The sequence below is a fragment of the Aythya fuligula genome, chromosome 1 (genome assembly GCF_009819795.1).
Source record: "Aythya fuligula isolate bAytFul2 chromosome 1, bAytFul2.pri, whole genome shotgun sequence".
Taxonomy (NCBI): Eukaryota; Metazoa; Chordata; class Aves; order Anseriformes; family Anatidae; genus Aythya; species Aythya fuligula.
In genome coordinates, this window is record NC_045559.1 from 206,695,249 (window position 1) to 206,813,551 (window position 118,303).

The window sequence follows — 118,303 nt, forward strand, 5'->3', positions numbered from 1 at the left end:
CACTCAGCAGTGATCCCAGGGGGCACTGTGCCTCCCCACTGCTGCTCCACCATGTTTCACCTGTGTCTAAGTAACGAGCTTCCAAGTTGTACAGTGACAGGTGCCACTGTTCCAACTGCAGCCAAATGCGGACAGCCAAGTCCATTGCACTTTCCCTGCCAGCTCTTAGTAATCAAACAATATACCATGGTCTTGCTTGCAATTAATTTCTCCAACAGTCTTTGAGTCAAGAGCTGGGTAACCTAAGGACTTAATGGCTCTATACCTGGCATCAGGTTCTGAAAACTGCAATATTTTTTCCAATCAATTGCATGCACAGAATTCCTATTCCATATGGCACATCAGGAGACAGTCTGACCTTCTCAGTGTCCTTTAGCACATGGTAAACTGGTCGGCCTCAAGGTTATATTTGATATTGCGCAGCTGAGATTGTGAGCAGAGAGGTAAAGAAGTGGACCCAGAAGCATGCACATGAATCAAATTATTCTCTTACTTGCATACAAAGCAGCAGGCAACTCATTGAAAAGCAGACATTTCCACCCATGGCAAGCTAAGTGACATTGAGGCAGGCTAAGATTGCTGATAGAAATTGTATTGAGCATTTAGTCCCCCTAAAATGAGGAAAGCTTAATTTGCAATAGGTTAATTCATTCATGTACCAGGCAACATCTCCCATCTGCAGGTAGGTTTGGGCACATGGACAAAAGGGACTTCCCTCTCCAGACCTGTCAGTATGTCTCTTGCAAGCAAGCTTTTTTTTTTTTTTAGCCACTTCAGTTTAAGCCTTGCAGCCTTTTGCATGGCACCACAGGGTCCTGAGCCTTTGTATTTTGTGCTTGCCCTTGCTCCCTCCATTCATGTTACCTTGTATACTGACCTTTTTGTCCTTCTGTTGCCAAACCCATCATTTACACCAATAAAATCATGGAAATTCATAAGGAAATCATCAGGATAATACCCCAAAACAACATCTGGGCTTGTCCCTGACCAGCCTCAATCAGCTGCAGCCCCTCTGGAGGGGCTGTGAACCCCAGGAGCTAGACTCAGATATCTGATCAGTGGTGAAAGATGCTCTCTTCTGGGTGTTCTGGAGGCATCAGCAGTGGTTTGCAGACCCGCACGGTCTCTACCTGGTTCCTGTGAGGTTTTCTCACTTTCTGATTTCAGTGAGCCTATCTACCCATGTTCCCTGTGCCAGAGATCCCAGTTCTCCCCTCCCCACCCAGAGGCTTTGTGCTTTCTTGTGACCCAAGCCCCAGTGGCTTCACAGTGAAGCACTCTGCTCCCTCCCCTCCTCTGAGTACTGGCACTACTGCAGTCTTCAATGTTTCCAATGCTCCCATCTCCTTCTCCAGGTTTCAGCATGCACTGTCTGCTGGCTTACACCACCCTGTGTAGCCTTTTGATGCAAACACTTGAATCTTTGTGGTTCAGGTCTTGTTATCCCCAGTCCCATCACCATCAGCTGAGAGGGATTCCCACCTGGCACAACGATGACTAAGGCTGATTTCTGCAAGACAACCTACAAGGGGGCAACTCTCTCAGGGGAAGGCTTGCCCAAGGCTCATGCACAAGTGCTGCCTGGTGCAATGCGTATCCCCAAGGCATGGCACAAGTGCCACACGCAGGCACGTCCACTGCCTTTGGACAGCACCCCTAGCCTGAGCCATGGGCTTTCTGTCCTCTTCCTGTGTCTCTCAGCTTTTCCTCATAAAATTCTAAGTTCGTCCCACAGTGGCAGGTCCATTTCTGTCTGCAGAGTGCCCGTGATATGTGTGCAAGGTCACGATTCTCTCCGTCCTAGACCAAATGTCCATGGTAAGTCTTGTGGTGACCTGGGGTGGGCAAGGAGAACGCAATGGGAGCAGGCTGTGGTGCGTTGTGGTCCTTCCCAGGCTGTGCCCAGAGAAGAGAGACATTGGCTTTCCAGTGCAGTAGGAAGGTCCAGCAGAATGTGGTGTGATTTGGTGGGACTGTGACACTGACAGCACTGCACCTGAGCTGCTCACCACCTCTGGCAATGCATCTTTAGGATTGGTGTAGCCTGAGTCTTTCAGCTCTAAGATGAAACTAACGGAGATAAAACAAAATCATACTCTTCACCTTATAAGCACTTCCATTTGCAGCATTGTTTTCAGAGCAGCCTTGTGTTAACGTTGCCTGCCTCATGTCTGCCCTGGACCATGAGCTAGACCAGAGGCAGGCACTGCCAGCTCAGCCTGTGCAATTCCCACAGCCCAGGCAGGCAGATTCAGATCTGGCTGTATCTGGACGCAGTGTGACAGATGTAAATTGAAACACGTCTACAGTTTGGTAACTACTATAGAAAGTGATTACAAACTGAGGAGAAATAAGGCTTAATGTATGTTAGTGCTGGCTCAGGACCTGTTCCAATTTAGCAGGTGTCTGAGCAGGCAAGATTGCTCACCCATGCAACTCACTGGCATTTCTGGAGGTGTTGATAGAGTTGCAAATTAAGGCCCAGTGCTTGATTTCACCTGAGTTTTGACCTCTATTAATTCAAACTGATAGAACAGTATTGATGGAAAAGGGTTTGCGTTGTTGTGCTGAAGCAACGCAAAGTCCCTGGTGACATGGGCTCAGTGGGGTCCCACTGCTAGGATCCTGCCAGGCCATGAATGTCCTTTTGCTCATGCTGAAAGTGCAGGGGACAATTCCTCCTGAACAAAGAAATGTTCAGGAGGAATCGTCCCCTACAATTTCTTTGCTGCTTGGCCAGTGGCACAGCAGTGTCAGTGCCGCAGGTCTACCACCTGAATGTAAAGGGCTTTATTGATCAGCAAGGTGCTGCTTATTCACTTCTGCAGCTGGCCAGTAGAATCGCTCCTTTATCATTTCTACAGAAGCCATGTTCAGGGCGCCATGCACATTCTTAAAATAAACCTACTGAGAAATATTAGCCCAGATTTGACCCACGCAAGGAGATTTTTGTGCTTTGCATAAAGACGAGAGACATGCCGAATTTTCAGTGCCCAAATTAGTGGTTTGACCTAATGCAAATTAAACACTGGAAACCAAAGCCAAACTTAGACTAGTTTTCTTACATCAACACTATATGGAATCACTCATTTCTGGCAAAAAGAAAGGCAGCATCTCTGTTTTATGAGGGAATCAGTGACAACACTGTAAAAATGTAGTTTGCTGAGTGCTGTAGCACCAGTTCCCTTTTCCTTGGCAGCTTCTGTACCTGTGCTAGATCATCCTCATGGCAGGTCTGGAAGGAGACAAGTGAGACTTGATCAGATTTGAAACTGAGACAGTTTTTTTTTTGTTTTGTTTTTGTTTGTTTGTTTTTTATTATTATTGTTTGTTGAAATCTAGGAAACACAGTACACCAAAGAATGTCAGTATCTGCACGAATCAGAAAGAGAGGTATCAAGTGCTAAAACAAAAGTTTGGGGGCAGTTTTCATTATAAGAGATCAGGCTTAAGGCACAGCAGCTGCTGGACTTAGATGGTTTCTCAAGGGCTTGTTTACACTGGCTGTTCCTGATTCTGTAAAAGCTTTCAGATTTTTATTAAAAAAAAAAAAAAAGAATTTCTGTGTAGTGAAGCAGGAACTGGGCAACAGAACAGGTGCAGTTTAAAGGCTTCTTTTGAGGACCTAAGTCAATCTGTATCAGCTGTGTTTCTTGTGTTTTATATTTTGTATGTGGCCTTTGAATCTCACTTCCCTGATGCATTCTGCGGGTGTCACAGACAAATACATCACAAGATCACAGCATGGCTGAGGCTGGGGGCACCCCTGGGTGCTGCCGCTTGCCCCCTGCCCCAGCAGGGCCCCGCAGAGCTGCTCGCCCAGCCCCACGTCCCGGTGGCTGCTGGAGCCCCCGCGGAGGAGCCCCCAGCCCCTCTCTGGGCACCCGCCCGGCACAGCAGTGCTGCCTGGGGCCCAGAGGGCACCTCCCGGGCTCCAGGCTGGGCCCGGGGCCTCTGCTCCTGGCCCTGGGCACCCCTGGCGAGAGCCTCCCCCAGAGCCAGCCCCAGCTCTCGCAGCCTCTCCTCACGGCAGAGGTGCTCCAGGCCCTCCCGCACCTCGGGGCCCTGCTGGGCTCTCGCCACCAGCTCCAGGCCTCTCTGGCCCCGGGAGCACCCCAGGGGCGGCCTCCCCAGCGCGGAGCAGAGCAGAGGGGTCGGATCCTCTGTCACTGGTTTTCCTGATCCCAACCAAGACCAGATCCCTGAAGTGGTAAGGGTTGTGCACACACTAACTGGAGTCCAAGCTGTAAGGAGACAAGTAGCAAACAAGCACAAGAAACCAGACTATGTTATGGCATTTCCCAACTCATCCTGGTGGTCAGTTTGTCTGTGCTACATGGATCTGGTAGACACCATTCTCCTCACGTTCACCCTACCCAAACGTCCAGGCAGTGTCAAACCCCACTGCCTGCAGTGCTAGGGCTAAGCAGGTTTACTAAGAGCTCTGCAAACAGCTTGATCTGGACACACCACACTGCTGGGACTCATGCTATGAAGTCTCCGACAGGCACCCTGAGGGTGAAGCCAAACTGAATTGTCCAGAGCAGTCCTTGTATTGGTGTAATAGAAAACAATAGCTTATGTGCCACAGGTGCTGGGAAAAAAAAAAAAAAAAAAAAAAAAAAAAAAAAAAGTGTTCTCAAATAAAAGAAAAGGCTTATTACATAAAAGCAATAAATGCCATACCTTTATTAATAGGAACCCAATATTAGCAGAAACTGATCATAAAAGAAGGCATTTGCAAGACCAATGGAGGAAAACGCTCAATGTGTGATCTACAAACCTAGTAAATACTCGGGCTGAAGCTGGGGTTTGCAGACACTGTGTCTAGACCATCTGCAACAACTCTAAATCGGGGACAAGGTCTGATGCGTGCCAAGCAGCTAATGGGGGCTTCAGTTCAGCTCTGGGGAGATGTAGTTCAGCGCTGTCTCTCTCCAGAACCTGCACTCCTCCTGTACCCTACCTATAGCAGCTTGGATACTACTGCTCACCAATTTCAATCAGCACATAGATTCATAGCATCATTAAGGTTGGAAAAGACCACACTCGCTGACAAAGAGTCCCTCCCCAGCTTTCCTGCAGCCACTTTTAGGTATTGGAAGGCCACTGTAAGGTCTCCCTGGAGCCGTCCCTTCTCCAGGCTGAACAACTCCAACTCCCCCACCCTGTCTTTGTAGGAAAGGTGCTCCAGCACCATGATCATCTTTGTGGCCCTCCTCTGGACTTGCTGTAATATGTCCATGTCTTTTTTGTGCTGGGAGCCCCTGAGCTGAACACAGTAGTGCAGGTGGGGTCTGACGAGAGCAGAGCAGAGGGGGCAAATCACCTCCCTCACTCTGCTGCCATGCTTCTTTTGATATGGCCAGGATACTGTTGGCTCTCTGGGCTGCAAGTGCAGCTCCATGCTAACCTGCAGTACTTGCATTTATTTCAGTGTTTTCCCTTTGGGAGACTTCCATTTCTGTGAATTCTAATAAGAAAGCAATTCCTGTAATGAAGTCCATTAGGCAGTTGTGATTAGAACAAGTTTATTACACACCTTGTCCCTTGACTCCAGAGCAGACAGCTGAAATAAGGATCTCACCATCACTACAGCAAAAGCTGCCTGCCTTCAGCTTGTTGAGGATTCCCCACAAGTGACATTTCTGGGGTGGGTTCTCCCTTCTTTGTTCCTTCTCTCTCTGCAGCCAGTTAGAGAGCCTGTCTTTTGTCTTTTTTCTTGTGTTTTCTATAAACTGATGGGGAAAGCGGTGCGGGGATGCATTGTGCTCGACATTGTGGTTGCCAAGGGGGAGGATTTGGGTGGGCTTCAAGTCCCACTGAGGTATTCATTACTTTCTCATAGTGACATCTTGCTCTTATTCTTTCAGAAAATGAACTGAGGAGCAGAGAAACACTTTCATGAACTTCTCTTTTACCTGTCGCATCCGCACCCCATACACGATGGGGTTCAGCAGGGGAGGGAAGAGCACGTACAGGTTGGCCAGCAGAATGTGGACATGGTGCGGGATTTTCTGACCAAAGCGGTGTGTTAAAATAGTGAAAAAAGCAGGAATATAGAAAAGAAATATGACACAGACATGAGAGACACAGGTATTGAAAGCCTTGCAGCGGGCAGTTCTGGAAGGAAGTCTGAATAATGCCTGAAGAATTAAGACGTAGGAGACAGCAATAAGCACAACGTCTAGTACTCCTGCTGCGAAAGGCACTGCAAGGCCATACACAATATTGACAGAGATGTCAGCGCAGGCCAGCCGGGCGATGCCCATGTGCTCGCAGTAGGTGTGCAGGATGATGTTGTGCCCGCAGAAGGGCAGCCGCTTCAGCAGGAATACACATGGGAAAATGATGCAAAAACTTCTCAACAGAACCACCAGCCCTGTTTTGACAATAGCTGACTGTGTCAGCATAGCCGCGTAGCGCAGGGGGTAGCAGATGGCCACAAACCGGTCAAAGGCCATGGCCATCAGGATCATAGACTCCGCCGAGGTAGTGAAGTGCAGGAAGAACACCTGTGTCAGGCAGGCGCCGAAGGAGATCTCCCCCGCACTGAACCAGAACAGAGCCAGCATCTTGGGCACAGTCGTGGTTGACAGCATGAGGTCAGTGACAGCCAGCATGGACAAGAGGAGGTACATGGGCTGGTGGAGGCTTCGTTCTGTGCTCACAACAAAGAGCAGGGCACCGTTTCCCAGCAGGGCAGCCAGATACATAGAGCAGAAGGGGATCGAGATCCAGATGTGTGACTTCTCCATGCCCGGGATGCCAGCCAAGATGAAAGTTGCAGGAGTCGAGCTGGTAAGGTTGAATGGTGGCATAAGCTGCACCTGAGTGCAAAGACAGAAAGCACTGCAGAATGTTATTTCACATGCTCAAGCTCTTTCACCCCTATCAAATGCCAGCATCACCTCTGCTGATCAGCTAACAGCCACAGCTGCAGGTACCAACCCCAATTATGAAGACCTGTGGTCTGCAACGTATTGCAGCACATACTTACGTACTCCTACTATGTGCAAGTGGCAGTGTCTATATTTTCTCTTCTCTTGATTTTAAGATGATACAAGTGTATTTTTCTTCCAAGTAGACCAGGCTAAATGGAGACAGAATCAACCCATGCTGCACAAATACCTTAAACCGATGGACTATCAGTCTGGAGTAGAGGGAGTAAGTCATGCAACACAAGAGGAAGGTCAAGTGCTTGCAGGGGGCATCGGGACCTGCAGAGGGGATAATTGGGAGCTTCAGGTACATGGACTCACATGAGTTTAGGACAAAATTAGCTCTAGGATTGAAGTTGGCTGCTCGTTCTCCATCCTCATCTCCAGATTTCTGTCTCCCTTTGGCTTTAGGACTGAAAAGCTTCTGGTTTGGCTCACTCTGCACCTCACTGTCAGTGCAAGTCGAGTGGAAATAAAATCTAACCGGGCACTGGGAAAGACTCTTTTGTCAGGGGAAGACCCTGAGCTGGAGTTCCCCCAGCAGCCAAGGACTGGGCTGCACCACTGCCCTGCAGAGGGTCCGAAGGAGGCTGGGTCATCCCCAGACTCGCACAAGTTAGACTGAGATGCCTCTGTTTTTCAGCAGCTTCTGCAATAGTCAGTCAGCTCTTAAATACCAAGACTCAAAATGGGAATCACCCGTAGCGCAACTGAGATGAACAAGTATTGCAAGTACTTCAAACCATACCTGTGAGGTTACTGCGTACCAAAATACTGACTCCATGTATGAGAAAGCAATTGCATTTTTAAAGATGGAGTTGGTTCTCAGAGAGGCACACAGTTTCATGTCCAAGGAACCTGTACCATAGAAACAACATAACAGTGGACAGTCTTTAAAAAATAGTGAAGATAAAAAACTATATAATGCTGTAAACAAAGTAAAGCAATTCATTGTAAATATTGTATGAAATAAAAATAGATGTGGCATGTTAACAGATGGAAAACACTACTCATGCAAATAGCAGGTATACTCTGTGCTGTTATACTAAAAGCTACTCAGCTCTTGCCAAGCTCCGGATCTTGAACTGCACACAAACAAGGGCCCGTTGCATCTGCAGGTTGGGATCACAGCGCAGCCAGCAGCTCTGTGCCAGAGGGACCTCTCAGCAGCAGACCCTTCCTAGTCACCGCTGTGAAGCTGCACTAACACAAGTACAGCACAAAGGATGTGTCTTCTACAACTACCTCCAGGCAGTTCCTTGGAACCTTTTATTCCTAAAAATCTTTTTAGCTTCACTAAATGCAGTAACTTGAAATATTCCCACAGAGCAGCCTGAGGATTACAAAGAGGTCTGATCTCTTGTCATTGTGGCAGAAGCAAGGGCTCTGATCAAGGACACAGCTGTCCTAGTTTCATCTGGGCTAGAGTTAATCTTCTTCAGAGTCACTGTTCGTACTGTGTTTTGGATTTAGGATGAGAACAGTGCTGATAACACACCAATGCTTCAGTTGTTGCTGAGCAGTGCTTAAGCAGAGCCAAGCACTTCTGTGCTTCTCACACTGCCCTGCCAGTGAGGGGGCTGGCGGTGCACAGGGAGCTGGAAGAGGACAGAACTAGGAAAGATGACCCCAGCTGGCCAAAGGGATATCCCATGCCACGTGGCATCACAGGGCAATATAAAACTGTGGGGTTGGCCGAGGTGGGGGGCAGCCACTGGTCGTGGTTCAGTGGGTGCTGAGCAATTGCATTGTGCATCGCGTGCTTTGCTTATTCTTGGCTTTGTATTATTGCCTTCTCCTTCTTATTAAACTGTTCATAACTCAACCCACGAGTTCTCGCACTTTTACCATTTTTTGAGTCCCTCCCCCAGGCACTGCAGAGGAGAGCAGACAGCTACAAGGTGATGAGCTGCCTGCCCAGTTACACCACAGCAGCAGCTTCACAGAGCTGCAGAGGGGCAGTGGATGGAGCCCCCACCCCAGGGGCAGCCTTCACAATACGACAGCCTTTGGAAGGGAGCTGGGGACACAGAACTGGGCAGGGGAAAACAGTCTGCTAGCGACTTGCTGTCCCCAGGTGAGAGAATGAAGATAACACCAGTGTTTTCCCTCATGGCCTGAGCACATCCACAGCTCTCCTGTGGCAGGGAGACGCTCAGTGCTGCCCCAGGTCAGAGCGCACTGTGGTGCCCCACGGACATCACCCTGCATGGGGCTTGCTCCTGCCCTGCCACCTCAGCTCCACTTTCAAAATCGTGTTATCTCAGCTGAAGAGCAGCCGATCTGGCTGTGCAATGCTGGAAGGTGCTTCACCAGCTTATTGCACACTGCGGATGTGGCTCCTCTGTCCTAGCGCTCCCCCGGCCCCAAGCATGCAGCGCAAGCAGCTCACCAGATCCTCGACCCCACAGCAGCGCGGGTCCGTGGCAGCGGCCAGGCAGGGCTGCAGCGTGGAGCCCTTGTACCGGCTGCACGGGGCCCGGGTGGAGGCACTGCACCCACTGCGTCACGCCAAAGGTGCACTGCAGCCACCAGCAGCACAGGGATCTTCCCCAGGTCCCTCATGCACCACGCGCATTACGAGCACATCGCTCAGTGCAGACAGGTCCCCAGCGCCCAGACCGGCACCTGCACAATTATACCTGTGCCATTTGCACAGCCTGTCCCCAGGGCCCTGGCTGGACTCACAATGTCACTGCAGGCAGCAGCAAGGCGCAGTCTGTGGAAAAGCAGGCACGATGAGTTCCAAAAGAGTGCTGTAACTTCTCCAAAGCAGCCAGACATACAAAGTGGGGGCAGTTGCTTCTGCAAATAGTTTAACATCTATTTATAAATAGCATCCTGCTTTTTGAATAGATTATTGGGCACGATACGTAATGCCCTCGGTGGTTATTGCAATAAAGGAATTTGGAGAAGTTCCATAAAGAGACAGTCGTGGCCTGCACTCCTGTCTGGGATGCGGGAGGACAAGCTGGGGAGCGTTGCTAGCACAAGTGACTGGACTCTGCCCCACCTCCTAGGTCAGTGCAGACCCTCAAGAACTTCACCACACACAGGGTGAGCACTGCATTAGTCTGTAGGAACTGTTTTCTGCAGGATGAATCATTTCAGTACATAGAAGCCAACAGGCAGGGGCAGCTGTGAATGTCACAGATACAGCAGCACACCCACACCTGGAGTTAGATTTTGGCTCCAGAGGGGCCGGCAATCAGAGTACGGTCACTGCAGGGGGGAACGGAGCAGATCTGGGAGTGGGCTGCAGGAGCCCCTTCAGTGCTGGTGCCACCTCGTGTCACAAACCCTACCGCCCATATCTTCTGGTGCCCAGGCACCTTTAAAGAAGCCCGGGTCTCGGGATGAGGACCAGCTTGCTAACAAGGCAGAGAGCTGATGTTTATCAGCCTGGCTGCCTCTGAGAACAAGGAGAGATGCAGAAGCAACGGTGGAGTCCTTGCTGTCCTGCAAGCACAGATGGTTCCTATGCTCCCTGCCACGCAGACTACAAGGGATCACACTCCTCCAGCAACTCCCAGCTCACACCAGACATCCCACTCAGAAGCTGAGCAAAGTCAGGGGGACGTTTTTGTTGGGGGGAAAAAAAAACAACACAAAACAACATTGCATTTGGTGACATCTTCATGTGTCATGAGTTCCTTCCAGGTTTACCAAAATAGTTATAAGAAAACAAAGAAAAAATGTGTTTGAAATTGTAAATCAGCACTTTATTGTAACTGAAACCCTAAAAATGCTTGCATTTAAAACATGAGCATTTTAATGGAATGCTTGTTCCAACAACCTTTTGTGTATAAGTGTTTATCCATCCTTAATTCACCTTCTGAGATGCTCTGTTCTGTCCTGCCTCATCTCCCGTCACTCATCCAGAGGGACACAGGTGTCTTGTAATTCCCATGTCACAGCTACCAGCCCCACGTGCATGTCTCAGATGCCCAAGGGCATCTCAGGTGGTGCTGGGCTCCTGCAGTTGAACACGGAGCTGTGCCAACATCTCTACAGGCTGCAGGAGGAGGCTGGATGCACACTTCACATCAAACTTTCACATTTCAGTTTCCCCCACCTGCACCTACCTCAGTCCATCATCGGCCATGGATGAACAGCCCAGGACAGGCCACACAAGCTCTGTGTGTGTGTGTTCAGCTTCACGAGACCTTAGCAGATGTTCCACCTGACTCCATGAGCATGGCCCAAATCAGAGACATTTCCCAGCAGCACAGTCCCAAAGCAGCAGCAGCAGCATTTACCACCAAGGAAATCTGCAGAGTCTTGACCTCATTAAGCAGCACGCCTCAGGCCACAGCTGCTGCATGGGGACCCCAGCAAGCCAGTGGCCACCAGCCCCTGGCATCAATCACATGCCTGTGGTCGAAGCTGAGACTGGCTTCTTGAGGGAGGGAAGAGCTGAAGCCCAGCAGACACACAGCCTGCCAGCCACCACCAGAGGCAGCTGCTGCTGCAGGGGATTGGCTTTATCAGGGCAGGTCAGACGAGGCACAGCTGCTGGCACCGGCACCATCAGCATGGGGTCTGCCACAGGGAGGACATTTTCCAGCCACAGCCGATCAAGCACCCAGCCCGTCTCCCCAGACCGATCCTCCAACCACATCTGGAAAGGTGAAGAGAGGAGAAAGGAGAAACAAGATGCAAAATAGCAAGCAGGGATAAAACACAAAGTCTAAGTTTGTTACTGGCTGCAGAGCCATGGAGGGGGAGGAGGAGGAAAAAGAAATGGGTAGAAAACCCCTCATGGGACATTTTGTAAAGGAAGGGTGCTGGGAGAGAAACATTTGCAAAAGAAATGAGTGGGAAATCTGGAGCCAGAGGAAGACGACTCAGTGCTTGGATGCAAGGGCAGAGAAGGGGGGGGCAGGAGCAGGAGGGTAGGGAAGGGATGGGACTGGAGCAGAACTGTGCAGAGGTGCTGAAGGGCAGGGTCTGGGCTGTTCCTGATCCTGACCCTGCTCACCCAGGGCAGGGCTGGGAGAAGGGAAGAAGCTCCAGAAGAGCACAGCCCCAGCAGCTCCATCTCCTAACACCACAGTTCTGAGTCATTATAGGCAGGTCTGCAGCATCAAACCCCTAAAGCTCCCAATCAGTTATCATGGTTTGTGTTATAAAGACAAGGTTTTAACAAGCATTATGGCTGCATATGGCACTGCCCTGTGCGCTGCCTCAGGCTCACACACAGCAAAGCAAAAGGGACAAGACTTACAAAGAGACAGCCCTGATCCCAAGGAATGGTTTGCAGAAGATATCTTAATCCCTGGTGCCGTGGGTGACGCTGGGGAAAGCACAAAGCGTTTGGGATTTGTTAATCAGAGAAACTCTTATCTAGTGCATGAAACTAAAAACTACAATGATAGGTGGGTAGAAACCAGCTGTGAACATATTCAGGATGAAAAGCCAGGTTATAACCAGCATGGATAGTTGCCATAACCCTCACCATAACCCTTGGACTTCACTCCCAGAGGAGAAGCAGTGGCAGAAATGACAGATTGACTTTCAAAACAGTTTGCTCAGTAGAGGAAAAGCTGATGCCTACAGTGGCAGGTATGAGGCTGGGTGGCTCAGATACTCCCTGCCTCTCTCCTTTAGGGCCTTTACAAAAGAACAAACAAACAAACAGCTTTCAAAGTGCCACCATTTCTTTTGGAGTCCATATGAGAGCCATGCTGATTTATCATTTGGTCTTCAGCATTAGTGCAACAAAGCTGGTGGAAGGTCTAGAGAACAAGTCTTATGAGGAATGGCTGAGGGAAGTGGGGTTATTTCATCTAGGGAAAAGGAGGCTCAGGGGAGACCTTATCAATCTCTACAACTACCTCAAAGGAGGTTGTAGTGGAGTGGGGATCAGTCTCTTCTCCCAAGCAGCAAGCAATAGTATAAGAGGAAATGGCCTCTAGTTGCACCAGGGGACCTTTAGGAAAAAATATTCACTGCATGGGTTGTGGAAGAGGCTGCCCAGGGAAGTGTTTGAGTCACCATCCCTGGAGGTCTTCAAAAGACACGTAGATGTGGTGCTTAGGGACATGGTTTAGTGGTTGACCTGGCAGTGCTAGGTTAACGGTTGGACTTGATGGTCTTAGAGGTCTTTTCCAACCTGAATGATTCTACGATACTATGATCCCCAGAGCTCAGTTCCTAGCCTGTAAAAAATGTATATTTTCCCTCCCTGGTGTCTTTTTCTGGCATGTTTTTCACCTGCGTATATGTCTGGATTCTATCTGCAAATGGGTAGCACCATATTCAGGCAGGGCATTCACCGTGTCACAGCACAGAACCCCTCATTTCTGAATGCAGGATGTCCTTGCAGCTAAGAGGGAATTAATTCTCATAGACTGAAGAATGCTACAGCACACAACTTCTTATTATGCACCTTGCTACCTTTAGTGTACAATGAGACTGAAACACAATCATCAACAAACAAGGTTCATCATTTGGACGAAGCAGTTATGGTATCTTGTTTGATGACGGTGCTTTTGCCAGTATCTCAGCTGCTGCATTGATCTCACCTTCTGCATCCATCAGAGCCTGCAAGTTTGCACGTTGGTCCTGGAAGCCCATGGCATGGAGCTGCTGCATTTGTCTCTCATATCTGATCTGTGGTGCTTGCTCGTCCATCTCTATCTGGTCTTCTTCTTCACCCTGTTCTGACACCAAACTTACATCATTCTCAGACTCATTGCTTTGTGTCGACTCGTCCATGCTTTCCAGATCCAGCTCCACATGTGAGTCCCCCAAACTCAACATGAAATCTGGTGCCTCTGTGGTGAGGATCTGTAATCCCAGCTGGATCTGCAGCAATGCCTGCAGCGCCCTGGGGTTTCTCAGCAAGGACGAAATCTCAGCGTTCTCCATCTCTGGCGGTAGCTGCTGTGCACTTTGATCTTGAGGTGGAGAGTTTTCATCTCTTGATGTATGATCGCTATTCAGCAGCATTTGTGCTGGACCACTGGGGTTTGTTAACGCATCCTCCAGGTTTTGCATGAGTTCTGCGTTTCCTGTTATCTGCTGCACCATGCTCTCAGCCTCCCCTGAGTTGGAGACCACCGCGCCTGCTGCAGGATCCAAACTCAGCACAATGAGACTCTCGTCTGTGCCGTTTGCCAGTTGTTCATCGCAGTCACATACACTGGCTCTGTTGGACTGCGGAGCCCATGGGTTGGGTAATGGCCTCCGGTTTTCAGTCCGGGCTGGTAGCTGGGCTCCGTTCAGGGACAGGTTACTGTCTGGTGGAGCAAACAAGTTGTTGCCTATCTGTGCCTGCACAGCATCCAGGATGGGCTCCTCAACTTCCCTGTAGAGCTGCTCCAGAGCATTGTACCCACCAGGGATGCTTTCGAGGTTGTTCATGGCCAAATCGTGGTTCCTTACCATCTCTTGCATTACAGCAGGGTTGCTGTGGGCCTCTAATATTTCCCTTATCGTGTGTGGGTTGGTGAGAATGTGACCAATCTCGGGATTTTGCTCAGCCAGCTGCTGCACCTGAGGGTTGGACATGATGATGTCCCTGACAAGGCTGGCATTGAGAAGGGTGTTCTGCACAAAGGTGCTCTGCGCCACCTCGCTTATCAAGCCATTCACAAACACATCTTGTCCTTCAATGCTGCTCACCAAGTCCGACACATCTGTTGAGTCCAGGCCTAGGATATTTACACCTGTCACCCCAAGGAGGAACCCCTGCAAAAACGTGTTGTTGTTGATGGTGTTCATATCCAGCTCTGAACTGAGGATCCTAGCCATGAGTTCTTTCATGGTCTGCACCACTATTTCCTGGCCAGACATCAACAGCTCAGACAAATCCTGATAGCTCAGGCCTGGGTTTTGCAGATCAACTATGTTTTCCAAGAAGAACAAATTGGAATTACTGCAGCTGGGAGGCTGCATCAGGGTGGTTGCAGCTCCTTGATCTGGCAGGCCCTCCTGTGGTCTCTTTTGGGACCTGATGACAAGGTGGATGCTGACCCCATTGTGGACTCCGTACTGGCTCAGAGTATCTTGATCTTTGAGGACTTTTCCAGCGAATATCAGCACCAGGAGATCAGGGGGAGTTTTAAAACGCTGGCCAATGTCTTCCTTAAACTCCTGGATGGTGCTGCTCTGAGCAACCTCAAACTGCTCCTTCTGTTTGAGGGTTTTTACAGTCACTTTGATGATATCTGAGGAATCCGTGGTGACAAGAGGCTGACTATCCCCTTTGCTTTCAGACATGGTGACTTTGAGATCGGGGCTGTGCTTCAGTCTGTCAGAAAGCAGAGGCACTGGCAGAAGGTGGGAAGCAACGGGGGGCAATGGCTGCCAGCTGAAACAAGGGGTGGCAGTGGTGCCTGCTGTGGTGACAGCTGCCAGGGGGGATCAGTGACACGGGGACAAGGACCACCTCTCCCCACCGTGCGCCCAGAGTGCACATACCAGCCAGATGTTGCACAGCTGCTCCCCCTGCTCAGTGCCCCAGGGGTCGCCCCATCTTCCTTGTCCCGTCCCCTCGGCCACGCAGCCCGGCCACGCTGCCAGCCCCGTGTTGTGACATCACGCTGGTGTCAGAGAGACCAGCAGGGCACGGGCAGGGGGCACCTCCCCTGGAGACGAGCTTGGGCACCCTCGGCTCTGCCATGCACAGACAACCGGGTCTCAGGGACACAGGGAGACTGCAACACGGGAAAATCTGGGCTGAAGGGACTCCAGGACCACTTCCACCACTTCAGTGCACCGGCCAGGTGCAGGCTGACCCCACCAGCCCTGCTGTGATGCTGCCAGGACTGCTGAGCACCCCTCCCACCAGCTTTGCTCCAGGGGCACACTGGTGCCTGCCAGCCTTTGGGTCCCCTCGAGGCTTTGCTGCCAGCCCTGCATGCACACCCAGGCCAGCACTGTCCCCCCACAGACTCCTGGCAGTGCCACCTCCGTGCCAGACACCCCTCTGAGTACAGCTGTCTGAGCAGGGCACATCCCCCTTCCTCAGCCCGAGCCCAAGGCATCCTCCCCTCTTCAGCCAGGAAACGCCACCACCACCAACTGCACCTCACTCAGCTGTGAAAGCCAATGCTTGCTTCAAAACAAAGCCAAAAGGAGGTAAATTTCTCCTTTCATCCCATTCTTTATTTCCCGCTTATGTGGTGCTTGGAAAAACTTCTCACTGTTCCCAGGCTGCCACTCAGTTTCTTCATCAGCAAACTTCAGCGACTAAACTTCATGGTGCCAATATAAAACTCCGGGTGCATATCAGAACTACAGCTTCACTTGTTCAGTCTTTTTTTCGTAGCCTTTATGTTATTAGATGTTGCTATCAATTTTATAAATTATAAAAGTATTATTTTGACCAAAAAATAAAAAATTTGAAAGTCATCCATTTGTAGAGCTTGTTTCACACCTGAAGGACACTGACCATGTCACCTGGTAACTCCCTGAAGGATGCGGTGTGGTTTCTGCTTCTGGACAGAGTGCCAGGTGAAGAGCACACCCAGAGCCCCAGCTCACTTGCTTGCAGTAACAAAGAGCTCCTCTGCAGTTATTTGTTTGACCAGACTGTGCTGGCACCAGCTCTATCACTCCACGGCACCCTTTTCCTCCTGTTTGCCACCAGCGCAGCTCCGTGCTGAAAGGCTCCCACAGCTCACCCCTTCTGCACCCCCGGGAGCAGCCTGGCAGTCTCACAGCTGGGATATTCTTCCCTACCCGCATCCCATATTTATCCTAAATGCCAATAATGTGCCTATGTAGTGCCTCTCCGCTAATAAATCAGGAGATAAGTAAATCTGGGATGGTTACTTAGAAGGAAGGACTTTTCCAGCCACTCTTCCACTTCCCTCCCCATCAAGGAGGGCCATTAACCTAAGCAGCTTTGGTTCTTCCTGGAATTTGATTTCTGGAGCTTGCTGGGCTTGGAGGCTGTCCCAGGAACTGCCTGTGGTTTTACAGCATGTTAGAAGCTGTTGCTCCTCCTCAGACATTGTTCATACTGGGGGGGGGAAAGAGGGGGTATTTTCTTGACCCAGAATTGGTGCTTGCAGCTTGTGCAGAGCTTCTGGTGCCCCCCAGGGTCCACAGACAGCACAAACCATGGAACTGACTGCTGCTTCCACCATAGGGAGCTGCAGACCTTGTTTATCTGTGACCAAGCCTGAGAGGTCTTTGTGTTAGAGACTGTTGCCAGCCCTTCTGAGTTCTAGGTTTGCTGGAAAAAAAAAAAAAAAAAAGTCATCCTCTGTGTGATTTTTTGCTGCTGTGCGTCCTCGGTGGAGAGCACAGATGGTGCCGCCTGCTGGGACCCCCCCTGCAGCAAGGGAATCACCCTCCTTGTGGGGATGAGTAGCCATGGGGGGACACCATGACCTGGAGGGACACGCTCCAGAAACCTCCTGCCACGGCCGTCTCTGCTCCTGCTCAGGGCAGTGCTTGAGCAGCAGCCTGGCCCCAGCGGGTGAGCGGTGCTGCTGCAGGCACCTCCGTCAGGGCTCACGGTGCTGCTGCTGGTGCAGGGGCTGGTGGGGCTCAGGGGAGCGCAGCTTTGTACCAAATAACTTCTGTTCTCCACATGGGCATATTATCTGGATTGGGATAGTCACTGTTGGAAAGACTACTGTTGTTCTCAGGAGCTTCTCACAGCAGTTAATAATTCTCACTATTCAAAATAATGCTCTTACTTTTAATCAGAATATGTCTGGCTTCATTTTCCACTCATTCAAATTCATCATTCTCAAGGGCATTACAGTGATCCTCAGCATCAGATGTTTTCTCCTGGGGCTGCCATTCTGCAATGAAGATGCCTCTACATCTCTTCAGGAATTAATGTTTTGCTCCCATTACAGATCAAGTATTTTCTCCAGCACTCACACGTGTCTGTCTTGCCTCCCTGCCCTCCAGACATCTCTGCTGTCTTTCAAGTCATGACCCCAGAGCAGCAGGCAGGACCACAGCACGACTCACACCACGAACCACTCCAGCCCCTCACTGAGTGCGCAGCCCACCTTCACCTGCTCCTCCCCAGGCAGCCAATTCAAGGCTGAAGCAATCTGTGGGTTCATGTGAGCCACAGGCAGGTGAGCCAGGCTAGAATTCACTTGCTTGTCCTCCACCAAGTCCAGCAATGGGGATCTGGGGGGAAATTCATGTAAACATGTCACTAGTCAGAAGTGCTTTGTTCCCTGAGCTTGTGCTGTGCAGGCAGCATCCCTGCAGCGCCCCAGCCATCGGAGCAGAGCTCTGGGTCCAGCCCTTGCCCTGCTCTGCACCCCATCAGTGCTGTGCCTCTGATCATCGCTGAGGCTGCTCTCCTGCATTGGTCAGGCAGCAGTTTGGCTCCTGTGGGTTTTGGGATCAAATGTCTCCCTACAGGTTTGCCTGCACTGAGCACCTACACAGCTAGTACAGGTGGGCACACGTGGGTCTGCTCAGCGGGCTCAGATGAGTTGGCTGTGACACCCAGCAGTTCCTAGGGCTGAAGGTTTATTTCTCACAGCCTGTAACTCCACTGGGGTCACCCCACCTTGTCTTTCTCAACACAGCCCTGTGAGATGCCCTGCTTTCATACTCCTTACACTGAACCAACTCTCAGACGTTACTGCCGCAGAACAAAGCTGCTCAAAGTGCTGTTTTCTCCCAGTGGTCCCCACCTCGTTTTGTCCCCATCTTTATCGCAGAGCCCCTCTACAGCTGTTGCACGGGGACTGGGCAGTGCTGGGTGTGCTGGGAAGGAGTGGGTCCCTCCGGGACGCCCCCACAGCCCCAGCCTCCCTGTTCCCTCCCCACCACGAGGAGGGGGCTGCAGCACGCATGCACGGCCCTTCCCAGCCTCCCTACTGGTTTCAGAAACGAGCTGCTGGGAACTGGCGGAAGGACGTGAGAACAGGCTGAGAGGAACAGGGGCCTTCATCGCCACCATCACCCCTACATGGCTGTGGGAGCACCTTGGGACTCAGCCTGTCGGCCAAGCATCACCCAAAGAGCCCCCACCAAAGTGCTCATTCCCTCAGCCCCCCGCGTTTCCCCAGAGGGGAAGTGGCTGCAGCCCCTGCTCTGCACCTGGCTCCTCCCGAGCATGACTTTGCATCCACCTCGATTGACTTGGCTGTGTAACAGCCTCTCCTTTGTCAACAATATGGCTGTGTTGGTCTTTGCATCATCTAAAAACCTCATTAGCAATGATTTTATACTTGTTTCTACACAGCTGATAAAATCATACCTAGTATCAGACCTGGTGTCAAATCCCTGCTGAATCTCCCCAGAAATATATGGAAAACAAGCTCTCAGTGAGGAACTATCACTGCATCAAGACCTTGCAGTTAGCCAAACTCCATTAACAACTTCTTTATTTATAAGTAGGCATATCATTTGTTTCTTTGACTATCTGTTTGTTATAATGAGTTATTTATCTGAATGTTGTGGGGAAAAAAAATACAGTGTTATTTAGCCCTCAGGTAACTTTATCACCCAAATACGGAAGTCATTGGAAAATGAAATGACATGATTCTATGGAAACTAAGCACAAGAAATAAGTACTGATTGCCACTGATTGCATTCTTGCCTTTTTGCACTTTATTGATCAAGTCTCATATTCACTTTTCCATTTCTTTATTTGGAGCTGATGTCAAACTGAGCAGTGTCAAATTCCTCCGATCATCCCTTTTCTCCTTTTTAGTACTGGAACATGGCAGAAGGAGTTGCTTTTCTTCTGTTTTTCTGAGCCTGGCATCAGCCGAGGAAGCCTTGCAGGCCTGGTGGCTCCTCCACCAGCCCCTTTGGACTGCCTGCCCACATGTTGCCTGGACCTGACCCCAGCTTCCAAAGGCCATGGACAGGATGAATGCAGCTGAAAATGAAAATAGAGACAGGCAGAGCCTGCCTTGCAAAGTGCACCGTGAGGAGCTGTGGAGGTGTTGCTGGCGATGCCAGTGAACAGCTGCGCCCCCCTGCACGAGACCCCCAGGCTGAGGAGGTGAGCGACGCGCTCCTGGATCAACCACGTCCTCACCCCATACACGATGGGATTGAGTATGGGCAGCACCACCACGTAGAGGTTGGCCAGCAGGATGAGGACGTGTCGAGGGACCTGGTGGCCGAAACAGTACACTAGGAAGGAGAAGAAGGCTGGCATGTAAAATATGGTGATGACACAGAGGTGGGAGCCGCAGGTGTGCGGGGCCTTGGGGGAGGCACATGGGGCAGGTGGCCCCCAGAGTGCCCTGAGGATCAGTGTGTAGGACACGGCGATGGAGACAGCGCCCAAGCTGGCCGAGAGGAAGCTGGCAACCACCCCATACCAGATGTTGACGGAGATGTTGGTGGAGGCCAGGTGGGCCACGCTGATGTGCTCACAGTAGGTGTGCGGTGTGATGCTGTGCCCACAGTAGGGCAGCCGCTTGAGGAGGAAGATGGCAGGGGACATGATGCAGAAGCTCCTGGCCAAGGCCGCCATACAGACCTTCACCACCACAGAGCGTGTCAGGATGGCCAAGTACTGCGGCGGGTCGCAGATGGTGATTTAGCGATCAAAGGCCATCACCGGCAAGACGGCCAACTCTGTCACAAAAACAAAATAGATGGAGAACATCTGTGCCAGGCAGCCATTGAAGGAGATACAGGTGGAGAGAGACCAGAGGACACCGAGGGTTTTAGGTACAGTGGCAGGGGACAGCAGCAGGTCGCACGCTGCATGCACAGGAACATGTACATGGGCTGGTGGCGGCCATGCTCCTTCACGATGGTGACGAGCAGGACGGTGTTCCCAGGAGGGCAGCGGTGTACATGCAGCAGACCAGGATGGAGATCCAGGTGTGAGACTTCTCCATCCCGGGTATCCCCACCAAGATGAAGCATGCAGGGTGGGACCCTGACAAGTTTGTCACCAGCATGACTCAGTGCAATGCTTCACTGCCTGTCATCGCTGTGTAATTATAGGAGTAAAGGCTCAGAGCAGCTAAGTGGTGCCCAGGATACAAACAGGAGCAGAGCTCGTGATTATCACTGCTCAGGGCTCAGACACTTACCTTCTGAACCATATTTTGTCTAGAAGTGCTAAATGCTGGGCAGTTTGGTCTACCAGGGTTTCCCTCCATTGTCCAAGTCCCCTCACTGGAGCTTGGCAGCCTCATTTCTGCTCTTTGAGCCTTTGAAGTTAGGAGTCTTCTGCCTCCAACTGCCTGCAGCTGCTGGGAACTAGAGCAAAATAAGCAGAAGATCTGTTCCTGAGTCATCAGTCACAGGGATGCCTCTCTGGGAGACATTTTTGGATATGACCATAATTTATGTTGTAACTGAAAAATCTTCAGGGTTGGAAATATTTTTAGGAGAATTCCCTACTCTCCTATGACTGCCACAAACAAGGCATGTGCAGTGTCCATCCTGCTCAGGGATCCTGGTTGAAGAGCACCCAGCTTCAGGGAGTCAGAGCAGCTTGGAACCTACGGATGAAATTGAGACACAAGGAACCTGGATCAGTCCTGTCCTTGGCTGCCCGTACAAAAGCTGTCTGTAATGCATCCCCTGCATGCAAGGCACATGAAAGGCAGGGGAGAGCCCTTTCCATCCCAAATTCTCTGCTTTATGGGAGAGCCCCAGACTGCAGTGCCTGCTCAGCCAGGTATCTGGAGAAATCCTCATCCAATAAACAGAGATGCAATTAAAAGCCACCAGCAGCAGGGCATTATCAAAGTGCCCAGGGTCTGAAAGGATTTTACAGCATCACGAGGAGTACGGAGCTGTGTGTCAGGGGCTTCTACATCTTGTCTTATGCCCACAGAGCACAAACCAGGGCTCTGAGTGGCTGTTGGTTTGCAGGGTGCTGTTGAGCCAGCACCATGAACAAAGAGTGATGAACCACCTGGCACTGGGGACTGCTATTTTAGAGGCTATGGAAAATTTACAGGTGAACTTCTGCAGTAGCTCCAAGCCAGTGCTCTTCAGGTGTTAGGTGGTCACCAGTCAGACCCCACGCAGTCCTGCAGTGGTTATACTGCGTCCAGCAGTGAAAGTTGTGCTCCTAGCTCCATCCCAAAAGCACTGGGGTTGTCACCAACTCGTTATCCCCAAGTAGTGCTAATTGAGTGGGGACTGCACAAGCCCTGCAGACCTCTGGATTATCCCCAGAGCAGCCTTGGTGAATCAGCTGAAGCATCACTGCCCTCCCCCCACCCCTCCACCCCCAACCATGGCAGCTTGTGCAAAATCACTGCCTGCTCCTAGCTCCTGAAGGCTTCCCAGGGCCATAGGATCACAGAAACATAGAATCATTATGGTTGGTCCAACTGTCCCCCAAGCACCCGTATCACCCACTAAACCCTGTCCCCAAGCATCACGTCCAACCTCTCCTTGAACACCCCCAGGGACGGGGACTCCCCCACCTCCCTGGGCAACCTGTCCCAAGGCCTGACCGCTCTTGCTGAGCAGAAATGTCTCCTCATTGCCAACCTGAACCTCCCCTGGCATGACTTGAGGCCATTCCCTCTGCTCCTGTCCCTGGTTCCCTGTGAGCAGAGGCCGCCCCCCAGCTCCCCACCCCTTCCTTTCAGGCAGTTGCAGAGAGCAATAAGCTCTGCCCTGAGCCTCCTCTTCTCCTCTTTGTGCATGCTGTGCGATTCCACCCAAGATGACCTGTTCCATCACCCTCCCCGGCAGCGAGGACAGGCTGAGACCTCACTGGCCACGGAGGTGCCAGCAGGGGCAAACCAGGTCCTGTCCATCAGGTGTGAGTTTGGAAGTCATCGCCACACCTGGACTGAAAGTGCTTGGTGAGCAGGTCCTGTTTCAGCTTTTTGTGGGACAGAATGGAGAATTTGGGACCTCAGAGGTGGAGATCAGCAAACATTGCTGCTGCAAACTTTTTTATCTGATTTTGTCCTCATTTCCAGTGTTTCCTCACTTCCAAGAAGAGCAATGGGCTTACTGGACGGATTTTTCTGCTCCAGAAACCTGCAGAGAGACCCTGAGCAGACTGGGCACTGGGGTCAGAGGAACAGCCGCCTCACGCTGCCCAGGACCCCTGGGGACCAGCAGGGGCTTCCCATACATCAGAGCAAGCCGGTGAAGGCAGGACAGCTTACAAGGATGTGCCATGTATTGCCTGCCAGTTATGAAGTGTTCTGGGGATTTTTATTAATTAACATTATGATGATGGAGGAGAGGTGCAGTAAAACTGTTAAGCTTTGCCACCATAATTTATTACCCACAGCAGTCTGCAGATGAAGAACAATTAATAAAGCACCATTGTAGGAGGCAGCAAAAGGAATGGAAATGCAGTACTTAAACAGAGAACACTTAAGGCTTTGTTCGCGCTGAATGCCGTGCTTATCTCGGCCTCAGTTTGGTGAAGCACTCAAATGCAGCTGAAGAGCATTCGCCATAAAAGCGTATGCTTAGGGCTTGACTCAGCACAGACCTAAAGCCTGGTCCCACTTCGGGCTGTGCTTGATTCCCCCGAGCATGGAAGCGTGGTAAGCCTGCCCACACACTCACTGCGGACTGAGTCTCTCCATTGATTTCCCCTGATGTCCCGAAGTTTTTGAGATTCCATTTACATTGTACATGTGCTACAACTACGAACAACTTCAGCCAAAATCCCTCCAAAATCTCCTCCCCAGGAAAGGGTCCTTGCAGTCCCAACATGCCTACAAACAGCCCACATCAACTGAGCTAAATACCAAAACAAACCAAAACAACAACAAAATAGGTCTGTCGAGAGAAAATAAATTCAAAGTGCAGAAGTTCTGGCTTCACAGTTCCTGTGAGTTATTAAGCTAACATTTTAACCATGTTAGGAATATAAATCTTCCTGATCAACGGGCTAATATCCCATTATGCATGCCCTTTGGACATTAATTGCTGAGCTGGTGATTCATTGACTCAGGGACATTTTCCCATGCAGGCTGCTCCCTGACCCAGCCACCACATCCATCCAGGGCGCAGAGCAGTGCCAGGGCTGGGAGCTCCAAACTGGGTCCTCACTCTCATTAAGCTGTTCCTGGAAAGCCAGAGAAGCAGAAGGGTACAAGGAGTGAACTCGCCTGGTACACACAAAGCCCACCTCTACCTAGCTGACTAGTAAATCCAGGTGAAAATGCGGGTACCTGCAGGAATGCCTGCCCCTGAGAGGTTCCCCTGAGCGCTGCAGGACCACGCGCTGGAGCGGTCCAGGTGTCAGCGGGTCCTGAAATCGGTGATGTTCTCGTCACTGGGGTGCCAAGACGCAGCATGTGGGCCAGCAGTCACCCATTGCTGCAGATCCCTATGCATTTTCTGTTAGTCATACTTGGTTTGGAAGCTCTTTGAAGCAGGTCTATCGCTTTGCGTCTCACCTGTGCAGCACCTGCCCAAGGCAGTGCCACCTCCTCCCTAACTCCAGGCTGTTGGTGATGGCATGATCTTGATACTCGATGATCTTGAGGTCTCTTCCAACCTAGAAATTCTGTGAAATCTGTGAAATCTGTGAAATGAGGCTCCTCCTGGGCATTTATAAAGGGGCCCTTCACAGCACCACTGCCTGGTATGCTCTGAGCACACACGCTTGTTGTGCTTAGCATGTACATTTGTTGTGCTTAGCGTGTGCTTAAGTTCCTCAATGATGGAAGGCAAGAAAAGGGAAGCAGTAAAGAAGGCAGCAGAAATAACCACATGAGTTGAACCACATAACCAAGACACCAAGGTACAGAATTGTCTTTTAATATTGACAAATTTGGGTGGCAGATCAACTGCTACTTGAGCTGCTTAGAAAGGTTTCAGGAGAAAACTGCAGCAGAGGGTTGCTTTGTCAACCAGTTCTTGTTTCCAGGTAGGAAAGCAGAGCTGGAGGAAACCCCTGATTCAGCAAACACGTCTCTTGCTGTCATGAGCTTTCCAGCACTTCACCACAGCCTCCAGTCTGCTGTAACCCTTGTGACTGCCCCAAAGACCCTAAAGCATCTCATTTCAGCCCAAATATATTCATGTTCTGCCTATACCAGTTTGCTCTCCTGACACATTGCCTTTGAGACAGCCCTGTCTCCTATTAGAAATCATGTGGACTGCTCTGTGCAAATATTCTTTCTTTTTGCTGAGAGAGGCACAGATGTATCTTGAGGACATTAAAGAAGCCCAGCAATACAAGCAGCTGTTTAACCAGCTCCGTTATCATCACTGAGAGCAAACAGCTCTTAGTGAACACTTTCATTTCCATTGTGCCTGTCACAGGGTTCCCCAGTTTGATTAAATCAATTTTGCCTGTCACAGGGTTCCCCAATTTGATGAAATCAGAGAATACCCAAAAAAAAAAAATAATGCTGACAGAGTAAAACACCTTTTTTTTTTGTTTTAAATTCTGAAATTGTGATTCTTTCCCTCTCTTTTGGAGCTCCAGTAGTGCTACTGGGATGCCCAGAGCAGAGCAGGGTTTGGGTGGCTGCAGCCCTGCCATCTCCTACGTCCTTCAGCCATGAGCCAGCCGGGTCCTGCAGACCTTCCTTGCTCCTGCTCTCAGCCCTGGGTGCTGGCTTGTGCCAGACCAGCCCCAGCCACTGGCTCCTGGCCCCTTGTGTGGGTCACAAGATTTTGTGGGGCACATAGACAAGGTGAGCTCTCCAAGAGAGATGCCTCCAGCGTCCAGGCATGCATCCACCTTCAGGGCAGCTTCCCCAGGTCTGGAGTGGCTTTGCAGCACGGTCAGGCTGTGGGCTTGGGATGTGCCCACTGCCCTTTTGGTCAGGGATAAAAGGATGTTCTACAGAAACATGGGATGGTCTGGTCCATTGACACGAGTACACCAGACACTTCTTCAGGTCCTACAGCTGACACAGGGCCAGAGCATGCTGGATCTTGGCACTGCTGTGGGAGCCGGACTGCAGAGTGTGAGCCTTCAGACATTACCGAATTACCCAATTACTGCATTTAAAAGACTTTGGCAGCTTCCCAGCTGGGGAAGGCTGTCCCTGGCCAGACTCAGGAAGCCCCTGAGCTCAACAGCAGCACTAAAAAGTGCCCAGACTCCACTGCCTCTGAGTGATGTGTATGAGACATGGAGTAGAAAATAGGTGCAATGTGGAAAGGAGAACCAAGTGTTTATCTCAACTTCCCACCCGGTAAAACACAAAGGAAAGCATGAAGGAAAGGTCTCCAAGCTCTGGTCCTCCTCCTCCTCCTCACCCCAGCGATGCTAATGTGTTACAGCAGTTTTGGCATTTAACGGCTGAGCCAGCACAGCCACCAGGGCCCTGCCATGAGGCTGACCCAGAGGCTGTCCCATCCTGGCTGGACTGTGGCTGCTGCTGTCGGAGTCACCATGGTCCTGCACTTCATCACGACACAACAAAAGCCCACCTTGAAAGTGGTGCAGAACACGCTGACCTTTCAGCAGGAGACCTGAAATTCCAGCAAGCTTCCCCCCGAGGTCTGCTTTGCTGCCTCCGCTCCCTTCTGCCCATGGGACCTTCAGCAGTGCCCATGCTCACTGCACCGGGACGAGAGCTTCTCCTCTGATGCTGCCACATGAGATTCACCGCAGGGGAAGCAGTGGATGAGTTTGCCCTGAAAGCCTGCATTGTCTTTGCTGAGGAAGGAAGAGGTAAGGAAAAGGGCTCTCCTTGCTGATCAGATTGATAACGAAACTACACTCTGATTGTAGACGTGTACAGAACTGCCCTGCTGCTCCTCCAGCAATATCTGGTGCTCACACTGTGTCTTTGCATCAAGGCAGATCGCCACTGGCTTCAGGTAAAACAAGGTATTACTGACAGCCTTAGGTAGACCTCGGGTAACAAGGCATTATTGATACAACTGGTACACACACCAATGAGAGGAACAACAAAAAGTTCAGCAAAGATCTTTTGGTGGTCAAGGATAAATTGAACGTGCAGCAACAACATGGTGGGTCATCAGACTGCAGGATGGGCAGGAAAGGATCTCAAAGTGTGCTATACATCACACTGGGCTCTGCAGCAGTGCAATGTTTTTGTAAAGAGAGAAATGCTCCTATGGGATGTGTGGGGTGTGGGAGACCACTGTCTCTCTGCAGTCCATACTAGAGCCTTGAATTCAGTTTTGGACATTGTGGTTTAATGGATGTTTCCTTTAAACACAGGGCAATAGAGCCCATCCAGACCTCTCAGGGCTCTCAGCATGTAAACACGTTCAGCAGTGGGAGGTCCTGGGGTCCCTCTGCAATGCAAGCTGTGCCTGTGAGGACAGGAGGGCAGATTGTTATCTGCAGCACGGCAAGCAGCGCTGTGACCACCCTGTGCTGGGTGGCTTCCCAGGCTCTGCTCTGACGAGCAGCGAGGTGCTCACTGTCTAGGCGCTAACAAGTGAAGGAGCAAACAGAAATGAATCTGTAGGACAGCAAACAAAATAAGGCAACAGTAAATGAGCAAGCACAAGTCTTGATGCTCCTCGCCTGACCTGTTTGCCCCAGTCTCTGCCAGATGAAGCACTCAGGGACAGCTTCTTTAGGAGAAACCAATAGCAATGAACAGCCTGATGAGCCAAGCTCGTGTTTCCAGAAACCCCATCACCCTCCGCTTCTCCAGAACCTCTTAGGCAAGTCTGTTCCTCCAGGGTGAGAAGAGCAGCCGCTCCTGGCCCTGCAGTCCAGGCCCCATCCTGCACCCCCCCTTCCCTCTGCCATGCTCAGCAGAGGCCCCCCCGGCTGGGGCAGGGGCAGGGGCACTGCCCGGCGGGGCAGAGGAGGCGGACAACGCGCTCCCGGATCGGCCGCGTCCTCACCCCATACACGATGGGGTTGAGCATCGGTGGGACCACCACGTAGAGGTTGGCCAGGAGGATGTGGACGTGACCCGGGATGTGGTGGCCGAAGCGGTGCGTGAGGAAGGAGAAGAAGGCGGGCATGTAGAACATGAGGATCACGCAGAGGTGGGAGCCGCAGGTGCTCAGGGTTTTGAGACGGGCCTCAGGGGATGGCAGCCGGAAGATAGCCCTGAGGATGAGCACGTACGAGACAGCGATGAGCACGACATCCAGGCCGGAGGAGAGAAGCGCCGTCGTCAGCCCGTACCAGACATTGGCTCTTATGTCGGCGCAGGCCAGGCGGGCGATGCCCATGTGCTCGCAGTAGGTGTGGGGCATGATGTTGTGCCCGCAGTAGGGCAGCCGCTTCAGCAGGAAGATGGGTGGGAACATGATGCAGAAGCCCCGGACCACGGCAGTCACCGCTATCTTCCCAATCACTGAGGGCGTTAACGTGGACGAGTACCGCAGGGGGTCGCAGACAGCAACGTAGCGGTCAAATGCCATAGCCAGCAGGACAGACGACTCCACAATGAAGCTGAAGTGGGTGAAGAACATCTGAGTAATGCAGGCATCGAACGAAATTTCTCTGGCACTGAACCAGAAGATTGCCAGCATCTTGGGCACTGTCGTGGTCGAAAGCATGAGGTCAGAAACAGCCAGCATCGCGAGGAATAGGTACATGGGCTCGTGGAGGCTCCTCTCCGTGATGATGACGAAGAGGAGGACGGAGTTGCTGAACACTGCAGTGATGTACATCAGACAGAAGGGGACAGAGATCCAGATGTGGGACTCCTCCATGCCTGGGATGCCTGTCAGGACGAAGGTGATGGGATCAAAGCTGCTTTCGTTGAGCTCATACATGGTGCTGCTGTGCCCACTGTCAGTATGATTCTGCTATCTACAAGAAAGACAACAGGATAAATGCCTGGCAAGCCAGCCCATGCCCACCTCCAGACATGTTAAAAACTGCATGCAATGTCCTAATTGCAACTGAGCTCTTCATGAGGCCAGGGCCTCGCTTGGTGCATTTTGCTGTATGGAGAGATCTATTCATTCTTCCCCATCAACCTCATGAACTGTGTCTGCAAGAAAAACATCTTTGTCCCTCCTCTTGCACTGTGCAACAGGCCAGGTCCTATCTATCTCTGCTTTATGCACTATTACAAAAAGACTTGTAAAGTTGCTGTTATTTGCCCAGTCACAGCCTGCGGGCTATGCTCAGATTTGTCGTAGTGTGTGTTCCTTCAGGCAGACAAAATAATAGTGCCTTGATATGTTCAGATCAGTGAGTAGTTCATTTCTGAGAACTCCTTGTAGAAAATGTTAAAACTGGAATAAAACTGTGCTCGCTCCAACATGGTTACGTGTCTTGGGTGTGACTGACATACAGCTATCACCTCTCAAACTTCTGCTGGACTTGTTTCTTCCTGAATTTCCAACATAGAAGCACGTTTGTCTATTTGCAAATGATGCAAAGTGCTTTGTTTTTAACAAGGGTACCTTCGGCTCATCCCACAGGAATTACAGAGCCAAAAACTGCAGATGAGGCCCTGGGCAACCTGATCTAAAGAATAGCATCCCTGCCCATGGCAGGCAGGTTGGAACTAGATGATTGTTAAGGTCCCTTCCAACCCAAACCATGCTGTGATTCTATGAAAACTAATTTGATTTGGACCAAAGCTAAACCTTCCATCTTCAGACACACTTGCAGAGGGTTTTGTTTTTATTCCAACTGTGGGTACCTGAGTGCATGACATGTTGGTGTTTCTCAGCATTTTCATGAAGAAGGGAAGTTGTCCTCTGAGCCAGAAGTCCAATGAAAACATCAGTCAGTAGAGACCTCCAGCACATCATGAATATTTAGACAACTACTTCTTCCATTACTAAAGTCATGTAGAATCACAGAATCATATCATGGTTTGGATTGGAAGGGATCTTAAAGATCATCTAATTCCAACCCCCTGCCATGGACAGGGACACTTCTCACTAGATCAGGTTGCTCAAATCCTCATCCAGCCTGGCCTTGAGCACTTCCAGGTATGAGGCATCCACAGCTTCTCTGGGCAACCTGCTCCAGTGCCTCACCACTCTCACGGCAAAGAGTTTCTTCCTTAAGTCTAATCTAAACCTACCCTTTTTTAGTTTAGTTTAAACTAACCCCCCTTGTCTTATCACTACGCTCCCTGACAAAAAGTCCCACCCCAGCTTTCCGGTAGCTCCCTTTAGGTATTAGAAAGTTGTTAAAAGGTCTCCCTGGAGCCTTCTCTTCTACAGGCAGAACAACCCCAACTCCCTCAGCCTATCCTTGTAGGAGAAGTGCTCCAGCCCCTTGATCATCTTTGTGGCCTCCTCTGGACTCGTTCTAATACATCTATGTCCTTCTAGTGCAGGGGGCCCCAGAACTGAACACAGTAATAACTCAACAGAGACAGATAAAGGCAGGATAGATCTAGAATAGTAAATTAAATGAGCCTGGGAACATTCCTGGGCACCAAAGCCTGCTGGTGCCCAAATGCATATGGTCAAAGCAGTTCAGCAAGCCCTTACGCCTCCCCTTTCAGTGGTATGAAAACAGATTTCTCTCACCTGCCAATTTACTTCCTCTGGTTCTTGCCAAACAGGGGATGCGGTGCCCCAGGTGCCAATGTGAGCACAAAGCGACTCACCCCAGCAGCCCCAGCACAACTGGGGAGCTCAGCCCCGACAGGCACAGGGCAGCAGGGACCTTCCCCATCCTGAGCCGCAGCAGGAGCATCAGCCTGGCAGCTTGTGGGCCTTTAAACTGCAAGTGCATTAAAGATTAACCACAGGTAACGCTCTTGAGGTGAGTCAAGACATTTCCTGCTTCTCCATCATTTGCATTGTGAGTGTTTCCATGCTCTCCCTGCTCAGGCATAGGCTGCGTTGCAGGCTGACAGCAGAGCCAGCCGCGTGCCTGCAGCCAGGGTGCTGGTGCCCAGGTCACGTTGTGTCCCCCATGGAGCAGCCACCGTCTTGTTGTGCTGGTGAAACCTCCCAAAATAGGCTCTGAGCTCTGCTTCCCATGTCCCATGCCTCTGTGGGAGGGGTTCCTCCCTCAGGCTGCAGCCTTTGGTCAATGATCTACAAAGCCTGAGAATGACCGCAAGCACCAAGCTGGCTTGATTGCATTGCAAAACAGCAAAGGATGCAGAGCTTTCTGCCCAGCTTGAACTGCTGGACTGAACTGGCACCAGCTGGAAACCCAGAAACACCAGGACTGCATCATTTATAATGCACCGTTACTGCAAAGTCCTTTTTAAGTACGTGATGGTTGCAAAGAAGGAGCTGGAACAACAGTTCTGTTCAAAGGATGCAAAATAATAATAATAATAAAATGTTATTTTAAAGTCAGATATTGCCTGCAACCAACATGTCCAAGATCCATCAATGCTGCAGAAAAATGGGCCTGAACTCATAGGACTCTATGAATTAATTATTTCTTTCCACCTAGAACCAAAGCAAAATGATTCAGAGTAATTGTATTTTTTTGGATGAGACCAAGGAGTGTGAATTCTTGGCCTGCAGTGGAGCATCCATCATTTAGCAGTGTCTTGCTCTGTTTCACTGCTGTGGTGTCTCAGGCTCAGAACAAAAGGTAACTGGGCAGGAGCTGCACACCTCATCCACCCGGAGAACACTCGGCAAGCTCTGAGCGCTGTGCACACTGTCAGTAACGCCACGCTCAGTCCTGCCGAGTTGCTGCTGGCGTTTGCTCAGGAAGAGGGGTCTGCTCCTGGAGCATTGCAGCAATTCCCAGTTTGGGCAGGGGCTTCCAGGACCACCAGGGCCAGGAGGGATCGGCCCCGCCAGGCAGGGCTGTGCTGCCGCCGGCTGCTGCTGGCCCCTGGGTGTAGGGACGGGGGCACCGAGCACCTCCTGCCACGTCCCAGCTGCTGCCCTGCTCTGTGCAGGACCACAGCGTGTGGCACCCGAGGATGTCCCAGGGAGACTCCATTTCTGCAGAATGCTCCAAGGATCCTGAACAGCTCAGTGTCCGGGAGGGCTTGTGCCAGCAATGTGCCCATTCCCGCTGGCTGCCCTGGTAACGCTGATCACTCTCCCATCAGACCATGCTTTGCACCTTGGCACCTGCACGTGCAGGAGGTCTTCCGAGCACACGTGGCAGGTTCATCTTACCAAGGAGCAACAAGCAGCTGGTGAGGTGCACGGTCTAGGGACAACGCTACACAGAGCACAGGTGATGCTGCTGCCTCTCTGGGATGTGCCAGTCTGGGATTTCCCCTCATCCCTCCCGTGCCCGGGTCCAGGCAATGTCCCTGCTTACCGCTTCCCTGCGGATGGAGCCTGGGCAGCCTGAAACCCTGCAGAGCTTGCAGACATGGGGATGGAGGTAACATCGGAGCTTCTGCAGCTCCTCTGGTGCACAGAGCTTTGCAGAGGCCATCAGCTGGCATCATGCTGGGGGAATCAAGGCCCTTCCAGCCTTGCCAGGGCTGAGCAGAACAGGGCTGTGTGCCCAGCTTCCTTCCCAAGACCTTGGCATCACAAAGTAAGTTTCACCTTAAAAGCCCTTTATCTTTGGTGGGATCTTCCAGAGCAGGAAATGAATATATCCTGCTTATCACACTTCGTCTGAAAGGCTTTATTGCCAGAGAAGACAACACTTGAGCAGATCCCTGCACAGAAATTGACCCACCCCATCCCTTCAGGACCCTTTGCCCCCTCCAGGCACCTCTCCTCCCCAGCCAGGTAATGCCTCCCTATGGCTTTGGGGTGGAGGGGAGGCCCTGGGCTCCTGGGAGGGCAGTAGCAGGTCACAACAAACACAGTACTCATGGAAATTTTCTAAGGGAGACATGCCCAGAATGAGAAAAAATGCTTTTGTCTCTCTTCGTATGCACTGTGCATTTCAACATGCATCACTCAGATTCCCCTCACTCCTCATTTTAGGAAGGAATCTGCATTATGCCAAGCTGACCACGGCACAAGTTGGGTTTCCTCCAGGGTGGGTATCAGTCTCTTCTACAGCCAGGAACAACGGCTGCCCTTCCTGAGCTGCTGTTTCCCAGTGGAGAGCAAGCACCAGAGTGCCACAGTCAGAGAGACGTGCTGTTGCTGCACCATGAACAGGCAAGCTCTGCCTCTCCTGCCCCCAGACACGTCCATTCACCAGCTACTTGCTCTGCCGATGCTGCTTCCCCATGCTCAGTGCCAGCAGCTGCAGCAGAGCAAGTGGCCAGGAGCCCTGGAACAGCCCCCACCTGCCCAGCCGCGATGCATCCCACTCCCTTGTGGGCACTGGAAACGTGCCCAGCACCAGGACAGGGGGCCCCGGGCCCAGCCTGGAGCCCGGGAGGTGCCCTCTGGGCCCCAGGCAGCACTGCTGTGCCGGGCGGGTGCCGGAGCCCTGGCACAGGCTGCCCAGAGAGGGGCTGGGGGCTCCTCCGCGGGGGCTCCAGCAGCCGCCGGGACGTGGGGCTGGGCGAGCAGCTCCACGGGGCCCTGCTGGGGCAGGGGGCAAGCGGCAGCACCCAGGGGTGCCTCCAAGCAGTCTGGGATCCTCTGGGGCTGCTGCTGGGACAATGGTCCCTGTCCCAGAATCCAGCACTGTGGGGACAGGGGATGGGGCAAGGGCCCAGGAACAGGGTCAGGGCCCTGGAGCCCTGAGGGTGAGCACACAGGGGAGGTTCCGTGTCCCCTGCTGTCCCTGCATGGATCATGCACAGGGGCATCTGTGGGGCCCCCTGGGTCCGGGCCACAAGGGGCTTGGCCGAGAGCGGGGCTGAAGAGCTGCTCTGTGAGTGCTGCAGCCTCTGGAGCCAGCACCGTGTGTATGAGTCTGGAGAAACGCTGAGTGCTCAGGAGAGTGGACTCTAGAGGTCTCTGCGAGGTAAGAAATGCTGCAGAGGCAGCAGCCCATGGAGACCCACGGCCCACACTCAGGGACAGACCTGCTGCAGTGGGACCGTGGCAGCGGAGGCTCCAGCCACAATGCAGTGCTGAGGTGGGGGACAAGAAGTGGGGGTGAGGGGGCTCCACAGCCTGCCATGACTTGGGGACACCAGCCCCCAGGACATGATGGGTTTCCAAGGCACATGCATCCTGGCGCAGCCCCTGCTTGGACCCTCGTACTGCTCGCTGGGGTACCTCCGGTGTGCAGAACACATTGCAGCGAGCTCTGACTCGTCAGACTCGGGAAGCAGCCTGCGAGCACTGCCACAGCTCCTTGGCTTCCAGCCTGGCTGCTCTATCCTGCTCCCCGATGGCATGGCACAACCTCACACACAGGCACGTTGACCAGTGAAGATCTGCACGTGGCTTGGTCCCCAGAGGGTTCAGACCTCACCTGGGGGCTGCCTGTGATGCACCGGAGCATCTCTGCAGCCCCCTGGGCTGCACCCTGGACCATGGACAGCCCAGGGGCACAGCACCTACCAGGAGGCCCCGGTCTACTGCTCCAAACCCCCCACTTCACATCTCCCCACCTTCAGTGCAGCTTCGCCCCACAGCTGGGCTGTGGGGACAGGAGCAAGTCTGGCAGCTTGAGAGGAAGGAGGACAAGGAGGACAGACAGGCTCTGCACAGTCCATGTTCCCTGCCCGTGCTCAGCAGCCTCACCTGCTCACTTTCCCAGGCAGGGCTCAGCTGGTTCCCACCAGCTACACTAACACAGCCCATTGTTTGGAAGGATTTTTAATTATTACTATTTATTGCACAGTCTTTTTTCCTCCCAGCACCTGCAGCTCACCAGGCAGGGACAGCAGGCGTGTGACACTTTCCTTCCCACTCCACGGTGTGCCATGAGCACAGAAACCACGACACTGCCCTGGATGAGACTTGGTCCCTCTGCTTTGGCACAGACCCAGCTAAGGAGAACCCCACTGGGCTGATGCTGGTGCTTTTGATGTTTCTTTTACACATTTTCTCTATAGGGAGGGGAACCATTCACACCAGAAAAGATGCTCAGGAGGAGCCCTGTCTCCTGCTCCAACACCAAAGCTGGGCTTTACTGCTCTGGGGAGCAACGCTGAAATCCTCACACAGTCCTTGCCCAAACGCACGGTGTTTGTTTTATGTTTGTCTTTTCAGCTACAGAAACTCCCTGAGTGACCACTAGTATGTATTTAACCTTTAAGTGTTTTCTCCATGGAAGAAGAGCACAGTAAGCGAGGGGAGGCAGAACATGATGCTCACAGCTCATAATAGCTCAGCAGCAAACACTGCACATCCTTGAGGTCAAGAGAACAAAGATGCAGAGAAACAACAGCACCGGTGCTCCAAAGATGCTATTTTTGCTTTCAGGATCATCTTCCCGATGAGAGCTTTGCCTGCACGAGGTGGAGAGCACGCAGCGAGAGCGAGCGGATGCTGGGTTGGAGGGCAGGGCTGTAACCGGCAGAGGTTCAGTCTGTTCTGACCTCGGCACTCACAAACTGCCACGGCACATTTATCACCACCCTTACCACAAGCTGCAAAGGTACAAAACAGCAGTTGTGCACTATCGAAAGCAGCCAGCTGATGACATGGAGCTTTTATTCATGCAGCACCAGCAAAGCATCATGCAGTGGCACCGTCCCTCACCTGCATGGGTGCTGTGGCCATGGCTGCATCGGCCTCTTCCTACCCTCCTGCCATTGGTCTCACTCTTGCCCAGGCCTGCAGATAACTCTGTCCTCCTCCCAGCGGGGCTCAACACAGCCAGGAGCCACAGAGAGCTGGGGACAAGGCTGAGCTGCTGGACCCCGTCCCCAGGCAGCTCCAAGGCTTGCCTCCTGCAGGCTTTACTGGCAGCCACTGTGCGAGCAGCCCCCGGGCAGGGGATCAGAGCAGGGCAGCTCTGCAGGGGTCCCCTGTGGTGGCAGGCACCAAACTGCCCTGCAGCTGTCAGAGCTGCAGCCCTGCCCAAACCCCAGCCTGGGGCCAGCAGAAGGGCAGCACACCCACGCTCATGCCCGCAGGGGCTTGGCACCGTGAGCTCCCCATGCTCAGCGCGTTGCAGAAGCGCGGTTTGTTAGCAATGACAAGGCTGGGCATGGAGCTGGAGGCCAGCCTGCAGAAACCCCTCACTCACCCTGTTCCTGGGCCCTCGCCCTTGCCCCATCCCCTGTCCCCCCAGTGCTGGATTCTGGGACAGGGAACATTGTCCCAGGAGCAGCCCCAGAGGATCCCAGAGTGCTTGGAGGCACCCCTGGGTGCCACTGCTCGCCCCCTGCCCCAGCAGGGCCCCGCGGAGCCGCTCGCCCAGCCCCACGTCCCGGCGGCTGCTGGAGCCCCCGCGGAGGAGCCCCCAGCCCCTCTCTGGGCACCCGCCCGGCACAGCAGTGCTGCCTGGGGCCCAGAGGGCACCTCCCGGGCTCCAGGCTGGGCCCGGGGCCTCTGCTCCTGGCCCTGGGCACCCCTGGCGAGAGCCTCCCCCGGAGCCAACCCCAGCTCTCGCAGCCTCTCCTCACGGCAGAGGTGCTCCAGGGCCTCCCGCACCTCGGGGCCCTGCTGGGCTCCTGTCCAGCCTCCAAGTCCCCGGCAGGCACAGTCACAGCTTTTTCTTCACATACATGAAAGGCAAGCAGTGCTCAGCCTGTTCCTTTCCCATCCAAGCCCATCCCAACCTGCTGTATTCCCTTGCTAGCCTCCTTGGTGGTTTCTTTCTGTCAGTGGACACGTAGAGGACAGGGCTGCTACCACGGACATCATCCCACGGGGCTCTTGAGCCTGGGAATCAGACCCCAGCACTCCCATTCCCCACAAGGAAAGCCACAGCACTGAAAATGGAGTGTCACAGTAAGAGTCGTGCTGGGGCATGCTGTTGCCATGTACATCAGTGTTGCTGTGTCCCCGTGCCATCCCACACACCGGTGTTCCACCACAGGCTGCAGCAGCGTAGCTGTGCCTGCAGAGCCAGGGTGTGGTGGTGGCCACTCGTAATGTGCCACGAGGACACAGGTAACCCAGGTAGCTCCAGGTGAATGGTGACAGCTTGCGTCACGCTGAGACTGGAGGGCACTGGGTACACGTCCCGAGCCACCTGGATGATTCCTTTCCCCTCCAGTGACTGGATGGGGACAAAAGCACAGAGGAGGGAGAAACTGCCTTCCGGAGCACTGCAAGCAGCATGCTGTGTTCACAGTGCCAATGTTTGTCCAGTGTTGCATGAAACAAGCAGGGTAAACACGGCCTGGGAATCATTTCTGAACACTACCAAGAAAGGCTCCTAATGGATCACCCTCATGCAGGACAAACCTGATTGTATCTCAGACATGAGCAATAACTAATGATGCTCAGATAACACAGCCCAGATGGCTGCTTGGGTAGGAAATACTGGAAAGAAGATGGGCATCGGAAATCGTCTGCTTGCTGATCCTGTTCCACTTCAAGGCATTTCCACTGTCAGGGACACAAGAAGCTGAGGAGGACCCAGCTGAAAAGCAGCGCTGCACTGGGAGTGGTGCTACACGGTGCCTGCCGTGGTGACAAGCAGCCAGGCCACTTGCTGAAGCACAAACCTGACAGAGGACATCTCGGGCTGCAAGCAGCTCAGCACAAAGCAGCACAAGCCCAAAGGCGGATGGGCGGCTCCCAGGACCTGAACGGACCTTGCCATTCAGTGGTGGCAGCACCAAAGCCACTGGGTATCAGCTGCGGCACAGACACCTGGCATGCTGCAGGAGCAGAGCGGGCACTACTCACCAACCCTGGCTTCCACTACCCAAACCACAGCCAGCAATATCCCCCAGAGTAAAACCATCAAGCCCAAGGTCCTCAGGAGGGCACCAGCAGAGACAGGGCACAAAGGGGAAAGGTGCTGCAAGGGCCCTGATAGCCTTGGTGGAAGGGTTTGTGTTGCATCAAGCCGGGAGCTTTGCACAGGAGCAGTAGGATCCCCCTTGCCCTGAGTCACAGCAAAGCCGTGGAGGCAAGACAAGCACCAGGACCTTCCAGCAGACACAGGGCCCTGCAGAGCAGCAGGAGGCAGGGGCTGGCCGTGCCCAGGCTGGGAGTCCTGATGCATGAATTCCCCTTCCCAAAGCCACCAGCACAGCCCTGGCCCCAGCACCACAGGAAGGCAGTCGGTGTGACACCAGCACAGCAGCACAGCAGGTCTCTGCAGAAGCAAGGGTCTGGGAGAGGCATCCCATGTCCTGGTTTGTGGTGCATTCCATCATGAGTAGCTCCCACATTATAATATTAAGGGTTTATTTTATCACCAAAAGACACAAACTTTATAATGCCCAAATATGTATCCCAGGTTAGGAAGCCACTATTTTTAGCAGCATCGTTATCACTGTTGATCTATCCCACAGCAGCGCTGAAGCTCAGTAAAAGCACACAGGCACTGACATCTTCAGAAGCAGCAGGAATTTACTTGCCTCCATGACATCAGCAGCTGAAATCTCTGGTTGTGGTTCATGGCTTTGTCTCTGTCTCTCACTCTTTGTCATCTTATCTGGTAGTACAGTGGTTTGAGTCCTTTGTTAGGGAAAAAAATGTCCCTGCCACACAGTTAATTTTAGCAACCCATTTTCCATTGTCATTGCCTGAGCTGATTCCAGCACAACAGCACAACCATCCCTCAGCAATGATGTTCTGGAGCCCCCCTGATGATGGGTGCATGCCCCACTCACTCTCTAGGCTAGAGCCTTGCCCGTGCCATGCAGCAACCACGCAGGCTCAGCCTTGCAGCTTGGATGTGGTCACAGCTTCGGTCGGGTCCCTCAGTGTGACCAAGACTCTGGAACACTGCACCTCCAGCCAGGGCTGTTGGTGCAGTCACTTCCAGCTCCTGCATCACCCAAATGTTACCCAAACAGAGTCAGCCCACATACAAGGGTCATAGGTTGCGTGTTGTGCAGGGTGTACACATCACTGTTTGACCAATCTGTGTGTTTTTAACTCTGTAAGAGCACAGGGGAAAAAACTACATGGGCAATGGCCAGAAGAACATGTGTGAATGCTGTGCCCAGCAAAGCACTGGGTGAAAGAGGAGAAAATTACCTGGAGATGGGCACCCAGGGGACTGGGGGACCCTGAGAGCAGGCACAGGAGGCAATAGGTGCCCACTGGAGTGGGGAGGCTAAGGGTATGAAGGCATGACAAATAACAGGTTACCAGGAAGTGCAATGATACACCTGCAGCCAAAAGGGACAGAAATAGAGATGAGACTGCTCCATGCCTGGGACTCCAACAAGGATGAGCATCCCTGGTCTGGAGCCTGTGTGACTGGCAGCTGCCACGGGGATCTTTGATCTTCTGTTTTAAAACACCTAAGAAAATAAAGCACAGCATAAGAGAAACAACAGATCCCAGCAGGACTTAGCACTTGCTGGGGTGAGTCCCTGTCTCCGCTGAACTTGATTTTTAGCATTCACAGCAAAAACCCAGCATGATGTAAATGTCAAGAGAGCCTGTGCAGAGCTGGCTGGACCCTGGGCTGACTCCATACAACAGATTTGCTGCCCCACGGTCCCCGTATGGAGGAGGATAAAGGAGGCTGAAAGCTGCCAGATCCATTCCAGGTCACTGGTGGGAGAAAACAAAAAATCTGAGGGTCGGGCTTCCTGTTTGACCAAGTGATAAGTGCCAGGATAAGTGCAGTGGGAAAAGACCAGGCTGCAGGGGCCAGCACCCACCCCCAGGTCCCAGGGCACCAAAGGACTAAGGCCAGATGGGGCAGGGAGCAGAGAGAACTTGAGCCAGGTCTGGTCAAGCCTGGGCAGAGGAAAGAGGAGAGAAAAAAGAGGAGAAATACAGAAGAGACACAGCGATGCTCAAACTGCAGCTCGCCACAGGACAGGCTGTGAGCAAGCCAGGGGGCCACTATACGGATGGGGACATTTCATCAGGCTGCAGGTCCCTCTTGGCCGCAAGCCCACCCCCTGAGACCCGCAGTTAGCCAGGTGGATGCAGACCATGCCACATCCACCGCAGGGGCTGGGACCCACCTAAAACACGCCTGCACCTTCCTGCTGCCAGAACACAGCGTGAGCTCCCAGCCCAGCCTCCTCCACCACAGCCCAGCGCCCGTCCTGCACCACAGCGTCTGCGTCATGCTGGGATGCTCAGGGCTCAGAGCCCTTGTGCTGGGGCAAACGGGGCAGCTCCACAGCTGAGGCCTCAGCAAGGTGACATAAACCCAGGAGGGGAAGGAGGAGCTGCTGCAGGTGATGCTGGGGGCTCTGCAGCAGCAATGTCTTAGACCTGAGCATGGCTGCCATCCCTTCCTGCCCATCCCTGGAGGATGCTTAGAGCCAAGGGATAGACACAGGGCTCTTCTCTTCTGGTGCTTCCAGATACAGGTGATTAAATGCAGATTTGACAGTTAACAGTATGGGTGCTGGAAGGAAATCCACCTGGCCAAGGAAGCAGAGGGGAGTGCAGAGAGGAGAAAACCTCCAAGATACAAATAATAATCCTGAAATAGTAAATGCTTCCCACGTGGAGGAAGGGCAACGTGCTGTGGGTGGGAGCTGGCAGAATTTGTGGGTGCATGGAAGAAAGAGACGTCTGCCTTTGCTCTCATCACAACAGGAGTATCTGCCTGTCTTGAGGCCGTGGCTGTCCTCCAGCCATCCCACGGAACAGCCAGCACAGCCCTCCTGGGCGAGGTGGGGGGCCATCAAACTGTGGGAACTTCTCACAAATCTAGTGACATCTGGTATTTTTTATTATGTGACAGTCATGGTTACGTTAATATGCAAGACATCAGAGTGTTTAGACCTTGTGGCTGCTGATAAAAATCCTTTTTCTTTGTCCTTCTGCTTTTAATCTCAACCACGTATTTGGCTTGCGGTTTAAGCTGTGCTCTCTACCCTGGCATTTTCTGGGATGTGGATTTTTTGGCTCCTGGCTTATGCTAAGCCTCCACCTGCCTCAGCCCGACCAAGCAGTCCTTCTTGCTCAGGCAGGTCCCCACCCAGGCTCTCTGTCTCATGCACGGCAGGCTACCGACCATGACACTCAACGGGGGAAAAGTGTGAGGTAGAGCCAGCGTCCAGGTGCTGCAGTGGTGCAGGTTCGTGAAGCTGAGCCCTCGCCCTGAAGGGTGCCCACAGACCAAGCCCTCCATCCCTGGGCACGGTGCCTGGGGCAGCGTACTGCAAGGGGAGAAGCAGCAAAGCTCCAAAAGCAGAGCCTTCATCTGGCCAGCTCAGGCACCAACACCAAGAGTCCATTGCTGTGGCCAGCCGCAGCCACCTCTGGGGCATGCAGAGCTCACAGGATTGCTCCTCCATCGCCTCCCCTTCCCCAGCACACCGGGAGCCAGCAAGGACCAGTCTGCAGATGGGGCTCGGGTGTGAATCAAGCTCAGGTGTATGCAGTGGTCCCAACGTAGTCCCAAAGGTAACACCTTGCCCTCGGTCTTCAGCAGCTCTCTTAAAACACAGTCCTGTGGCTGACTTGGTAGACCCGGTGTATCTGCCAATATGCCAAAAATCTGCTTGAGTCTGCCCCAGCTGTGTCCCAAGGGACCCAAGCCCTTCCCTCCCAGCAGAGAGCTGGGAGCTGAGACACTCACACATTTTGGATAAATGAGGCAAACCAGCACCTTCCAAATCATCCCGGAGCCCAGGCTGACATGCAAGAGGGCAGCAGGCCCCGATGTGGGTGACGAGGTGTTTGCCTGCAGGAGGGAGGCCAAGGGCAGGGGGCGAGCCCCACACCTCCCACAGGGGGCTCCCCATTGCTCTAGTGGCTGTCAGAGGGCTGACCCCTGCGCGGGCAAGCTTTGCTTTCTGCTTTCACTGCACCTTCCAGGAGCTGGACTCCGTGATCCTGCTGGATCCCTTCCAGCTCAGGATAATCTGTGATTAGCCCAGTGCGTAGGGCCGTAAATGTCTACACCTGAATCCACAGAAAGTGGATGGGGTGGCAGCACGACAGCCCCACAGGGGAAGTCTCGTGGTATGCATCCGTATGTGAACTGCTGCCCTGGCAGGTGATGAATTACCTGCAGCAGATATTTCCACAGCGTACATGAGAAGAGTTTCGTATAGCTGCATGCACGTGACTCATGCTGAACACGAAGCCCTGCTCTCTGCTGGGTGCAGACTGAGGGCAGCAGCGTCCCAGAGCAGTACCAGCATTGTGCAGGTTCCCTCAGCCCTGTCCCCCCAGCAGCCCCGCACGGCCTGTGCCGGTTCCCTCTGTGCCCCTCTCAGGACAGGGCTGCAGGCTCCCCTCACAGCATCCCTTGAGCCAAGGGGGACTGCAGCCCCCTTCCTTCTGAGGTTTGTTTTTCAAAAATCTGTCCTTACTTCTGCCTGAGCAAGACAGAAATCTCAGCTTGACTCTGGGCAGATGCAGAGCAGCCAGAAGGAGAAGCGTGCCTTTGTAATTATTACTTACAAGCTGAATGTATTTGGTGAGCCCCACCATGAGACACGGCACCGTCGCGATGACGGTTCGACAGAGGTAATTTTCCAGGCACACCTGCGTGGTGAAGAGACACTCCCGTGAGCTGTAGAGTGCCTGCTGGCAGTCCTGGCAGCATCCTCCCCGGCACAGAGCAGGTCACAGTGGGGTTGGTGAAATTAGAGCCATAATTTCATGTTTTAAGGGGGCTGCAGCACCCAGCCTGCTGCTGGGACTGTGCCTGTGGGCTCCTTGCTCAGCCTCTGCCCGTGGCAAATCCTCCCCAAAGCCCTCAGCAGCCTCTGGTTCTCCCTGGCTGCCTCTTTGCACCAGTGTGAACACAGGCACTGTGAGGGCAGCGCTTTAAAGAGGAATTTTAAGAGCCAAACCTTCTCATTAGTTAATTCAGCATGTTTAAACTGGCTTGTTCAAGCACAATGTTAACTTGTGTTCTGTTTCAAATGGCACTCTTGGTTTGCTCTAAGAGTTAAAAATGTCACCAGTTTTTGGTGCTTTTGGTGTAATTACTTCTGGTGCTTGCTGTAAACACCACTTGTTTTCATTTTTATTGCAATTTGTTTGCACTTCTTTAAGCAGCTTAATCACAGCACATTATTGTTCTGGGGTTTGTTTTTATTTTTGCATTTTCCGCTGATATCTGATTTTTCCTCTTAACACATACTGTTCTTCTCCTACTTCATTATCTGCTAATTTACAGTCAGCCGGAGTAGCACAGGGTGGCGCAGAGGAGGAACAATCCTGGGAACTGCAGAGGGATCCTGCAGGACAGCAGGCTTCACGACTGCAGATAAAAGCCAGTCTGCATAAGCACAACGTGATGCACGTGAGGAAGAACAGCCCCAAATTCACATGCGAAACCAATCTCGGGCACCAGTCCCTGCTGGAGCCACTGTGTGCGCATCCAGCCATGGGGCAGGGTCACCGGGGCATGGGTCCCATCCGGAGCTGGATGCAGCCCCACAGAGCAGGGACATGGGGTGTGCATAGTCAGACAGGCATGCAGTCATCACTGCTGCCTGGGAGCCCCAAAACTGGGGGCTGGGGCAGTGCAAGAGGCAGCAGGGGAACCCCCATCAGATACCGGGGAGAGCATCTTCCTCATGCAGGGGCTGAGCAGAAAGCCCTGCAACTCGTGTGGCTGTGCCCCGGTGCCCTGGCACAGCCAGGCAGCCTGCAGGGAGCAAACCTGCAGGGAATGGAGAGCCCGTGACACAGCGAGGGCCGTGGTCTGCTCTGGCACCCTGCCCGCAGGGAGCATATCGGCTGCGATGGGCTCAGGAGGTGCCTGGAACGGACAGGGGCCTGGGAAAGCTCCTGGGAGGGCAGTGCAGGGGAGCTGCTGGCTTCTGCTCCTCGGCAGCCGATGGCAGGACACAGGAACAGCACTGACCTGCACCACGGGAGGGTCGGACAGGGCACTAGGACACTTTTCTCTACTGTGAGGACAGTCAAGCACAGGAACAGGCTTCTAGCAAGGTCGTTGGTGTCCCAAGCCTGTCACTGCTCAAGAGGCATTTGGACAACGCCAGCATTAGTGCTTTAACTTTTGGTTAGCCCTGAAGTGGTCAGGCAGGCAGACTAAGTGTCTCTGCAGGTCTCTTCCAGCTCAACTGTTCTAATCCTAAAAAGCCTAAAGCTGCACGTGCCTGCCCTGTTCATGATCCTTCCTCAGGGGCCATGCGTGGTGGATTGCAGGGCTAGAGAGACCCTTGGCGTGAAACTCCACATTCAGTCTTACCCTCTGACAGCATGAGAAGTGGGAGAGTTCTCAGGAACCTCTGTGAGCGTTGTCCCCACACAGGAACCACGCCGAGTCTCTGTGCTCCAGCATTGGCAGTACAGGGACGCCAGCAGCAGCAAGGCCTCTGCCACGGGCACACAGGGTGGCAGAGCTGAGCGGGCACTGCCGGGCAGCACCCTCACAGGGCAGGAGCTGAGCCTGCAGCACTGCGGCTCAGAGAGCCCGCAGCAGTGTGGGGGCTGCCCCTGCACATCTCCGGGCACGTGGGCGCCTCTCCCCGTGTCATTTGCAGGATGGGCTGCATGTGGGAGGCTGATGGACAAACCCGCCCAGGACCTGACCCTATGCTGTCTTGAGCTGTCCCCAAGAGAAGATGCATATCGTCCCCAAGGGTGATGGAAATTGTCCCAGGAGATGACGGATATTGCCCCAGGAAATGATGGCTATGGCCCCAGGAGATGATGGACATTGTCCCAGGAGATGATGGACATTGTCCCCAGAGGTGATGGATATTGTCCCAGGAGATGATGGATATGGCCCCAAGAGATGATGGACATTGCCCTAGGAAATGATGAATATTGTCCTTCACCTGTCTTAGGAAATATTTAGCAGCTTCCATGATGGGACCTGAAGGGCTCTAAAACTGCAGGCTCCCAGCCTGTTTGGCTTTCACCCCACCTGGCAGCCTGAGGTGCTTCAGTTCCATATGAAGGGCAGGGATGGGGACTGGGACAGGGATGGGGATGGGGACTGGGACGGGGATGGGGATGGGGACTGGGACGGGGACGGGGACGGGGACGGGGACGGGGACGGGGACGGGGACGGGGATGGGGATGGGGATGGGGATGGGGATGGGGATGGGGATGGGGATGGGGATGGGGATGGGGAGGGGAGGCCACCATGGCCCTGTTACCCTTGCGCTCGTGCTTCCCGTCCCAAGTGGAGGGGACACTTGGTGGCTCCAGGTCTTTCAGCAATTCAATATTCTGCAAAGTTGAAAGTGTCGTAATTTGCATTATGCCTGAAATTTCTAATAGCCAGTGGAAATTTAATCATGTAATAATCAGGCTGTTAAGCTTCATATTCTAATAAGTGCTGAGGTTGTTATCTCCCAATTACTGCAGCAAATTTTAATTAGTCCAGAAGGTATTATCTAAAAATCCATTCACAGAGAAAGCTGTGTCCCAGAGAGTGAGAGGCCTGGGGTGGTGTCGGGGCACCGGGATTGCTCAGCCCTGGTGCTGAACCAGGACCCTCCTGCAGCTCTGTCCCAGCAGTGGCAGCTCTGTGACAGCCCCGTCTGTCTGTCTGTCTGTCTGCACTGCTCTCTGTGTGCAGGGAAGCACAGCTCAGGACTGGCCACAAATTGCGTGGTGGTTCCAAGGCTCCTGGCGGGGTTCACTCTCTGTAGGACTTGCAATAAGAGCTAAATAAGTGACCTCACCCACGGTTTGTTTTGCTCCCATCCTTATGAAAACAGAATCTCCCAGTTGCTGTGCAGCTGCCCAGGCACAGCACCCTTGCTCTGCTCGTAAACAACCCCGTGAGAAGGTTTCCACGTGCCAGTGACCAGAGCGGTGGCTGCTACCACAACCAGCACCCACACCCGACCCCAGCTCCTGCAGCCACCGCTGGGCAGGGATGGGGAGAGGCGAGCCCAGAAACTCTCCAGTGCCCTGAGCCACTGCAAGCCATGCTGAGTGCCACGCTGAGCCCACCCCGTGTCAGCACCACGCTGCTTGTGGGTTGTCCTCTCTGAGGCATCTTGGTAGGGAAATCTTGGCATATGAGCACATAGTTCGGGGACAAATCAAGTATTAAATAATGTACCTGCTGGTGCAGGCTGGTCATTTCCACGGTGTGTGTTCATGTATCGCTCCCACCCTTCCCTGCCCTGCTCCCTACCAGCAGTGGCAGTGAGACCCCCCCAGGTGCTTCCTCTCCCTGGGACACCACCAGGGCGCAGACCCGCAGTGCTCTCAGCACCCATCCACCGCCCACCGCGGCAGGCAGCATGCCAGGGGCTCGCAGACCCCAGGCCAAACACAGAAGAGCAGGGGGCAGCGGGAGGGGAGCCACAATGGGTCAGGAGCGTGGTGGAGCATCAGCACCGTCAGGGGAAATGGCTGTGGCTTGGGGAGCACAGAAACAGAGAGTCCTCGAGTGAAGGATGGGAACGGATGAAAACGAAGTAGAGTGACACTTGATAGAAGTGCAGAGAAGAGAACCAAAACAGCAACACGCTCACATCAACAGCGCTGCTATGGGGCTGGGAAACGCACGCTGGAATGCCTGGCCCTGGCTGAACGCACCGGTGTAATGAGCATCCTGGAAGCCTGGTGGAAAAAAAGACAGCCACAAGGATGCTGACACCAAGCAGTGTGCAGCGAGGGAAAGGAGCTCTTGCTGGCAGCACAGCACTCCCCCATGTCCCAGAGAGCACCCGACCAAACTGAGTTAACTCATTAAATTCCTCCCTGAGCACGGCCGGGGCAGGGCACGAGACAGAGCCACAAGCGAGGGGTGGTCCCAGCCCCAGGGCCGATGGGGCCCCCAGAGGGAAGGCAGACAGGTTATTTGTGTTTCTTGCTGACCACCAACCCCAAAGTGACCAGCAGGCATTTTACGGAGGACGGCATTACTGCTTCTCCAGTTTTCCCAGAAGAAAGCCCCAGGATGTGGCACTGTGATGGAAGAGGTGCTCCTGGCCCTAGGACCAGGCCAAAACACGGCGAGACCCTCGTGGAGCTCTGCTGGGCTCACCAGCTCACCCCTTGCTTGTGCCAACCCCACAGTCACATCCTCGTGCCAACACCAGAGGGAAAGGGAAAGGGAAAGGGAAAGGGAAAGGCTCCCCTGCACGGCACATGCTGTGTTATGTTTCAGCACCGAGCCTCATCCGACGCTGGACGACCCGTTCATTACCCTCAGTCACTTATGCTCCTGCCATTTTTTTGCCTTGATAAATGTTTCATTGTGCTGTCTGCAAAGTGGTTTCGTCACATCTCATGGGCTTTTTAATTAGCGCTGTTCCTCCACCAGCAGTATTTTCTTGGTAAAAAGCAGGAACTGTACTCAATGAATTTAAACTGACGGATAACATCATTTTGACCTTTTCAGCTGCTGCTTTTCAAAATTCATATTTAGCCTGCTCTCTTTGAAGAAAGATGTTGCAACAGACACCGGGGCAAGCGCAGCCATCCTGCCTCTCTGTGGTAGGGAAGGTCACAGAACAACAATTCAATCACAAACACTTAAAACATGTTCTGGGCGGAGGCTCTGTGTTGAAAACCTCAGCAGGAGGGTATTTGTCACGACAAAAGTGCATCCATCAGTGCAGCACCACAAGAAAGCACATTTTTAATAATTTATTAAATAATTATTAATCTTTTAAAATGCACTTGGTACATGTGCACAGTTCCTCCTAGAGAGTAGAAAAGAGGAAAAACATCGTGGATAAATGACACAAACAAGGTGCTGAGCCAGGCTGGCTGATGAAATGCCCTTTTATTACCCCCAAGAGCCACAAACGCAAGGTCTGCTTGGGCTTCTGGCAGCAGCCAGCCGCTGCCAGCCGTGCCGGGGCTATTGCATTATCACAGCCGCTCTCACACCTTCATGTCAGACCTGTTACCTTGATGTCTGTTCTGGTACGACTTTGCACCTTCTGGTGCTGCTTGCATGAAACACCTCCCCTGAATTCTCTCTACTTCACATTGCTGCTGGAGATGGAGGAAATGTTGCCTCAGCAGCAGTGTCACCTGGAGCCTGACTGCTTCTTTGGAGCTGTACCGTGAGGGTGCTGGCTCTGGTGTGTGTTGTCATCTGTATCGTTCAACCTCCCACCAAACCTTCCCACATAGACCAAAGGAAATGATGGCATGGGATGGGATGGGATGGGATGGGATGGGATGGGATGGGGATGGCATGGCATGGCATGGCATGGCACGGAACAGTTCAGCTGGAAGGTCCAGAGACCATCTAGCCCAACTACCTGACCACTTCCGGGCTAACCAAAAATTAAAGCATATTACAGAGGACATTGTCCAAATGTCTCGAGCACTGACAGGCTTGGGGCACCTCTCTAAGAAAAACTCAGCCCCGAGACCTAAAGCAATTGATGGCTGCACAAAATCCAGACTGCAGCCTTCTCCCCCATCTCCACGTGGAGGCTGAGGCTGGCTCTCGACACCAGGCACAGCACAGCCCGCCGTGGTGGGGACAGGGACACGATGGCACTGGGCAGGGGAGCAGCAACACAGGAGCAGCCCCGTGGCCAGCGCTGTGCCCAGGTGGCAGCACTGCCCTGCAACCAGCGCTGCTTTCCCTCACCTCTGGTGCTCAGGTGCCGCAGGGTGACTGTGGGGCTGCAACACCTGTGGGACCACACGAACGCCCCGGCCACCTCAGTGTGCACAGAGGGACACGTGGGTGCGAGCAGAGGGGAAGTTCCAAGGCACAACCCAGCAGGAAAGTGACCTCTGCTCTGTGGCCATCATGCACATCGCTGAGTCTTTGAAACACAGCCTCATTAAACCCGTTTGGGTTTGATGTTGGAGGAGCTGGAAATAAAGAAATAAGTCACTGCCTTGTGCTGATGAAACTTTTAGTCCCTGAGATACAAGCTACAGTGCTTCACTGGTGGCCCAGGGCTGTTTGTCCCCGAACCCCTCTTTGAGCACTTTTGCATCTAGCACATGGGCAGCACGAGTGCTCACACTGCGGTTAACAGCTCAGCACGGGGGGGTTCGTCCCAGCGCTGCCTCTGGAGAACGCCAACCTGCACGAAGATGGGTGCCAAAAGCGAGACCTTGGCCAAACGCACCCTGACGCAGAGGCACGGACAGAACTGCAGCCCCCACGGAGCCGTGTGGGTGCTGGGAGCCACCAGAGGAAGCGTCCTGGTGCCTGCAGCAGGTGGAGGGAGCTCGCCGGGGGGTGTTGTGGCTGCAGGAGGCTGAGCGCTCAGGGGCCGCAGTCTCATGGGGCTGTGCCTGGGATGGGGCCGCAGGGACCAGCGCTGCCATCCACGTTTATTGAATCATGCCTGCTGCCAGAGGAAATGTCTTTCATTACTCTGCCGTTTATTGCTCTGATCTGTGCTTTCTGTTTGACTCCTCAGCCGTGGTTTATATTTCTCTTCTGGTACAAGCTCTGCTTTTAAAGCCAAGTAAACGTCAATAGATGCGCGGTGTGTTTGCTGCCCCTAGAGCTGATAGAAACCCCTCAGACATCACACCTCCTTACGCATACATCTGTGGATATACCCTGACACTCAGCAGCACAACCACTGCCATCCTCCCTTGTCCCATGCCAAGCAGCACCCAGCCAGCACTGCCTGGGGCCAGGGACGCTGGCAGCGGCAGCAGCAGCTCAGAAAGCACCCGTGTCCCCATGCCCCTCACAGCACACGGGGATGCTGTGTTTCAGCCGGGTCCTGTCCTGCGATGGGTGCTGCACGTGGTGGCATCAGGAGGAGCGTGGGCAGCCACGGATAGGCACAGGCATGTGCACAGAAAGGAGGCAGGAACAAGGAAGGGGCCTTTAAAAAATGCCAATTTATCCTCTCCAAGTGTTGTATCGGCAGTTCTGGGCTCTGCCCCTCCAAAGGTTACACGCACAGCCTGTCCATGCAACAGGAAGGGTGATGGAGGCACGTGCAGGCCCCACCGTTGTTGGGGTGGCAGCTCCATGCTGGGCAGCCTGAAGGGCTTATGCGGGCTTATGCTGTAGCAAAGGGATGTCAGTGAGGAGGCTTGGAGACTACAGAGCATGGTCAGTCTGAAGGCAAGTAAATTCATTTTCCATAGCACGGTGGCTGAAATGAAGAGAGCAGCAAGTGGCAGAGAGGGAAAGAGGAGCTGAAATAAGTGCAGTGTGGGGTAATTTAGTTTCCAGACGAGAGAATTTATTCCAAAATTTATCTGAAGATCCCTGACCTTGGGAAAGTTGGACGTAGACAGAAAAGTGATCAAGTGCACCCTAAAACTGAAGCCATTAATGAGATTGCCACTCTCCCATGCCTGGGGTGGCACAGACACCATTTGCTCCACACTATGCCCTCAGCCACCAGCTTCTCTTGGGCTCTGCTCGTGCCAGGCAGGGTCCCCAGGAACCACACAGAGCCTCCTGCCGCGTGCCCACCACAGCGAAGCGTCTTTGGCCAGGGACCTCCCGGGTGATGATCGGCTGCTGCCACCACACTGGGCAGTGCAGGCTTCCAGGACACATTCCCCCATCCCCAGAGCCCCAGCTAAGGATTTTAGAGAGCAAAGAGCCGGGCCCCCGCCTCCAGAAGTGCTTTTTGTCACTTGTCCTCGACACTGCAGATTCTGTAAATTTCGGCACGAGCAGGAAAGCACAGAGCCTTGGCAAAGCTCCAAAGTGCAGCAGCCCCATGTCCCAGCCACACAGGGGAAGCAGCAGGGGCTTGGCCGGGGCAGCAGGGCAGAGCCAGCACAGCTTTGGGTGTTAGGAGTGAGCGCTGTCACATGGGGGCTGCTCGCCCTGCCATTGCTGATGCTCCTTGCTCGGCAGGAGAGGCAAGGAGCAAGCAGGGTGCAGACATAAGTCAGCCTCCCACCTCCTGTACGGCACCTGTCTCTGATAAGAATTATAATTGGGTTGTTACAAACGGGCTTGTTGGGATTACTCGCAAGAGCAGCACATCAGCCAGATAAATCTGCTTAAGGAAAGCACGGGAGTAAAGGCAAAGGACTAATTGCTCTGGCGAATAAAGGCTCTGGTTAATCTTCCAAGGACAAAATGATCAAGGCATTTCCACATGGGAGGTGATGGCAGCCTCCCCGGCAGCCAGTGGGGCTCTGGGCACTGCCAGATGCTGGCATCACACCTGGGTGGCTGGGCAGCGTGGGGACAAACTGGTCCCAGGGCTTGGTGCCATGGGAGCCAGGCAGCACCACCATCAGTATTGCACCAAAGGGGATTCAGAAAACCTCACCTCACCATGGGCGTTGCTGCCTCTCCTGCCACCCCTGCCCATCACAGCGGCCGCCCTGGGGTCTCCCCCCAGTGACAGACCCCTGCCACACTCGGCACTTGCCACGAGAGGTGGCCTCGGGGCCACCACAACAGCACTGCAGTGGAGAAGCCTGAGGCAGGTCCAGGAACAGGGGGGAAATGGGCTACAAAATATGAAGGGGGGATAGGGAGGATGGAGAGGGGTCTTCATCAAGGAACAGCCTTTCCAAGAAGCTTGCATTGAGCAGTTTGGTAGAGCAAGGGGAAAATTGGGTGAAGGACAGCTGACCAGGCAGTGGAGAAAGCGAGGAGGAGCAGGGCCAGCAGAGGAAGACCCGCAGAGGTTTCTCTGCAAGTTTCCCATCCACTGTGCCCCGCTGGATGGCAAGTCCATCCACTCCCACCCTGCTCCAGCAGGGCCACCCACAGCAGGCCACTCTGCACCACATCCAGGCAGCTTTCGGAGACCTCCAAGCACAGAGACTGCAGGACCTCTCTGGGCAAACTAGGTTGACCAAAGTTTTCATGAAAAATGTTAAGGTGTCAATATAGTATTATTTCACCTTCCAAAATCCATGAAGACGTGGACAAGCACTCAGTACAGCATGTCCAGACTCACGGTGATTGAACCATTGATTTGCATAGCAGAAGCAGCAATGGGGGACAAAATAATTATATCATAAGCTACCACAGCCAAATCTCATGAACAGCAGCATAGTCACCAAGAAGCCAGACTGTCCCAGTGCCACCCCTGCTCAGTCACTACAAATCCCCGTGTCCCCTCCAAGGATGCACAGCTCCATCTATTCTGCTGCTTGCATTCATCTGCTGAGAAAAGGAGAAGCACTGTATTTGGGGACCCTCAAAGCAGAACATAATCCTGCATATAAGTGTGTAGATAGAAGCCAAGTTGTGTACTGGAAAGAATCTGAAAGTCTGAACTTTAGAACAGAAAAAGTTAATTCCCCTTACATTTGTATTCGGTGCTCATCCATGGCATTCTCTCCTCTGCAATAACCGACTTCAGACATCGAGCCTGTCTGTGCCCTCCTTGCAGACACACATTAAGAGAGAACAATAAATGTGCAATATGGTGTTTCTGTACCTGGGTACAGGGTAAATTGAAATAACTTTTGAACAAAGCTTTATTTATGAACTTGAAATTGGATTATCAAGTTGTTGGCATATAGTGCAGCAGCGCTTCTTTTTCAAGACATTCAAGAAATTTCCAGACAGATGCAATCCCTTCCTCTGAAGATCTCCAGACAGTCCCTAATTTCCTAAACCTTCCCGATAAACATATCTGCCTGCATGCGTTCGTGCTGATGTTAACAGTCCAGCAGACAAACAGATCATGATTGTGGAGCTGCAGCACCACGGGCAACAATCCGCGGGCTCTGTTCTCTTGGTTAAAAGCCACTACGAGACTTCCAGGACAACATCAGTGGGAAGTCGGATGGATTTTGTTTCGGGGGCATGCTGACACAAGAGCTCACGCAGCAGACCAGCTGAGAGGGAGTATGAAAGCTGATGGTGAGAGCCAAGTGCTGGGATGATAGAGCCCATGTGGTGACCCCATCCCGAGGGTACCTGCAGGGTGTGAGGGGAGAGCAGCTTGGCAGGGAGCCTGGCCCACGGCCCCTTTGAGCACCAGCCAGCTGGGGGGCCTGGAGCACCTCTGCCGTGAGGAGAGGCTGCGAGAGCTGGGGCTGCTCGGCCTGCAGGGGAGGAGGCTCCGGGGGAGGCTCTCGCCAGGGGTGCCCAAGGCCAGGAGCAGAGGCCCCGGGCCCAGCCTGGAGCCCGGGAGGTGCCCTCTGGGCCCCAGGCAGCACTGCTGTGCCGGGCGGGTGCCCAGAGAGGGGCTGGGGGCTCCTCCGCGGGGGCTCCAGCAGCCGCCGGGACGTGGGGCTGGGCGAGCGGCTCCGTGGTCACACCCGGGGGTTCTGTGATCTTGCCACAGCAGCCAGGGCTGAGACAGGTACTCCTGTGGAGTGAAGACACAAGAAATCCGCCACGAAGCCTGAAGCATCTTGGCTGGAGGGGAAGGCTGTGCGCAGGAGGCTTTGTCTGGCTGCTTTCCCTCAAAGACAGGGTCTACGTCCATGTGAGCCAGGAAGCAGTCACGGTGCTCTCCTCCCCAGGGGACAGCTCCGCACCACATCCGAGTGCAGGGGCTGCAAGAGTGGGGGACCCCCCCACCCGTGTCTTTGACAGAGCTTTACAGTGCAAAGCCCACAGCCACAGCTGGGCTGTAGTTTTGTGTAAGTAACCTATAAACCTGTTTTGCTGATTGTTCAGTTGCTGTTGCCCTACTTAACTGCATCTTTGTGCCGAGGCTGCAAATCATTTGAAGAATGCATTTGTGCCTTCTTCCTGCAGGACTAAGCACGTTGTGGAGAAAGTGCCACTACAAATTAATTTTTAAATCTGCTAGATTTCAAAATCTCAGATGATAATGTCTAGAGGAAGGAGTTTGAGTCTACCCAAGGTCCAGGTACACACTTCAGGCAAATAAAACTAGGATGGGACAATAAATGATGTGCAGTATGGCACGAGCTCTGGCCTTCTCACCCTGCTCAGGTGCATTATGTGAGCTACTGGCCCCTGCAGATGTGCTAGAGCTGACTGCTTTTGAGCCTTTGGCAATATTTTAGGTTTGGAATATTTGAACAAGCGTCAGGGTTTAAGCTAAGGTCATACAAGTACCATTAATTTCACTAGGTCTTCAATGTGACAACCTGTAACTTTCCAACAAACCTTGTCACACAGACCTGCAGGAGCACAGCCACGCACTCACACTGAGAAAGAGCAAAGTGCTTCAACAGACAAGGAGGGTGTGGGTTCCGACATAGAGACCACAAGCAACAGTGCAGAAGGCTCTCCAGTTTCTCAGGAGGTCCCTACTGGGGGTCTCTTTTCTCATGTGACAAGTGATGGGACATGAGGAAGCTGCCTCAAGTGGTGCCAGGGGAAATTTAGGTTGGATGTCAGGAAGAATTTCTTCATGGAGAGAGTGGGCATGCATTGGAATGGGCCGCCCGGAGAGGTGGTGGAGTCCCCATCCCTGGAGGTACTGAGGGGATGTGTGGATGTGGCACTGAGGGACATGGGCTAGTGGTGGGACTTAACAGGTCAGGGTGACAGTCACAAAGGAAACTTTAATGTCTTTTCCAATAATGGGTCTGTGCTTCTGTGATTGTACCAGCAACCACGTGTCAGCTGCTGTAACTGGCAGGAAGGCTCCCTCAGACTGCTGGCTAGCCAAGTCAGCACCAGACCTGAGGCATCTCTGAGCCCGTGGCCACCCTCAGGCGATTTCCCTGCTCTGAGCCAGGGTGGTTGGAAAGGGGCAAGCACAGGAGCACGGCGCCTGCACCACCCAGGGAGCTTTTCTTTCGTCTTTGGCTCTGCACTGCCTCACCCAGGATGTGATGTGCTCCTCAACACAGCATGCCATCAATGCCAGCCGTCCCCTTCAAGTGGTGCAGGAGCTCCCGGACTCACAGGAAGACAGGAGAGAGAGGGAGGCTTCGGGCAGCACTCGCATCCCCCCCACCCACCCAGTGCCCGCTCGGCACTGGGGGTCTGCTCAAGCACAGAGCTGTGCCAGGAGCATGTGAAGCTGCTGCTTTGCAAACCCTCATCATCAGGGCTGCTAACAATCGCTGCAAGACCTAATGAGACGTTAACAGGAGGGATGGCAGGAAGATAACAGGCAAAATGTTTAATGGGCTACTGCTTTAGAGCACTTTAAGCCTTAACTTTGTGCTTGGTCAAGCACAATTTGCCGCTGGTAAAATCTACGCTGGCTGTTCCCGACTGCCTCCCCTCGCTTTGCCTGTTTGGATACAGGGATCACGAGAGGACACGCTCCGTGCTCCTTCCAGTGACTGGGCTATGGCTGAGCGCTCCACAGTCCTCTGCCTTCTCCTGCTTTTCCTTCTGAAGGACTGGAACCGTCCTAGCCATTTCCCAGTTATCAGAGAAACCCTTGGGTCACACCCGTGTTTCAGAGAGGGACAGGAGCCTTGGAATCACACTGAACTGTAGACCCAGGAAAAAAATAACTGTTCAAGAGCTGAGCTGCAGGGCAGGGTGGGGAAAGGGGGTGTCATGGGGTCCCAGCCACCATGACCAAGCCCTCACTGCTGAGAACGCAGGTCTTGGCATCATCCCTGCCCTGCTGGGACCCAGCACGTGCAGCACGGGTGGGCTGGGTCCACGTGGGGTGTGCCCGAGGGGCAGCAGGACCAAAGCACCCGAGCTGCCCAGGACAGAGTTCAATGGGTGCCCATACCCGGAGGTCCGTGATAGCCTGCCCCTAAGCCCACCGAGTCCTCAGCCTGGGAATCCTGGTGGGGGGCGCTGGGCCCTGCCCCTGCCCGGCAGCACTCACACCATCGGAGCTGCGAGCTCAGAGAGGCTCCCTGGCAGAGGGTGCTGCCCCCAGCACACAGCCCTGCCCCGCAGGGTTTGGAGCTACGATGCTGATCAGAGGCTGCAGCACCTCCCCTGTGGAGAAAGGCTGATAGAGCTGGGGCTGTCCAGCCCGGAGAAGAGAAGGCTCCGGGGTGACCTCGTGGCATCCTTTCAGTACTTAAAGGGGGCTTATAAAAAAGGTGGAGAGCGACTTTTTGCTCAGTGAGACAATGGCAGGACAAGGAATAAATGTCCTGTCACTAAGACCAATGAATGGTCTTAAACTAAAATAAGGGGAGATTTAGATTAGATGGTAGGAGGACTCCCTGCCTGGAACAAGGAGCTGGACAAGGGGACTGGGCAGGTCATGCCAGGTGAGCACCAAATAAGCACCAACGGCCTGACAAAGGTCTAAACGGGACACGTGTGACACCGTAACAAAGAGGATTGGCAGAACTGAATTCAAATAAAACGTGATGAGCACACAGTGCTATTGATGTTTGGTGCTTGGGAGTGTTCAGCGTGTGGATGAAGTGATCACCCAAGGAACGTCACCAGCAGAAAACGTGAAGCAATGAAGGAGAGACATTATCAGGGATGGCAGTGATAGGACAAGGGGTAACCGCTTTAAAGTAAAAGAGGGTAGGTTTTGTTTAGATGTTAGGAGGAAATCCTTCCCTCTGAGGGCAGTGAGGCCCTGGCCCAGGCTGCCCCCAGGAGCTGGGGGTGCCCCATCACTGGCAGTGCCCAAGGCCAGGCTGGGGGGGGCTGGGGGCAGGGGGCCCTGCCCATACGGGGTTGGAACTAGATGATCTTGAAGGTCCCTTCCAACCCAAACCATTCTGTGGTTGTATGATTTAATCAAGTGTAAAAAGGAACCAAATTGAATTCATTCCAATTGGACCCCAGCATGCACCAACCCCCAGCACAGCACCCTCACCATCTGCAGCACTGCTGGGCTGAGAACCCCGACCAACACAACCAGGCACAGCACAGGGAAGCTCTGCCCCACAGCAGAGCCCGAGGGCTGTGGCCGTGGGACCCTTGGGACCAGTGGGACTGGTGGGACATGTGGGACCGGTGGGACATGTGGGACTGGTGTCCCGGGCAGCTGGAGCCCCTGGCAGGGTGCAGAGTGGTGGGAAGCATAGCAATACAAATGCACTTCAAGGTACCCCAAAGGCCAAACCTGCATGCTGGGAGAGGATCTGGCTGCCCCAAACACAGCATTTTCAGTGGCTATTGGTCTGCTGCAAACAACCAGCAGGAAAACAGTTCCATAATCTGTCTCACAACCTAACACTGCAGGTCATACAACAAGCACAATTTTGTTTCCTTCCTGTGTCATTTCAAAGCACCTCAGATCTTCCCCTCCAGCTGCCAGAAGACACCTGCTGCTAGCTCGTCCCTGGTGCTCTCAGCCCAGCTTCTGGAGCTGGTGAAGCATCCTCTAGTTTTCTCCATAACGGCAGTACGGATCTGTGGTCTCTTGTGTGGCCAGACAATGCCCAGAGGAAAAAGTCCTCTCTGGCCAGACATAGTCTGTGCTCTGCCGTTTCCTGAGCCCCTACGCAATATTCTGAAGATGTTTCCAGCCAAGGGCCATTGAAAGGAATGTTTAGCCCTATCTTGAAATGCACAGCTGCTTGCAGGATCAGCAGGAAGGAACCAGCACCAGCACAGTGGAGAGGAGACCCCTCACCCCATCCAGGGAGCCGGTGCTCACCCACCCTACAGCCACAGCGCTGCACTCAGCTGCTGACAGCTGGGCTTCTGATCATCCTGTTGTCTGAAATTCCCTTTTTATTGCTTTAAATCAATGGAGCTCAGCAGTGTGACACCACCAGCTTCATCCCTGGTCTTGAGACAGCTCTGCCCATGTGGACCCAGCTCTTGGCCTGCTGCTGCAGCCGCTGCACCCAGGGGCAAGCTGCTCCCCACTGGCAGCAGGCTGATCTGAATGCTGCAAGACACCCACAGGTTTGCCCATCTAAAGGATAAAAAAAAAAAAAAAAAAAAAAAAAAAAAAAAAAAAAAAAAGGGCTATCATCTTTTATTCCCCTACTCTTTACAATTCTTGATGAGTTAAAGGCAGTATATGACTCAGTTTCATTTTCAGTGTCATACAGGTGAGTTATGCAATGCTATATTCTTTATTTATTCATCAGCTTATGGGTAATTAGTGGAGACAGTAATTAATGGTAATTTTCAGGAGAATTTAGTTACGTATCACCTTTTCATGTTGCTTTCCCCCTGAGAGTTTGAAGACTTTGAAGACAATCCATATAAAAACCCTTGCGGTCTCCCTGCCATCCATTCAGACCACGATACCGCAGCGGCTCCAGGGCAAGAGCCCACCCAGACCCTTATGTAGCCGCAGGAAGATCCATGGCCCGCTGACCAAAACTCAGAAACGTTCCTGTCCCCTGCCATGTGCCAGGGCATGCAATCCTGCTCAAGGTGCAGGCAGGCTGGGAGCAGCACATCCATTTGCCAGGCAGAACAGCACCGAGAGCCAGGGGCCCACCTGGCCCCGCGCCACAGCTCCATGGAGCACGGGGAAGAGAAAGCACTTGTGACACCTCTGAACGTGCCCAGCTGCTGAGGACTTTCAGCCCCAGAGACCTCCTGAGCTGGTGTTGATGCAGATTTAGGAAACACAGACGGATTTTTGCTCTGTGAACTTGCCCAGGCCCCCCACCAGTCCCATGTGTTCAGCATCAGCAGCCCCTGAGCAAGGAGCTCCACTGGGGCTTACTCTCAAGCTGCCTTTCGTTCTGAACCTCACTCCTGCTGGGCTCCGGCTCATTCCTTATTTCTAGTGCTGGAAGGGGCACTGGGAGAGTCAAACATCCACAGAAATTAACTCTGCCTTGCTGGAAGTGACTTTGACTTCAGTGACAGTTCCCCGTGCACTCAGCCCCTGACGAGGCGGTGAGGGTGACGAACAGGATGCCTCTTAAAAGAGCTCTAAAATGCCATTATCCTCTCCTTCATCTTCAGCTGATTAATTGTGTGACGTGCTGTAAACAGGGTACCACACGGGATTGGTTTAAAATAACTTTATTTGCATCACAATAATATTACACTGCTATTCTTATATAAAAGCTAAGCTTTTTTATATAAAGCTAAACTAAGATAGATTCACTGTGTTTCCCGAGGCGCCCCACTGCATGCCGGGAGACCAGGACTGGTGGAAAATTCAAATTTCGGTCCAACCCTGGTAAAATTATTAACAGTTTCTGAAGGGGACCTTGACGAAGCCCAATTAAATCATTCCACTCCCCCCCCCCCCGCACCCCCCCCACCACCACCACGGCGGGCCCCGCGCCGCGCTGCGCTAGCCCCGCCCCAAATCGTGACGCCACTTCCGGCGCTCGCCCCGCCCCGCCGGATAAGCGGCGCCGCGCGGAGCCCCGGGCTCTTTTCCGCCGCGCGGCTCAAGATGGCGGACACGCAGGTGGGGCCGCGCCGCCACGGGGAGGGCGCGGGGCCTGGGCACGGCCTGCACCCGGCCTGCACCCGGCCTCCTGCGGGCTGGGGGCTGCCATCCGGCATGGGTCGGGCCGGCCGGTGCCGGGGAGTGGCTGCGGAGGCGGCAGGAGGCCTGCGGGCGGGCGGGCGGGGGGCCCCGGGGTGCCGGGGGGGAGCCCCCGCTACCAGCCAGGAGCCGGGCCCCGGGGCGGGGGTGGGGTCCCAGCGAGGTCCCGGGGGGGTTCTCCGCGCCCAGAGCCCTTCGTGATGCCCTCCTGTCCCCCCGCAGACCGAGAGGGCCTACCAGAAGCAGCCCACGATCTTCCAGAACAAGAAGCGGGTGCTGCTGGGCGAGGGCGGCAAGGAGAAGCTCCCCCGCTACTACAAGAACATCGGCCTCGGCTTCAAGACTCCCAAGGAGGTAAGGCCCGGCCTCCCCACAGCGCCTGGGCCCGCAGCGCTGCCTCAGCCCCGCTCCTGGGCTCGTGGCCTGGGCAGCCGTGCCCTGAAAGCTGTGGGGGGCCTGCTGTGGGGCTACGTGGGTCTGCTCGTGGGCTGGGGTCGTTATGGATCCTCCCCACCATCACTGAGCCCCTGCACTGCCTGGACTGTTTGACCCAACACTGATAACTGGTTCTTTTTGCAGGCCATTGAGGGCACGTACATTGATAAGAAGTGCCCCTTCACTGGTAATGTCTCCATCCGTGGCCGAATCCTGTCAGGTGAGTCGTGAAGCTTGTTAAGGAGTAATGCTGTGAACACGGCCATGTTACCCACTGCTGTGGTGAGCATACAAAGCCCGTGACTTCTGAGCGTCAGTACGGAGCTGCTGGGAAGCTCAGCTGTGGTCCTTGAGCTGCACATGATGCCATTCTCACGATGGTCTTCCAAGCCTCATGGTGAAGGGGCTTTGACGACGATGCCCTTGTGGCTTTGCTGATGCCTGCAGCAAGGACCTGTTGCTGGTGCTAACCCTTCCAGCTGCACCATGCTGCAGTGTTGATGTTGATATAATGCAGTAGCAGGTAGTGCAGGGAGCGATGGTGCTAGGAAGCGTACCAGACTGCTTTAGAAAGTCACCAAAAATACAAAAAAATAATTTAATTCATAATACAAACTTGGAGGCTGTAGCTTGATAGGTGAGAAGAAAAGCTTTTCATCCCGGTAGAATGAGGGTTTTAGAGCATCTCTCAAAGGATGCTTTATAACTTACTGAGGTAGGGCAGGAGAAATTACCAGAATTGTCGGGCACTGCCTTCAGGTGTCAGGTGCTGCTCCGCACTGCTGATGTTGGATAGCTTGTCTGAAAGTGTTCTCCATTAATTACGTGCAGATCCCCGGCTGACTTACTAACGGTCGGTGTGTCCTTGCTTGTGCTCATTGTCACCTTCCCTCCTGCCCCCAGGTGTGGTTACCAAGATGAAGATGCAGCGCACCATTGTCATCCGCCGGGACTACTTGCACTACATCCGCAAGTACAACCGCTTTGAGAAGCGCCATAAGAACATGTCTGTGCATCTCTCCCCCTGCTTCAGGTGCGTGCAAGCCCTGCGGTGCAGCAGTGGCTGTGCAGAGTGCTGACCCACGCAGAGCAGGGGTGCAGAAGTGCCATGTGCTCAGGGGCCTGATAGTCCTGTATCCAATGTGCGTGCTGCCGCACCTAGCTTCTGCCTAAAAACAGAAGGGGGCTGCGCATCAGTGGGGCAAGTGCAGTTCTGTTGCTGCTTCTGACCTGGAACGTGTTTGCTGGTGGTGATGTCTGATCTCACGATGGTCTTCAGAGCCCCTGCTGGTGAAGGAGGCTGCTGACAATGCCAGTGGCAATTGCTGAACCATCAGACATGTTCTGGTCAGTCTGCCTGTTGCCTTCTGAAGCCATGCACCCTTACAGCTTTTTTTTTGAAAAAGGGCAAAACATTTGGGACTGAAGTTTCCAAAGTAAATGCTGAGGCCAATGAGGACAGGCTCAAAGCATTTTTGCCTGTGGTTTGCTTCCTAAGCTCATCCATGGAGCGCAGGGTTTCCAGGGAAACCTGGGTGAGATGAATGCTAGCCCAGGTGAGTCGGGTTGAGTGCTTCGAGCCTGTGACCCGAGGGGAAACTCCTGATGGCTGAAGGGTTTCCCTTCAGGTGCTTGGCGCTCATCCTGCTTTTGTGAAAAGCTTGTGTTTGGTCTTGTCTTGAGTTGGTGCTCATGTGGAGTGACAGGCCTGAGGCAGCTCAGGGAGTGCTGCTTTCTTAGCACACGTCTTTGCAGCGCTTCAAGTTGTACTTCCTGGACTTAGAGCTCGAAGTATGCAAGGCCCCTTTCAGTGCTGTTACACAGCAGCATTTCTAGCATCACGTAATGCAGATGTCTGTGCTAATCAGGTGTGAATGCAGGAAATCCACAGCCGCTGCAATGCTGGTGTTGTCTTTGCAGGGATGTCCAGATCGGGGACATCGTCACCGTCGGAGAGTGCCGTCCCCTCAGCAAGACTGTCCGCTTCAACGTCCTCAAGGTCACAAAGGCTGCTGGCACCAAGAAGCAATTCCAGAAGTTTTAAAACCAGCGTAATCAGGAAAAATAAAGCTTTTATAAAAGTCTACCCTGTGTGTATGATGTGAAATTAATAGTACAGGAATGCAACAGCACACGTGAACTCCACAGACCCCAGAAGTGGGTGAGCTGTTCTTGAGGAAATGTGAGGGTGTTACAGAGACGCTGCTCTGATATTCCAGGTTCCCTGGTCAGGAGAGGTGAAGGTTTGGCACAAGTGAGGGTCATGGAATGCTTGTGCCTTTGTCAGTAAGTGGGGATGGTGACTTTTTTTGTGGAACTGACACAATCTGGCTAGTCCTAGCGAGCGAGTGGTCCTCAGTAGCGTGTGGCCAGCTCTCAGCCTGTCCTGAAGAGCACTGCCTTTTGCTGTCCCAGGCTTTGTGTTACAGGGCAGGCTGAGCAAAACTGGATGTTAAATGTGTGGGTCAATGCCCAGTAAAGAGGAAGGGACGTTCTCTGCCTGATATCAGTCATGTTTTGCAGAGTTCTGACCCCAGTTCTAAGCTGATCCTGGGTATGCTGTTTCACCTTCCCTGGCGTAGCTGCAGGAGCTAACAGATTGGAGATTACATAATAATTTGGTTTAGAGTGTAAACTCGGTGGTAACAAAGGTGGTTGTGAATGTAAAGATCATTTCTCAGCTTAAATGTGTATTTGAAGAGGAAGATGCCATGTGGTGTTTTCACACACAAAGGTGTAAGCACAGTTGCAAGGATGCAGTGCGTCAGCAGTTGGAGCGAATGGGAATCAATGCTAAAGGAACTGCTTCTCCTACAGATTTATTTGGGGGTGAGAGCTGCTTACAGTTCCAGCAGTCAGGAGTTGTTATCAGAACTGAGTAGGCCTCATAGGACTCTGGTCCCACATCTGGGGGAGAGCAAGAGGAGCAGTGGTGTGCAGTATGGATGGTGCTTCTCTTGTCTCAGAGCAGAAGGGAGTAAGGATGAGAGCCAGAGGTGTAACAACTGCAGTTCAGTATTTTAGGCCCCACTTAGACCCCCAGTAGATAAGCTGGCAGCATTGTCTTAACCCAAGGCTGTGTCTGGCAGCAGTTTGTGGAGTTAATGCTGAAAAGGGCCAGGAGGAGGTTAGGTGACCCACAGTTAGCAGAAAATACAGCTTAGTGCTGAGTTCTGTATGAATGTGCATCTGGCTTGCAAAAACTTATTAGTGGTGTTTGTGAGACATTATAGGTCCATGCTGCCTTGTACCTTCAGACAAGGCTCTTCCTTCCCCTTGTGGCCAGGAGGAATTCAGTAGGGCTGGTGCTGGAGGCAGGGACTGAGCGGGGCACAGGCAGCAGCACAGGGTCCCTGAGCCACGCTGGCTGAGCTCTGGTTCAGCATCCCCCCATCTGGGGGTGTCGCTGCCCTGTCCCAGTGGGAGCAGAGTGGGCAGAGGGCTGCAGGTCAGCAGAGCCCATGAGAGATGGGTGCGTGGTGCTCCTGGAGTCGCGGGGGGCTGGAGCAGTTGGGCACTGAGCAAGGCAGGAGGATGTCCTGAGGCCTGGGGATGCTCAGGACTGAGGAGCTCATCAAGAGCCCATGTGCAGGAGGGTGGCCCAGGGGCTGCGGAGCACAGGACGGCTCCAAATTAGGGCTGCCAGGCCAGGACAAAGCTGTGCAGCCTGTGCCCTGCTGCCTGATGCAGTGGCTTCCCCAGCACAAGCACTCTGTGGGTGCCCCAGGACCACCCCGTGGGGGCTGCTCGCTGCCACCCCCTGCGAGCTCGCTGCACCTCCCACACCACAGGTAGCACTCAGCAGCACGTCGGGAAGCAGCCAGCTCAGCCTCTGCTCCGTTCTGCTGGGGCAGAGGCTGAGGCAGCCCATGGGGACGGAGGGGGACAAGCAGCCAAGCTGCTAAACCTGCACACCCCCTCCTCAGAGGGTGGGTGAGTGTGTTTTTTTGGGCCAGGGGGCAGCGTGGATGTTCGAGCAGCAGCTCACAGCCCAGCAGGGGGTGAAGGTTGCTTTTCTCCTCCTTTCCTGCACCCTCAGTGGCTGCAGGATCCCCCTCTGCGTGGGGGCTCGCTGCTCTCTGGTGGACCCCAACCCCATTTTGCCATTGCTCAGGGGTGTCCCCTCGCAGCCTGAGGTCCCGCTGAGCCCCCAGGGCTGGTGGGCTCCAGGCCCTGCATCCCAACACTAGGATGGGAACAGTGGCCTGCAGCCCTCAATAGGGCTGCAGAATGCAGTGCGCCCTGCCTGCCATGGGGCTGACAGTACAGGAATTACAAACTTAGCACCAGCAGCAGCAGCAGCAGCAGCATCACCAGCATTGGCTCCTGCCCCGTGCCTCTGGGCTGTTGTTCCTCCCACTAGGGACAGCTGCAGTCTTTGCAAGTGGGGTTTTCAGTAATCCAGTCCCCAGAGGAGATAAAGCAACTGCGTAGTTTCCCAAACTTCCTTTGGAAATCCATGTGAGCCCTTCTGCTCAGCCCCACAGAGCAATCAGTTTTTTATGTACTGTGTCTGGTGTCTTCTGCAAGGCATCGTCAGATCTGAAGAAAGGCTAAGCATGAAAAAGAAATCACTGCTTCTACTATAATGGATTATGAGAAGTAAAATTTCACCACAATTGTAGTGAAAATGGCTAAAGGTTTTATACGAGAGCTTAACTCATGAGGGAATTGCATTATAACACGAGGAAATGGCACAAAGCTGAGCCAGGGAGGCTTAGACTGCATATTAGGAAAAAATTCTTTACTGTGAGGGTGGTTAAACACTGGAAGATGCCCGAAGCCTGGTGTGCTCAAGAGGCATTTGGACAATGCCCTCAGTAATGTGCTATAACTTTGTTTAGGCCTGAAGCAGTCGGACAGTTGGACTTGATGGTCTCTGAAGATCCCTTCCCACTGAGCTACATGTATGCCATTCTATTCTATTCTATTCTATTCTATTCTATTCTATTCTATTCTATTCTATTCTATTCTATTCTATTCTATTCTATTCTATTCTTATTCTTATTCTTATTCTTATTCTACTCAACGCCCCGGCAGAACTGAGTGGAGCAGACACGGGTTTGGTGGCTGCTTCATTCTGGTCCCACAAGCAGGTGCAGAAACCCCCCCCACAGCTCCGTTCTGCAGCTCTCAGTCAGTAACAGAAATTAATGCTTCAGCCCGGTTTTAATGGAAAATCTGTCCTGGTCAATTAACTTCTGGAAGGAGTTTTATTTAGCAATTGCATAACATTCTTATTAAAAATGCATCGGCAAATCACAGAGGAAGTGGCTTACAAAGGGAATAGATTTCCAAATATATCTGTTAATTGATTCAAAGCAGAGTGGCGCTGAGCGCAGGGTCGGTGCAGATCCTGGCAGGATGCTGCTGGGTGACAGCACTGCCTGCCGGGAGCGGAGCCCACAGTCCCCACAGGGCACCCGCGGCCACTTCCCTGGGCACGCGCCCGCCTCCGGCTGCTCCTGCAGCAGGCAGTGGCACAGCACCAGCACCGCACTGCCCGCACTGCTCCACCGCAGCCACTCGGTTCCAGTCCTCGCTCCGAGCACACCGGTGATGGTGACTGGCGGGGCCAGGCCTGGTGGTGCAGCACCGGGGGCACTGCGCTCCCCGGGCACACCAATGGAGCATCAGTGCAACCGGCATGCGTAGGGGGCTGCTGCTGGAGAGGACACAGCACAAAATGCCTTGGAAACCTGCTTGGGGTGCAGGGGAAGCCTGCAGAAATGGGCCGGGGTGGAATTCATCTCAGAACTGAAGCTGAGGAGACAAAAAGCTCAGCCTCAGAGCACGGAGGCTGAAAAGTGCCACGGCTCAGCCTTTGCGTTGGCACATGGGGAGGATCTCCAATGCTGCAGGAGTGTTCTTTCACCTGAAAAACTGAGGAAAATAAGTCACTATCGTGAGAAGGTGTAGACAGGGGAATTGAAAGGCTGCACGGGAAGGGAGGGCTGCTGGAACGGCGCCCAGCGGGGCAGTGCCTGGCAGCACACCGCGTCTCGCCCTGCCCCGACCCGCTGCCAGCTGCGGGCACCGGGCCTGCGGGGTGCAAGGGACATGGGGGGGGCATCTGACTCACCGGGGGGCACGGCTTTGGCTTCCTGTGTCACGGCATGAGAACTTGGGGTTTTCAGACGAAGGCAGAAGCTGGCTGCTCACATTTTGGGGTAGCGTCCTGCAGCTGCCATTTACTCAGCCCTGACCCCCCAAGGTCCCCCGGGGCTGCCCCCATCTCCCACGTGCCACAGCACTGCCTGGCAGCACAGAGGCTGCCCACAGAAGATGTTTTTCCTCCTCCCCCTTGTGCACACTGGGAACATTTCTCAGGTCTTCTTGCAGCGTGCATTACCAAGTACATCCCTCTAGCCTTGCCATCTCTCTGAGAACAGCCTGGAGATATTTGTAATTCGCGAGCAGCCTCCCAGGAGGCTGCCAGGACCCCATGCTCAGTCGGAGCAGCTCCTGCATGGGGTGGGAGAGTCTTCAGCTCCTCTTTTCTTAAAGCCCTGGGGCAGCATTTCTCCCAAGGCTCCCCCTCCAACGGAGGCACGTCTGCACAGCACCGTGAGCGCATCCAGCTCAGCATCTCAGACAGGGCAGGCTGTGTTTAGAAGGGGACATTTGTTTAGGGGGGACATTTGTGCATTAAGGTGGGTGCTGGGGCTGTCCCGGGAGCTGCTGCAGCTCAGTGCCACGGTGCCAAGCCCTGGAGGAGGAGGTGGCGAAGCGAGGGGACGCTGCTGTGCCAAGGGCTGGGCATTGCTCCAGAACACCGAGTGATGTTGGAGACTGGATTAATTGAACCAGGATTAAACTTAACCTCTTGTGGAGCAGGGCCATGCTCGGCAGACTAACAGAAGACGCTTTTCTGTAAAACGGGGTGCTCTCAGGCAGAGGGGGCCAGCCCTGGTTTCTGAGCCCACAGCCATAGCCGTGCGGCACCCAGGCGTAACACCAGAGGTCCCAGAGCAAGCTGCCATACCTCCCGGATCCCTGACCTCAGGAAATCCCTTCCTGACCCAAGCATAGCTTCAGATGTCCTCTGCAAAGCCAGACAAGAGCAGAGCACTGGTCCCCTGCCCCTGGTGGCCTGTCCTCGGCTGTGGTCTGTCCCAAATACTGGAGGGGATGGGGACAAGGCACCGCTGAGCCCTGTCTGCTGGCCGATCTGGTGGCTTTCTGTGGGGTGACTGCATCAGCTGACAAAGGAAAACCAACTGATGTCGTCTGCCTGGACTTCTGCAAGGCCTTTGGTGCGGTCCCACATGACATCCCGGTCTCCAAATCGGAGAGAGAGGATTTGGTGGGTGGACCATTCAGTGGATAAGGAGCTGGCCTGAAGGTCACACCCGGAGAGTGGTGGTCAAGGGCTCTGTGTCCAGGCGGAGGCTGGTGACGAGTGGTGTCCCTCAGGGGTTTGTCCTGGGAACAGTGCTGTTTAATATCTTAATTCTATGCTAATTCTATGTTAATATCTTAATTCTGTGTTAATTCTCCAAGGACATCTGGGATGAAGGAATGATAGGATGGCAGAGTTTCTGCACAATAAAGCTCAGGCACTGCTTTGTGGCAGAGGTGGTGGTGTGGGAACATCCCCACCCCACCTGCCCCTGCCACTTTCCACAGCTCTGTATCCCTCTCCCTGCCACATTTTGGGGCCCCAGCTTTGTTCACCCACGGTGGCTGCCTGGCCTCTTGCTGTCCTGCCGAGCAGGCAAAGCCAGGCTCCTTGCTGTGGTGTGGGAGCAGGAACACCCAGCACAGCCCCCAAAAGGCAGAGAGAGAAATGAGTCAGGTCCGGTGTCGGTCAGAGCGAGGGCAGGAAGCAAAGGCGTGAGGAAACCTCCCCGGCAGCCCTTCCCCTGCACCTCCAAGCAGCCTCCCAGGGCTCTGCCGGTGTCCCTTCCACGCATCCGCTGCTCGGGGCAGGATCGGTCCCGCTGGGTCCTGGCACGGGAGCGGCACCGTCCCCGTGCAGCTCGGGGGTGCTGCGGCAGGGTTGCTCTGCTCCTCTCTGGATGTTTTGCACCGTTTTGTTACAGCACTTTGGAGTGGCAGGAGGCATGTCAGCCCTCCTTGAGGCCGACAGCAAGGTAATTCTGCGTGCTTGCAAATTTTGGCAACATCAGTGGCAGCACTCCCTGCAGTTTTGTTCCCCCATACCCTGGTTCCTGCCCATTTGCCCAGTTGCCTGCTCCTCTCCCCATCCCCTTACCCCAGACGCCGGGGCAGGACAGAAGCACCACATCCCCTGCGACTGGGCACAGCTCCCCCAGAGCAGAGCCGTGGCCAGACCCAGGCTCAGCGTCCCCACCAACACCACCAGAGGGGTGACGAGCCGTGAGATCCCAGTTCCCATCTTCAGGGGGCAGCTGGGGCCAAGCAGGAGCTCGGCAGAGTGGGGCGAAGGCAGAGCAGTGCCCGCATGCCGTCAGTGCTGGCTGCCCTGCAGCTCCAAGCAGCCCTGCTCCTGCTGACCCCATCCAGGCAGTGCAGTGCAGCAGCCCTTGCACACCCATACACACACCCATACACACACACGTGCACACACAGACACCAGGTTTACTTGGCTAGAAGCACCAGGGGCTCTGCACACAGATAGCACCGCTGGGCCCCCTGCTCCCTGCCCTTCCCACAGCCCCCAGTACGCCCGGGGCATCACCCGCCATCGGGGGAAGTAGGGTTTATGTGGGAGCTGCCTGGGTTGTGTCATCTACGCAGGGTTTTTGGGTGGAAATCTGCAAATCTCTGGTGGGGGAAATGGTTCCCAGGATCAAAACATGAGAAATTCTTCTTGGGTCTAATTTTGGCTCCCCAAGCATCACCTCCCCCACGAGCTGCAGCACTATGGCGCGGGGGTGGGGAGAAGAAGGCTGTTCACTGGCTCTGTCAGCTCTGTGGGATGAGGAGGGGTCCCAGGTGCCACGGCCATGGCCACAGCCCCCTGCCCACCCCCACCCCTGCTCCCCCCACACCCAGACCCCCGGGCTGGCCCTGGGCTCAGGATGCTCCTTGCAGAAGGGTTCTGGCTTGTTCCCTGCCTTGTGGGGCCGCTGCCTCTGCCAAGACATTGCACTGGGTTTGCTGCCAGAACGAAAAGCCTGCATATCCCCCGTATCACTTGAAAGAGATTCAAACGCTGCTGACACCGCTGTGCTGTCAGGGTGGGTCACTTCGGGTTTGCGTAGTGCTGTTGCTAAGCTGCTTGCGATATCCTAAAATAAGCCACACTCCCTGGAACCAAACTCCACGTTGCCTTCTCCCTGACCGAACTGTATCACCTTCACCCCTTCCACTGGATGCACCCAGCCCTGCACCAGGCCACCTGCAGCGTGGGACCCAGCGGAGCAGGGCAGCGCGTGCCACACAGCCCCTGCTCGATCAGGGTGTCCAGCCCCACTCCCCTGCCCCGTCCCCAGGGGCACAGCGTGGGGTGGTGCTGTGCCAAGGCCCCTGCCAGCACCGTACTCTCCCCATGCTCTGCCCTGGACCTGGCAGAAGGCACCAACCGTCCGGTCCTCCTCCCGCTGCCACTGCCCTGCTCTCCAGGCAGCCCGAGAGCAGCAGGAGCTCCGCAGACCAGGTGTAGTAGCACAAGGACATCTCCTGCAGTGCCCATCGCAGTCCAGTGCCCTCGGCCACCACCCCACGCTGCGCCATGGGCTCGGCCTCGAGCTGTCGATGACCTCAGAGCAATGACAGCCTCACAGGCAGGGGCTGATCGCGGCTGCACTGTGTGCGTTTGGATGACGCAAAGAACCAAAGGTCCTGCTGAGCTCTGGCGTGTTCGCAGGTGTGTACAGAAAAACCCAAAGTGTTTGAGGAAAACACACCGTCCGTAATTCACAGGTAAAGGCAGGACACAAGAGCAAGAAGCAGCATTACCATGTTCCAGAGGGCAACTCTCGAGGCTTTCCAGAGGTGGCTCCACAACAGCTCACAGCAGCCTCAGCGTGCTCTCAACCTGCCCAACCGAGGCTGGCAGCGGTCCTGTGCCCCCGCTCCTGTAGAGGGGCACAGCCACTGCCACCCCTGCGGGTGGCACCCCTCGCTGCCACCCCCAGCCTGCTCCTACCCAGCCCTGGACTCTCCCCACACAAGGGATGCTGCAGACATCCTCATGTCAGGTCTCAGCCCCTGCTCGTGCTGATTCTGGCACCGGGCGTCCTCCCCAGGGCTCGTGCATGGGTGGGGGCCACGCGCTCTGCCCCAGCTCTGCCCCAGCTCTGCCCAGTGCCCTGGCTGCAGGGCCTGGATGCTTTGCAATCCCATCCCATCCCCTCCCTACCCCATCCCAGCAGCTCTGGAAGCTCCCTGGTGTGGGCAGAGCCCTGCAGGGCAGGCAGAGCAGGGTCACAGTCTGGGAAATGTCTCAGCTGCCAGCAGCCCCCGCAGCCACCCCGCACCAATGCTCCCAACCATGCAGACACCTCGGAGTGGGGCAGCACAGGTGGACTTCTGTTGGTTTAGCACAAGAGAGCTTTTCGGAGAAAACCTGGCTGGCAGGCAGACTGCTAAAATCATGCCAAAACTCAACTGGTGAAAGCTAGCATTTATAAATGAAGATGTAAAACACTACAGGAATGATTAACACCTATCAGCACTGCTCGGTAGAAAGCAGCTCTGACAAATATTTGGGTTGACAAACGTGAGAGCCTGGATGCAACATGCACTGATTGACACAGGTAATGCATTGCATGGTGTTCCACCAGGAAATTAGTGTTAGGCAGCATCAATAAAACAGAGCATAACGTAAAGACCTGGAGAGGTGATGGATCTCATGGAAACGGCTGCCAGTGGCAAGGATCCCTCACAGAATCACAGAATAACAGAGTCATCTAGGCTGGAAGAGACCGCCAAGATGACCTACTCCAACCTCTCACCTAACACTAACAAGTCCTCCACTAAACCATATCGCTGAGCTCTACATCTAAACGTCTTTTAAAGACCTCCAGGGATGGTGACTCCACCACTTCCCTGGGCAGCCCGTTCCAATGCCTCACAACCCTTTCGGTAAAGAAGTTCTTCCTAACATCCAACCTAAAACTCCCCTGCTGCAACGTTAGCCCGTTCCCCCTCGTCCTGTCACCAGGCACGTGGGAGAACAGACCAACCCCCACCTCGCTACAGCCTCCTTTAAGGTACCTATACAGAGCAATAAGGTCGCCCCTGAGCCTCCTCTTCTCCAGGCTGAACAAGCCCAGCTCCCTCAGCTGCTCCTCGTAGGACTTGTTCTCCAGGCCCCTCACCAGCTTCGTCGCCCTTCTCTGCACCCGCTCAAGCACCTCGATGTCCTTCTTGTAGCGAGGGGCCCAAAACTGAACACAGTACTCGAGGTGCGGCCTCACCAGAGCTGAGTACAGGGGGACGATCACCTCCCTAGCCCTGCTGGTCACCCTGTTCCTGATACAAGCCAGGATGCCGTTGGCCTTCTTGGCCACCTGAGCACACTGCTGGCTCATATTCAGCCGACTATCCGCCATCACTCCCAGGTCCTTCTCTGCCTGGCAGCTCTCCAACCACTCATCTCCCAGCCTGTAGCTCTGCTTGGGGTTGTTGTGCCCCAGGTGCAGGACCCGGCACTTGGCCTTGTTGAACCTCATCCAGTTGGCCTCAGCCCATCGGTCCGAGATCCCCCTGCAGAGCCTTCCTGCCCTGGAGCAGACCGACACACGCACCTAAGCCCCGCAGCGCCCCGCACCGTGCGGCCCCGGGGCCGGTCCGAGCGCCGCCGGCGGAGCCCCGCGGACGGAGCCTGCCGGTGCCCCGGGCTCAGCCGCCGCCGCCGCCGCCGCCGCCGCCGCCGCTTCCAACCCCGCCCGGCCGAAGGAACCTCCGCCGCTCCGCCCCGCTCCGCTCCCGGGCACGGTAAGAGCTGCCCCCGGCCCCCTGCCCGCCCCCTCCCACCCCGCAGCTCGGGGGGGCCGCGCCGGGGTCCCTGCAGCGCCGGTGCCGCCCCGAGCCCTCCCGTGGCAGCGTGGGGCTGGGGGCGCAGCGCGGGGCTGCCGGTGCCCCGGACCCCTCGCCCCGCGGAGCCCCCTGGCAGGGCCCGGCAGCAGGGTCTGCACGGAGGAGCCCCCCCGCCCCGCTGGCCACGGGGCGCACAGGGCGCAGCATGGCCCGTGCCCCCCAGACCCCCAGGAACCTGGGGGACCTCCCAGGGCCACGCTGCTGCCGCTGCTGCGCCCCGGAGCTGCTGCTGGGGCAGGGTGCAGGTGGAGGCGGCTGATGCGAGCAGGCAGACACCTCTGACACTGGCTGCCCCTTAGGGACACACCGAAGCGTGGCAGTGCCAGCTGGCCCACGGTGCCAACATCAACCGGCTGGAATCGGGGGGCTGGGTACCTGCGCTCAGCACCTGGGCCGGGCATGCTGAGGCTGTGGCCATGCTGCTGTGGATGGGCACAGAGGTGGATGGAGCAGATGCTGAGGGCTGCACAGCACTGCAAGCAGCCGCCTGGACAGCCACAAGGATTTCACCTGGATGCTGCTGCGGCACGGTGCCCATGTGGAACAGACCCCCCTCATTGCCACTGCCTACATGGGCCACTGCCCCACCATGGAGCTGCTGCAGTCCCGTGGCACCAACCCCAACCCTGCTGATGCCAACAGGCACGCAGCACTCTCAGTGGCTGCCCTGCAGCGAGGTGGTGGGGATGCTGCTGGAGCACGGTGCCTATGTGGAGCAGCACGACTGATGCATGGCCTCACGCCCCCGCTGGAACTGCCTACGAGAACCACACTGGGGTGGTGGAGCTGCTGCTGGAGGCCAGCGCCCAGGTGGATGAGGTGAATGTGGCTGGGCACACAGCACTGCTGGAGGCTGCCACAATGGGCCACAGGGCAGTGGTCAGTGCCCTGCTCTTCTGGGGGGCAGCCATGGACTGCGTGGACCCCGAGGGGCAAACAGTGCAGGCTGTGGCAGCAGTGCAGGGCAGCACAGCCATGGCACAGGCACTGCTGGCCTGGGGGCTGGACAAGAATCACTGTGACACATGGGGCTGGAGCCTGCTGCACCTGGCTGCACGGGACGGCCACTGCCCCTGCCTGTGCCTGCTGCTGGAGAGCTGCCCAGCCCTGGACTGCTGCAGCCACGACGGCCACATTGCCCTGACCACTGCTGCCCTGCGTGGCCACCACCCCGACACTGAACTGCTGCTGCTGCACTACGGGGTCGACCCCAACCTGCCTGATGCTGAGGGCTGATCCTGCTGTACCTGCTGGTGCTGGAGGAGCACCTAGCGCTGGCAGAGCTGCTGCTGGTGCCCAGGGCCAACCCTGAGGGCTGAGACACCCAGGGGTGCACTGCACTGCACCTTTCCTGATGATGGGGCAGTCAGTGCAGCTGCTTCAGCACGGGGACGCAGTGGACAGGGAGCAGCGCCCAGCCCTGTGCTTGGCCTTCTGTCACGGCCAGGCTGCTGCCTGCTTGAAGCTGGGCTGTGACACCCACACTGGCCAGGGCTGCAGCCAAGGGGTGACAGCACTGGGCATCGCTGCCCAGGAGACCACTGGGTGCTGCTGGAACAAGGCACCAACCCTTGCTGTGCTGACAGCCATCACAGGACCCCTGCCTTGGCTGCCCAGCGTGGCCACACCACCACCCTGTGCCTGCTGGAGCATCAGGGGGCCCCAGCGGTGCCACCCCACACAGCCTCACACAGCCACTCACCTGTCCGACACCTCCCTGGGGAGCCCACCGGCCTCCTCCGCTGGCTGCTCGCTGGCCGCGGCCGTGCCTCTGGTGCTGTCACTCTGCAGCTGCCCCCTGGGCACAATGGGCTCCCGTGGCCACTGTTGCCCTTCACCCCACGGGGTGCCCGGTTGCACCCCAAGCAGGCACTTGAGCTGCGGCTGGAGGGGCCAACCCACAGCCACGGCTGCAAGAAGGAGACCCTGCTCAGGGTGAGGGTGTGTGACCCTCCCCAGCCCATGCCTGGGGACAGAAGCAGGGGGCTGGCCGGGGAGGTGGTTGTGAGCCCCCCCCCATCAGCAGGTTACCCTACAGTTACCGTCCCTGCTCTGCCTACACGTGGAGGTGGACGGAGGTGCTTGAAGAAGGTGCCTGCCTGGCTGCAGGACAGACGGACGGACAGGTTGGCAGTGCCCAGCGCTGGGCAGGGCAGGCGGCGGTGCCAGCCCAGGGCTCATCCAGCAGCAGCAGTGCAGGCAGGGGCTTGGGCACCGGAGTCACCCCAGCCTTACACAGGGGGGTGGGAGCCCTGGCTGCAGCCCCCTGCCCGAGCCAAGCCCCGTGGGGGCTGGAACCCACTGGTGGTGCAGATGTTTGTACAAAAATAAACACCGTGACCTGCTGCAGCCGTGTGCCTGCCCTGAGTGTTGGGGGGGTGGCAGGGTGCTGCTGGGGGACATCCTCCAGGCGCAGGGGGGCTGGGAGGGCAGGGGGCTGCTGCGGCCCAGCAGGAGGCAGGGACCCAAGGCACGAGCCCCCCACAGCCCTGGTGCAGGATGCAGCTATAGCACTAGCAGGGGGGGGGCACCCCTGAAGGGACGGCAGCAGCAGTGCCCTCGACCAGACCCTTTATTACAGAAGGGCTTTGACACAGCACAGACACACCAGCCCTCCCCATGCACCACCCAGCCCCCACGCCCCATGCCCCGGCCCCGGCCCGCCGCCCCACAGCCCCCGCGGGGCTGCCCCACGGCACGGGGTGTTGCATAGAGAGGAGGGGGTAGGTGACGGGGTGACAGTGGGGACCCGGGGGTGGGGGGCAGAGCCGGCCCGCCCCGCGTGAGGCGGCACAGGATCCGGCCCTGCCGACCCCGGCGCATCCCCGCGGGCAGCCGCCTCCCCTTGCCGCACCGCAGCCAGCTCTCAGCACAACATTCACCCCCAATAAATTAAAAAGGTCCGTGCCCTGCGCGTGGTTAAAAAGCCGCCCGCCGCGGTCACTCCTCGGGGGGCTCGGTCAGGAACGGGGACGTGACCGCGTGGGCCTGGGCGATGGCCGCCAGCTCCTTCAGGAACTCGCTGAAGATGACGGCGCAGTAGACGGCGTTCTTGACCCGCAGCGCCTCGCTCTGCTTCTCGGCCGAGCCGCGGAAGAGCGTGGCCCCCGCCAGCGCCTGCAGCACGGGCCCGTCCCGCACCTGCTGCAGCGCCAGCTGCGCCGCCTGGCGCGCCCGCGTCGGGCTGTTGGCGTGCCGCAGGATCAGCTCGCCCAGCGACGGCTTCCGGCTGCGGGCTAAGGGACAGCGTCAGCACCGTGCTCGGGGCCCCGGGGAGAGGCAGCCCCCAGCCCTGCGTGCGGTGCAGCCCCCGCGCAGTGCCCCACGCAGCCCCCATGCAGTGCTCCATGCAGCCCCCTGCGCCCTCCCCACCGCAGCAGCAGCCCCCCGGCCCCACGCAGCCCCCCGCACTGGTGCGGCCCCAGCCCTCCGTGCCAGCCCCCGGCCCTCGTGGGGGGACCCTCAGGGTGGGCGCTGCTCCCCCCGGCCGCGGCCCCAGCCTCACCCAGCGGCTCGGAGCGGCGCAGGGCGGGCACCACGCTCGGCGTGTCCGACCAGTCCAGCTTCCCCCGGGCAATCAGGTACTTCTTGGCTTTGAAGAGCAGCGTGGGGAAGTCCTCCTGGCTGGCAGCGAAGCTCTCGATCTTGTTCTTCACCGAGCCAAGGACCTGTGGGAGGGAGGGCGGGAGGGAATCGCAGCCAGCCCCGGGCAGATGTGTGCTTTTCATATATAAACGAATATAAATACATAGTATGGATATAAATATAAAAATAAGCAAATGTAAAGCGTCTATCACCATAGACACTTTATATTTGCTTATCAACTTACTCATAACATGTATATATATTTGTATATATTGATAATATATATATAGATAATACATATACTGATAATATGTGTATATATACTATATATGCATATAATATATATATAGTATTTTATATTTGCTTATCACCATACTGATAAGCATTCTTTGGAGAGTTGGCTCGTTGGCACCTCCACACTTCTGCTTCCCACCCGTTTAAAAACCCAACCACAACCCCACAGGCCGTCCCTGCTCGCCTGGCCGGCGTCCAGCACCGCCACCCCCGGTACCTGCAGCAGGGACTTGACGCTGGGCTGGAAGACCATGTTGGTGTTGAGGAGGAAGGAGCGCAGCAGCGGCTGCGGGTAGCAGGCGAGCTGTGCCACCAGCCCGGTCAGCAGGAAGTTGACGTACAGCGAGTTGTGCAGCATGTTCTCCAGCTTGCCGAACAGCGCCGTCACGAAGGGGCCTGCGGGCAGGGGCACGCGTCGGACGCGGCAGCGGGGACCCGGCCGCCCTCCCGCACCCTGCGCCCGGCCCCACCTGTGAAGGGCTGGCTGGGGGGCGGCCCCACGGCGCGCGGGGGGCTGGCGATGAGCTGCGCCAGCGGGTCCAGGGGCCGGGGCAGCACCCGCCCCGCAGCGTCCCCCGACCCGGCCAGCAGCTCGCCCTCGGGCAGGGCGGCGAAGCTGGCGTAGGCCTCCTCCTCTTCGCGGGACAGGGGCAGCTCAGGCGGTCCGGGCGGCTCCTTGGGGCTGGGCAGGGCCACGCCGCCGTTCTTCATCTCGGCCTCAATCTCCCGCAGTTCCTCCGTGAAGGCCTCGATGCTGACGCCCGCCCCGTTGGGCTCGGCCGGCGCCTTGGCCAGCAGCTCCTCCAGCAGCGAGTCCACGGAGGGCAGCGGCTCCCAGCCCGCGGGCTGTGGCCGGGGGCTGGGGGGGGCCGCGGCCCCATTCTGCGCCAGCCCCTCACCCTGGGGGCTCCTGCGCACCTTCTTCACCGCCACGTCCCCCTCGGGACGCCCTGGCTCCACCAGCCCATGCGCCCCGTTCACCAGGGCTCCCGAGTCCTGGGCGTTGGGGCTGGGGCCCCCGGAGCAGGGCTCACCGGGTACGGGTGCCCCCCCAGGGCCCTCCCTTGCCCCTTCCTCGGGCAGGCCCCGCTTCTTAGTCCGCGGGGTGGGGGGTCCCGGAGGGCGCGGGGCGCCACAGCCCTCGGGGCCGGGCGGGTGGCTGCCATCGGGTGGGGGGGCCGCGCCGGTGGCGCTCGGCTCCTCGCCGTCGTAGGGGGCCGACCAGACGCGGCAGGCCCAGGCGCAGCGGTCGATGCTGTGGCGCGCGTCCCGCAGGTACTCCAGGTAATTCCTGTCCAGCTCCGACACCTCCTCCCAGCGGCCGGCCCGGTGCCCGGGGCTGCCGCACGGCGTGCCGGGGGAGCGCGGCGGCACGGCGCCAGCTGCCTCGGGGCCGGCGCTCTGCTGCCGCATGAAGAAGGCGAGGCGGGACGGTGTGGAGGGCTTCGGCACGGTGACCACGGAGGAGGCATCCACGTTGGGGCTGCCCTGGCCTGCAGGAGCAGAAGTAGGCGCTCAGGGCGGCGTGGGGCTGGGGGGCTCGGCACAGGGGCTGCAGGCGTGGCGAGGGGACCGGCACCGTACCCTTGGACCAGGCGGCATGCTCCTCCTCGCGCTCCGGCAGCGGCAGGCTCTCGGGGCGGCAGCAGCGTGGGATGAGCGACAGGAATTTGGCAGCCGTCTTCCCGTAGATGTCCAGGTCCCTGACTGCTCGCTTCTGGCTCAGCATGACGTGGCTGCAGGGCAGCAGGTACCTGGGGGGACGCGGGGCTGCGCGCGGGGAAGTGCCGAGACCGCAGGACGGACACAGCGGGGGCCAGCACCGTCCCACCCCACCGCCAGACCCCCCAGGGGTGCCCCCGCCCAGGCGCTTGCCCCTCCATGCCACAGCCGTGTCTCACCCCAGCACCCGCGAGGCAGTGCCCCAGCCATACCCTGCCCCCACAGGGCAGCGGCAGGCACGGCGCAGGTTACCTGAGCACCAGCTGCAGCATCACGTCCTCACAGTTGAGGCTGAGCAGTGTCCGGAAGAGGCTCAGGGAGACCATGCAGAGCTGAGGACCGAGGGGGTGTGAGGCAGCCGCAGCGCCCCACGAGCCGGCCCCGCCGCGGCCCCCGTGCCTCCTACCCGCGAGTTGCTGTTGATGCGGCCCACGAGGGTGTCGAGGATGGTGGCGTTGTCGTGGCGGTGCAGCAGCACGAAGCGCAGGAAGGTTTTCAGCAGCGCCGTCTCGCTGACGCTGCGCAGGAACAGGTCCAGGTACGCCGTGCTGGCGATCATCTCCTCGATGGAGGTCTGCGGGAGCAGCAGCTGGGCGTGCGCCAGGCCGGGACCTGCGCGGGGCACCCCGCAGCCCTGCTGCCCACCCAAACAGCCCCGGCCGGGGCAGCCCCTACCTTGTGCAGCGCTGGCCCCATGACGGGCACCAGGAACCCGTTGTGGACGTAGTCCACCAGCTGCTTCTGCACCAGCGGGTGGGCAACCTGCAGAGCGGAGGGGTCAGGGCCGCCCACGCCACCCCGCGCACGCCACCACCAGCAGCGAGCCCCACCTGGATGACAGCGTTGCAGAACTCCAGCGAGTTCATGAAGAGCACGAGGGAGGAGACGCCGATCCAGTCCTCGCGGCGCAGGAAGTGCCAGTCATCCCCCCGCACCTCGATCTTGCGAGGCAGCGAGGAGTACAGGGCGCTCAGGCCTGTGGCCAGGACCTGGGGGGACAGGCATCGAGCACGGCGTTGGGACGTGCGGCCCCGAGCAGGGCACAGCCCCTGGCAGCGCAGGCACCACGCTAGCACCGGCCTTACCGGGCAGAAGTAGGAGTTGTCGGTGATGGACTTGGCCACGGCGTGGTTGCTGGCAGACATGGCCATGATAAGCAACAGCGCGTCCCTGGCCTGCTGCCCCAGGACGCCCTCGTGGTGGATGAAGGGGATGAGGAGGGAGAATATGATGAGGTTGGCAGGGCCCTGGTCCGTGTGGCTGTGGAAGAAGAGCTCCAGGATGGCGGGCTCCTTGGCCACAGAGACGCAGAGCTGGTTGAGCAGCAGCACCAGGCTGTTCTCCAGCAGCGCCGAGGCGGGCTCGGCACAGAGGCTGAGCAGCCGTAGCAGGGGCGTGAGCACAGGCTTGTGCTGCAGCAGGGGCTGCCGGGCCTGGCTGATGAGCATCTCATAGAGCTTCAGCTGCTCCACCTTGCGCTCCTCCGTGAAGTCCCCCTGCAGGTGCCAGCACAGCAGGCGCTCCAGGAGGTTCTCTGCCACCACGAACTCCAGGATGGGCCCCGCAGCTGCGTCGCCCCGTGGCCGGTCCTCCGCCAGCAGGTTCAGCATCTGGTAGGTGTTGTTCCGCACGGCGCTCAGGTCGTCAGGGGCCGGCTTGCAGCCCCTCCGCTCCAGGATCCGCAGCACCTGGGGGCAGCAGGTTAAGTGCCTGGCCGGGGGGGTTGCCCTGGGCTCGCCCCCACCCCGGCTCACTCACCTGGGACCAGTGGTTCTTGAAGACCATGAGGCAGGTCTCGGGGTCGGCGGTGACGGGGCTCTGCAAGCTGGCGCTGCGGGCGGTGCGGTGCCCGGCCCCCCGGGGGTTCAGCTTGCTGAGCCAGCTCATCCTCTCCATGGGGACGCGCCGCGTGGCGGGGGGGGCTCACAGGCAGCGGTGCAGCACCCTGAGGGCTGGGCCAGATCCGACGTCTGCACGGTGGTGCTGCGGGGGCACGGGGCAGCGGCCAACCCACAGGGCCCCACACTCCATGCTGCTGTCACCACGGCCTGGGCTGTGGGAGAGCAGCGGCTCAGCACGGGTGAGCTGGGGCAGCAGGGACCCTCGTCCCGGGACCGCTCTTCCCAGGCCCCGCACCCACAGGCGGGCGTGCCAGCGTGCAGCAGGGCACGGCAGGACCCCTGCCCCGGGAGCAGAGCCACGCCGCCATCACCTGCACCGCACCCACCCCTTCCTCGTGTTTTGGCACTGGGTCACACAGCCAGGGGTGACACTGGCTGCCCGCACACTGGCTGAGGCTGCGGGGGGTGAGGGAGCTGCTGTGGCCACCCTGGGCCCAGGGAGGGAACAGGCATGGAGCCGGACAGGCAGCCCCCCCCACACACACACACCCCACATCAGCTCCAGCAGCACACGGCTGGAGGGCACAGGCAAGCAGCAGCACCGGCATGGGGACGGCTCGCGAGCACTACCAGCTCACGGCAGCCCCAGGTCACCACGGGAGGCACAAGCCTGGAGGGGAGCACCCAGAGGAGCCCCCCAGGGCAAGCAGCCTGGCGGGACCCCAGGCCCAGCCCCGAGGCAGCAGGACGGGCAGGACATCACCTACCTGCGCTCAGGGCTGGGGCAGCAGCTCCCAGGCCTAGCACAAGGCCCCACGCACCGGGAGGAAGAGGCGGCAGCGTCGGCTGCCAGGAGGAGGGACGGGACAGGACGGGACGGGACGGACGAGGAAGCAGAGCGGAGGAGGGCTCTGGCGCGGCTCTGCCTCCACACCCAGTCCTGCACTTTGAACCCCGGAGCCAGCCAGGAGCCAAGCGCGGGGGCACCCGGTGGCACCGGGAGGGCTGCCCCCAGCCCGGCCCCGTGGTGGCAGCAGGCTCAGCCAGGCACGGGGCCCCACAGCCGTGGCACGGTGCGGCACAGCAGCTCAGGCACCCAGCCAGAGGCACGAGTCCCCACGTGCTCAGCCCCTTCTCCCCACCAGGGCAGCACCGCGGCTCTCCAGGCCATGCCATGAGCCCCTGCCAAGGGCACAGCGCTGTCCCAGTCCCAGTCCCTGTCCCCAGCATCCTCCAGCCCCAACACAGCCACTGGCACTCGCTCGGGGTCACTCGGGGCACAGGGCACCAGCAGAGCCTGGCCCTGGGGCTGTGGCAGTGCCCAACGAGGGGCAGGGCAGGAGCAAGGGGCAGAGGACCAGGGCATCCCCAGCAGCAAGGCTGTGCCCTGACGGCCACCAGGACCCAGCAGCGTGGCAGCTGGGGGCAGCGCACGGAGCCATGGCTCCCACACTCCCTGCCCACCCCCAGAGCGCCTGCGCTCCGTCCCCACACCTCGTGCCGGGCATCCCCTGCTGCCCCCAGCACAGGCGAGGCCCTGGTCCCAGTGCTCCGTGTGGTGCCATGCCAGCATGGCCTTGCTGGGACCGGTGGGACACCACCGGGGACGGGATGGCAGCACCGGGACAGCGCCGGGGGGACACCACAGGGCCACAGGCGGGGTGTGAAAGAGGCCACTCAGGGAAACCTAAACCACAAAAGGCACAAAAAGGGAAGTGAGCAGCGGCACGCCCAGAGCGCAGGCAGAGACCCGGCGTGGGAAGCGCGAGGAGCTGTCGGGCAGCGGTGCCGGCGGCTTCCACGCGGCGAGAGCGGCACGGAGCTGGCGCTGAGGGCAGCCGAGCGCTGCGCTGCCAGCAGCACCGCCGGGGGAGGCAGCACGCTGCCGCCGGGTATTTTAGGAACCGGCCAGATGTATTTATACCACGCGGCGAGGAGCTTCCCATTCCAACATGGGCGCAGCCTTACTGCAGTTGCTAAAGTTAGACCCTGAGGAGTCAGCGCGCCCGGCACCTCGCGCCAAGCGCCCGCAGCGCTGCCGCCACCGGGACAGCCACGGGCGGCACCCGCAGCACCGAGCAACACCGGGCCCCACGCCGGGCAGGGGGAGGCTGCTGACAGACGGACCCGGGCAGAGCGAGGCGCTCCGTGAGGCCCAGCTCATGGCAATGCATCTCAGAGACCAGACCCGGGGCGCTGCGGCTGCACCGGGACCGGCTGGATCCCCCACGGGACGCGGCCTGGAGGGGGCTCGGCCCGCACCGGTGTCCAGCACCCGCCTGGCACCAGAGCGGGGACTCCGAGAGGTGACCACGGCGTCGAACCTGCCCGGTCCCCGGGCCTTGCACACTGTCGGCAAGGTGCGGGCTGCTTCCAGGGGCACCGATGGCACCGCTGCCCGATGGCACCGCCGCCAGCCACGCAGCACCAAGCGCGGCCGCCAGCCCGGTGTCTGCAGGCGGTGGGCACGGGGCACCACGAGCGCTGCCGCCCGGCACGGCCGCACGCCCGGTGCCACAGCCGGGGGTGTCCCAGAAGGTGCTTGGGACGCGCGCCCCCGAGCCGCCGGCAGCATCGCCCCACGGCCGGGCCGCGCCACGTGCCGGTGCCACTCGTGGAGGCACAGCCGCCCTGGGGCCCGCCGGACCCGGACACCCCGCGAGGACAGACGGACACACGGGCGGACAGGCGGACACGGGGACGCACGGACGGGGCGGCCGTGCCCCCGCGCCCCCCGCAGCCCCGTCCCGGCGCCCTCCTACCTGGGGTCAAGGTCGCGGGGCTCCGTCCGTCAGCGCCGCGCCTGGGAAGGGACAGCAGAGGTGGGGAAACGGGGGGACGGGAACGGGGGAACCGGGAGCGGCCGCGGGGGGCGCGGGGCCCGGCCCCGGTGCGGCCCGGCCGGGGCTCCCCGGGGACACCGGGAGCGGGGGCAGAGCCCCGGGGGGGACCCGCCAGGGCCGGGCCGCGCCGCTCCCCGCAGCCCCCCCGCGAGGACACCCGCGGCCGCCGCCACCCCCGGGACCGGGACCGGGTCCGGGCGCCCCGTCCCCAGCGCCCGCCGCCCGAGGACAGCCCCGGGCCGGGCCGGGTCCCCCCGCGCCGCGGCCAAGGGCACCGGCCCCGCCCGCCCCGCCCCTTCCCGGGAGGCCCCGCCCCTTCCCGGGGCCCCGCCCCCCGGCCCGGCCGCCCCCCGCCGCCCGCCCCCGCTCTCACCGGTCGCCTCCGCTGCGGGCCCCGCGCGCCCGCCGCCATCTTCCCGCCGCCGCCCGACGCACCGGCGCGCGCACGGCCCCGCCCGCGGCCCCGCCCCGAACACCGGCGTGGGCGGGGCCTGAGCCTCTGGGGGCGGGGCCGGCGCTTGGCCGCCGCCTCGAGGCGAGTGCTCATTGGCTGCGCGGAGACCGGGGCGGGGCCCGGGGCGGGGCCAGGTGGGCAGCGGGGCGGGGCGGGGCGGGGCGGGGCGGGGCGGGGCGGGGCGGGGCGAGGCGGGGCGGGGCGGGGCGGGGCGGGGCGGGGCGGGGGCACCGGGGCTGTGCGGGACCTGCCCCTGCCCTGCCCCTGCCCCTGGACCGGCACCGGGCACCGGGCACCGGGCACCGCCGCGGGGCTCGGGCAGCCTGCCCGGGGCACGGCGCCCCCCGCTGCTCCCCCCGCACCGGCCGTGCCTGCCCCGGGCACCGGCCGCCCCCTCCCGCCCCCGCGGCGCCCCCCGTCCCGCCGCCGGCCCCGCAGCGCCCCGAGCCCGGCGGCAGCCCCCCCCGGCGGCTCGCCGCCCCCACGGCCCCGGGGACGCGCACGGCAGCGCTCGCGTCCCGGTGCGCGGTGAGCAGCCCCCCGGGAGCCCCGGTTGCCAGGACCCGCCCGGCACCGCCCGGCCGCGCCCCGGCCCCGCAGCAGCCCCGGTGCAGGATGCGGAGCCTCAGCGCGGTGCTGTCCCGCCGCTGGGACCGGGCCCCGGCACCACGCACCGGCCGCACGCAGGGGTGAGCGGGGCCGGGGGGTGCCCCGCCGGGGGGACCGGGACCGGGACCGGGGCACGAGGGGGGTCCCCATCAGCACCGTGCCCCGTGCGGGGTGGGGCTGAGCCGGGGAGCTGGGCTCGGGGGGGCACTGGGAGTCACGGTAGAGTACGGGGGGTCACTGGGGGGCACGGGGGGGCACGGTAGGGCGGCAGGGCCCATCCTGGGGGGTCCCATCCACCACGACCCCCCCGTGCCTCCCCAGCAGCGCTGCCGCTCCCCAGAACTGGATCCTCGACCCCTCCGGGGACTGGTACTACTGGTGGCTCAGCGCCATGGTGCTGCCCATCATGTACAACTGGATCGTCATCGTCTGCAGGTGCCGGGGTGCGGGGTGGGCGCCGGCGCTGCAGCCAGGGGGGTGACCCGGGGGCTGGGGCCGGCTCCAGGCAGCCCAGTGACGGTGCCGGTGCCGCCAGGTCCTGCTTCGCCGAGCTCCAGGAGCAGCACACGGTGCTGTGGCTGAGCCTGGACTGCCTGAGCGACGCGCTCTACCTGCTGGACATCGCCGTGCACCTCCACACCGGTCAGTGCCCCAGCCCGCCCCACGCCCAGCCGCTTGCACCAACACCACGTGTGTGCGCAGACACGTACCCGCACACACAACTACACGCAGTCACACGTGTGCACACACAGATACATGTACTTTCACACAAAGACACACATGCACAAACCTGTGTGACATGCATGTGCACGTGCACACACACATGTGGCACACACACACACACGTCAGGCACACACAGACCTGGGAGCACAGCAGTCACTGGGCAGGGGTGGGGCCGGGCTGACATTTTGGGGTGGGCGCCCATCTGCCGAGCCCCTCAGCAGTACAGCCACGCAGGCAGCACAGGGCCCAGTGGTGACATATGTGGTGTCCCCCACCTCTACCAGCACAGGGCCACCCCACAGCCTCTCACCCCCCATTTGGGTGCCCCCATCCCACAGGGAGCCCCCATACCCGTGAGTCCCCTGTCCCCAGCCCAGCCACATCCCTCCTGGACCCAGGGCCCTCCACCCCCAGGGGCTCCCCAGCGGGCCGAGTGCTGACTCACTGCCCCCAGGCTTCCTGGAGGAGGGCATCCTGGTGCAGGACCGGGCGCAGATCCGGCGGCGCTACCTGCGCTCTGCCAGCTTCCCCTGGGACGTGGCCTCGGTGCTGCCCACCGACCTGCTCTACCTGCACCTGGGGCCGGCCGTGCCGGCCGTGCGAGCCAACCGCTTCCTGCGGACCCCGCGGCTCTTCGAAGCCTTTGACCGCCGGGAGACACGCACTGCCCACCCCTATGCCTTCCGCATCGCCAAGCTGATGCTCTACGTCTTCGTCACCATCCACTGGAACGGCTGCCTCTACTTTGCCCTCTCCACCTACCTGGGGCTGGGTGCCGACGACTGGGTCTACCCCAACGCCAGCCGCCCCGGCTTCGCCCGCCCGCTGCGGCAGTACCTGCACAGCTTCTACATCTCCACCCTCATCCTCACCACCGTGGGTGACACGCCGGAGCCCCAGCGCGAGGAGGAGTTCCTCTTCATGACCGCCGGCTTCCTGCTGGCCGTGCTGGGCTTCGCCACCATCATGGGCAGCATGAGCTCCGTCATCGCCAACATGAACGCAGCCGACGCCGCCTTCTACCCCGACCACGGCCCGGTGCAGCAGTACCTGCAGGCACATGGTGTCGGGGGGCGGCTGCTGCGGCGGGTGGCCGGCTGGCACCAGCACCTGCGGGCGCAGAGGAAGCTGGTGGGGGAGCGGGCCGTGCTCCGGCACCTGCCCAGCCGGCTACGGGCCGAGGTGGCCGCCAGCGTGCACCTGCCTGCCCTGCGCAAGGTGTCCCTCTTCCAGAGCTGCGAGCGCGGTGTGCTGGAGGCGCTGGTGCTCAAGCTGCGGCCCCAGGTCTTCAGCCCCGGAGAGTTCGTCTGCTGCACCGGCGACGTGGGGCGGGAGATGTATTTCATCCGCGAGGGGCGTCTGGCCGTGGTGGCGGCCGACGGCGTCACACGGCTCGCCATCCTGGGCGAGGGGCTCTACTTCGGGGAGATCAGCCTCATCAACATCCGAGGTGAGCCTCTGACGTACCCCTTCAAGCACACCCCCAGCCCTGGCCTCACCGCAGCCCTGCATCCCCAGGGAACAGGTCGGGGAACCGTCGCACCGCCAACATCCAGAGCATCGGCTACTCGGACCTCTTCTGCCTCTCCAAGGAGGACCTGACAGAGGTGCTGGCCGAGTTCCCCAGCGCCCGCGCCCTGATGGAGGCCAAGGGCCGTGAGATCCTGCTGCGCATGGACAAGCTGGATGTGCACGCTGAGGCGGCGGCGGCGGCAGCAGCAGAGGAGGCTGAGCAGCGAGTGCAGGCGCTGGAGGTGGCCCTGGAGGAGCTGCAGACACGGGTGGCCCGGCTGCTGGCCCAGCTGGAGTCCAGCGCCTTCAAGCTGGCGCTGCGCATCGGGCGCCTCGAGAGCAGGGCCCAGCAGCGGCGCCTGGCCAGGGAACGGGCTCCAGACAGGGACCAGGGGCCCGCCAGGCTGCAGGGACCTGATAGGGGACGGGGTCCTGATGGGGCGCAGGGTCCCACAAGGGTGCAGGGTCCCATGGGCTTGCGGGGTCCCACTGGTGTGCAGGATCCCATGAGGGCACAGGGTCCCACCAGGGTGCAGGGTCCCACCAGGGTGCAGGGTTCAACCAGGGTGCAGGGTCCCACTGGTGTACGGGGTCCCACTGGTGTACGGGGTACCACCAGGGTGCAGGGTTCCATGGGGATGCAGGGTCCCACTGGTGTACAGGGTCCTGCTGGTGTACAGGGACCCACCAGGGGCCAGGGTCCCACGGGGGTGCAGGGCACAAGACGCAGAGGCCCCCGGCGCTGAAGGTCAAGGGACCTGTCCGGCTGTCAGGTGTGTGCCAGCGGTGACGCTGGGTGCTTTGTGACAGCCATCGCTGGGTAACGATGACAACAGTCGCTAGGTAACAAGGACAACAACCGCTAGGTGATGGTGACAATAGTTGCTATGTAACAATGACAACAGTTGCTAGGTAACAAGGATGGTTGTTCATGACTGAGACGGGAGCTGCAGGGATGGGGCAGAGCGGGCACAGCGGCCGCAGGAACCAGAGCGGGACTGAGACGGGGCCAGGGCCACCTGGAGGGGAGAGGACAGGAGTGGAAAGGGACAGGAGGGGACGGGAATGGGGATGGGGTGGGAAGGGACAGGAGGGGATGGGGCTGGAGGGGACAGGAATGGGGGTGGGACGGGGATGGGGATGGGATGGGAAAAAGGATGGGTTCAGAAATGGGGATGGGGATGGGAAAGGAAGGGGACAGGGTCTGGACAGGAATGGGGACAGGGAATGGAGAGGATGGGCAAGCAGGTCACGATGCAACAGGGATGGGGATGGGACAGGCCCAAGGTTCAGAACAGGGACAGGGATGGGGATGGGACGGGATGGGGAAGGGGAGAGGGAAGGGAGGAGACAAGAGAGAGGGTCAGGGATGGGTTCGGACCAGGGGCCGGGATGGGGATAGGGTGGGGAGAAGGACGGTCAGAAAAGGGACACGGAAGGGGGTGAGATGAGGACGGAACGGGAGTGTGGGTGGGAAGGGGATGGGGTCGGATCAGGGATGGGGCTGGGGACGGGAGCGGCCACGAGGGCCGGCATCTCCGGGGTCCCGGCTGCGGCGGCAACGGGAGCGGCCCCGCGCCCCCGGGCGGACCCCGGCCCGGCCCCGGCTGGGAGCGGCGCAGCTGCGGCAAACAGCCCCGGGCAGCCTGGGCAAACAGCGGGCGGCACCCGCCGGCAGCCGCTGCCCGGGCACCCGGGAATGCTGCGGGGAGCGGCCGGAACGGCTCCGGCAGGGCGGGGTGCGCGCCCCGAGCCTCCCGAGCGCTCTGAGACCCGCGAGCCCCCCGAGCCCCCCGAGCCCCTTGAGCCCCCCGAGCCCTTCGAGCCCCGGGGTCCCCGAGCCCCGGCCCCACGTGGGGTCCCTCCAACCCGGTTCCCGCTGCCGGCCGGCGGCCCCCGATGCTCCGCGGCCCGCGCCCCCCCCGGGTCCCCCTGCCCCGCCACCCCCCGGTTCTCCCCGCGCCGCCGCTGCCGCTCTCCCCCGCTCCCCCCGGCTCCCCCCGGCTCCCCCCGGGCTCCCCCCGCTCCCTGCCGCTGCCGCGCCCCCGGCCCGCCCCGCGCCCCCGCCCCGCGCCCCCGCCGCCGGGCGCCGCCCCCCGCTCACTCTCCAGGCGGCTCCGGAGCGAGCGGGGCGGCGCGGAGCCTCCTCCCGGGGCCGCCGCCGGTGCCGCCGCCGGGGTGGGCGCGATGGGCACGGGGCGGCTCTGACGGCGGCTCCGGCGGCGCCATGGACCCGCGGCGCCTCAATGAGTCCCTGCAGGAGCTGCTCTGCCGCCCCGGGAACGGCACCGGCACCGGCACCGGCACGGACACCGGCACCGGCTCCGGCTCCTCCTGGAACAGCTCCGCCTGCGACCTCCTCCGCAGGGGCCTCCGCGGGCCCCCGGCACCCAAAGGTGAGACCGGGGCGGGGTGGGACGGGACGGGACCCGGCAGCCGCTCCGTTCCGCCGTGCGCCCCGTCTCCTGCCCGGCGCAACCCGGCGCGCCCGCGGTTCCCCCGTGTGCTCCAGCCCCGCCGGCCCCGGTACCCGGTGCCCAGCACCCGGCAGTCCTGGAGCGCGGCTCGGGGCCGGGCTGTGCCCGCGCGAGGGCAGCGAAGGTTCCGGGCGGAGGCGGGCGCGGAGCCCCGCGGCGCGCAGCCCCGGTCCCGGTGCCCGTCGCTGGCCGCGCGGCCGGGACTCGCTCAGCTCCCGGCGCGGTCACGTCCGAGCGCGGCCGGGGAGCGGGGGGCGCGGGGCTGCCAGCGCCCGGCCCCGGGGAGCGTCAGCACCGCCGCGACTCCGGCGCCCGCCCGCTGCCCGGGTGCTGGAGCCCAGCCTGGGTGGCGTCGTGCCCGCGGAGCCGCGCTGGGGAGGGAGAGCGCCCGGGCATCCTGGCACCGCGTCCGCTGCAGTGATGGCCGCGGGGACGTCCCGGCTCTGCCCACCACCAGACGCTTGCTAGGGCTGGTGAGAGCCCGGGCGCTTGGCTACCGTCCGCGGCCACACCACCCTCGCCATGGCCGTTGCACCCAGACACGCACTTGACCACCTGTGACCCTGCTGCCCCGCAGACCTGGACCTGACAGTGCGCGTCCTGCTGTACGCGCTGATCTTTGTGCTGAGCATCTGCGGGAACGCCCTGGTCGTGGCCGTGCTGCTCCTGAACCGCCGCCTGCGCACCGTCACCAACTCCTTCCTGCTGTCCCTGGCGCTCAGTGACCTGATGCTGGCACTCTGCTGCATGCCCTTCACTCTCGTCCCCAACCTCATGGGCACCTTCATCTTCGGCGAGGCTGTCTGCAAGCTCATGGCCTACCTCATGGGTACGGTGGGTGGGGGCCAGGGGGCTGTGCCACGCTGCGCTGCGGGCGCTGACCCTCGCTGCCCGCAGGCGTCTCCGTGTCGGTCTCCACCTTCAGCCTGGTGGCCATCGCCATCGAGCGGTACAGCGCCATCTGCAACCCGCTGCAATCCCGCGTGTGGCAGACGCGCTCGCACGCCTGCCGGGTCATCGCCAGCACCTGGCTCTTCTCGGCGCTGCTCATGCTGCCCTACGCCATCTACAGCACCACGCGGGCCGTGCCCGCCCGCGGCGCCCGCCCAGCCCTCAGCCAGTGCACGCACGACTGGCCCAGTGAGCACGTCCGGCAGGCCTGGTGAGCTGGCCCCAGCCCCGCACCGTGCGCTCCTGCACCCAGCACAGCCGCTGCCACAGGGCTGGCAGAGGGGCTGCCATGCAACAGGTGCTGTCCTTTCAGGTATGTTCTGCTGCTTCTCATCCTCTTCTTCATCCCGGGTGTGGTGATGATCGTGGCTTACGGGCTCATCTCTCGTGAGCTCTATCGAGGGATCCGCTTTGAGTTGGACATCAAGGGGGAGGCTGCAGGTGAGGGGATGGGGAGCTGGGGACCTGCAGAGTCCTGCGGGACACAGCTCTGCTCAGCACCTCCTGCCTGGGGCAAGCAGAGGGGCTGGGCCCCCGGAGCTGCATCCCCTCCTGACACCTGTCGCATGCTGGGGAGGCCGTGCTGCTCCGTGCCTGGTGCTGCATGGGTCCGGGTGGTGCCATGGGGCTGGGGACGTGACCATGTCCCGCTCCAACCCCCACAGCCCAGCGCAATGGTGGCCCGGAGCCGGCTCCTGCCTGCGATGAGGGAGATGGCTGCTACCTGCAGCTCTCCCGGCCAGGCGGTGCGCTGGAGCTGCGTGCACTGGGCACAGCAGGCGCACAGCAGGACCGGGCACGCATCAACAGTTCAGAGGCAAAGCTGGTGGCCAAGCGGCGTGTGATCCGCATGCTGGTGGTCATTGTGGCCATGTTCTTCCTCTGCTGGCTGCCCATCTTCACCGCCAACACCTGGCGTGCCTTTGCACCGCGGGCAGCCCAGCGCGCACTCTCGGGGACACCCATCTCCTTCATCCACCTCCTCTCCTACACCTCCGCCTGTGCCAACCCCCTCATCTACTGCTTCATGAACCGCCGCTTCCGCAAGGCCTTCCTGGGCACCTGCACCGGCTGCCGCCGCGCCTGCCCACGCCGCCCGCTCGACGAGGACGTGGCCAACGTCAACGCCTCGCTCTCCAAGTTCAGCTACACCACTGTCAGCAGCCTCGGGCCCCCATGAGCCCAGCCCCGTGCCCCTCCGCCCCCGCCACCTCCCACTCGTGTCCTGACTCAGCTCCCTGTGCTTCGCGTCCCCTCTACCCCTCCAGCCTCAGTGGCACCCCCGTGCGCCCCCCCCCAACCTGTCCCGGGGCATCCCCCGCGCCTGCGGGCTCTGCACTGCGGCCCCGGGCTGAGCAGGGTGGCGGCGGCAGCCCCCGCGCTCCCCTCGCCCCGCCCGTGGGGCTGGAGGCCGGGGTGATGGGGGAAGCCCCCAGCCCAGCCCAGGCCCTCCCCGCTCACTCCCCGCGGGCTGCGGCCGCAATAAAGCCTTTGCCTGGTGTCACCCGCTCCGCTTCTTCCCCCCCGCGCCCGGCACCGGGCAGCGCGGAGCACGGAGCCGGGCGGGGAGCGGCAGCGCCGGGAGCCCCGGGCCCGGCCCTCGGTGGGTCCGAGCCCCGGGACTGGGACGGCCCCGAGCGGGGGGAGCCTCGCGGGAGCAAGGGGGGAGCGCCCGCATGCTCCGCACCGGCACCGGGACGGTCCCGAGCGGCTCGGCGCGGCTGGGGCAGCCCCAGAGCCCCGGGCGCTGCCGCCGTTCCTGCCTGGCCCCGGCTGCTCACACCCCCGCGTAGGTGTGTGCACACCCGTGTGCGTGCATGCACACGCAGCTGCTCGGGCTTGCACAGCCCTGCATGCTCGGGCACACAGCCCTGCACACACGCCTTGCACCCCTGTGCACGCACACACAGCTGCGCCTGGCACTTGCACACACACACACACAGACACTCACACTCACACACACACAGACACAGACACACAGACACACACACGCACACACACACACACACTCACACACACACGCACACACACACGCACACACACACGCACACACACACACCCACGCACACACACACACACACTCACACACACACTCACACACACTCACACACCCCCCCGTGCCAGCACACGCACCCAGCTGCGCCCCCCGGACACAAGCACAGCAGATCCCGTGGGCAGCAGGGCAGGACCCACGGGGGGGGGGAGGTGTCCCCGTGGGCAGCAGCGGGGGGTCCCCACGGGCTGCCCATGCTGTGCTCCTGTTCAGACGGCGCCCACCGGGCTCCATCTGCCACAGCCCCCCCGTTCCCCCCGTGACCCCGCAGTGCCCCAGGGGGGCTCCGCCTGGCCGTGACCCCACGCGACCCCGTCTCGGGGACTCCCCTCCGGGCCCCATCTCCCCGCGCCGCGTCCCGGTGCGCTCCGTCCCCGGCCGTGCCCCCGGTGGGGCCGCACCCCGCGGGACTACATCTCCCGTCGTGCCCCGCGGGGCGCCCCGCCCCCCCCACGCGCTCAGGCCCCGCCCCCTGTCCCCGGCCCCGCCCCGTTCCCTCCCGGCCCCGCCCCGCTCGGAGCCGTCCCGGCCATGGCGGTGGGCGCGGGCCGGGACCCGCCGCTGGCCCTGGCCCTGGCCCTGGCCCTGGCGCTGCCGCTGTCGGTGGCGCTGTCGCCGCCCGGGGCCGCGCTGCTGGAGGCGGCGGGGCCGCGCTGGGGCTGGCGCAACCTGACGTGCCCGGGCTGCCGCCTGCTCTTCGGGGCGCTCGACCTGGCGCTGCAGGTGCCGGGGGAACCGGGACGGGGAGGGGGGGAGCGGGGGAGAGGGGAGGGCACCGGGACGGGGGGGAGGGGACGGGACGGGAGGGGAGGGGACGGGACGGGAGGGGAGGGCACCGGGACCGGAGGGCACTGGGACGGGACGGGGGGCGGAGGGGAGGGGACGGGGGAGGAGGGCACCGGGAGGGCGAGGGGAGGGCACCGGGACGGGACGGGGGGGGAGGCAAGGGGGAGGGGAAGAGACGGGACGGGAGGGCACCGGGGGGGAAGGGCACCGGGACGGGACGGGACGAAAGGGGAAGGGGAAGGGAAAGGGGAAGGGGAAGTGGGGGGCACCGGGGCTGGAGGGCACCGGGACGGGACGGGACGGGGAGGCAGCAGCACGGGGCTAGGGCCAGGGCCGGGAGGAGGCCGAGGCCGGGGCTGGATGGGAACGGGCAGAGCGGGGCCAGCGAGGTCGGGGCTGGGGCCAGGAGGGCGCAGGGAAGGGAGCAGCGAGGCCGGGGCAGGGCCGGGGCCTCGTGACAGCCGCTGTTGGGACGGGACGTGCCTGGGGGTGGTCACGGGATGGGGACGGGGACGGGACGGGGGCAGCCGGGGACAGGGCCAGGTGCTGGGGCCCGGAAGGGGAAGGGGAACCCGGCCGAGGCCGCCCGCTTCCCCCGGGGCCGGGTGCCGGCGGCGCGAGGAACAGCGCGTGCCCATCGCCCACCGCAGCTGGAGCCCAACGTGGCGCGCGTGGGGCGCGTGGCGGTGGGGCTGTGCCAGGAGCTGCGGCTGGCGCGCCCCGAGATCTGCCGGCAGGCCGTGCAGCTCTTCCAGCGCGACGTGGTGGCCGCCTGGGCCCGCTCCGTGCTGCGGCCGGCCGAGGCCTGCGGGCTGCTGCTGGGCCCGCGCTGCGGCCACTGGGACATCTACGGCGCCTGGAACGTCTCCCTGCCCGCCGCCCCCAAGCCGCCGGTGCGGCCCCCGGCGCCCCCGCCGCCCGGCGCGCCCAGCGCCCGCGTCCTCTTCCTCACCGACCTGCACTGGGACCGGCTCTACACCCCGGGCAGCGATCCTGCCTGCCCCGACCCGCTCTGCTGCCGCGGCGCCGCCCGCCCCGGTCCCGGCGGCGCTGGCTTCTGGGGCGAGTACAGCAAGTGCGACCTGCCGCTGCACACCATCGCGGGGCTGCTGGCCCAGCTGCGCCACGCCGGCCCCTTCGCCGCCGCGTACTGGACGGGCGACATCCCGGCACACAACGTCTGGCAGCAGCGCCGCGAGGACCAGCTGCTGGCCCTGCGCACCGTCACCGCGCTGTTGCGCCAGCACCTGGGCGCCCTGCCCGTCTACCCGGCCGTGGGCAACCACGAGGCCACCCCCGTCAATGCCTTTCCCCCACCCTACGTGCACGGCAACCAGTCCTCGGCGTGGCTGTACGACGCGATGGCTGAGGCCTGGCAGGACTGGCTGCCCCCGCCGGCGCTGGAGACCCTCCGGTGGGGCGGCCGCACAGGGAGCGAGGGGCTGGGGGGGCTCTGGGCTGGCTGGGGGGCACAGGGGCAAGGAGCTTGTAGGGCATGGAGGGACTACTGGTGGGAGGGTGCTTGGGCAGGCTGGGGGGTGCAGTCCAGGGGCACACAGGTGCCTGGGGCAGGGGCACTGGTGCTTGGGGCAGACGTGAGGGGAGGAAGGGCGGGGGGGTGTCCGAGGCACTGCAGGCTGCTGGGGGACGTGTGCCAGACACGTGGGGATAGCAGAGCCCTGGGCAGTCAGCGCTGACACCCCCCCCTTCCCTGCAGAGCCGCTGGCTTCTACACGGTGCAGGTATGGCCCGGGCTGCGCCTCGTCTCGCTCAACATGAACTTCTGCTCCCAGGCCAACTTCTGGCTGCTCATCAACTCCACCGACCCTGCGGGGCAGCTGCAGTGGCTCGTGGGCGTTCTGGAGGCCGCCGAGCAGCAGGGGGAGAAGGTGGGCAGCAGCAGGGTGGGGGGGTCCTGGGGCCCCGCTACCCCTGTGCACCCCCCACCAGCTCCCCCTCTCCTGGCTGCTGCCCCCAGGTGCACATCATCGGGCACATCCCTCCGGCCCACTGCCTGCGGAGCTGGAGCTGGAACTACTACCGCATCGTCAACAGGTCAGCCTGCGGAGGACCCGCTCTGTGCCGGGGCCCTGCTGCGCCTGGTGCCATCAGGAGGCCAAGGGCGAGGGCCGGGTGGGAGCCGGCGCCAGCGGGTGCCGTGGGTGCAGCAGCCAGGCTGGTGCAACGAGTCCCGGGAGCAGCGGTGCCGTGGGGTGGGGCCAGCCCCGGGCAGCGCCGTGGGGCAGGGGACGGGGCCTGGCGCTGGCTGCGCTCACCCCTGCTGCCCCACGCGCAGGTTTGAAGGCACCATCGCAGCACAGTTCTTCGGGCACACACACGTGGACGAGTTTGAGATGTTCTACGATGAGGAGACCCTGACGCGTCCCGTCTCTGTGGCCTTCGTGGCACCCAGCGTCACCACCTACATCAACCTCAACCCCGGTGAGCGCTCCATCCCCTCCCATCCCCTCCTCCCGCTCTGGCTGTGGAGCTGCCCCACAAACCCCGACTGCTGCCCCCAGGCTACCGCGTGTACGAGGTGGACGGCGCCTACAACGGCAGCTCCCACGCCGTGCTGGACCACGAGACGTTCATCCTCAACCTCACCGAGGCCAACGTGCCTGGGGCAGAGCCGCACTGGCAGCGCCTCTACCGCGCCCGTGAGGCCTACGGGATGGCCACCGCCTTCCCCGCCGACTGGGACCTGCTCATCCGCCGCTTCCAGGATGACGAGCACCTCTTCCAGCGCTTCTGGTACCACTTCCACAAGGGCCACCCGCCCCGCGAGCCCTGCCTGGAGGCCTGCAAGGCGGCCCTGCTCTGTGCGCTGCGCACCGGCCGCTCAGCCGACCCCAGCCTCTGCCGGGTGCTGCGCCCAGCCCGGCCTTTCCGGCAGATCCTGCAGCTCTGGCGGCAGCGGCAGCTCTGCTGAGCCCGGGGCTGGCAGCGGCGCCAGGGGACACACGGGGATGGGGACAGATACTCACCCACGCTGTGGGATGGGAAGGGGCCCCATCCTGGCTGCACGGGGCCACCACTTGGCCCTGCACTCCCACTGGTGGCAGCCCCAGCTGGCTGCATAATAAAGGTTGGTGATGGAGAGAGCCGGCTGCTGGCCCTGGGGGGCCAGGAACCTCATCCCAGCGGTGTGGAGCCGAGGGATGCTGCAGGGAAGGGACTGGGCCGGGCTGGTGGAATGGGTTTATTAATTATTTAGTACAACACAGATCTTTGTTACAGCAGGAGGGGCAGCTCCGGAGCTGGGCAGCCCCGGCAGGGCCCCCGCACTGCAGGTTAGACCGCATGCATCGGGCAGGCAGCCTGCGCCCTGGCTGGGCAGCGCCCGTCCCAGGAGGCGGCGAGGCCACCCCGTGCACGGGACAGGGCCCCGGGCCCGGCCCTGCCACCCCGAGGGCACGCACGAGCACAGGGACCCACGCGTGGGACGCAGCTGCCACCCACCCGGGGACACTCACACACACACACGTGCCCCGGCGCAGGCATGCGCCCCACGGCACCCGGTGCAGCTGCCCCGTCCCAGTCCCGTCCTGGTTGCGGCAGGCAGGAGCGTGGGGCGGGCAGGGGTCTGGTCACTCCCCTCTGCTCTGATCACGGCGTCTGTGCCCCCAGGCGCTTGGGCTTCAGGCTGCCCAGCAGGGTCTGCACGCCCTTGCGGACGGTGGAGCCCACCCGGCGGGCCACTGAGTCAGCAGGCGGCGCGGGCAGGCAGGAGCTGGAGGCCTGGGGCCGGGCGTCCAAGCACTTCTGGTAGCGCAGCTGGGGACAGGGGGTGAGCGGGGCCACGGGGGTGCAGGGGGGGGGGGCGCGGGGCCGGGGACACTCACCATGCAGGCAGCCTGCAGCGCCTCGCTCAGCCCCGCCGCGTTGGGCTCACACCAGACCATGTGGCAGCGGAAGGCGCCGGGGGCGCTGGCCATGATGAAGGCGAAGGAGCGGACGTCCCGGCCCACGCCCATGAAGGAGAGGAACCGCACGCGGCACTCGCACAGCACCGCCTCCGTCTGCGGGCACAGCGCTGGGCTCAGCACCGGGACGGGGACAGGGAAGGGGAAAGGGACGGGGATGGGGATGGGGATGGGGATGGGGACGGGGCTGCCGCACCTGCTCGTGGGTGATGGTGAGCGTGGCAGGGGCCACGTTGACCACGATGGGGGTCCAGTGCTCTTTGCTGCTGGTGGCCAGCGCCGCCTCCAGCGCCGCGTTGATGACGTCCATGCCTGGGACAGGCAGGTGGGGGCTCGGGGAGGGCAGGGGGGAAGAGGGCCCCGTTCCCGGTGTGGGGCACACCCCAACACCAGGCTCCCTCCACGGCCCCCCAGGCTCACCCACGGGCTTGGTGACAGGTACGCAGCCCAGGTAGCAGACCGGGAACTTCTGCACCACCTCGCTCTTGGGCACCGGGAACTCCACTGCGGGCACGGGGCAGGGTCACAGCGCACACCCCGAGCGTCCCCCCTGCACCAGCTGCACCCAACAGCCCCACAGCCAGCCCACGCACAGCCTGCTGCCCCCCCTGCCTGCCCTGTGCGCCCCCCCACACAGCCCCTGCAGCCCCGTGGTACTGCCACTGTGCAGCCCCCAGCCCCCCCTGCATGCACGGGCTGGACACAGCTGGTCCCCAGGTGCCTGTGCCCCCCACCCTGGGCCCCTGCCATACCCTGGAAGGGGATCTCCACCATCCTGGAGGAGTCCATGGAGAGGCCGTTAGCCAGCGCCCGGGCGCTTCGCCGCTCCACCATGATCTGGGGAGAGCAGGGGGGCCCCGGCCCCCCCCCAGCCTGTCACGATGCAGCCCCCAACCTCTGCCCGGCACAGGCAGCCGGGGGACAGAGGGGTGAGGGGAGCACCCAGGGCAGCCCTGGGCTCACCTGGGAGCAGACCTCATGCAGGCTGGTGGCGATGTCCTTGGCGGGGCTCTCGCAGCGGAAGACATGGCACTTGAGCATCTGCGTCAGCTGGTCCCGGGCCACGTAGGCGAAGTCCCTGCAAGGAGGGGCTGCGCTCAGGGACCCCTCACAGGCCACCAGGGCCCCTGCCCCCCGCCCACAAGGAGTGGGCCACCGCCACCAAGGCCCCCCAGCACAGCGTGGGCAGAGGCTGGGGACACGCGGCGCTGCCATACCTCTCCCTGGGTGCCCGGCCAGAGCAGCAGGAGAGAGCCAGAAAACAGAGTCAGGGGGGCTGGGCGCACACACACACACCCAGCACGGGGCAGCACCCAGCCCACAGGACCCCCACCTGCCCCAGAACCCCACAACCTGAGAGTACGGGGACCCCCCACACACCCAGCATGCCGACAGATGCACCCAGCACCCCGCACGCGCAGGACGCCCCCACACCCCCCAGTTCGGGGACCCACCCCACACCTCAGCTCTGGACAAATTCCTGCACCCGGCATGCCAAGACAGCTGTGTGTGTGCACCCCCCTCTGTACCAGCCCTGCGCACCCCACGGGGACCCCTGCATGCCCCCTGCGTTCCCAGGAGACCCTGAACAGCCCTTGGCCCCGCGCCCCCACCTGCCACTGTCACGCCCCACGCCCCAGACACGGATGCTGGCCACGGGCTGTGCGTGCAGCAGGGTCTGGTCCTGCGGGTCCACCAGCTTCAGCGTCTGGCTCTGCAGGAGCAGCAGCATGGCCCGGCCCTGGGGGGGCCGTGTCAGGCCAGGGGCAGCCTGGGGTGAGGGGTGCAGGGACAGAGCACGGCATGCAGGGCAGAGAGGGGATGTGCTGGGGGCCAGGGGTGATGCTGTGCTTGGGGAGGGAGGCACTCACCCCCCCCCAGGCACCCGGCGCTCCGTGCTGGTGCAGGGACAGCTGGCGGATGCAGTTGTTGACGGCGACGCTGCTCCTCCCGGGTGCCAACTCCTCCTCGCTCATCTCCACCCAGCCCAGCGAGCGCACAGGGAAGCTCTGCGGGGCACGGCCCGGGTGGGCGCAGTCTGGCTCCCACCAGCCCCATGCACCGGAGGGGGGCCAGGGGCAGCACCCCATCCAGCCGAGCCCCCCCCCACAGTGGCAACAGCACAGCCACCGCCCCAGGGCCCCCACGTCCCCGCGACACCGGGGCAGGAGGGGCCAGGGGAGCTGGGCAGGAGCCCCCCACCAGGGCGGCCCCACTCAGCCCCCGCTGTCCCAGCCTACCTTGGAGCCCGGCTCGTCCTCCTCAGCCAGGGCCGCACTGCAAGAGCGGGGCTGTCACCGCCTGCCACCAGCTGCCACCAGCTGCTCCCTGCGCACGGGGAACCCTGCGCCCAGCTTGGTCAACGCAGCCCCCACCAAGCCCCCAAACCCCCACCTGATGCCCGGCGAGGCCGGGTCTGGTGCCGGTGGCTCCGCGTCCTGCACTCCAGGCTCGCCATCGGCCTCCTCTGCCGTGGGGTCCTGGGAAGGAGAGAGGGTGGCAGGGCCGGGCGCAGCAGGCGACGTCCCCGGCCCCGACAGCCCCTCACCTTCCAGAAATCGCCATCGCCGAAGCGTTCAGCCGGAGCGAAGCCCGTCCAGGCGAGCTGTGGGCAGAGCGGAGGGCTCAGGACAAACGCCGTGGGGCAGCTCCACAGCCCGTGCTCCCCGACTCACCGGCTGCTCCTCGCAGGGGGTGCTGCCCTGGGAGCCGCGGGCGAGCCCCGCCGGGGGCTCCCACTGCGTGGTGCCAGTGGGGATGTGCCAGTAGTAGGTGCCCGAGGTGTCCTGCACCCGCATCCATCCCGCAGGCAGGTCCGAGTCCGTCTCGAAGGAGTTCCGGGTCCAGAAGGAGTCTGGGGAGCAGGGGGGGAGCCGAGGCTGGGACCCCTGCAGCCCCACGCAGCCGGGCGGGGACCCCGGCATGGTCGCCATGTGGGGGGAGCTGCCACACAGCGGGGGGGGCACAGCCAGGCAGGGCAGAGACCCCGCTGCCATAAGGAGTCCCGATGGCCACCAGGACGGGGCCAGGCCAGGAGGGACACCCGAACACTGCCCAGCAGGGCGATGGCCACGAGGCCCTCGCTGTGCTCGGTGCCCCCCAGCACCCGCAGATCCCATCCCGCAGCCCCCGCCACGCCGTGGGGCCGTCACACCAGGGCCCCCCTCCCAGTCCCTGCCCCTCGGGACCCCCATCCCCGGCACCCCGCGCCCACCCCCCCGGTACCCCGGGGCTCGCGGCCGTTCCCTGCGGCCCCTCCCGGGGGGGGGCTCGGGGCAGCGCTCACCTGGGCCCTGCTGGTCCAGGCGTTGCCCCGGCAACCGCTGACGGCATCGCCAGGGGCCGCCACTGGGATGCGCCGGGGGGGGGGCGGGGATGCGCAGATGGGGGGGGGGCTGGGACCGGGATGGGGAGGGAGGGAGGGGGCGACAGGGACAGCAGGGGCCGTGCGGAGGGGGCCGGGGGGACTATGTGGGGCAGCCGGGGGTCGGGGGCACAGGGACGGGGGGTGAGGTGGGGGGGGACGGGCAGCTGGGGCACCGTGGGGGACCCCCGCAGCCGGGGGGGGCAATGGGGAGCGCATGGGGACGCGCAGCCAGGAGGGTGCTGGGTGACCGCAATGGGACAGCACGACACGGGGCACGGCACGGGATGGATGGATGGATGGATGTGTGACCAGCACGGGGGGGGGCACAGCCCGGCCGGGGGCCACCATGCAGAAGGGAGCGATGCAGTGCGCATGCCACGGAGCCGTGGGCAGGGGGCAGGGCTGGGGGCAGCAGTGGGTGCAAGGCTGGGGAGGGCAGACAAAGACATGGGGCTGAGAGGAGCAGGATGGGCACAGCAGGATGGGGGCAGCAGGATGGGGCACTGCAGGAGGGGGACAGCTGGATGGGGGCACAGCAGGATGGGGACAGCAGGATGGGGACAGCAGGAGGGGGGCAGCAGGAGGGGGGCACAGTAGGATGGGGCACTGCAGGATGGGGGCACAGCAGGATGCGGGCACAGCAGGATGGGCACAGCAAGATGAGCACAGCAGGATAGGGGCAGCAGGAGGGGGGCAGCAGGATGGGGGCACAGCAGGAGGGGCACAGCAGGATGGGGGCACAGCAGGATGGGGCATAGCAGGATAGGGGCAGCAGGAGGGGGGCAGCAGGATGGGGGCACAGCAGGATGGGGGCAGCAGGAGGGGGGCACAGTAGGATGGGGGCACAGCAGGATGGGCACAGCAGGATAGGGGCACAGCAGGATGGGCACTGCAGGAGGGGGCAGCACACTGGGCTGGGGGCTGCAGGGGCAGCTGTGGCACAGGCAAGCGGGCACACACGGGGCCCACCTGCGTCGTCGGGGGAGCTGCCGGCCGGGCTGCCCTGGCTGAGCGTGGCCCAGCTGGAGTCCTCGTCGCTGGCGGTGCCGCTGCGCGCCCCGAAGAGCCGGCTGGCGCTGCGGCCCTGCTCACGCGGCGCCCGCTCCCCGCTGGGCTCTGACTCGGCCGTGGCGGGGTCGCTCTGCACCGGGGTGGAGTCCCCGTCCCCATCCTCCGCGTCGTCCCCGTCGTCATCCTCCTCTTCGTCCTCCTCCTCCTCGGGGGCGCCCCGCAGGTCGATGAGCAGGGCCCCTCTGCCGGCGGCGTTGCGGGCGTTGCGTGCGGCCACCTCCAGCTCCTCGGGGGGGGGGCCCAGCTCGTTGCGGTTCTGGTCCCGCTCGGCTGCCCGGCGCAGCTGGTTCTGGCCCTCCTTCACCCACTTGGCATTAGCGGGCTCCTCGCCGGCCTGGGGGGCTGGGCCCCCGCCGCCTCCCAGCTCCGTGCTGCCATGGAGGTGGTGGCCGTGGGGCGAGCCGGGGGGGGCCTTGGCCGGCAGCAGCTCCCCGTGCTCGGGGGGGCCCTGCAGCGCCAGGCTCAGCCCCAGGCAGCTGTTGTCGTTGGCCAGGTCGCTGCGCTTGCTCAGGGACCCCGACATCGCGGGGCCTGGGGACAGCAGAGACGGGGGCAGGACCAGCGTCACCACGGGGAGCGGCTGCCACGGGGCCAGCACCGCCCGTGGGGCCGGCATCGCCCGTGGGGCCCCCCCCACGGGGCCAGCCCCATCCCTCACCTGCGGTGGCGGAGGCTCCTACAGCCCCCGGGGCGCCAGCTCCTCCGTGTCCATGGGGCCTGCGGGCAGGGGGCACTGGGGACAGCGGGGGCGGCGGGGGCGGTGGGGGTGCCCCCCCTGGCCCCCTGCCCTTCCCCAGCCGCCCCCCGGCCCCGGGACGCCCTCACCCCTCGGCGGCCCCGCAGCCGCGACCCTGCCCCACGCACCGTGGGGCTCGGCCCCGCAGCGCCCCAGGGCCCGGTGCTGCCCGGCTCCCACGGCCGAGCCCGGCCCCCCGCAGCCGCCCCCAGCCCCCGGGCCCCGTCCCCGTCCCCGTCGCGGTGCCCCCGCTGCGCCGGGCCCGGAGCCGCACTCGCCCGACCCCCGGCCCCGGCCCCCCCCCCGGCGCAGCCCCCGGGGGGAGCGGCCCCGCTGCGGCCCCTCCGGTACCTGCGGCGGCTCCGCTGCCGGGGGGGCGGGGGGGGTCGGCTTCCGCTTCCGAGGGCGGGGCGGAGCGGAGCGGGCACGGCGCGGTGCGGGGCGCTGCGGGGCGGCGCGAGATGCTGCAGCGCGGGGCGGCGCGGGATGCTGCGGGGCAGCACGGCACGGCTCGGCACGGGATGGCACGGCACGGCTCGGCACGGCTCGGCAAGGCACGGCTTGGCACGGGATGGCACGGCATGGCACGGCACGGGGTGGGATGGCACGGCACGGGCTGACACGGCGCGGTGCGGCACGAGGGTGCTGGGGCAGCACCGCACGGTGCAGCTTGGTACGGCACGGAGCAGGGTGGCTCGGCTCGGCCCGGCTCGGCACCGGGCAGCAGAGGGCAGCACGGAACAACCCGGAGCGGCGGGGAGCGGTGCGGGCAGCACGGGGCAGCGCCTGGGTGCACGGCACGGCACGGCGCGTGACAGCGGGTATCAGTGCGGCACGGCACGGCATGGCACGGCACGGCGTGTGACAGGGGGTATCAGTGCGGCACGGCACGGCATGGCACGGCAGCAGGGCCCCGCAGAGCCGCTCGCCCAGCCCCACGTCCCGGCGGCTGCTGGAGCCCCCGCGGAGGAGCCCCCAGCCCCTCTCTGGGCACCCGCCCGGCACAGCAGTGCTGCCTGGGGCCCAGAGGGCACCGCCTGGGGATGGGGATGGACCCCCCCCCTAGGGCTAGGGCGCTGCTCAGCTCCTGCTTAAAACCAGCTCCAGCTCGATGCACAAGTCCATGGGGCCCGATGGGATCCATCCCAGGGTACTCAGAGCTGGCTGATGTCATCACAAGACCCCTCACAATTATTTTTCAACAGTATGGGGAATCTGGAGAGGTCCCAGTCGACTGGAAGCTGGGAAACGTTGTCCCAGTTTTCAAGAAGGGCAAGAAAGAAGACCCTGGTAATTACGGGCCTGAGCCTCACTTCAGTGCCTGGTAAAAATCATGGAGAAAACTGTTCTGGGAGTTATTGGAAAGCACAAAGTCATAGGCAACAGCAGGTTCATGAGGGGAAGGTCCTGCATAAAGAACTCAATTTCCTTTTATGACAAGGTTACCCACCTAGTTGATCAAGGGAAGCCAGCTGATGTAATCTTTCTGGATTTCAGCAAAGCGTTTGGTTTCTCACAGTGTCCTTCAGGACTAAATGTCCAGCATACAGCTAGACAAGTACCTAATGTGATGGGTGAACAACTGGCTGGTGGGTCGGGCTCAAAGGGTGTTAGTAAATGGGGTTACATCAGGCTGACGGCCAGTCGCTAGTGGGGTTCCCCAGGGCTCCATTTTGGGGCCAGTTCTCTTTGATGTTTCCATTGAAATGCCTTTGATGTAGGACTTGAAGGTGTTTTGAGTAAGCTTGCAGACGACACTAGGAGGAGCTAGACGACACGATGGAGGAGCTGTTGACTCTGCTGGGGGTAGAGAGGCTTTGCAGAGAGATCTGGACAAATCAGAGTTGGGCCATCACAAAATGCATGAAGTTTAACAAGAGCAAGTGCCATGTCCTGCAGATGGGACGGGGCAACCCTGGCTATACGTACAGACTGGGGGACGAGAGGCTGGAGAGCAGCCCCACAGAGAGGGGTCTGGGGGTTCTGGTTGTCAGCACATTGAATACAAGTCAACAGCCTGCCCTGGCAGCCGAAAGGGTACCCCAGGGTACCTGGAGGTAATCCCCAGGCATGGCACTGGCCTCTCCTTGAGTGCTGCATGCAGCTTTGGGCACCACAATATAAGGACAGAAAACTATTAGAAAGCGTCCAAAGGAGGGCTACAAAGATGGGAAAGGGTCTGAAGGGCAAGATGCATGAGGAGGAGCTGAAGTCACTTTGTTTGTTCAGGCCACAGAAGAGGAGGCTGGGGGGAGGCCTCATGGCGGCCTGCAGCCCCCTCACGAGGGGAGGCCTCATGGCGGCCTGCAGCTCCTCCACTTACGAGGGGAGTGGAGGGGCAGGCGCTGAGCTCTGCTCTCTGGGGACAGCGACAGGACCCGAGGGGACGGCATGGAGCTGGGACAGGGCAGGGTCAGGCTGGGGGTTAGGGAAAGGTTCTGCACCCAGAGGTGGTCGGGCACTGGGACAGGCTGCCCAGGTCACGGCACCGAGCTGCTGGAGTTCAAGGAGCATTTGGACAACGCTCTCAGACATCGAGTTTGATTTTGGGGTAGTCCTCTGGGGAGCCAGAAGTCGGACTCGATGATCCTTGTGGGTCCCTTCCAACTCAGGATATTCTATGATTCCATGAACTCCAGGAGGTTCCTGTCAGCCCTTTTCTCCAGCCTGTCCAGGTCCCTCCGGATGGCAGCACAAGCCATTCAGCTGCTCCCTCCCAGTTTTGTGTCATCTGCAGATTTGCTGAAGATGGGCTCACTGTGCACCACACAGTAAGGAATGCTTCCTGGTGTTCAGACAGAACCTCCTGTGCTCCAGCTTGTGTCCACTGCCTCTTGTCCTGGCACTACCACAGAAAAGAGCTGGGCTCCAACATCTTTGCACCCTCCCTTCAGGTATTTACAGACACTGATGAGATTCCCAAGCTTTCTCTTCTCCGGGCTGTACAGTGCCAGCTCTCTCAACCTCTCCTCCTATCAGAGATGGTACAGTCCCTTCAGCATCTTTATGTCCACCAGGCCCCCCAGGTCCGTTTCTGTCAGGGAGCATTCCACCTTGGGAGCTCCCAGAATGTCCTGGTGCCTGGACTTGTTCCTCCCCAGGGGCAGGACTTTGCACTTCTTGGTGAACTCCACGACGTTTCTGTCATCCCATTCCTCCAGCCAGTCCAGGTCCCTCTGGAGGGCAGCACAACCCCCTGGTGTATCCGCCCCTCCTCTCAGTTTTGTGCCATCTGCAGCCTTGCTGAGGTTACACTCTGCCCCATCACCCAGACCATTAATGAAGATATTAAACAGGACTGGACATGGTATTGACCCCCAGGACTCATTACTGGCCTCCAACTAGGCTGCACCACTGACCATTACACTCTGTGTCCTGTCATTCAGCCTGTTTTCTATCTACCTCACTGTCTGCCCATCCAGCCCATACGTCACCAGCTTGTCTGTGAGGATCTTATGGAGCACAGCGTCAAACGCTTAACTGAAGTCTAGGCAGACTATATCCACTACATTCCCCTTATCTATCAGGCCAGTCACTTCATCATAGAAGCTTCTCAAGTTGGTCAAGCATGAGTTTCCCTTGGTGAATCCATGCTGACTGCTCCTGATGATGTTCTTGCCCTTCGTGTGCCTAGAAATGGTTCCAGGATGAGTGGCTCCAGCACCTTCCCCAGGATCAAGGTGAGGCTGACCGCCTCTAATTTCCAGCTTGGAATGGGCTGCTCTTGGGCCTGAAGAAGGTGATCCTTGAATACTAAACAGCTTTCCAGGGGTCCACTCCTCTCCAGGGCCATATCCCACAGGGCTCTTCTGAGCAGGTCCTTGAAGAGGCCAAAGTCTGTTCTCCTGAAGTTCAGGGTTGTGAACGTGCAGTGCACCCTCCCCGTTGCCCTGAGGATCTTGAAAGCCCCCATCTCCTGGTCACTGCAGCCAGGGCTGACTTTGATCTTCCCATTCCCAACATGCCCCTCCTTGTTGGTGCGGATGAGCTCCAGTGGAGCATCTCTCCTCATTGGCTTCTCTATTGCTTGGAGAAGGAAGTTATCACTAACGCACTCTAGGAACCTCCTGGATTCCTTATGCCCTGCTGGGTTGTCCCTCCAGCAGATAGGCGCAGCACAGCGTGGTTCAGCTGTGGTACGTGTATCGGTACGGTGCGTTCTGGTCTGACCCAGCACTGCAGGGCAGGGCGAGCACAGCCTGACACCAGTCAGCGCAGCACACAACTGGGTGGTGCAGCGCAGCACAGAGCAGTGTGGCACGGCACAGCCCGACACAACCATGGGCTGCCCCCCACATCCTCTGGGACTCCTCTGCAGCCCCCCCAGGGCACCCCACTGGGGACCCCACTGCCTCTGGGGGTGCCCCGGCCCGTGGGGAGTAGCCCCCAGCCCCTGCGGGGTACCCCACAAGGTTATCCACAGAGGGATGGGGATTGACTGGCAATGGGATGGGGAAAAAGACACATCACAGTTGTGCTGATCCCCCCACTCCTCCCCCGTCGCAACACCCCTGCACAGATCAGAGCAGGGCCTTGGGGGCTCCCTGGCTTTTATTGCATCCTGGGGCAGCAGGAGGGGCCGCGGTCACTGCGGGCAGTGGAAGAGGTCGACGGCAATGCTCTTGTGGGGGGCAGGCTGGCGCGCCCCCAGCAGCTCGTCCAAGCTGCGGTACTGGTAGTATCTGTCCCCGCGGAAGAGGAAGATGCCATCAGCAGTGCACATGGCGCCGTCCACACCGTCGTGGGGCAGTTGCAGCAGCTCGCCCGCGTGTCGCGGCGTCTGTGTCAGGTCCACGCGCCGCATGCGGTCCCCTGTCGGCACAGCCACTGTCACCCGGTGCTGTGGGGCCCAGACCGGGGACCCCCGGTGCTGCCTTGCACCCACACTTGGCCCCGGCACGGTGCCAGCACACCCACCTGCGATGACGTAGAGCTCTGCGGAGCCAGGGCAGGTGAAGGCAGCATCTGCAACGGGGACACCCAGCTCATCCTGCAGAGCCTTCGGGTACCCCTCCACCTGGCGGTGGCCCTGGCCAGAGAGGTAGATGGAGACCTGGGAGCCCTGTGGAGAGTGGTGGAGGTGAGGGACAGGCATGTGGATGGTCACAAATGTCTGTGGGGACAGGGACAGGGCACGGGACAGGGATGGGGCAGGCAGGGACATCAGGGATGGGGAGGGCCATATGGAGACCCCCGGCTGGGGCCAGCTCAGGACGGGCTGGAGGTGCCGGGTGGGCCTGGGAGAAGTGCAGTGATGGGGGGCACTGTGCCACTGCCTCCCCCTGCCCTGGTGCCAGCAGCAACATCCCTTCAGCAGCCCCCATTCCAGGCGTGACGTCCTTGAGCAGCCCTGTGCATGGGGAGGGGGTCCCACCTGAATCAGGTACGTGCGTCCATCCCAGGCGAAGGCAGCATCCACGTCGCCCTGCAGCCCTGGCCAGCTGTGTCCCTGGGGCCAGGCGTGCCACCCGTCCCGCCACGAGTCCAGCCGGAACATCAGCCCGCCTGCAGGATGCGTCAGCCACGGCCCTGCCCCACAGCCCTGCCCCTGCCCCGCAGACAATGGCCCACAGCCCCCTTCCCCTTGCCCCACAGCCCCACGGTGCAGACAGGACCACAACCCTCTCTCCCACAGCCCACACCTCCCCAATCCCACAGCCCCACGGCACAGCCAAGCCCACAACCCGTGGCCCCATAGAGCATCCAGGGTCACAGCCCTCCACCCCATAGCACGGCCCTGCAGCCCCAGCATTGCTGCAGGCTCAGCCGACCCATGGCCCCCGTCAGCACCCCTCACCGCGGAAGGCGTAGATGCGGCCGGTGTCATCGGAGATGACGGCCTGGAAAGGCAACCTGCTGCAGCGGTCACCGGCGTCCCCCCAGGAGGCGTTCCCATGACCATGGCCTGTAGGGCAGTGGCAGCAGTGGCAGCAGGAACAGGGAAAAGGATGGAGATGGGGGGACTCCAGGACAGCCAGCAGGGAGCCTGCTGCAGGGGGGGACCTTGGGGTCCCTTGGCCACCATAGTCCTGGAGCCCAGGTGCCCAGGGTCAGGGCCCTGCAGGAGAGGAGGGGTCCCCAGGGTGCACATCGCAAGGGTAGGTCATAAGGGTGCGGGTCCCCAGGACGAGTCCCCAGAGTGCAGGTCATCAGCATGGGACCACGGGATGGTGCCCAGGGCACGGGTTCCCAGGACGTGGGACCCTGGGACGGTCCCAGAAGGGGCCCTCACCTCGTCCTGGGCAGGGTATGAAGTAGTCGCGTAGGTCACGGGGGTACCCGGGGGGCACCTCGCCAGTGACGGGGTCGAAGCGCTGGAATTGGGTCCCCTGCAGACAGTAGTAGCGCTCCAGCCAGCGCAGCGCCGCGTCGCAGGGCCCGAGCCCCGGCCACGTGTGCTGCTTTGTCATCCGTGATGCCAGGTCGAAGGAGAACACCTTGTCCCCTGCGCACAGGAGCGGCACGGCTCGTCCGGCTCAGCACAGCCCCCAGCACCTGAGCCACCCCCAGCCCCCCCCACCCCACAGTGCCCCCCCCGGCACCACCTCCCAGCTGGGCCCCGCTCACCCTTGAAGAAGAGGATGGTCTCCCCGCCACACTCCTCGGGATGACACTCCACAGCGGCGTCCAGGCCCCCGGGGACCCCCGGGAACTCGTCCCCAATGCGCCGGGGGAAGCCAGGGCGCAGCTGCCCCCCAGCGTAGGCCCAGACCTGCTCGCCCTGCAACGTGCCCCACAGCCTGAGACCCACCGGTCTCAGCCGTGTCCCCAGCCAGCCCCACAGGGCTGGTCCCAGAGAAGACCCCAGCACCCAAACTGTGGGATGGGACCCCAGGACTGTCCCTGCCAGCACCACCCACCCACGGGCCAACCCCAAGGGATCAGCACAGGGTTAATCCTCCCGGCCCCAGGGAGCAGGACCCCGGGAGGCCCCCCAGCCCAAGCCCCCCAGCCCGGGATGACCAGCCCGCAGCCGTGCCTGGAAGAGGTAGAGGCTCTGGTGCTCCTCAGGGTGCTCGCGGCGATGGATGCGCAGCGCCGCGTCCACGGGGCCCTCCAGCTCCAGCCAGGACGCAGCCAGGGGGTGGCCGTGGGGCAGGGGTCCCCGCGGTGAGGTCTCCCAGACCTCCGTGCCTGTGCAGGGGCACCGCGCTTGCCCCACAGCAGCTGGCATGGGTCCTGGCGCTGCCCCCCCACACCACCCCAAAGCCCTGCTCCTAGCCCAGCCTTGGCATGGGAGCACACCCCCCCCCCATTTTCTCCCAGGGCCCCACCTCCACCCCTCATTTATCCACATCCCCTGTATCCTCTGGTCCCCACCGTGATCTGCCCCTACAGACCCCAGCTCCCCCCATTTCTCCTGGACACTTCCCCTCCAGAGCTCCCAGTGCCAGACCCACTCCCCCAGCACCCACACCCCTCCTATTCGCCCACCTCCCCAGATTCCATTTCCCCCACAGCCCGTAACCACACTCCTGATGCCAGCCCCATGCCCCCCAGACCACATTTTCCTCCCGTGCCCCAGCCCCACACGCCCCAGCCCCACCTCTGAAGAAGAGCATGGTGCCGTTCTCGGTCAGCGCCGCGGCGTCAAAGCCACCCTTGTCCCCGCAGAGCTGGGACAGGTCTGGGGGTGGTGGGGGGAAGGCAGGTGGTTGGCACGGACCCCTGGGTGCTGCCTGCTGCCCCAGAGCTCCTGGCGTGCCCCATGGCACTCTGTGCCTGGACCCCACCCCGCACCCCCCCACCCCTTGCCTGTGTGACCCCACACGCACCTCTGTGCCCCCCCCCCAATGCCCCACGGGCTCTCACCAGTGTCGTTGCCGAGGGGCTCGGCCCCGTGGGGGTGCCCTCCTCCAGGCGCATCGGGTTTGCGGTGGGTCCTGGGGACAGGCAGGTGGGTCCTGGGGACGGGGGCGGCCCCGCACCCCTCCCAAGCGGCCCCGCAGCCCCCCGCCCCGCGCAATCCCCCCCGGCCCCACAGCCCTGCCCCCGCCCGCCCCCCGCCGCCCCCCACTCACAGGGGTCGGGCGCACCCCAGGGCCAGGGCGGCGGCCAGGCAGAGGGCAGCGGCGGGGACCCCCATGGTGTGCGCGGCCCCCGCCGCCGCCGCCGCCGGCCCTATATATAGGGGGCGCTTTGCACAACCTCCCTGCCCCATTGCTCAACACGGACCGCCCCGTCCAACCTTCGGCCGGGGGGGCCGGGGCAGGCGCACCGGGTCGAGGGGGGTCAGGGGGAAGGGGAGGAAAACGGGGGGAAGAAAACCGCAACCCGGGGGGGGGTACACGGGGGGGGGCGCGGCGCGGTGGGGACCGGGGCAGCCCCCGCTCGGGGCAGGGCAGGGCAGGGCCGGGCCCCCCCGCAGGTGCGTGGCTCTGGCCCCGGGCCAGCCCCTTCCCATCAGCTGCCCCCGTGCTGGGAAGCGCCTGACCCGGCTCTGTTTGCTCTGGCACGGCCCCGCGGGCAGGAGCCGGCAGCCCGACCTGTGCCGGGCAGCCCGGGACACGGCGGGGGATGGGTGGGGGGCACGGACCCCGCAGCTCCCGGGGGACCCCCGGTACTGCCAACCCCACCACCCCCCCCCAGTCCCGGGGTCCCCGGGGCGCACCCATCCCGGCAGAGCTCCCGGTCCCGTCCCGTGGGACGCTGGCCCCGACCCCCGCGGCATGGGGGGGCCGCAGCCGGTGACACGTTCCGGGGGCGACGGTACCCTCAGAATACTTTATTTTGTACATACAGAGCGTGCGAGCGCAGCCGGGCGCGTGGCGGCAGCAGGGGGCTGCGGGGGGCTGCAAGGCCACCCCATGCCCGCCCCACGGCCCCCTCACCCCGTGCACCTCAGGGAGCCCCGCGGGCGCTGCCGTGGGGGGAACGCGGCCACCCCCGCCCCACGCCAGCCATGCCCGTCCTTGCCCCTGCTCTGGGCCCGGCCGCCCTGGCGTGGGGATAAAGTGCACAAGAGGGGCAGCGCGGGCGGTGGGGGCTCCCGCGTGGGGTGAGCACCGTTGCCCCCCGGGTCCCCGCCGCCCCTACTGCAGGTAGCGATAGGCCTTGAAGCAGTGGTTGCCCGAGTCGGCCACCACCACGTGTCCATCCGAGGTGAGCGCCAGCCCCTGCGGCCCGTACAGCGGGTCGGCCGCCGTGTTGATGTAGGAGAGGAAGGAGCCTGAGCTGTCAAAGACCTGCAGGTGGTGGCAGAGCACGCTGTGACCCCGGCCCTGCGCCCTCCCGTGCACCCATCCCTGCCCCTGAGGTCCCACAGACACGGGGACCTGGCCCTGCCCTGGCTGTCCAAGCCCTGCCCAGCAGCCCCAGGGTCCCATCCCCACCACGAGGGCCCCCATGGGCACGAGGACCCATCTCTGTCCTGCAGCTTCCCATGGGCATGAGGTCCCTACCCGCACCCCAGTGGTCCCCGTGGGCACACACCCTTCCAAGCCCCTGCATTCGCCAGGGGCACACTCACCATTCATGCCCCAGATGTCCCAGCAGTCCCCATGGATGCACAGAGCTTGTCACCACCCCAGTGACCCCCCCATGCAGGTGCACACCCTGTCCCTGCTCTGCTCCCCGATCTACCCTGTGTTAAGTCACTGTTCAGGGCCACAAACCCCGCTCTCTGCTCAGGACCCCCTGCTGGCAATGGGCTGTGGGGCAGGGATGGGGCTGTCCCAGCCCCCCGCAGGCAGGACCCCGCGCTGGGGCCGCGCTCCCACCTGGATGCGGCTGTTGCCCCAGTCGGCCACGATGATGTTGCCATTGGCGTCGACAGCCACCCCCGTGGGGGCGTTGAACTGCCCGTTCCCCTCCCCGTGCGACCCAAACTTGAAGAGGAACTCACCGTCCGCGTTGTACACCTGGGGACGAGGGTGTCAGTGGCTGCTGGCACGGGGCCGGTGGCACAGCGGGACGGGCACGGCGCTGGGCGCGCCGCTGGCACTGCCCGCCGATGCCAGGCTCACCTTCACGGAGTGGTTGTGGAAATCCGTCACCACGATCTCGTTCTTGTTGTTGACCGCCACGAAGTGGGGCCCTGGGGGAGCAGCGCTGAGCCCAGGTGGGGATGAGGACACCGGGCGCCCAGCACAGGGGTCCTGCCCATGGGAACGGGGATGCCCCGGCGCCGTGCCAGCACCAGCGCCAGCACAGATTAGTGGGGTTAGTGTGTACAGGCAGCCATGAGGCCATTGCAAAGGCGTTAGTGCAGGCAGTGCATGGCCCTGGGGTGGCTAGAGAGGGTCCCAGGGGAGCCCAGAGCTGAGGGGGGACCCAGTGCCCCGGCTGCCGGGGCAGAGCCAGAGACCATGGCCAGGACCCAGAGCCAGAGCCCAGATCCAGGACCCAGAACCGGAACCTAGAACCCAAGCCCAGCCCCAGCATCAGAAACAGAACCCCAAACCAGGCCCTAGAACCAAGGCCTAGCACCCGCACCACCTCCAGAACCCAGGTCCTAGAACTGGAACCCGGAGCCCAGCCACCCCCACCAGCGCCAAGACCCAGAAGAAGACCCTGCACTGGAACCTAGAACCCGGGCCCAGCACCAGCCCCACCACCCGAGCCCAGAGCCCACACCAACCCCGGCCCCAGCCCCAGGTGCCGCGGTGCCGCTGGGTCGGCCCCCGCCGGCACAGGGAAGGCATGCAGTACTCACCCGGCCCGGCCCCGAGCCAGCGGGCAGCCAAAGGCATGCAGTAAGGAAGAGGGAACTTGCCCATCGGTGTATTACCATCGAGTGTACCTGCAAACTGCCGCTCGGCCGTGCCGCGGCTCCCAAACTTGGTGACCAGCTTGCCGTTGGACTGGAAGATGAAGACGCAGCAGGCCTTGTTGTCCACCACGATGATGTGCCCGTTGCGGTCCACAGCGACGCCCTTGGGGCCCATCAGCCGCCCAGCCCCGATCTTCGTCTGCGGCAGGCAGAGACGTCAGAGGGAGCCCCGAATCGCTGCCCCCCGGCCCCGGCCCCCCCCTCACCTTGAACTTGCCCTCGGGGGAGAAGATGCTGACCCAGCGGTTGTCGTAGTCGGCGATGATTATGTCCCCGTTCATGTCCACGGTGACGCCGGTGGGGCGCTGCAGCTGGCCCGGGGAGCGGCCCCGCACGCCGAAACGCAGCCGGAACTGCCCCTCGTTGGAGAACACCTGGGGAGCCGGGGGGGGGCTCAGCCAGGGCGGGGGCCGGGGCCCGCGGCAGCGCCACTAGCTCCTACCTGCACGCACTGGTTATTGCTGTCGGCCACCACGATGCGGCCGGCACTGGAGGTGGAGATGCCCTGCAGGTTGGTGAACTCGCCCTTCTCCCGGCCGCGGCTCCCTGTGGGGGGGACACGCAGCCGTCAGCGGCGCCCCCCGCGCCTCCCGCGGCCCCGCCGCCACCACGGCTCACCGACACGGAAGATGAGCTCGTCCTCGATGGGGTTCTCCTTCTTCTTGCCGCTGCTGTACATGCTGGAGGGGCGCCGGACGGCCTTCTGCCGGATGTGTCCGCTGCTGGGAGACTTCACGCGGCGCTTGACGTCGTCCGGGGAGGGGGGCACGTCGCAGGCCTTGACGGCACGGACGCGGAAGGGGCTGCCGCGGATGGGCTGCCCGTAGAGCAGGATGGAGAGCATGAAGTCGCCCTCGGCACGCGGTGTGTACAGCAGCTCGTAGGTGCCGTTCTTGTTGTCCAGCACCTCGCTCTCAGCCACGCTGCCGTCCGGCCCCGTCACCTGGAAGCGCAGGCTGGCGCTGCCGCTGCGCACCAGCTCCCCGTCCTTGTCCTTGGTGGTGACGCTGAGCGAGGCGGGCTGTCCCACCACCGCGTGCCGCAGCCCCTCGCCGGTGGCCACCGTCTTGTGCGCCGTGGCGCTGGTGGTGATGAGCACGCCCAGGTTGAGGATGGACTTGCGGACGCCGTCGGTCTCCACCACGTAGTCCAGCTGGTCGTTCTCGTGCGGGTGCTCAGGGAACTCCTGGCTGGCCAGCTCGCTCAGCCGCTCGCTCATCTGTTTCTTCACAAGCAGCACCTCGGGCGCCGTGCCGTGGTGCAGCGCCTGCTCGGTGAAGGCGCAGCTGCTGAGGATGTTCTCCTGGCCCTGGCGCAGCGCGTCCAGCTGTGCCTGCAGCACCTGGGGACACGGCAGGGTCACCGGCAGCCACGTCCCTGCAGGTGCCGTGCCGTGACAGTGGCGGCTCGGGGGAGCACGGCAGGGGCAGGCAGCGCTACCTTCTGCTTGGCCCCGCAGATGGCCTCCAGGTCCCGCACCAGCAAGCCCTTACGCTGCTGCAGAGCCTTCTCCAGCTCCTCGAAGGTGCTGCCGATCTCGGACACGGCCTCGTTCTTGCGCTCCACCAGCTGCTGGCTTATTTCTGACACCAGCCCAATGGCGGCTGCCAGCTGCGGGAGCCTGCAGAGCCGGGGCTGGGCACAGGTACGCGGCCGGGGACCCCGGGGCCCCACTCCCCCCACCATGCCCCCCCCCCAGTACCCCCCTACCTGCCCCTGATGGCCTCCAGCTGCTGCTGCAGGGCCGCCTTGTGCTGCTCCACCACGTCGCGTAGCGGCACCGTGACGTGCTCCCGGTGCTCCCCTTCCGTGCACTCGTGGCACATGGCTGTCTCGCAGGACTCGCAGTAAAACTCCATCACCTGCGGCACCGGCACTCAGGGCCCCCCATCACCGGCACCCCCTGCCCCCCCACCCCGCGACCCACCTTGCCCTCGTGGTTGGGGCAGGAGAGGGGCTGGCCGGTGACGGCGCTGACGGGGTCCAGCCCCTGGCCAGGGTGGGGGCCACGGCTGTCAGGGTCGCGCTGCAGCACCTCCATCAGGTTGGTGATGAAGAAGTTGTTCTGCAGGGCCGCGACGCCCCGCTCGGGCAGGATGGAGGTCTGGCGGCAGACGGGGCAGGAGAGGGTCAGGCTCTGGGGCGGGATATAGTTCTGGAGACACCTGGGGCAGAACGGGGACAACGAGAGGGTCAGGGCCACCACCACGCAGGCGCGGGGCAGTGTGTGGGGCAGCGGGATGGGGCTGGGCAGACAGACAGGGGCCAGGTGGACGGACATGGGGCTGTGCCATGGTGCACGGAAGCACACAGGGCAGAAGGCAGGGATGGGGCTGGGGACAGACGGAGGGATGGGGGCTGTGCCAGCATGCACTGGGGAGCATAAGGTATGAAGAGAAGAAGGGACTGGAAGGGCAGACAGCAGGACAGGCAGATGGGGAGCTGCACCGCAGTGCCTCAGGGTGCACAGGACAGGGGCAGAGGAAGGGGTTGGGGGAACAGACAGACACGAGGCAGAAGGATGGACACAGGGGCTATGCCACAGTGCATCAGGGTGCATGGGGAGAGGGCTGGGGTATCAGACAGACAGCAGGACAACTGGGGATGAGGGGGGCACAGCGCTGCAGTGCCAATGGAGAGCTGGCCACTGGACCCCAACATGGGGCCAGACCCACAGACAGACAGAGATGGGATGGGATGGGATGGGATGGGATGGGACCATGAGGGCAGGGACAGGGAAGCGCCAGGTGCTGGCAGGGGCCTGGAGGGCACAGAAAAAGCAGACATCAGAACAGAGCCCCCATCCATGCCGCAGCCCCCCCCTCCAGCCAGACCCCGCACTGTGGGGCAGAAACAACCCCACTGCCCATGGGATGAGAGCTCTGGGGGCAGCGTGGCCCCCGCCTCCAGGTGGGGGGCTTTCACCCCATCTTGCATTCGAAACGTGCAGTGGGGCTCTGCTCCCCCCGGCTGATGGGGGGCAGGCATCCTGGGGGCATGGGGTGTCCTGGGCAGTGCACGGGGAGCTGCAGTGCAGAGCAGTGAGGGTGCAGGGGCACGGGGTGCTGCACAGCAGTGCACTGCAGGGGTGCAGCGGGCAGTGCAGTGGGGCACAGCGCGGATGCCACGGGGGCATGGTGGGGATGCAGCCTGAAGGCAGCATGGATGCGGCAGGGGGCAGTGGGAACGTAGTGCCGTGCAGCTTGGGGGCAGCGGGGATGCAGTGGGACAGAGCAGCCCCAGCTCAGGTCCTGCGGGAGCCGCGGGAGGGGGGTGCAGGGGATGCAGCTGGGCACAGCGCGGGTGCAGTGAGGGCGCTGCAGGTACATGCATGCAGCACGAACGCTACGGGGCGCAGTGACCCAGCCAACCTGCAGGAGGTGCAGTGGGGGAAGCAGCCGGTACAGACGGATGGGGTACGGCAAGGGGGTGCAGTGGGGCTCGGGGTGCAGCACAGACACAGCTGGATGCAGTGGGGGCACAGCGGGGATGCAGTGGGGCCCCGGCAGCAGGCGGGGGTGCTGCAGTGGGGAGCATTGGGATGCAGGGGGCCCATCAGGGTCTGGACACCCAGAGCAGGCACTGGGGGTGCAGTGGGACCCCGGTTCAGCTCTGTCAGGAGGTTTGGGAGGGAAAGTGCTTCAGGAGATGCAGCGCAGCACACGGTGAGTGCCGTGGGTAATGCAGTGTGCTGCAGGGGGGAAGCATCAGGGCACAGCAGGGAGCAGTGGGCATGCTGTGAGGGACGCAGCAGGGATGCAGTGGGCACAACAGGGATGCTGTGGGGGTGGGGTTTGGGGGCAGCAGGTCAGAGGGGATGCAGTGGGGATGCAGTGTGGGTGAAATGGGTGCACAACAAGGTGCAGCAGGGACGCAGCAGCACACAATGGGGATAAAGGGGGGTGCAGTGGGGATGCAGTTCGGGGTCAGCAGGGCACAGCAGGGATGCAGCAGGGATGCACCAAGACGCAGCAGCGATGCAGTGGGGCACAACGGGGATGCAGCAGGGATGCCATGGCATGCGGCACAGCACCTTGTGGGTGCAGTGGGGCACAGAGGGGACACGGCACGACTGCAGTGGGGAGTGCCAACCCCGCGGTGGGGTGTGGACGGGCACCGTGGGGCAGGGCCTCACCTCTCGCAGAAGGTGTGCAGGCAGGGCAGCACCTTGGGGTTGCGGTAGCGGTCGAGGCAGATGCTGCACACCAGGAACTGTTTGTCAATCTGCCGCACCACCGGGCTGGCGCTGGCCTCCCGCTTCGCCATGGCGGCGTTCCCGCGGCCCCGCGGCGCTCAGCCTGGAGGCGGGGGTGGTCAGGGGGTCAGCAGCCCCACGCCGCCCCCAGCCCCACACCGGCCCCGTGGGCTGGGCGCGCAGCGTGCGCTCACCCCGCAGGGCTCGGGGGCGGCCGCAGCCCTCGCCCCACACACCATGGGGCAGGCAAGGACGAGCAGGGCCCCCCCCCCCCCTCCCACCCCAGGCACAGCGCCCCACGGCCGAGCCCCACAGCACGGTGCCGGGGGGGGCAGCGGGCTCCCCCCCTCCACCGAGCGCTGCCCCCCACGCAGAGCACCCACCCACCCCCCCGCCCGCCCCACGGAGCCCCACGGGCCGCCCCCTCCCAGCCTCTCCGGGACCGGGGCCCTGGGCCCACGCCCGGCACCTTCGCGCCCCACCAAGGACAGCGCCGCCCCCCCCGCCCCACGGGTGCCCGACCCCACGCGGGGGGGGGGTCCCGGCACGCACCCTCTGCGCTGCCCCCGCCCCGCTCCGAGGCTCCGCGTCCGCCCCGCGCTCCCCGCGCCCCGCGGGGCCCCCCACGCGCGCCCCCCCCCCACGGCGCCGCCCGCCCCCCCCCCCCCCCGCCCCGCCCCCGCTCACGGCGCTGCGGCGGCCCCACGGCTGCAGGCCCCGGCGCGGCCCCGCCCCGACGGCCATTGTGCGGGCCCGGCACCCCGACGTCACCGCCCGCCCGCCCCGCCCCGGGGGGGGCACGGGGGGCACCGGCACCGGGATGGCGCGGGCCCGGCCCTGCCCCCCCACCCCCCTCACCCCGTGCCCCCCCCCGGGGCCTCTCCTCACCCCCTGCCGCGCTCGCCCCCCCGCCCTCCCCACGCGTGGCGGCGCCGCCCCGCATCCCCTCGCAGGCCGCCCCCCGTCCCCACCCGTGCCAGCGCCGTCCCGGCCCCACCCGTGCCAGCCGCGTCCTGCCCCCCCCCGCCCCGCCCCTCGGCCCCGCTGTCACCTTCAAGCCCGGCTCGGCTCGGCTCGGCTCAGCCCCCGCCGCGGGCAGCCGGTGCCGGGCGGGCGGCAGGGCGCATCGCCGCGGCTCGGCTCGGCTCGGCTCGGCCCCGCGCGGCAGGGACTGCGCCAGGGCTGGGCACGGTCCGCAGCCGCATCTGCCGGAGCGGCCCGCACCACTGCGGGGGGGGGGGGGGGGCGCCCGGCACCGCGGCCTCGCGCGGGGATCCCCCCCCGGGACCCCCCCCCCCGGGGCGGGCGGCGGGCCGGGGGCGCTGTGCGGCGCGCCGGCGCCACGCGGGGTCCGCGAGGGGGGTCCCCACGCGCCGCCGTGGGAAGACCCGCGGGAACGCCCCCCCCCGCCTCCCCCGCCACGAATGGTCGCGCCCGGGCTGTGGCTCTGCAGTGGGGGGGCTCCGGGCGCGCCCCCCCCCCGCATCCCGGGGGTACCCGGCTGTCGCCACGGCAACCGCATCCCGCCCCGACAGCAGCCCCGAGCGGGGGCGCCGCCGAAGAGGGGGGTGCGCGCCCCCCGCCCCGGGGCCGGAGCCTGCTGCTGGCCGCGGGGGGGGGTCGCGCAGCCCCGCCGTGCTGGGGGGCGCGGCGCCCCCCTGCCCCCCCCGCCGCCCTCCTGCCCCGGCCCCCCGCGGGGCGCAGCAGCGCCGGGAGCGCCGCGGTGACCCCGCTGCTCCCCCCCCCGCTGCCACCGCCCCCCAGCTCCTCCGCGCCGCTGCCGCTCACCTTTGCGGCGGAGCCATGCAGGCACGGCCAGGTCCTCGCCGGTGGGGCCGGGAGAGTCCCCAGCCCCGGGACCTGGCGCTGCAGGTGCCGGCCGATGGCGAGGAGCGGGGAGCGGGCGGGCGCGGGGTGGTTCAGTGCGTGGGCTGCTGCCCCAGTGCCATGGGTGCTGCTGGGGCCGATCCCCACCAACACCTCTGCGCCGCGGCCCAGGCCTGGGGCTGCCCAGGCCTCCGCAGAGGAACCGGCTGGGCGGCATTCCCACCGCGCCACCAGCACGGCACCGCCACCGCCACCACCGCCGCCCTGCCGTTGTCCCCACCACCCGTGCTGCCCCACACGGCAGTGCCATCGACTCAGCCCTGGGCCCTCTCCTGCTGAACATCTTCAGCAATGGCCCAGTGCAGGCAGTGCCCACTCGTGAAGGTTATGGGTGACACCGGGCTGGGGAAACTGCACCAGGGTGACACCGGGCTGGGAAAAACATCACCAGGGCAAGACTCCACCCCAAGAGCCTTGAGCAGGCTGCAGGAAAGGGCCAACAGGAACGGCGTGATGTTCGGTAGGGACTAGTCCAAGTCCTGCTTCAGGAAGGACATGGCCCTGCAACAGCACCGGCCAGGACTGCCCAGCTGGGGAAAATGCCCTGGGGAAAATGTTCTGGGGGTCTTCATGGGCAGCAGGCAGGATGAGGAGCTGCAGGACACCCTGGCAGCAAGAAGAGCCTGGCAGCACCCAGCCCGTGTGTATGGGGGCACAGACAAGAGGCCGGGGGGGATCAGCCCCCTCTCCACTTGTTAAACCGCATCTGGACACTGCTGTGAGTTTTGGGCCCCCAGCACATGAAAGACCTCAACAAACCACCCCAAGTTCAGGGCGGAGTGCAGGGGGGTGGTCATGAGCTGAACCTGTCTAAACATCAGGAAGCACTTCTCTGCTGAGGAGGTGATGAAACCCAGGCCTGTGGCATCTCCTGCCTCAGAGATCTTCACAAGCTGCCTTGAAATGGTCCTGGGCAGCCTGCTCTAGGTGGCTCTGCTTCAGCAGGGGTTGGGCCAGATGACCTTCAGAGGTCCCTGCCAACCTCAACCATTCTGTCATTCTGCAATGCTGTGAGCACTTGGCCTGTGAGGATGGACCTGAGGAGAGACTGAGGCTTGCTCAGCCTTCAGGAGAGAAGCTTCCAACCTAGCAGCAACCTGATGGCTCCTACAGGGAGGTTACTGAGGAGCCGGAGCCAGGCTCTGCACAGTGCTGCAGGCTGGAGAGCCCACAGACAAAGGCAGAAATGTGAGTTTCAGGCTGGATCTTGGGAAAGGCTTTCCCACGAGGACTGTCCGGGACTGGAGCAGGTTGCCCAGCGAGGCTGTGCAGCCTCCATCTGCGCAGGTTTTCAAGATGCTGCTGGATAAAGCCATGAGCAGCCTGGTCTGACCCCACAGCTGCCCCTGCAGGTGGTTGGACCAGAGGCCTCCCGAGGTCTCCAAGCCCCCCGCACTGT

The 118,303-nt window shown here is 60.5% G+C and overlaps 11 protein-coding genes, 2 non-coding genes and 1 pseudogene across 18 annotated transcripts; 6 read left to right on the top strand and 8 right to left on the bottom strand.

Annotated features, from left to right (window-relative positions):
• Positions 1-5,861: 5,861 nt before the first annotated feature.
• Positions 5,862-6,836, bottom strand: LOC116496845 (olfactory receptor 52B2-like). The gene has a single exon (XM_032200225.1). The coding sequence runs from the start codon at positions 6,819-6,821 to the stop codon at positions 5,862-5,864; it is 960 nt and encodes a 319-aa protein (XP_032056116.1). The 5' UTR covers positions 6,822-6,836.
• Positions 6,837-13,406: 6,570 nt separating this feature from the next.
• On the bottom strand, positions 13,407-15,167 carry LOC116502224 (ubiquilin-1-like). Its single transcript, XM_032208024.1, has 2 exons — positions 14,812-15,167; positions 13,407-14,682 (listed from the first exon to the last, which is right to left on the bottom strand). The coding sequence occupies exons 1-2, from the start codon at positions 15,165-15,167 to the stop codon at positions 13,407-13,409; spliced, it is 1,632 nt and encodes a 543-aa protein (XP_032063915.1).
• A 2,711-nt stretch (positions 15,168-17,878) lies between these two features.
• LOC116502232 lies at positions 17,879-20,806 on the bottom strand (annotated as a pseudogene).
• Positions 20,807-27,542: 6,736 nt separating this feature from the next.
• LOC116502240 (olfactory receptor 52B2-like) lies at positions 27,543-28,526 on the bottom strand. The gene has a single exon (XM_032208048.1). The coding sequence runs from the start codon at positions 28,521-28,523 to the stop codon at positions 27,543-27,545; it is 981 nt and encodes a 326-aa protein (XP_032063939.1). The 5' UTR covers positions 28,524-28,526.
• Positions 28,527-58,536: 30,010 nt separating this feature from the next.
• Positions 58,537-61,214, top strand: RPS11 (ribosomal protein S11). The gene is made up of 5 exons (XM_032193817.1): positions 58,537-58,612; positions 58,916-59,047; positions 59,273-59,348; positions 60,032-60,161; positions 61,049-61,214. The coding sequence occupies exons 1-5, from the start codon at positions 58,598-58,600 to the stop codon at positions 61,170-61,172; spliced, it is 477 nt and encodes a 158-aa protein (XP_032049708.1). The 5' UTR covers positions 58,537-58,597; the 3' UTR covers positions 61,173-61,214.
• Positions 59,484-59,575, top strand: LOC116485229. The gene has a single exon (XR_004252829.1). It is a non-coding gene; the product is annotated as a small nucleolar RNA SNORD35 (small nucleolar RNA).
• Positions 60,374-60,466, top strand: LOC116485228. Its single transcript, XR_004252828.1, has one exon. It is a non-coding gene; the product is annotated as a small nucleolar RNA SNORD35 (small nucleolar RNA).
• Positions 61,215-73,787: 12,573 nt separating the features above from the next.
• FAM160A2 (family with sequence similarity 160 member A2) lies at positions 73,788-81,796 on the bottom strand. 2 transcript variants are annotated; one of them, XM_032208284.1, is made up of 13 exons: positions 81,760-81,796; positions 81,306-81,346; positions 78,461-78,755; positions 77,788-78,390; positions 77,533-77,691; positions 77,378-77,464; positions 77,109-77,276; positions 76,955-77,034; positions 76,565-76,734; positions 75,451-76,473; positions 75,198-75,376; positions 74,607-74,769; positions 73,788-74,337 (listed from the first exon to the last, which is right to left on the bottom strand). In XM_032208284.1, the coding sequence occupies exons 3-13, from the start codon at positions 78,596-78,598 to the stop codon at positions 74,042-74,044; spliced, it is 3,066 nt and encodes a 1,021-aa protein (XP_032064175.1). In that variant the 5' UTR covers positions 78,599-78,755; positions 81,306-81,346; positions 81,760-81,796; the 3' UTR covers positions 73,788-74,041. The 2 variants fall into 2 exon arrangements, with proteins under 2 accessions (XP_032064175.1, XP_032064176.1); XM_032208285.1 differs by lacking the exon at positions 81,760-81,796 and having other exon boundaries at positions 81,306-81,358.
• CNGA4 (cyclic nucleotide gated channel subunit alpha 4) lies at positions 80,496-85,430 on the top strand. Its single transcript, XM_032208060.1, has 5 exons — positions 80,496-80,903; positions 82,790-82,884; positions 82,985-83,091; positions 83,627-84,622; positions 84,691-85,430. The coding sequence occupies exons 1-5, from the start codon at positions 80,496-80,498 to the stop codon at positions 85,428-85,430; spliced, it is 2,346 nt and encodes a 781-aa protein (XP_032063951.1).
• A 1,462-nt stretch (positions 85,431-86,892) lies between these two features.
• Positions 86,893-89,554, top strand: CCKBR (cholecystokinin B receptor). Its single transcript, XM_032208051.1, has 5 exons — positions 86,893-87,080; positions 87,739-87,990; positions 88,059-88,323; positions 88,426-88,553; positions 88,778-89,554. The coding sequence occupies exons 1-5, from the start codon at positions 86,912-86,914 to the stop codon at positions 89,290-89,292; spliced, it is 1,329 nt and encodes a 442-aa protein (XP_032063942.1). The 5' UTR covers positions 86,893-86,911; the 3' UTR covers positions 89,293-89,554.
• Positions 89,555-90,696: 1,142 nt separating this feature from the next.
• Positions 90,697-94,053, top strand: SMPD1 (sphingomyelin phosphodiesterase 1). Its single transcript, XM_032208072.1, has 6 exons — positions 90,697-90,888; positions 91,512-92,365; positions 92,669-92,840; positions 92,930-93,006; positions 93,248-93,393; positions 93,474-94,053. The coding sequence occupies exons 1-6, from the start codon at positions 90,697-90,699 to the stop codon at positions 93,881-93,883; spliced, it is 1,851 nt and encodes a 616-aa protein (XP_032063963.1). The 3' UTR covers positions 93,884-94,053.
• An 87-nt stretch (positions 94,054-94,140) lies between these two features.
• APBB1 (amyloid beta precursor protein binding family B member 1) lies at positions 94,141-100,436 on the bottom strand. 3 transcript variants are annotated; one of them, XM_032207926.1, is made up of 16 exons: positions 100,403-100,436; positions 99,974-100,032; positions 99,214-99,846; positions 97,553-97,731; positions 97,426-97,482; positions 97,272-97,357; positions 97,118-97,154; positions 96,749-96,886; positions 96,491-96,618; positions 96,095-96,100; positions 95,853-95,955; positions 95,630-95,714; positions 95,298-95,381; positions 95,074-95,189; positions 94,797-94,973; positions 94,141-94,728 (listed from the first exon to the last, which is right to left on the bottom strand). In XM_032207926.1, the coding sequence occupies exons 3-16, from the start codon at positions 99,836-99,838 to the stop codon at positions 94,561-94,563; spliced, it is 1,989 nt and encodes a 662-aa protein (XP_032063817.1). In that variant the 5' UTR covers positions 99,839-99,846; positions 99,974-100,032; positions 100,403-100,436; the 3' UTR covers positions 94,141-94,560. The 3 variants fall into 3 exon arrangements, with proteins under 3 accessions (XP_032063817.1, XP_032063815.1, XP_032063816.1); XM_032207924.1 differs by having other exon boundaries at positions 95,841-95,955; XM_032207925.1 differs by lacking the exon at positions 96,095-96,100 and having other exon boundaries at positions 95,841-95,955.
• Positions 100,437-104,636: 4,200 nt separating this feature from the next.
• Positions 104,637-108,137, bottom strand: HPX (hemopexin). Its single transcript, XM_032208086.1, has 10 exons — positions 108,073-108,137; positions 107,864-107,934; positions 107,598-107,678; positions 107,031-107,185; positions 106,619-106,772; positions 106,284-106,496; positions 105,849-105,956; positions 105,426-105,556; positions 104,969-105,113; positions 104,637-104,863 (listed from the first exon to the last, which is right to left on the bottom strand). Exons 1-10 carry the CDS (start codon positions 108,135-108,137, stop codon positions 104,637-104,639), a joined length of 1,350 nt encoding a protein of 449 aa, XP_032063977.1.
• Positions 108,138-108,761: 624 nt separating this feature from the next.
• On the bottom strand, positions 108,762-116,171 carry TRIM3 (tripartite motif containing 3). 3 transcript variants are annotated; one of them, XM_032202535.1, is made up of 12 exons: positions 116,069-116,171; positions 114,958-115,120; positions 112,750-112,987; positions 112,533-112,684; positions 112,263-112,443; positions 111,441-112,164; positions 111,265-111,368; positions 111,029-111,196; positions 110,793-110,961; positions 110,017-110,087; positions 109,771-109,911; positions 108,762-109,236 (listed from the first exon to the last, which is right to left on the bottom strand). In XM_032202535.1, exons 2-12 carry the CDS (start codon positions 115,086-115,088, stop codon positions 109,084-109,086), a joined length of 2,232 nt encoding a protein of 743 aa, XP_032058426.1. In that variant the 5' UTR covers positions 115,089-115,120; positions 116,069-116,171; the 3' UTR covers positions 108,762-109,083. The 3 variants fall into 3 exon arrangements, with proteins under 3 accessions (XP_032058426.1, XP_032058410.1, XP_032058418.1); XM_032202519.1 differs by having other exon boundaries at positions 110,781-110,961; XM_032202527.1 differs by lacking the exon at positions 116,069-116,171 and adding an exon at positions 115,705-115,725 and having other exon boundaries at positions 110,781-110,961.
• Positions 116,172-118,303: the final 2,132 nt, after the last annotated feature.

Bases quoted from the DNA above. Each gene is read 5' to 3' on its own strand.
- CNGA4 (XM_032208060.1), top strand. From the start codon at position 80,496: ATGGGCGCAGCCTTACTGCAGTTGCTAAAGTTAGACCCTGAGGAGTCA. The intron at 82,885-82,984 runs GTGCCGGGGTGC...CGGTGCCGCCAG, and splicing joins TGGATCGTCATCGTCTGCAG to GTCCTGCTTCGCCGAGCTCC. The intron at 84,623-84,690 runs GTGAGCCTCTGA...CTGCATCCCCAG, and splicing joins CAGCCTCATCAACATCCGAG to GGAACAGGTCGGGGAACCGT.
- SMPD1 (XM_032208072.1), top strand. From the start codon at position 90,697: ATGGCGGTGGGCGCGGGCCGGGACCCGCCGCTGGCCCTGGCCCTGGCC. The intron at 92,366-92,668 runs GTGGGGCGGCCG...CCTTCCCTGCAG, and splicing joins CCGGCGCTGGAGACCCTCCG to AGCCGCTGGCTTCTACACGG. The intron at 92,841-92,929 runs GTGGGCAGCAGC...TGCTGCCCCCAG, and splicing joins CCGAGCAGCAGGGGGAGAAG to GTGCACATCATCGGGCACAT.
- APBB1 (XM_032207924.1), bottom strand. From the start codon at position 99,838: ATGTCGGGGTCCCTGAGCAAGCGCAGCGACCTGGCCAACGACAACAGC. The intron at 97,483-97,552 runs GTGAGTCGGGGA...CTCTGCCCACAG, and splicing joins CCCCCTGCGAGGAGCAGCCG to CTCGCCTGGACGGGCTTCGC. The intron at 96,887-97,117 runs GTAGGCTGGGAC...CGTGCCCCGCAG, and splicing joins AGGACGAGCCGGGCTCCAAG to AGCTTCCCTGTGCGCTCGCT.
- TRIM3 (XM_032202519.1), bottom strand. From the start codon at position 115,088: ATGGCGAAGCGGGAGGCCAGCGCCAGCCCGGTGGTGCGGCAGATTGAC. The intron at 112,165-112,262 runs GTAGCGCTGCCT...CCGTGTCCCCAG, and splicing joins TCTGCGGGGCCAAGCAGAAG to GTGCTGCAGGCACAGCTGGA. The intron at 109,912-110,016 runs GTGAGCCTGGCA...CCTCGTCCCCAG, and splicing joins TCCACAACCACTCCGTGAAG to GTGTACAACGCGGACGGTGA.
- LOC116502224 (XM_032208024.1), bottom strand. From the start codon at position 15,167: ATGTCTGAAAGCAAAGGGGATAGTCAGCCTCTTGTCACCACGGATTCC. The intron at 14,683-14,811 runs GTTCTTCTTGGA...TAGGATCCTCAG, and splicing joins AGCTGCAGTAATTCCAATTT to TTCAGAGCTGGATATGAACA.
- LOC116496845 (XM_032200225.1), bottom strand. From the start codon at position 6,821: ATGCCACCATTCAACCTTACCAGCTCGACTCCTGCAACTTTCATCTTG.
- HPX (XM_032208086.1), bottom strand. From the start codon at position 108,137: ATGGGGGTCCCCGCCGCTGCCCTCTGCCTGGCCGCCGCCCTGGCCCTG. The intron at 107,186-107,597 runs GTGGGGCTGGGG...GCCCCTGCACAG, and splicing joins CACCATGCTCTTCTTCAGAG to GCACGGAGGTCTGGGAGACC. The intron at 104,864-104,968 runs GTGGGTGTGCTG...CTGTGCCGACAG, and splicing joins AGAGCTCTACGTCATCGCAG to GGGACCGCATGCGGCGCGTG.
- LOC116502240 (XM_032208048.1), bottom strand. From the start codon at position 28,523: ATGTATGAGCTCAACGAAAGCAGCTTTGATCCCATCACCTTCGTCCTG.
- CCKBR (XM_032208051.1), top strand. From the start codon at position 86,912: ATGGACCCGCGGCGCCTCAATGAGTCCCTGCAGGAGCTGCTCTGCCGC. The intron at 87,081-87,738 runs GTGAGACCGGGG...GCTGCCCCGCAG, and splicing joins CGGGCCCCCGGCACCCAAAG to ACCTGGACCTGACAGTGCGC. The intron at 87,991-88,058 runs GTACGGTGGGTG...CGCTGCCCGCAG, and splicing joins GCTCATGGCCTACCTCATGG to GCGTCTCCGTGTCGGTCTCC.
- RPS11 (XM_032193817.1), top strand. The intron at 59,048-59,272 runs GTAAGGCCCGGC...TTCTTTTTGCAG, and splicing joins GCTTCAAGACTCCCAAGGAG to GCCATTGAGGGCACGTACAT. The intron at 59,349-60,031 runs GTGAGTCGTGAA...TCCTGCCCCCAG, and splicing joins CCGTGGCCGAATCCTGTCAG to GTGTGGTTACCAAGATGAAG.
- FAM160A2 (XM_032208284.1), bottom strand. From the start codon at position 78,598: ATGGAGAGGATGAGCTGGCTCAGCAAGCTGAACCCCCGGGGGGCCGGG. The intron at 76,735-76,954 runs GTAACCTGCGCC...GCGTCCCCCCAG, and splicing joins ATGCTGCAGCTGGTGCTCAG to GTACCTGCTGCCCTGCAGCC. The intron at 75,377-75,450 runs GTGGGGCCGGGC...CCCTGCCCGCAG, and splicing joins CCCCAGCCAGCCCTTCACAG to GCCCCTTCGTGACGGCGCTG.